Source organism: Coregonus clupeaformis, chromosome 33 (genome assembly GCF_020615455.1).
Source record: "Coregonus clupeaformis isolate EN_2021a chromosome 33, ASM2061545v1, whole genome shotgun sequence".
Classification (NCBI taxonomy): domain Eukaryota; kingdom Metazoa; phylum Chordata; class Actinopteri; order Salmoniformes; family Salmonidae; genus Coregonus; species Coregonus clupeaformis.
Genome location: NC_059224.1, coordinates 25,842,789 through 25,972,461, shown reverse-complemented (window position 1 = coordinate 25,972,461; position 129,673 = coordinate 25,842,789). Strand labels below are relative to the sequence as shown.

Here is a 129,673-nt window from a genome sequence, read left to right as displayed (position 1 = left end):
AGTTTGGAACTCGGTAGTGAGTGTTGCAACCGAGGACAGACGATTTTTACGCGCTACGCACTTCAGCACTCGCCGGTCCCGTTCTGTGAGCTTGTGTTGCCTACCACTTCGCGGCTGAGCCGTTGTTGCTCCTAGACGTTTCCATTTCACAATAACAGCACTTACAGTTGACCGGGGCAGCTCTAGCAGGGCAGAAATTTGACGAACTGACTTGTTGGAAAGCTGGCATCCTATATGACGGTGCCATGTTGAAAGTCACTGAGCTCTTCAGGAAAGCCATTCTACTGCCAATGTTTGTCTATGGAGATTGCATGGGTGTGTGCTCGATTTTATACACCTGTCAGCAACGGGTGTTGCTGAAATATCCGAATCCACGAATTTGAAGGGGTTTCCACATACTTTTGTATATATAGTGTATCTTAGCATGCATGGCTGTGTTTGTAATCATGTTTGTAACACAATCATATGCAGTTATTCACAAAAAGATCATGGTTGGCTACAGCACCCACTTACAGAAGCTATTTTCCTCTAGGCGTTTCCACTATCTCTGGAGAAACAAGAAAGAGAAACTGTGCTCTTGACCTCAAAGGGCATGTTAGAACAGCATCTCTCTTCTGGGTTATCTTGCATCATTGGCAGTGTTCCTAGATGGTGAGATCAGGGCTGCTGGTACGAGTACCTGCAAGAGTCTAACATTTTGACTCATTCATCCAAGGACACCTGAGTGTATTCCCACAGATCAAGGTTTTTGTACTCTGACTTAGTCACTGAAACAAAATGGCCCAAGAACCAAGCAGGTGATAATAGTTGTTTTCACACCGTAAATCAAACTATGCTGTTGTTTCGCAACAGGGTGACTGATCCTATTATGAATGTTTAAAACATGTTAAGTTGTAAACCCACGTTTCTAATCCATTACCACATCAAATGATGATACTATGTGACTTTTACCGTAACATACAGCAGGTGTTCTCAAAGTGGAGTCAGCGGAGTGGTATTTTTATTTATTTTTACATTTCATTTTTTTAAATGAATATTACTAACAGATTAAACAACTTTTGTCCAAGGGATCTCTGGAATAAGTTTAAAGTGTGTAATACAATGTCATATTATTAATCTACAGGCTCACAGGGATATTGGTATCCACAGTACTCCACCACCGATTATACATTTTTCAACACAATACTATTCCCCTATTTATTTTTTTACATTTTAGTCATTTAGTGACTTACAGGAGCAATTAGGGTTAAGTGCCTTGCTCAAGGGCACATCGACAGATTTTTCACCTAGTCGTCTCAAGGATTCGAACCAGCGACCTTTCGGTTATTGACCCAACGGTCTTAGTCATTTAGCAAATTACAGGAGCAATTAGGGTTACGTGCCTTGCTCAAGGGCACATCGGCATATTTTTTATCTAGCCGTGTCGGGGATTCGAACCAGCAACGTTTCAGTTACTGGCCCAACGCTCTTAACCGCTAGGCTAACTGCCACCCTTTTTCTTATTTTTATAAATGCAATGTAATTTTAGCTTTAAAACTGCTACGTTTTTCTCTCTGCCTCATGGCAAAATGTGTAGAAATGCAGGAAATTAGCTTGAAAACTGCAAAATGTTCTTTCAGATAGCGGGCCTTTTAACTGTTCTTTCCCCAGGCCCGAGACTCCAGCCATGTACTGCAGACGTCATAGTAAAACTTTGTAGGCTATTTTTATCGCACATGACTTGTGTTCTAATTATGTGGGGGTCCCTGATGAATTTGCTAAGACAAAAGGGGTCCCCGGCCCCAAAAGGTTTGAGAACCCCTGACATACAGTACTTTGAGCTCCTACTCATAATGCTCAGTGTCAACTGATCCTTTCTCAGATAGACCCTGAGACAAGCCTCTTGAAAGGCTTCTTCATTGTCTAATGGTTGAGATAGAACACAGGCAAGTCACAGCTTGAAGGCCTGTCCAAACACAGCATATTGCACACAGTCATCAGACAGGCCACTTCCTGAAGCACACAGAGTCTCTGGAGCCCATATCCTGCCTGTTGTCCTGCCCCATTATCATCGAAAGCATGATCGAGTTCCTGAGTAATACACACACACACAGACACACACACACACGCACACGTGCACGCACACACACACTCTCCCTTCCCCTCAGGCACGTCCCGTGGCTGTAACTGGGAGACAATGAGGCCTTGACAGCTGATGGATTGCCGGTGCTTACTCAGTTGGCATGGCTGCTCCCTTCTCAGGCTCCACACCTAGTTGTACCCAGCACTAATCTGCTGCTATTGTGTAGCCTTCAGCTCCTCTGATTAACCCTAACACTCAGTGCTGCTCCACGCACTCACTGGAAACCCAGCTTCACCGCCTCTCTCTCTCGCTGCCAGGAAATTACATAAGGCAATATATGTGCTTCACATATGACAAAGGTCTTTTTGTGTGAGTGATAAGGCGTGGCGCTAGCGCAGCATGACAGGCATCCACCGGTGAATCCTCAATGAAGAGCTGCTTTCATCTCCTGCTCCAAGGCTGTAAATCAGCCAGTAAAAACTGCACCATACGGACGGGTGACTATGATCCAACAATCCAGGTTTCATCAGATATACCTGAGAGAGGTACTTAGACACATACAGATATGAGAAATAATTCATTCCCATCATACTTAGTTTCATTACCACAGTTGTTGTTATCAAATGGGGTAATACCTATGTTACCAAGAGTCTGACGTGTTTGTTTATTCAGCCCTATTGTTTGTATGGCAGTTGCCTCATTGTGTTGAGTCATGAAATAACAAACCCAAATTGATTTTTTTTTCTTCAAAAATGACACTTAAGAGAGCGCTCTACATTTGTATGTAGTTTGATAGAAGGCCTGTTGAAAGCTTCTCAGCTGAGGAGCATTCTCTTCCCTATGGTACCAGACAGAGCTAAACAAAGACCCCTGGTGGTCAAACTAGAATACTGACTCTGACCTTAGAGTTCCAGTAGATTTCAGTTCAAAAGAGGTACAGAGGATCCCAAACAGTGTAAGTATGCCTGATCTGATTTCTACTGACGTGACTTAAAACGTCAGAAATAAAACAATAATCGCCTCATAATTTGCTGGAGGTTAATAGCTGTTCACTTCTGGTACTAAAGTTCTAGCGCTCCAAGAATCAAACGACCCATTAATCAAACTCTATGCTCTTGGCCATACTTGTTGTTTGTTTGAGTGGGGGAAGTTTTGATGTACCCATCAAGGTTGTGAGGTCAGAGGCACCTGCTTCTGTTCTGGGAGCCAGTGTACCCCCTATTCCTCGGAAACGAGGCACAGCTCGCTTTTCACGACCTCATCACACTGGGGCTCTTGTGCCGACGCAAAGTTTTCCACAGTGGAACATTTGCGGGAGAAACCCAGGGGTTTAAGAGAAAGCTGGGCTATTGCCAGCACCTCTTAAACCCCTGGGACTGTACTGTGTTTGAAGTAGGAAACTGACAGAAAGTGGTAAAAAATTGCAGCCTGGCAGAGGGATGCTTTCCACCCAGGACTTGGCACACATTTAGCAGCTTGTTCTGCTTTGCTGGGCTCAGCACGGTCAAAATATTATCCCAATTACAGGCCTCTGTACACAGCCACTGATCCTGTTATTATTTCTCTTTCCTGTCAAATAGTTCCTGGTCGGAGTTTCCCCCCTTCTATTTAGGATTGTTTAACCTTCATCTACAAAACATTGAGTTTATTATAATATATAGTCTGCCACTTCACGGTGTTAAACACCCTTCAGCTTTAGAGGAACAGTATGAATATTAGATATTCTCGTATCTGGTTTTAACAAGCTGTTTTCTTCACATATGATATACGAGCTTCAGTCAATCAGAGTGTGGCTGCTATGAAACCAGAACAGTCTAGGCAATATGACCCTCTTAGGTCATTTGTGTGATTTAGTCTAAACAAAATTTTGGAACATGGCACCCGTCGTTGCAATCCTCTCAGTGAGCATGTAAAGCATGATACTACAAGGTTTTGATCTATGCGTAGTAAAGTTGTGTGCACTGCAGTCGACCCTACCTGATGGCAGCGATGGCTGCTCATAACCGACAACAGTGGCCAGTGTACTTTTAGCTAATGAGATCTCTTCGTTTATTATCAAGGTGGGATTTGTAAATGTGCTATAATGTCATATTGTGGTTGTAGAGTGATAGCCCTGACAGACAAAATACATATTCTATTCACCCTGTCGCTATGAATAATATTTTCCACAAAATTATATCTCTTTCCATTTGAGCAATTCCCCGGTTTTATTAGGAACTTTGCTGTGCTAAAATTAGGAGGGGGCGGCTATTAGGCCATACAACCCAGCCTAGTAATAAGCCTAGAACAGATAGAGAGCCAGCCCAGTCCAGCGGCGCTAGATAATAGATAAGGTTCTGTCGTCATACAGACAAACACCCTAGAAGGTTTGATGTAACAGGCAGGTTATGAGAATGCTATTTCCACTCAACCCTCACCTGTCAGTGTGTCTTTGTGGCCCATTACATGTCACCTTTCTTTGCTTGTCGCTGAAGCTTTCACAGCCTGGTATTTGTACAAGCTACACTTTCTTTTTGTGGTGCTCTTGTGTTATCAGCCATTGTTGTGCGCAAACACACGCGTTTACCTTCCTAACGGCAGCCTACGGCCTCTTCACACCTCACCATCAAAAGCCTGGGCTATAGACAAGGTCCTCTGTTGTTGCTTCTCTCCTCTCTCCACGACAGGTACATGACTGAGCCCCCTCTCCTCTTGGGTCACTGACGGTCTTCTATAAAGAAACAAATAAACATGGAAACTGTGGCATGACTATGGGTCCAGGAATACGATACCGTGAGCTTTATTTAGAAACCACATCCTTTAAACACAGTCATCAGAACAATGCTGAAAGCAGACAGAAATATGTGCAACATGCAACACTCCCATCCAGGCCAGTCAGAGGCTTTGGGACAATTAGCGGCTCTGCTCTGCCGCTCCTCTCATGTAATCTTTATCTAATCAAATGAGCCATTCTAATCAGAACACGAGGCAGGCAGGGAGACCCTTGGCAGTGCTCTTCATCACTAATCCTACCGCCACAAGGTTAGTGATACTAATAACACTAAAGGGTGCAAAATACAGACAGAGACAGACAGACATGAAAGCCATGATCAAAGTCAATAGATAAAACCATAAAAAACATAATCCCTCTCAAAATCAAAAAAAGCACTCACCAACCTACAGGACTGTAATGCAGTAATAAACCAACCAACAGTGCAGCACGTCCACATGGAAGATGCTTCCCGTTAGGCTGGACTATAGCCACTCCACTTAGATGACTAGCTTATCACCCATGTTTCCTCAGCTAACTGCCAGATGTGTTATTATGTAACCCACCCCTGTTTAAATCTGGAAGCATTTGCCCCCGACTAAATAGATAGATAAATAAATAAATATTTGTCATTCCTAATCTGGATTAAAGCAGCGGTTTTAGCATGGGGACATCTAATTGCAGAAATGAGGACAATGGTAAGAGAGAGGCGAGAGAGAACAGATGTGTGTTCTCATTCTCCTCATTAGATTGATTGGCCAGACTTTGATGTTTGCAAACAGACACAAACACCCGGGCCCATGGATGCCAGCGTTTGTGTATGGGCATTCTACCGAGGCAAACAAATGTAGGGCCTTAATGAGGCTTGGCGGCCTATTTCTAGGCCCTCGCTCACAGAGAGAGCTCAGTCACTCGCATATTAGAAGTATGTGTTGAAATCGGTGTGCAATAGTGGGAGAAGAGAGGAGGGTTTATGTGCTGTAGCACCAGTCAAGACGCAGCCTTACCCTGGCTGCCAGAGGATTCACCTGACCTTTCCTACACAGCTCAACTAGTGGGGGATAAGTGTCCATCTTCTGAAAGAGGACTCAGGTGAGAGGGACACCCTATCGTGTTGTATGAGAAGATTTATCTGAGGCAAGGGGGAGTCATTAAAGACGGATGCTTGGACGAGGACAGACGAGGATTAAGGACTAAAACTCCCCAGTTAACCAGACAGGAATTTGTGACAGCCACATTTAGGCTGCACAACACCTATGGTGTAATCCCAGTCTGTTTCATGTAGCATGTTGGGTTGGGTATCTACAGTCAACATAGAATGAAAAACATATTCAAGGAGCAATAACTGAGCGACAGGAAGGCCACAGTATGTGGATGTGATAGATAGTCTGGAGTCGACTGGTCTGTGCTAAACCCACTGGCCTTTATAGGCCCAACATAAAACACTCCTCAGAAGTGTTCCACTTCTTTAACATGTCAATGGTTACACTCCTAGCTCCTATCCAAACCTGAGAGGGAGGGAGCCCATGCTGTGTTCACCCAGCACAGGCCACAGAAGCCTCTCACTAGCCAATATGTGACAGTGAAAAGCAGGCTGATTTTCTGCTGTAGCCTCTGAGTGCACTGAGAGTGCACAGCAAGCTGGATGAGTGTGCAATAGCTTGCTGCGAATCACCTCTCCACTTTAGGCAGGCAGTGACACTGGAACCTCTCAAGAAAAAACCCAATAGCTAACCACAAACCGTCAAGAGCCAGCGCCTGCACTCCAGCAGACCCTTGCAACTCTGCAGCAGGCCAAGAACGCTTGCAGAGCAATTCAGAAAATTTTCTGCATTCTACATGAAGTGAATGTACCTGACAGAATGTGTGTGAGTAACTCAGTGTACTGGAACAAAACTGTAGAAATTGTGCATGTCACACCCTGGCTCTGGGACTCTATATGTTGAGCCAGGGTGTGTTCATTCTATGTGTTCTGTTTCTATGTTGGGTGTTTCTAGTTCGTCATTTTCTATGTTTGACTGAGTGACTCCCAATCAGAGGCAACGAGTGTCAGCTGTGTGCTGGTTGTCTCTGATTGGGAGCCATATTTAACTGTCTGTGTTTCACTTTGTGTTTGTGGGTTTTTGTTCCTTGTCGGTCTTTGTCACCGTGGACTTCACGAGTCGTTTATTGTTTTGTGTAGTGTGCTTATTATCACTGACGGTAATAAAGTCAATCATGTTCGCTCAACACGCTGCGTATTGGTCTACTTCTCGTCAAGACGATCGTGACAGTGCATTTATGGTAGTTGGAAGCTTTTGCGTTGCTGAATGAGGCAGGACTCAAATGCATACCCACAAAGCGTCTCACCAGGGTTATACCAGGACAGCCCATCCATACCATCTCTGCCTGCCCAAGTCCCTCCGTCAGCCTTCAAATCTTGTGCTGACTTTAGGGGGGACCGAGGCCAGAACCTGTAATCCCCAGCTTTCTATCCTCTTAATAGCTGGGATTGGAAACCATTTGTCTGCCTCTAGTGAGGGATTTTTACAGAATAAACCTCTTTGGCTGCCTTATCGCAACATAAAACTGATTTTAACAGGGGGGAGAGTTAGTCTGCCACAGCCTGACATCGCTCAAAAAGCTTAAGAGACTGGAGCTGGCAATTATAGATTACAGTAATACTGTATGACGCAATTAATGTGTCAGTGAGAAAAAACCTGGGTGTGTTTCTGTTCCAGAATGGTGTCTAATCTGATGCACTTGATGCACTCCTGATAGTTCCCAGGTCTATTCTCTTAGCTCTACAGATCCATGCAGCACTTTGATGTTCCTCCTCAGGTGATTCCATCACTCCCAAAATGGTGCTTTGCTTTGGTTAAAGTACTGTAGTTTTACAGCATCAATTAAAGATAAGAACCCAGTGATGGTATGAATAACACAAATATCTAACTTAGAAACAGCCTTGAGATCCTGAAGAGTGCCAGTAAAGTAGTAAACAGATATAATCTGAGCACCATCAGTGGCATTGTGTCCTAGAGACCATAGTAAAGTTGTAAAATGCTTCTAGTGATAGTAAACTATCTGCCGAAGACAGTTATAAAGTATTAGAATGTCTCCGCTGGAACTATAAACATAAACCTGTAACTGTCTCTATTCTGAAACAGAATTTATGTCAGAAGAAGTCTGGTGTCAGGTCACAAATGTTGATTTTGTGTTGCCACAATCTGGTAGGCCTTCTATTGCTTAAAACTAGCCCCCAACATAAAAAATACATTTCTGGTTATAATATTATTGTACACATCTTAGCTAGCCTACACAATTCACCAGACTATGAAGACATCATTGAAGGAGACTCTTTATGCATGCAGAGCATCACACCGAGGTCTGGCCTCTCCTCTGTTTCTATGGCAACACCCCTACTCCCCCTCCCTTCCCTTATGCTCTGCGCGCACAGCTCTTACGCACCCTCTCTTTTGCATCCCTTCTCCGAATCAACGACCCCCATGCTCTGTGCGAGACCCATAGCAGCGTCGCTCTGTCAGGAGGATATAGCAGGAGACGAGACAAGGAAACAGGGGGAAAAAACATGGCGCTCATCCCATCTCAGGTGCTAAGGGTAGCCATCCTCCTGTCCTATTTCTCCATCCTCTGCAATTATAAAGCCATTGACATGCCCGCGCATCAAACATACGGCGGTAGCTGGAAGTTTTTAACATTCATAGACCTGGTAAGTGTTATATTGCTCTCTAGAACGGCGCCTGGTCATTCAGAAATGGTAGCACGTCATAATATGGTATGCTACAGACGGTCAGTGACCTACCTCCAGTTGTTGATACCGCCCACCCTCGTTTGTGAAACGGGCCTGCTATGTCTAATTATGATGTCCGCTATAATATGTTTTGTTTTTTTCCACCGTTAATACGGATTCCTCACATTTTTGGGCACGTGTTAGTCATAAAAAGCTCACACCCACTAAAAAGTGACACATTCATCTCGGCTGCTGCTGATGCACGCAAGCAGGTTGCCTTCTGTTGCAACATTGTAATCACATCATGAATCACAATTAAGCAGCCAGCCGTGCCCCGTGGGTAACCGAGATTATGTTATTTAGATAACAAGGTCCCGAGCTCAAATTTTCCCCTTGGGACATTATCATACAGCCATCATTTTAACAGAATGTGGTTTGGATAGTAAAACACGTTGTATTGAAACACCCAGGATGTTTTCTTTATCTCTCTTTCTATCTTGCTTGTCTATTTTTTCTGGGAAATTAATTGTCACTTTCAGCTTACTACTGTAGACACAGACACACACAGCACACACTTTCATTGGTCCTGATGTTCTGTCAATTTTTTTAACCAATGACTCATGTTTTCCACATTAGAAGCCCACTGCTGAACTATTTTACTACTATTTTTATGGCAATAGTGTTAAATGCAGCAATAAACATGTTTTGTTATTGTGCATTACAACAGCTATTTTTTTTGCCTATCATATAAATGCTGACACAACAAAGTGTGTGCCTGCGTGTGAGAGAGAGTGTGTGTGTGTGTGTGAGAGAGAGAGAGAGTGTTGTGCATTTAATATTCCATATTTAATAATGATTCTGCAGTAATAAGAAAAATGACAATATGAAGTCAATATGCAAATTCCAGGAATAGTTTACTGTAATTACATTTTACAATGTCTCTTCCCATTATAATGGATCATCTCATTCTGGTGTCAATCTGTTTTTTTTCTTCTCAGGAATACTTAGACAACGCTACATACTCTGTTTTAGCTCATACAAATAGGGCCACAAAGAAACTAAGCTAACATGAAGTGACTCAGAGGTTGATATATATTCAGTTTGACATGAAACAGCTACAGTATGTACAGGCCTTTTGAAGAACTGGTTTGGTTATTGATAAGGATTACAATTGCTTTAAGCATTCTTGTTCTAAATGTTCATCATGATTGAGTCATCTTACAAGTTAGAGTGGTTGCTATATGGAGCGGTTATTATTAGAACAGACAACAAAAACATGTTATCACAGCACAATCTCTATCCACAATAAGACATGCCACTCGCTCGCAGGCTTTTGTGCAACAAACCAGAGCTTTCCAAGGGGAAATGGGACACTACGTTTAGCAGAATACTCTAGAAACAAAGCTGTAGGCCTGTCATCCATGGATCTGTCAACACTAATTCTGTAACACTTCACTTGGTTTAGGACCTTGGCTGCCTTGCTGTGATTTTAACCTGTAGATAGGTTTTCATTGGGACTCAGTCATCCATTATTGAGTGTGGGGTTCAGATTTGGGTTTCCATCAGGGGGATACATTAGGAGCAGAACACAGGGCTGTCCAGTGGGTTGATACCACCAGCGACAGCTGGCCTTTGTCCACATCAATCAATAGACAGAACAAAACCTCTAACTCCTGTGTATGGAGGAATCATATGATCGGAAAAGTCTCGCTGTGGTTTAACATAGTGCCTCTTCGGATAAAAAGTGAGGCACCTACCAGACAGATTGTGAAACTGAACTGTTTGGGTCATACCTTTGGTTTAAATTGTTCTCTCACTTCCAAGTTGTTAGTTAAAGTCATCAGTTTTAAGCCAAGTAAGTAACCATATAGAGCAATTATAATCTACTCTATGCTATGTGTCACACGCACGCACATAAGTAGCATCGGATAACTGTGGTGCCAGAGTGCAGAACCCCCCGGCCTTGCCCCACCGAGTCAGATTGTCAGGTGACGCTTAGAGTGGGGCAGGTGTGGACAGAGAGATATTCTGTCTGACTCATTAGTACATATGACGTGTGTCCCCGTCCCTGGAGCATCCAGTCCAGTTCCCCCTCTCTGCCCCTGGCCAGCACGCTACACAGCACATGTAAAGAGGGGTAGGGGGAGTGTAGGACAGTGGCTAATGTCTACGTTAACTAAGGAATGATGCACTCTCCTCTCAGCCTCTGCTAACTGTGGAGGTAGTTAGGTTCCTATATACATTACATTACTTCCCATTATTCTATATATGGCTAACTGATGTGTCTTTAATGCATTTTACATTTTAGTTATCTTATCCAGAGCGACTTACAGTTAGTGAATACATATTTTATTTTTTTATACTGGCCCCCCGTGGGAAACGAACCCACAACCCTGGCATTGCAAACGCCATGCTCTATCAACTGAGCTACATCCCTGCCGGCCATTCCCTCCCCTACCCTGGACGACGCTGGGCCAATTGTGCACCGCCCATGAGTCTCCCGGTCGCGGCCGGCTGCGACAGAGCCTGGATTCGAACCAGGATCTCTAGTGGCACGGTTAGCACTGCGATGCAGTGCCTTAGACCACTGCGCCACTCAGGAGTACAATGCTCTTCTCTAATGTAATATAGTTAATACACATTGGATATGTTCAGGCTTGTAATTACATTATACTGTAGTATGTACGTCATAACTCCTATAGCTGTTGTAAAGCTAAACTGGTTCTCTCTTGTTCATGCAGCTTCCGTTTTCTCCTTCCCAGACTCCCTCTGGCCTCCACTCTCCCAGCTGCAGACATTTGAGTTGTGTGGAGCAACACTTTATGACTTGAGCTCCAGTCCAGGAATTACTGTGGTTGCTCCTAAGTGCCTGCAATACAGGGCAGGGAAAAGAGCCTGTAGAGATGGTAAAGGGTTTTATGCTTAGCTTTTGGCATTCATTCCCTGTGAGAGCTCTGTTTTTCAAACCCGTTGCATTTGATCTTAGTGAAAGAGACCTGGAAGGCATTCGTTTTTAGCATAGCCTCAGGCTAACATGCTGTTACGGAGGCAAAAAACTAAGTAGAAGATATAAAGACAACTGAGAGCTCCTGCGAAATTAAATACCTGTCTTGCGTGTTAGCTAGGTGTCATACTAATGCCGTTTCTGGGTACTACCCTGTCCTCAAACCAAGTTTTGCAAGGCAATGTTCTGACCAAAAAGATAATGTGGGTTCCTGGAATCCTAAATTAAACAGTGAATTAATGAGAATAAAAGTCACACTTTCCAGTCTGTTGGATTTTTGCTGTGGAGATAAAGACACCCTGTTATGTTCTCTTGCTCTTAATTTAATTGTCACGCCCTGACTTATGGGACTCTAGTATGTTGAGTCAGGGTGTGGAGTTCTATGTTGTATTTTCTATGTTCTCTTTCTAGGTGTTGTATTTCTATGTTTGGCCGGGTGTGATTCCCAATCAGAGACAGCTGTCGCTCGTTGTCTCTGATTGGGGATCATACTTAGGCAGCCTGTTTGCTATCATTAGTTGTGGGATCTTGTTCCGTGTAGAGGCTTGTTTTGTGTTCAGCCTGAGTACTTCACGTTACGTTGTTTTGTTGATTTGTTCGTGTGTTTATCTTGTTAATAAACATGTATGCATTTCACGCTGCGCCTTGGTCTGACCCATTCTTCAACGACCGTGACAGAAGATCCCACCAAACACGGACCAAGCAGCGTGCCCAGGAGCAAACACCCTGGACACAGGTGGGGAAGATTTGGTCTTGGGAGCAGATATTTGCGGGGAAAGGACCCTGGGTGAAGAAGGAAGCCCAGGCAGGAGAGGAGCAACGGCAACACAGAAGGCGCCGGCCGAGGAGGAAGCCCGAGAGGCAGCCCCAAGAAAAACATTTTTGGGGGCTAAAGGAGTGGTCGGGGAGCGAGAGAGAAGAGCCCCGACCACTGCACCCGGTGGGTTTCCAGGTTGAGTCCCTACGACCATGGGAAGAAGAGTGGGAACAGTTTTATACTGAGGAGTCGGAGGATGACGACGACAATGAGTTTCTGTTCCCTAACTCGTGGGGGCTCCCGGAGGAGTCCTCACTGGAGGAGGAGTGCCGAGAGAGAGAGAAGGATCGGATCTGCAGGGTAAGAGAGGAGGCCACCACATTACAGGGGCTGATAGCAAGAATAGAGCGGGAGAGCTCCATTCAAGAGGAGGCACTGCAGGAGGCTCGTAGGGAGAAGGAGGAGGTTGATGCACAGAGAGAGGAGCTGGTTAGGCAACATAAGGAGCGTGGGTTAATAGAGGAATCCAGGGATGCGGAGATACGCACTGTATCGCCAGTGCGCATGCACAGCCCAGTGCGTTCTGTGCCAGCGCCCCGCACGTGTTGTGCGAGAGTGGGCAGCCAGCCAGGATGGGTTGTGCCAGCTCTCCGCTCCAGACCTCCAGTCCGCCTCCACAGTCCGGTCCGGCACGTTCCTGTTCATCGCACCAGGCCAGTGGTGCGTGTTCCCAGTCCGGCCCGGCCCGTGCCTGCTCCCCGCACCAAGCCAGTGGTGCGTGTTCCCAGTCCGGCCCGGCCCGTTCCTGCTCCTCGCACCAGACCAGTGGTGCGTGTTCCCAGTCCGGCCCGTTCCTGTTCCTCACACCAAGCCAGTGGTGCATGTTCCCAGTCCGGTACGGCCCGTGCCTGCTCCCCGCACCAAGCCAGTGGTGCGTGTCGCCAGCCCGGTACACCCCGTACCTGCTCCCCGCACCAAGCCAGTGGTGTGTGTCCCCAGTCCGGCCCGGCCCGTTCCTGTTCCTCGCACCAAGCCAGTGGTGCATGTTCCCAGTCCGGCCCTGCCCGTTCCTGCTCCTCGCACCAGACCAGTGGTGCGTGTTCCCAGTCCGGCCCGGCCCGTCCCTGCTCCTCGCACCAGGCCAGTGGTGCGTGTTCCCAGTCCGGCCCGGCCCGGCCCGTGCCTGCTCCTCGCACCAGACCAGTGGTGCATGTTCCCAGTCCGGCCCGGCCCGTTCCTGTTCCTCGCACCAAGCCAGTGGTGCATGTTCCCAGTCCGGTACGGCCCGTGCCTGCTCCCCGCTCCAAGCCAGTGGTGCGTGTCGCCAGCCCGGTACGCCCCGTACCTGCTCCCCGCACCAAGCCAGTGGTGTGTGTCCCCAGTCCGGCCCGGCCCGTTCCTGTTCCTCACACCAAGCCAGTGGTGCATGTTCCCAGTCCGGTACGGCCCGTTCCTGCTCCCCGCACCAAGCCAGTGGTGCGTGTCGCCAGCCCGGTACACCCCGTACCTGCTCCCCGCACCAAGCCAGTGGTGTGTGTCCCCAGTCCGGCCCGGCCCGTTCCTGTTCCTCGCACCAAGCCAGTGGTGCATGTTCCCAGTCCGGCCCTGCCCGTTCCTGCTCCTCGCACCAGACCAGTGGTGCGTGTTCCCAGTCCGGCCCGGCCCGTCCCTGCTCCTCGCACCAGGCCAGTGGTGCGTGTTCCCAGTCCGGCCCGGCCCGTGCCTGCTCCTCGCACCAGACCAGTGGTGCATGTTCCCAGTCCGGCCCGGCCCGTTCCTGTTCCTCGCACCAAACCAGTGGTGCGTGTTCCCAGTCCGGTCCGGCCCGTGCCTGCTCCTCGCACCAGACCAGTGGTGCGTGTGTCCAGTCCGGCACGGCCCGTGCCCGTTCCACCGCTGCCTGGTCCGGCACCGGTCAGCTGCTCCACTCCGGAGCCAGAGCAGTCCGCTCCACCGGTGCCAAGTCCAGCTCCGGTCAGCGGCTCCACTCCGGAGCCAGAGCGGTCCGCTCCACCGGTGCCAAGTCCAGCTCCGGTCAGCGGCTCCACTCCGGAGCCAGAGCAGTCCGCTCCACCGGTGCCTAGTCCAGCTCCGGTCAGCAGCTCTACTCCGGAGCCAGAGCAGTCCGCTCCACCGGTGCCAAGTCCAGCTCCGGTCAGCGGCTCCACTCCGGAGCCAGAGCGGTCCGCTCCACCGGTGCCAAGTCCAGCTCCGGTCAGCGGCTCCACTCCGGAGCCAGAGCAGTCCGCTCCACCGGTGCCTAGTCCAGCTCCGGTCAGCAGCTCTACTCCGGAGCCAGAGCAGTCCGCTCCACCGGTGCCAAGTCCAGCTCCGGTCAGCGGCTCCAGTCCGGAGCCAGAGCAGTCCGCTCCACCGGTGCCTAGTCCAGCTCCGGTCAGCGGCTCCAGTCCAGACCCAGACGTCAGCCCCTCTCCAAGTTCTGGGTCTCCCACACCACGGTCAAGACAGGGCTCGGTACATCATGGGAGGAAGGAGAGGGGAAGCAGTGCGCCGAGGTCCAGACCAGACCAGGGGCATAACGGGGAGGCTGAGAGAATGTGGTCGTCCCACCCGGACCCTTCCCTGTTATGTCAGGTTGGTGCGGTCGGAGTCCGCACCTTTTGGGGGGGGGGAGTACTGTCACGCCCTCTCTTATGGGACTCTAGTATGTTGAGTCAGGGTGTGGAGTTCTATGTTGTATTTTCTATGTTCTCGTTCTAGGTGTTGTATTTCTATGTTTGGCCGGGTTTACTTCATACTTAGGCAGCCTGTTTGCTATCATTAGTTGTGGGATCTTGTTCCGTGTAGAGGCTTGTTTTGTGTTCAGCCTGAGGACACGTTACGTTGTATTGTTGTTTTGTTCGTGTGTTTATCTTGTTAATAAACATGTATGCATTTCACGCTGCGCCTTGGTCTGACCCGTCCTTCAACAAACGTGACATTAATGCAAAAATAATCTCCACCACTGCCACAGCTCTTAGACTCACACAAAATGGCATATGCTAGCTTAAGGGGATAGACATTGACAGGATGAGGTTTATGTAATTGTTCAGTTGTTATATAATGCTTATTTAAATACAAAATACCCTGTATGAATGTATGTATCTCAATTTTTGTATTTTTTATCTCTATACTTCACATGAATATTAATTGTATTTTAGAGGACACCTCAATTTAACTCCTTTGTGATATGCATACTGTACATTGAGCTCCAAAAGTATTGGGACAGTGACACATTTGTTGTTGTTTTGGCTCTGTACTCCAGCACTTTGGATATTAAATGATACAATGACTATGAGGTTAAATTGCAGACTGTCAGCTTTCATTTGAGGCTATTTTCATCCATATCGGGTGAACCTTTTGTATATATTCCCCCCATTTTAGGGGACCAAAAGAATTGGGACAAATGCACTTATATGTGTATTAAAGTAGTAAAAAGTTAAGTATTTGGTCCCATATTCATAGCACGCAATGACGACAGATGCACAAATATCATACCCCCTCCCAAAAATGCTAACCTGCCCTGTTATTGTAATGGTGAGAGGTTAGCATGTCTTGGGGGTATAATATTTGTGCGTCTGTAACTTTCTCACTCATCATTATTCACGATTTATTCAGGATTATCCGTAATCATGGTAACATCTACATTAATGTAGAAGTGTTTAGAAACATATTATATTCTTATTTACAATAAAAGTGACTCGAAAATGACACAATACATTATTTAACATACATTTCTATCAGGTACAAAATAATTTGAAACACAACCAAAACAAACAGCAAATGCATCCAACAAATGTGTAGAGTCACAACCTTGATGTAGTCATTGTATGTTATGAATATGCGACCAAATACTTAACTTTTTACTACTTTAATACACATATAAGTTAATTTGTCCTAATACTTTTGTTCCTCTAAAATGTGGGGACTATGTACAAAAAGTGCTGTAATTTCTTAACGGTTCACCTGATATGGATGAAAATACCCTCAAATTAAAGCTGACAGTCTGCACTTTAACCCCATAGTCATTGTATCATTTCAAATCCGAAGTGCTGGAGTACAGAGCCAAAACAAATTGTCACTGTCCCAATAACTTTGGAGCTCACTGTATTAATGTAATGTAGATATCTTTTTTAGGATTACTATGTTTTTCATTAATATAATGTGACATAAATATTTGAAGCTACTGTCCTCTTGAGAGAGGAGGAACTACTGATTTTGTGACCCAAAATGATCACCTGTTCACCTCCTCTGATTTAAAGATGCACTATGCAGAAATCACTCCTGGTTGCTAAAATTCGAATAGTTCGCCTAATTTCAGTTTATGTGACAAAACAAGCAATGGATAGTGTAGAGAATCATTGTACCATCTAAACCGCTATGAAATATATTTTCATTAGACCAAAAATATAGTATTTTCTTTCAGCTGTTTGAAGCTGGTGTACAAAACCGAAAGTAAAAGACTCAAAAATAAAACTTAAGAACGGGAAGCATAGAAATACAGCACATTGAACAGATCTACTGCTTCTTAGACTTGCTTTCAATGAGAATGGCAGATCTATAACTCACATTTCTATGTGAATTTGGTCAGGTCGCCCAAAAAGTTACATATTGCAGCTTTAAAGACATGCTTTGGTACTTTGGCGACTAGTAAGTATTTTTTTAAACCTCCCGCTTTGGGCGGGATGTGTCAATGTGTAGTTCATCCATGCATAATCTATGAGCAGAATTACTGTCTTACCTCAATTAGCCACAAAATCCCTAGTTTGAAAGCGACTGTTTTCTGGAAGCTGTACAGCGCCAATTTCCCCCCACGTGGGCCAGCCCCTAGCAATTATTTCTAGCCAATGAGCTTCAGCCCCTTGCCATTTGAGTGACAGCTAGCAAGATGCACACACAGTAGAATGAGAGAGAGAGCAATGGCGTGGTGCTCATATCTGAACATACTGTATGTGATGTAGTATGCAATTTTCGGGGCCACTTTTGGCTCGTGGGCGCTACTTTCAGAATTCCTGGCTAAAAAGTATACAAAAGTGCTGGTGAATCCTTTTAAAGTGTGCAGAAAATGCTTTTTCCTGTGACACAACTCACTCCTGGAGCAGCTAAACTTTTGTTTTAAAAGAGGAGTGTGACAGCACTGTGTCTAACTATTATGTACTCTGTGTTGTGGTTGCTCTGTCTTGAAGTACACATGATGTGATCTACATGTCTTCTCCGCCCCTGCTCTAGGTGATCCAGGCAGTGTTCTTTGGCATGTGTGTGCTGACAGACCTGTCCAGCCTGCTGACCAAGGGCAGTGAGAGCCAGGAGCAGGAGAGGCAGCTTAGGAAGCTCATTGGCCTGAGGGACTGGATGATGGCCGTGCTGGCCTTCCCAGTTGGAGTGGTAAGTAGTAGTCACAACACAATGCGAGGCCTAAGGCATTGTGGTATATCGCTAACTCAATGACCATTGGAGTTGGCTATACTGTATAGCATAAACATATCTGGGACTAGGATATTTCCCCTTTACAGTAAGCACAGCATCTGAAAGTTAATTCAGGGAGAAAGGAGCAAAAGACACTGTGAATGCACTGCATTGTTAAGAACTGCCTTTCTTACTCTGACTGTCTAGATGCTTGAAACCACAGATCCACAACAAAACAGATGCTTCCATTCTCATTGCCTTTTCAAGCATTATTCATGGATAAAATGAAGATATTTGAAGAAACAGCTGATGCACCCGATTTAGGGATGTAACGACTCACCCGATTCAAATGTTTAAGATGCGTGTCACCAATTCAAACCTTACTAATCGCCGGTTTCCAAAATTGTTTTGCTTCATATTACATTCTTTCTACCTTCCATAAATACCTCTCTGTGATGGGTGATTTGAAGGAGTCAGGCACAGGAGGGTAAATCACAGAATACAGAGTTTATTCCGGAATACAGAGTTACGCAGGATAGCGTCAAACAGTCCAGTGCGCAAAACAGGCGCACTGGAACAAAACAGGCACACGGGGAAAATATACCCCGGCAATACAAAATACACGGAGCTCAACCGAGCTACTCTCTCCTCACATTAAACAATCACCCACAAGGACAAGGGGGCAGAGGGAACACTTATACACAGACTAATGAGGGGATATGAAGCAGGTGTGTGCAATAGACAAGACAAAACAAATGGAATGATGAGATGTGATGCGGCAGTGGCTAGAAGGCTGGTGACGACAAACGCCGAAGCCTGCCCGAACAAGGAGAGGAGGCAGCCTCGGAGGAAGTCGTGGCAGTCTAGGCATATTCGGCCCATGGCAAGAACACCGACCACTCCCCCGGCTGGTTCTGGCAGTAGGACCGCAGGAACCTACCCACATCCTGATTTACCCGTTCCACCTGCCCACCCCCAGACGTTCCATGAATGCCTTCCAGACCTTGGATGTGAACTGGGGACCTCGGTCAGACACTATGTCCTCTGGTACCCTGTGGTGCCGGAAGACGTGTGTAAACAGGGCCTCCACAGTCTGCAGGGCCGTGGGGAGACCGGGCAGAGGAAGGTGGCGGCAGGCCTTGGAAAAGCGGTCCACAACGACCAGGATGGTGGTGTTACCTTGAGAGAGGGGAAAATCAGTCAGGAAATCAATACTTAGGTGAGACCATGGCCGTTGTGGAACTGTTAAAGGCTTTAACTTACCTGCTGGGAGGTGCCTAGGTGCCTTACTCTGGGCGCACACCGAGCAGGAGGAGACATACACCCTCACGTCCTTAGCCAAGGTAGGCCACCAGTACTTTCCAGTCAGGCAGCACACTGTACAACCAATACCTGGGTGACCAGAGGAGGGGGACGTGTGTGCCCAGTAGATCAGATGGTCACGGACAAGAGCAGGCACGTACTGCAGCCCAGCTGGACACTGAGGTGGAGATGGCTCTGTGCGTAATGCCTGCTCTATATCTGCGTCCATCGCCCATACTACTGGCGCCACAATGCAGGAGGCCGGGAGTATGGGGGTGTTGTCTCTGGGCCTCTCCTCTGTGTCATACAGCCGTGACAGTGCGTCTGCCTTCACGTTCTTCGTACCCGGGATGTATGATAGAGTGAAATCAAACCGGGTGAAGAATAAGGCCCACCCCTCGGATGTACTCCAGGTTACGGTGGTCCATCCAGACAAGGAAAGGGTGTTTCGCCCCTTCGAGCCAGTGCCTCCACACGGTCAGGGCTAGGACAACAGCCAACAGCTCCCGATCACCAACGTCGTAGTTCTGCTCTGCCAGGCTGAGCTTCTTGGAGAAGAAGGCACAGGGGCGGAGCTTGGGTGGCGTGCCCGAGCGTTGAGATAGGACAGCGCCTATCCCTACCTCGGACGCATCCACCTCCACTACGAACGGTAGTGATGGATCGGGGTGGGCCAGTACTGGGGCTGAGGTGAACAGACCTCTCAGGTTACTGAAGGCCCTGTCAGCCTCAGCAGACCAGCGGAGCCAGGACGGCCCACCCTTCAACAGAGATGTGATGGGAGCTGTGACCATGCCAAAGCCCTGGATAAACATCCAATAATAGTTGACAAAGCCAATAAAGCACTGCACCTCCTTTACCGTGGTTGGAGTCGGCCAATTACGCATGGCTAAAATGCGATCTCCCTCCATCTCCACACCTGAGGTGGTAATGCGGTATCCGAGGAAGGAGACGGACTGTTGGAAAAACTCACACTTTTCTGCCTTGGCATAAAGGTCATTTTCCAACAGTCGGGCCAGCACTTTGCGAACCAGGGACACATGCTCGGCGCGCGTAGCGGAATACACCAGAATGTCATTGATGTAGACCACTACACCACGACCAAGCATGTCCCGAAACACCTCTTTCACAAAGGACTGGAAGATGGATGGAGCATTCATCAAACCGTAAGGCATCACCAGGTATTCATAATGCCCTGTGGTTGTGCTGAATGCTGTCTTCCACTCATCCCCCTCTCGGACACGCACCAGGTTGTACGCACTCCCGAGATCTAATTTGGTAATGAAGCGCATTGACTCGATCACCGAAGGAATGAGGGGGAGAGGATAACTAAATTGTATCGTCTCCTTGTTCAGTGATCGATAATCAATGCACGGGCACAGACCGCCGTCTTTCTTCTTCACAAAAAAGAAACTAGAGGAGGCGGGCAAAGTGGAGGGACGTATAAACCCCTGGCGCAGGGACTCGGTGACGTATGTCTCCATAGCCTCCGTTTCAGCCTGTGACAGGGGATACACATGACTCCTGGGAGGCACAGCGTCTACCCGGAGGTTTATCGCGCAATCCCCCGCCCGATGAGTTGGTAACTTGGTCGCCTGTGTTTTGGAAAACGTGTGCGCCAAATCGAGGTATTCGGGGGGAATGCGCACGGTGGAGGTACTGTCCGGACTTTCCACTGTGGTTGCACCAATGGAAACCCAGAGACACCTACCCTGACACTCTAGCGACCACCCCGTGAGAACACTCTGCGGCCATGAGAAGGTGGGGTTGTGGAGTTCTAACCAAGGAATACCTAATACAACAGGGAAAGCAGGAGACTCAATAATAAAAAAAAGTGACTTGCTCGCGATGAGTCTTGTGGGTAACCATAATGACTGGTGCTGTAACTTCCCTAACAAACCCGGACCCTAATGGTCAACTGTCAAGTGCTCTGATGGGGAGTGGAATGGAAAAGGGAACCAATGAAATGCCTAGACTGTGTGAGAATGACCTGTCCATAATGTTCCCAGCTGCGCCTGAATCGACTAGAGCCTTACACTGGGGAACTACAATGTAATCAGGAAAGTGGATGGGTAGGGTACAGTGCACAGCAGAGGGCTCTGAACGAGTGTGGGTGTTCGATACCTGGGGTGACGCGAGAGTGCCCTGCCTGCCGCCTCCAGACCCAAAAGAACGCTGACGACATCGTGCAGTGAAATGTCCTCTCGTGCCACCAGAGTGACACTGGCACTGTTGTCCTCCGCTCTCTCGGATCGCCGCTCCACCCAGCTCCATCAGCTCGTGATCCGAGTCGGGCCGGGTTGGAACGGGCAGACCCCTTCCAGGACATCCTCTGGCCACCAGCAGGTTGTCCAAGCGGATGGCCATGTCCACCAGTTGAGTGAAGGACAACATGGTGTCCCCGCAGGCTAGCTCCCTTTCGAACGTCCTCCCGCAGATTGCACCGGAAGTGGTCGATGAGGGCCCGCTCGTTCCTCCCGGACCCAGCTACTAGAGTCCGGAACTCCAGGGCGAAGTCCTGCACGGTCCTCATCCCCTGCCTCAGGTGGACCAGCCGCTCGCCCGCCTCTTGACCCTCGGGCAGGTGATCGAAGACAGCCCGAAAGAGGCGAGCAAACTCCCCGTAGTTGTGCAACGCGGCTCCTCCTTCATTCCAGACCACGTTGGCCCACTCCAGGGCTTTCCCCGAGAGGCAGGAGACGAGGGTGGACACCTTTTCCCGCTCCGATGGGGCCGGGCTGATGCTGGAATAATAGAGCTCCAGTAGGAGGAGGAATCCCTGGCAGAGAGCAGCTGTATCGTCGAAATCCCTTGGTCGGGATATATGGATCCCTCTGGGTGCTGGGGTGTGGGTGGCTGGATCCGGTCGCCCAGCTGGTCTCGACAGATCGGGTCCTCTCCTCTCCAGGCGTTGGACGACCTGGAGAACCCGATCCATCGCTTCTCCCAAGCTGGCTAGCATCTTCGAATGCTCCTGGACCCGTGCCACGACTCCAGGCATGCGCTCCTCTCCTGCTGACTCCATAGTTGGTGGTTGATTCTGTGATGGGTGATTTGAAGGAGTCAGGCGCAGGAAGGTAAATCATAGAATACAGAGTTTATTCCAGAATACAGAGTTATGCAGGATAGCATCAAACAATCCAGTGCGCATTGGAACAAAACAGGCACACAGGGAAAATATACCCCGGCAATACAAAATACACGGAGCTCAACCGAGCTACTCTCTCCTCACATTAAACAATCACCCACAAGAACAAGGGGGCAGAGGGAACACTTATACACGTGCTAATGAGGGGATATGAACCAGGTTGTTTGTAATAGACAAGACAAAACAAATGGAATTATGAGATGTGATGCGGCAGTGGCTAGAAGGCCGGTGACGACGAACGCCGAAGCCTGCCCGAACAAGGAGAGGAGGCAGCCTCGGAGGAAGTTGTGACACTCTCATCTTTTGTGACAGCTGATGCGTCCTCTCTTTCAGTGTCGAAATGCATGATCTACGAGTCATTTTGCATGCGTGCCAAACAACACCAGGCAATATCAGTAGCCTAGTCAAACTGTGCACTGTGCCCAGTTTCACGCACTGACCAACCCAAAGTAGGCGGCCTAGAGCAATCAAATGCTAAAATGGCTTGTGTGATATTAGGCTTTATTAGTTGAGTGACAACCTATGTAATTTGCTATGTTATTGTTATCTATGTGCTGTTGAAAATTGTGTTTTACCGGAATGAAAGTAAGCTACCGGAGACACAACTCTCATCTGGCTATAGCCTACCTGCTGAATAGGGCTTACAATAGATTTGATTTTGATGGTTCAGGTTCACCATCAGCAATAGTTTTGTTAGTTTTGCTTTAAACAATCAGTGTATATGTAAATTTTTGGATATACACAGTAAAGTTAATCATTTCATAACGAGCAATCACTTTTGCGAGGTGCACTGCATGGCCGAAGCGAGAGAAGAGAAAATCTCTCTGTAAATACTTCCAAACGGTCAAAACCATTGAGATGGGGGTGAAATCCAAAGTTATGCTTGGCTATGTCATAGCTAATTTGTAAACAATAAATATTGCTACATTACCAGTGGTGTAGTGCGATTTTTTTAGGTTAGGTAGGGCACTTATTTTTTTGATGACATCATAATTTCCTCAATCAAAATTTGTACCGACAGATGTAGCCAATTTAATAGCCTATCATTATAGAATATGCATCAAATGCATCCTTCGATTGCAACGTCTGCATGTGCCCACACATATTGTCTAAAGAAAATGTTATATTTCTAATACCCTGAAACACCAAATTAGGCATAGGCTACCTAATTTCAAAATAGGCCATCATCACTGTCAATCGTGAATTATAATTCTTCACGTTTTACAAGAGAAACGTCCAAATTGCATCTCCATGTCAATCATTTGATTGATCTCAATCAGTTTCATGGGAATATGCATTTAGATCTTCTTGAATTACTGTTTCATGAGCAAATTAGAGCAGATGGTGTTAACAAACTATTAGCATTTCTTGTATTTTGTTTCAATCAAAGCATATATCCTGTCTAGTGGCGCAGTTTTGGCGCATTACATTTTTTTGTCTGACTATTTATCTTCAGCTAACCATCCTAAAATCTCATTAGAAATTAGGAGGTGTTTTTGGTGTAACAGTAAACATTATAGGCCTATGCTATGCTATTATATTCCGTTCTGTTATATAAAAGGCTAATTCATCATTATGTGATCTGTCGAGACATTAATTCACCTTTGATCTAGCTTTACTAAACTAGCACCATTGTGAGAAGTGATAATCTTCTATATGTAATAATAATAATAAGTGATGAGGAGGACTATTAGGTGTAGGCAACAGATCTTGATTGAGTGTTATTTTAAGCGATTGGAGCTCCCTTTGTGGTGCTGAAAGGACAGCGCCAGGATTGCGTAATGATGTTAAAGAAGTTGAACCAACTTGTGGTGCTGAAGGATAGCTGAAGGATAGCGCTGCCATTCAGCCAGTTCAGGAACAACAATAATTTGCAGTAGGCCTATAGCCTGGTAGGCCTGCGACTATGTGGTATAGCAATTTGTAGGCTATAGCCTAATGTAAATACAAATACATATAGCTTAATATCATTACACTGTTTGCGAGGAGAGCTTTATTGCTGTATCATAAATAATCTGATTTGACTAGATTAAACCTATGGTTACAATATACCCTATTACAGAATAAAACAGAGAGGTGAACTATCACTTCATAGAATGTATAAGTAGTGAGCATAAATCATTACTACGTAGAATTGCAGGAAATTCGTTTTAAAACAGACATAAAATCGAACTTTTGGTTTGGTGTATTCATGCATCTCAATAAACTAGAACCTAAATGCATTATTACCTCCAACTTGGCACAATTCACAATTCGCATTCCCACTCTGACATACCAAGCTAGAACGGGCCCTGCGTCTCAACCAATAGCCAATGTAGGGTAAATATCCCAAGCAGGGCTACAGCAGCTTCCAGAGAGGGTCATGCTCCTTGGGCTTTGCAGTAGCCACTCTGGTTTAGGTGTCGCCGTAACCAAGTGGTCACATATCGTTCTCGGTTCCACTGTGCAAGAGGGGTCTGTGGAGTTTTGTGAATATCAAGGCAGACACAGTGAATTTAGATATTTTTGGGGGATTGGCCAAAGTGGTCAAGCCTCCGACGGACCTCAGCACACACGTAGTCTATAGTTCTTCATCATTCTCGCCACCGCCAGAGAGAAGACAGGGAAGAAACCACCATTTACCTCTAGGCTGCTATACATATTTATTTGGTTTGTCATTCTATCGTTTTTCATGGAGTTTTAGTGGTAATTAAATAAAATGTATAATTCATTTTCCAGAAATATTCTTACCAGCTCTGTGTATTCTCAAATTGAAAACAGTGAGGGAGAGCAGCTCCTCCACACTCCGGCAGCACTACACCCATGTACATTACTAGCTCAAACACTTAAACTGTAAAAATGACTAGTTAATTAGTGGATGATGGTTATTTCAAAACCAAAGTTGGGAGACAAAAAACAGGCTACATATATGCCTAGTCTCCCTTATGGCTCAGCTCAGGTGCCTACAATACATAGATCATAGACAACTGGTCAAACTGATGTCATTTGGACATTTTGCACAGAAAATCTTTCCAGTGTTTCTAGAGTTATTGCGTTTTCTCCCTGATCCCTAAACATATTTTTTTTTGCGAAAGAAGCAGAGTTGACAGAGAACTTTACCGACGTCAACTAGATTGAAGCATTAATTCTATCGATTTATGACATTCTGGTGAGCAAGGGTTTGTTTAGGTTCTAGGGCAACATATGACAGAAGAGAAGCTGCATGTATCTAATTACAGTATAGACAAGTGACTAACAAATAATCTACCAAAATGTTGGAAATTATAAGCAGAAACATAGGCTTCTAAATCAGGCAAAAGAATCCTGCATCACCTGTCAAAAAAATAATTCTGCCGTCTCTGACTGTAGCCTTTTTCTATATTTGCGGATTAGGGTCGGGTGCGGGCCTCAGATTTTTTAAATCACATATAGTCGGGTGGTTGCGGATGGGTTATTAGAAATTGCAGGTGGATGCGGCTGAACAAACAGCTGACCCACACACCACTAATGCCCGATGTCCACCAGATGCATATGCATTTTATTTTTCCATGTAAAAAGTGCTTCGCTTTTCAACTAGCTAAAAGTTAGCTAGTTTGAGTCTGTGACTGTACTTCCGTTTGTACCACTGCACAGTAAAATAAAGCACAAATTGAAAATATTGAACGCATGCGGTACACAGAATGCACCGCAGCCTAGTGCGGCATCCCCAGCGCAGCGTTGCGGACTGCTCCATTGACAATAAATTACTTCCGCCGGAACGCAAAGAGTTTGATGCGTCTGGTGGACATGAGGCGTAACTACAGCTTCTTTGATCTACAGGTAACTACTAAAATTAAGGAAACTCCAACATCAAGTGTCTTAATAGGGTGTTGGGCCACCACTACCAGAACAGCTTCAATGCACCTTCTTGGCATAGAAGTGTCTGGAACTCTATTGGAGGGATGCGACACCATTCTTCCACGAGAAATTCCATCATTTGGAGCGTCGCTCCAAAATCTCACATAACTGTTCAAATGGGTTGAGATCTGGTGACTGAGACGGCCATGGCATATGGTTTACATCGTTTTCATGCTCATCAAATTCATTGACCACTCGTGCCCTGTGGATGGGGGAATTGTCATCCTATAGCCAAAATAATCATTTTTATACATGATCCTAAGCATGATGGGATGTTTATTGCTTAAATAACTCAGGAACCACACCTGTGTGGAAGCACCTGCTTTCAATATACTTTGTATCCCTCATTTACTCAAAAGTTTCCATTATTTTGGCAGTTACCTGTTTCCATTATTTTGGCAGTTACCTGTATATGAGAAATAGAACAGAAACTCAACAACTCCACACCTAATAAACAAGTGTCTGTTTTTCTCCTACCTCACCAGACACATGCTAGTCTTTAGTCTATATGTAGGTCAGCCAAATCTAGGGTTGTCTCACACATCGCAGGTGAAACAGCAAGGCTAACGGAAAGGAAAAGTCCCCTAGCTAGCCTTCCGTGTGAGTTAATGGACACTGTCGGCATTCTTTCCCTGCTGCATATTGCTGCCTGTGGCCTATCCTGGACTGCACTGGCCTTTGCATAAGCCAAGTAGGGACACCAACACACATTATCTTGGATGCAGCACGGACCATTTGCTTTGCAAATGCCAAGTCATCTATCTGGCTGGGTGTCATGCCGCGGGCAGCGAGCAGCAGGACCAGAGGGCTGAGACCTGGGAGAAAAAGGAAATACTGTGTGTTTGTCATACTTTTATATGCCCTTGTGTCTGTGATCGCCATCTGATAATTACTTGGAAAATATTTAAATTGGGTCTTTGCTGCTGCCTCTTTTCCTGTTATCAGGGAGAGGTGATGTTTTAGTTTTATATAGTGAGGTGGTGGCGAGGGGCCAGGATGCCCAGGCAGCAGGCGATGAACGGTTCATACAGGGATGTGAATTTATAAGGTACTGGGCAAATATTTGAATTATAGTGGAAAGGTACTGGTTGCTAGTATACCGTTTTTTCCAGGCCTCGAGCCAAAAGAGAGGGAAATAATTTCATGACTGTGTAATAAGGAAGAAAAACATTGCATGTCCTGTCATCATCATGATGTCTATTTTTGACCTATACTGAAGTAGGGACATGCGTGTTATGTACATCACAGGCCCTGCTTACCAGAGATCATGTGATGTGTGCTGTGACCTGAGTTTGATCCTGTGTTCTTCTACTTAGGTAGGCTGTAAGACATGAGTCATCAGAGTAGCAGAGTGGAGAGAGCGAGATGACGCGCTGCTCCTTAGATGTCCTCCTAGAAACCAGGGACCAGTTGCTACACTCTTAGAAAAAAAGGTTCCAAAAGGGTTCTTCGGCTGTCCCCATAGGAGAACCCTTTTTGGTTTCAGGTAGAGCCCTGTTGGGTTCTACCTGGAACCAAAAATAGTTATTCAAAGGGTTCTCTTATGGGGACAGCTGAAGAACCCTTTTAGCGTCACCGTCACAGAGCAGTGCAGGCTGCTATATGAGGAGCCACTTGGCACCAGCCGCTGTCTGAGAGCTGGCCACACAGTTCAGTTTACACACCACACAATGGATGTCATTTGCACCACAGCTAATGCCGGGAAATGAGCCCCCATTAGCGTTGATGCTGGGTAATGGTAATATGTGTGTATCTGTACTCTGCGTGCTGCTCTGGTTTGAGTGTGTATGTGTGTGTGTGTAGTCTCCCTTCATTGGTCAGGTGTGAATGCATCCCTGGCAGGGTTGAGCGCACCCCTCCATTCTTCCCACCTCTCCACGTGATGAAAGAGGAGAGTGTGCCATCAGGGCACAATAGCGGGGGCATTTCATATGCATCCGTCTGAGGCGCAGATGGCAGACCAGGTAATTCCATCCCCCTCGGCTGGGCTGTAGATGGTTTGGCTCCTGGACAGGCCTGGAGGCCCCTGATGGGGCCAGGTGTGGTTTCCCTACGGGCCCAACGACATGGAGCCCATGCAGCTAAAAGGGCTGAGGGTGTGGAAATGTGAAATGTCTAAATAAACTACCTGTCTCAGACTGAGTCCATTTACTCACACTCTGCACCTTGGAGAGGAAATAAGAAATGCTGTTTCTCGCTTTCGAGGGGCTGTAATAAGCTGCTCCCTCAGAGTCAATGCTCTCCATTCAGCAGGCCTGCCTGCTTGCTGTGGCCTTGTAGTGCAGCCTGTTTATTTGGCCACAGTGGCAAGAGACTTACTGGAAACCGTAGATCCAGCTAAATAATGTGAGAGTACGAAGCAAAACAGGATTCTGTCAAATCCCTAATCGAGGTCGGTTAATGCAAATAGGTTGGGTAGTTGGGTAGGGTCGGGAGCAGTTACAACTGTCTGGATCAAAAGGATTACGGGCAGAACTGGAATTATTTCATCGAGGAAGCTGCTCCACTCCACGGAGCTGGAACTTCAAATACCCCCTTTCAAAGCCTGTACACTCGACAGTAACATGCTTGTTTTTGCTGTGCGTTTGATCTCCTCACAAGCTTACTGCTGTCCTTCTTACAAGAGGCATACAGGGCTGGTGGAGAAGCATCAGGATAAGAGACAAGGAGCGGAGAAGAAGTCACCTCTTAGGGATTAATTATGGTATGCTGATATGAAACATTAGCCTCCAGAACTGTCGCTTCGCTTCATCTCACGCGGCATGGTGGGCTTTAGCGCTAGCTTGCCTCTGTGTTAGTCGGAGAGTGCCAGGCAGCCTGGATGAAGGAGGTAGCTAGTGCTCAGGTCAGAGGCTAACATCTTTGTGCTCCAGGACTGGTCCTCAGAGGGGCAGACTGTGGGGGCAGCAGGGTCAAGCTCAACCCAAGCCAGGCCAAGCAGGAAACCTCAGGGAGAGACAAGGAAGAGAAGAGCCAGGCCACAAAACCAGGGGATTTCCTGGGTATATGATGACCTGAGGGGCATGGTGTGTCCAGAGGGCATAAAACGAGGGCAGAAATGGTCTGGAAAACCCCAATAGACCATTACATTGCCTGTCAAATTATGAACATACTGTATTTGACTGAAAATATAATGTATTTTTATTTGTATTATACCTATAGATATTACGCATATATCTTTTGTGGATAGCTTGACCTATATTGTCTTGGGATAACATGGGCAGCATGTAAACATTCATGGTTATTTGACCCCCTGGGCCCATAGCTTCTCCGGTTCGCTCTGTGACATACATCCCAGTGGGCATACGACCTGATAAAGAATCTGGTCTGGACGTCTTATAACCAGATCACAACCAGATTACAACGTCTTTTTCATGATGTCTTTTCTTATTTTGCTTGATATCTGGTTTTTGGTTGAAATCTGATTGAACTACTGACCAGTTATCTAAATGCTACTCAATTAATAGACACCAATCTATATAAACATGTACATAGTGTTTGGGGTCATTCACCCATTGGATATAAGACACTAGAACCATTAAAATTATTTAAATTGGAGTAATGTTCTTTTTCAGCAGGATTTGCATGATTCAGCTTAAAACAGTTGGCAAACAACAGCTGGCAGAGCGCACCAAAGTGGGTTAAGGTCTCACAGCATACTGTACCCAGTCAACACGCTGGGCACGTGCCTATTCCGTTTGAGACTCGGAGGACTCGGCATGGACTTGGGGGGCTTCACGCGGGCTGAGCTCTTCCCGAGTCCGGCAGAATCATATTACTCTGGATTCCGGCTAATGGTACTCGGGCCGAGTCCATTTCAGCTTATCCGGCCCGATTACCTTTTTCAGGAGTAGGGCCATTTAAGGGTTTTATTCGGCAAGGTATGAAATGCCAATATTAAAAAACAAAGAAATGTGATATATTTCACCTCCAAGTCATCGAATTTGCTAGGTCATTGAAAGTAAAAATAGTTGACAGTCTCTGCGGTCCTATAGCTATCAGAGATGGTCCCGAATTTAGAGAATCTCCGATGCTATAAATGCTTTTGCTTTTACTAAAGGATATGGCAGCTTTTTCGTAGTTGCAGTCCATCAAATTAAAAAGTGCACATTCATTTCCATAACATAAGATATACAAGAACAATAATACCTTTACAAAAATTAAATGCTGTTAAAATGCAGTAAAACTGCAGTACAATTAAATAATGGATGTTTAATTAATGATATCTTTTAGCTTGCTGTGTGTGTTGGCTTCTAATGGTAATATTCTGTCTGTGTTAGCTAATTGTACTGTTTATTGGGCTGCACATTTTCTTCTGTTCCACTGAATGCAATTTTTATGTTGTATAACTAACAAAAAAAATATCTGAATTTAACAAATAACACATAGGCCTATTATTTCAATATCCTACTACAATTCACCAGGATTTACAAAATCCTATTTTTATCGCATTAATTTAAATCACTAATTAGTCCAAAATTATTGCACCTCAATTTGATCCTGAAAATATGACTATTATATTTACCTTAAAGCTTTTAAGCAATTAACATAATGCGTGCAGTAATTGTATTTTAATTTCAGTGGCTAAATAAGGAGGTAGGCATATCAGTTCCAGTTGAAACTTGGATTGGAATCTGTGCTTCACGCGCAGCAATAGATCTCTGCGTGCAGCAGGCAGCCTGCTTGCTTCAGCATCAACATTCCATAAGGCCGTTGGGACAGAGCACCCGGTAGGCTACACAATAACACAGTTGGAAAACAATGACAGTTTCTGAAAATGTACACAAAAAAATATATATATATATTTGACTGCTAAGTTCCCTGTTCTCCTGCATTCTTGTTTTACTTTTGTAAGTAAAGCGGTGGTTTGTTGGGGAGAAGAACGTCAAGGAAAGATTTGCTAGCTAGCTAACGTTAGCTAACTTAGCGGGCTAACTTTAGCTAACTAACGTTAGCTCTCTGGCTAATCCTCCATTGACATGGTAAGTTTTCATTTTGATGTCTGTTTAGTGAATGACAGTAAACGTGTGTGTGTTTTTTGTGAGTGTGTGTGTTTGAGTGAGAGAGAGAGAGCGGAAGACAGAGAGAGAGATGATGATCACAATAACTTATAAAAAATATTGTTATCATGTCAACATTGTGACATGCTAGCTGTGTGAGTGTGTGTGTGTGTGAGAGAGAGAGAGAGAGAGTGAGAGAGAGATGGTGGATGAATAAACATATAGGAAACATTGGGCACACACTGGTTGAATCAACGTTGTTTCCACATCATTGAAATGAAATTACGTTGAACCAGCGTGTAATAGACGTTGAATTGACGTCTGTGCCCAGTGGGTTCTAGCTTGGATGGAAGGATGGAGGCGGTAAAAAAGGAAAGGAATACAGAAGTTCTCCAGCTGACTAAGACAATTAAATAGCAGATGTTTTGCTGTCTATCTCTCGCTCTATCTCTCTCAATCTGTCTGCCTGACTGCCAGATTGCTGAGGGGCAACATAGTCAATGTACTTGCTAGACTAAGTCTAACTTAGTGAAGACCTTAGGTAATGGTTAATCATGATTTGTCTTGGTCTTTAAAGTTCTTGAAACATGTCAATGACCTGATGCACGGCTTCTACAGCAGTGCTTGGCCACCCACTCAGTTACCAGTGACCTATTCTGCTACATCCCAGGGAAAGGAGAGAGCAGACCAACCCCTCCTTAAATCCATAGTCATTGACAGTTTTGTGTGGAAAATGTTTTTTCTCTCTCTTTGATACTCTGAACTTCAATGTGTATTGATTCCTACTAATAAGCTTTGTAAGAGCTAGGTTTGTACTAGCTATGCTGATGATCATTAACTTTTTTTCATTGCATCAGGCCTCACTGAGATTGGATTCCCCAAGAGACATGCTATTCAGCTGCCCATGATTGCCTGAGTAAGTAGATCCAATTGGTGTAAGTAGATCCAATTGGAATAGCATCGCTTCTAATAATACACGTTTGTAAAGCAAATAAAATCCTATTTTAACTCAGGTTTCAGGTGCAAGAAGGTTGTCCTGATTCAAGAGATACCTCCCTTGGTGAGTCATGTAAAGTTTTTCCCATTTCTCTCTTGCTCATTCTCGCTGTCGCTCACTCAAACTCACACATGTGTGCAGTTGCAGAGAATAGGAAAAGATTTGCCAATTACACCCAGTTCTAATATTTGTTGCAGGAATTATATGACAGACACATAACTTTTGAAAAATATAATATTTTATTGTCTCTTTACACATACATTAATTTTTACATTTACCTTTCTTTTTTTAAGACTGAAAAGCTGTCCTCATTTGGGGGAACCCCTGTCCGGGTCAATGTCCTGAGGATTATGGAGCGTTGTGTTTATAAAAGGTTGTTTGAATATTACATGTATTTGGATTAAGCATTTAGAGATGAGTTAAAAATGGTTATTATCCAACTACTGTTTCATTTTTATTAATTTAAATTGGACCTTTATTTAACTAGGCAAGTCAATTAAGAACAAATTCTTATTTACAATGACGGCCTACACCGGCCAAACCCAGACGACGCTGGGCCAATTGTGCGCCGCCCTATGGGACTCCCAATCACGGCCGGTTGTGATACAGCCTGGAATCAAACCAGGGGGTCTGTAGTGACGCCTCAAGCACTGAGATGCAGTGCCTTAGACCGCTGCGCCACTCTTTCTTAAAATGTTTCATATTGATGACCAATGAATTAATGTTCCACTTCAATATAAGGGACAGAGGAGGAAACAAGCCTTTGCTACCACTAGTGTGTGCTCTCCATTGTAATTGGTAAGTAAATGTGAGCAGTTGAGACATTTGACATAAACAACAGCTAGGTTTCCATCCAATTGGTGACAGATTTTCATGTGAATATTCCCAAATACGCATAAAAACGCACATTTTCCCAACAGAGATGAGTTTCCATCAAATTGACTTGTTGGTGATAAAAGGCTGGGCGTGATGACGTAGTGCACATAAAAATAACTTTTGCAGTTAAATTCCCATGTACCGAATAAGAAATACAAGTTAAATGGGTTTCCATGCATTTTCAACTCTACTGATGGTTTTGTTACAATACATTTTGTATTAAATAGCGAATGTGCCCACTTTGGTCTTGGCACGTGCACTCTAGCCAACAGCTCGCAGATACAGTAGGGTAGGCTACCTACAGTGCCTTCAGAAAGTATTCACACCCCTTGAATTTTTCCACATTTTGTTGTGTTACAGTCTGAATTTAAAATTGATTAAATTGAGATGTTTTGTCACTGGCCTACACACAATACCCCATAATGTCAAAGCGGAATTTTGTTTTTCAAAATGTTTACAAATTAATTACAAATGAAAAGCTGTTGTTATGGCAAGCCTTTGTTATGGCAAGCCTAAATAAGTTCAGGAGTGAAAATGTGCTTAACAAGTCACATAATAAGTTGCATGGACTCACTGTGTGCAATAATACTGTTGACCATGATTTTTAAATTACTACATAATCTCTATACCCCACATATACAATTATCTGTAAGGTCCCTCAGTCGAGCAGTGAATTTCAAATACAGATTTAACCACAAAGACCAGGGAGGTTTTCCGATGCCTGGCAAAGAAGGGCACCTATTGGTAGATGGGTAAAAAAAAGGAATATCCCTTGGAGCATGGTGAAGTTATTAATTACACTTTGGATGGTGTATCAATACACCCAGTCACTACAAAGATACAGGCGTCCTTCCTAACTCAGTTGCCGGAGAGGAAGGAAACCTCTAAGGGATTTCACCATGAGGCCAATGGTGACTTTAAAACAGTTACAGAGTTTAATGGCTGTGATAGGAGAAAACTGAGTATGGATCAACAACGTTGTAGTTACTTCACAATACTAACCTAAATGACAGAGTGAAAAGGAAGCCTGTACAGAATAAAAATATTCCAGAACATGCATCCTGTTTGCAATAAGGCTCTAAAGTAATACTGCAAAAAATATGGCAAAGCAATTCACTTTTTGTCCTGAATACTAAGTGTTATGTTTGGGGCAAATACAATATAACACATTACTGATTACCACTCTCCATATTTTCAAGCATAGTGGTGGCTGCATCATGTTATGGGTATGCTTGTAATCGTTAAGGACTGGGGAGTTTTTCAGGATAAAAAATTAACGTAATGGAGCAAAGCACAGGAAAAAATCCTAAAGGAAAACCTGGTTCAGTCTGCTTTCCACCAGACACTGGGAGATGAATGAATTCACATTTTAGCAGGAAAATAACCTAAAACACAAGGCCTACACTGGAGTTGCTTACCAAGAAGACAGTGAATGTTATTGAGTGGCCAAGTTACAGTTTTGACTTAAATCAACTTGAAAATCTATGGCAAGACCTGAAAATGGTTGTCTAGCAATGATCAACAACCAATTTGACAGAGCTTGAAGAATTTTGAAAAGAATAATGGGCAAATGTTGCACAATCCAGGTGTGGAAATCTCTTACAGACTTACCTAGAAAGACTCACAGCTGTAATCGCTGCCAAAGGTGTTTCTACAAAGTATTGACTCAGGGGTGTGAATACTTACAGTATGTAAATTAGATACAGTATTTTTTTCCAACATGTACTTTACTTGCATAAAAAGGTTGGATGGAAACCTGGTTAATGAAACATTTTTGTAGATTCTGACTGTTAAATATATATTTTACTGTGTATTACTGTTCTGTCATGTCCTGCATGCCCACATTATGCCAATCGTTAATTTATTTTATTCTCTTTTTATGCTTACAGTAAGTGTCATGAAAAGTCAGAAAACTCAGGAGGTTGATGTGTTGTGGGCCCTCTGGAATGTCCTAAAATATGCCCCTGACCATCGTGGTGGAGGAGGACACAAAGTATGTACAATGAGTGTACAAAACATTAGGAACACCTTCCTAATATTGAGTTGCACCCCATTTTGCCCTCCGAACAGCCTCAATTCATGGTCTCTACAAGGTGCCTCTGAATGGCACACATACACAATCCATGTCTCAATTGTCTCAAGGCTTAAAAATCTTTCTTTAACCTGTCTCCTCCCCTTCATCTACACTGATTGAAGTGGATTTAACAGGTGATATTAATAAGGGATCATTGCTTTCACCTGGATTCACTGGTCAGTCTATGTCATGGAAAGATCAGACACCTCTAAACTATAACTGCCACAAACCTCTTCAACTAGTACCATGGAAATATATTTAGTCAGCTGAGTCCACAAAGTTTCTTCAGGAGTGTCCTTTTCTAGTTAAAAATAAATAAATCTCAAATTGATATATTTGTAATGCGCTGATTCTCTTCCCTGCAGATCTGACCCGTCACATGACTCTGCAAGAGGGCCACTACGCTCCAGATCGCCTTCTGTGCTCAGAGGTCCTTGGTGAGGATCTACCTCATCACACCACTCTTATTAATCATTAATCAAATAAAACAATGAGCCTTTATATATTCTGTGTCCCAGTCTTTCTATGCATGTAATGTCTGTGGGTGAATTATGAAACGATTACTGTATGCAGTTGTGCAAAATGTTTTGATGTACACTACCGGTCAAAAGTTTTAGAACACTCCCATTTTTCCTGTTTTTATTGAAATTTAAGCAATTCAAGTCCAGTGAATAATCTGAAATGTTACAAAGATAAGCGGTAAACTGCCAGAGGTAAAAAAAAAAAAAAAAAAGTTTAGTTTACCAAAAACTGAAAAATTATGTACATTTCAGAATAATACAAAAATATTTTTCAGAGAACAAGTAATGGGTTAACAACTTACAGCTATTCTGCAGCAATGGAGGTAAATTAAACCTTGAAAGTTGATGCTAACAATTCCAACAGGTGTCCCAACTTTTGTTGATTACTTCCAAACCCTCTGTCTGTATAAAAGTGGTGTTGGAACAGACTGTGTTACTACACCCTCTTAAGCATTATTTGGACAGTATTGTACTGCAGGAAGTAGTACAGTGGGGGAAAAAAGTATTTAGTCAGCCACCAATTGTGCAAGTTCTCCCACTTAAAAAGATGAGAGAGGCCTGTAATTTTCATCATAGGTACACGTCAACTATGACAGACACATTGAGAAAAAAAATCCAGAAAATCACATTGTGGGATTTTTTATGAATTTATTTGCAAATGATGGTGGAAAATAAGTATTTGGTCACCTACAAACAAGCAAGATTTCTGTCTCTCACAGACCTGTAACTTCTTCTTTAAGAGGCTCCTCTGTCCTCCACTCGTTACCTGTATTAATGGCACCTGTTTGAACTTGTTATCAGTATAAAAGACACCTGTCCACAACCTCAAACAGTCACACTCCAAACTCCACTATGGCCAAGACCAAAGAGCTGTCAAAGGACACCAGAAACAAAATTGTAGACCTGCACCAGGCTGGGAAGACTGAATCTGCAATAGGTAAGCAGCTTGGTTTGAAGAAATCAACTGTGGGAGCAATTATTAGGAAATGGAAGACATACAAGACCACTGATAATCTCCCTCGATCTGGGGCTCCACGCAAGATCTCACCCCGTGGGGTCAAAATGATCACAAGAACGGTGAGCAAAAATCCCAGAACCACACGGGGGGACCTAGTGAATGACCTGCAGAGAGCTGGGACCAAAGTAACAAAGCCTACCATCAGTAACACACTACGCCGCCAGGGACTCAAATCCTGCAGTGCAAGACGTGTCCCCCTGCTTAAGCCATTACATGTCCAGGCCCATCTGAAGTTTGCTAGAGTGCATTTGGATGATCCAGAAGAGGATTGGGAGAATGTCATATGGTCAGATGAAACCAAAATATAACTTTTTGGTAAAAACTCAACTTGTCGTGTTTGGAGGACAAAGAATGCTGAGTTGCATCCAAAGAACACCATATCTACTGTGAAGCATGGGGGTGGAAATATCATGCTTTGGGGCTGTTTTTCTGCAAAGGGACCAGGACGACTGATCCGTGTAAAGGAAAGAATGAATGGGGCCATGTATCGTGAGATTTTGAGTGAAAACCTCCTTCCATCAGCAAGGGCATTGAAGATGAAACGTGGCTGGGTCTTTCAGCATGACAATGATCCCAAACACACCGCCCGGGCAACGAAGGAGTGGCTTCGTAAGAAGCACTTCAAGGTCCTGGAGTGGCCTAGCCAGTCTCCAGATCTCAACCCCATAGAAAATCTTTGGAGGGAGTTGAAAGTCCGTGTTGCCCAGCGACAGCCCCAAAACATCACTGCTCTAGAGGAGATATGCATGGAGGAATGGGCCAAAATACCAGCAAAAGTGTGTGAAAACCTTGTGAAGACTTACAGAAAACGTTTGACCTGTGTCATTACCAACAAAGGGTATATAACAAAGTATTGAGAAACTTTTGTTATTGACCAAATACTTATTTTCCACCATAATTTGCAAATACATTCATTAAAAATCCTACAATGTGATTTTCTGGAATTTTTTTCCTCATTTTGTCTGTCATAGTTGACGTGTACCTATGATGAAAATTACAGGCCTCTCTCATCTTTTTAAGTGGGAGAACTTGCACAACTGGTGGCTGACTAAATACTTTTTTTCCCCACTGTATATAGCTATCATAATGGTGAGAAAAAGGCAATTAACAAAGGAAAACAGATAGACCATTATAACCCTTAAAAGTGTAGGTCTTTCCTGCAAAGAAAGCCAAGGTGTCAGTGAGTACAGTTTCCTACACCACCAAAAGGCACTTGGAAACTGGAGGAAACTCTGACAGGAAGAGGTCTGGTAGACCCAAAGCCACAACAGAATCAGAAAACAAGTTTCTGAGAGTCAACAGCTTGCGTGATAGGCGGCTCACAGGACAACAGCTTCAAGCACAGCTTAACACTGGTCGAAGTAAGCAAGTCTCAGTTTCAACTTTGAGCTGCAGGTTTGACAGTTTGAGTGGCAGTAAGAAAGACATTGCTAAGATGGCAAAATAAGAAAAAGAGGCTTGCCTGGACCATGATGCACCGCCAGTGGACTACTGAAGACTGGAAGAAGGTCTTATGGACCGTTGAATCAAAATGTGAAATCTTCGGTTCATCACGCAGGGTTTTTGTACGCCGTCGAGTAGGCGAAAGGATGGTTCCTCCGTGTGTGACACCAACTGTCAAACATGGAGGATGAAGTGTGATGGTCGGGGCTCTTTTGCTTGATCCAGAGTCGGCGACTTGCACAGAGTGAGTGGCACCCTGAACCAAAACGGCTACCACAGCATTTTGCAGTGCCATGCAACATCATCTGGTGTACACCTAGTTGGTCAGGGGTTCATCCTACAGCAAGATAATGACCCAAAACACACCTCCAGGCTATGTCAGAACTACCTTAGAAGAAAATAAGAAGATGGTAGGCTTCAAATCATGGAATGGCCAGCACAGTCTCCAGACTTAAACCCCATCGAGCTGGTTTGGGATGAACTGGGCAGAAGGGTGAAAGCAAAGCAACCTACAAGTGCAACACATTTGTGGGAACTTCTGCATCAGTGTTGGGAAGAACTTTCCGAACAACATTTGATTTCCATTGAAGAAAGAATGACACGAGTGTGTTCGGCTGTTATGTCTGCAAAAGGTGGCTACTTTAATGAGTCAGAAATGTTGATTACATTTTCTTAAACAAAACGATTCCATTATTTCTTTTTTTGTCTCCAATTGTTTATTTGTTCTATGCTTTAATTCCAGAGTACATTAAGACATTAACCTGTGTGAATTTCAATCAAAACTGGAAAAATTGAGGTGTTCTAAAACTTTTGACCTGTAGTGTATAATTGTTTTTGTAAGAATATGTTGCAGATTGAAACTTTAATTGGTGTCTATGGAAACAAATATAAATGTAATGAACAGTGTTTTCAATATCAAACTTTATCCTCTGAAATACTTTTTACAGTAGGTAATAATCTGTAATCAGGTGGTCATTAGCAGGTTATGATGAGGTCTTAACTATGACCAGTATATACAGTGCCTTCAGAAAGTATTCATACCTCTTGACTTATTCCACATTTTGTTGTGTTACAGCTTCAATCTAAAATTGATTAAATATATTTTCTTTCCTCAACTATCTTCACACAATACCCATAATGACAAAGTGAAAACATGTTTATACAAATGTTTGCAAATTGATGGAAAATGTAATACAGAAATACCTAATTTACATAAGTATTCACACCCCTGGGTAAGTCTCTAAGAGCTTTGCTGTCACGACTTCCCCGAAGGCTGCCTCCCCTCCTTGTTCAGGCAGGTTTTGGCGTTCGTCGTCACCGGCTTACTAGCTGCTGCCGATCCATTTATCATCACTCCACTTGTCTTGTCTAATTAATCACACACACCTGGTCCTTATCCCCAATTTGTCATTGTATAAGTGTTCCCTCTGCTTCCTTGTCTGTGTGGGTGATTGTTTGTTGTGAGCTGTGTGTAGCTCGGTTGAGCTACCCTTACCTTGTTGTTTGCCAGGGAGTTGTTGTTGCATGCTTGCGCAACTGTTTATCGACGGAATAAACTTTTTGGATGCGTATTACTCTCCTGCGCCTGACTCCTTCTATCACACGCATCACATTTGCACACCTGGATTGTACAATATTTGCACATTTTGCACAAGCATACCCATAACATGATGCAGCCTCCACCATGCTTGAAAATATGAAGAGTGGTACCCAGTGTTGTGATTTGCCCCAAACATAACGCTTTGTATTCAGGACATAAAGTTCATTTCTTTGCCACATTTTTTGCAGTTTTACTTTAGTGCCTTATTACAAACATATTGAATATTACAAACATAATTCATATTTTCATTCTGTACAGGCTTCCTTCTTTTCACTTTTTTTTTTTTTTTACCCATCTACCAATAGGTGCCCTTCTTTGCGAAGCATTGGAAAACCTCCCTGGTCTTTGTGGTTGAATCTGTGTTTGAAATTCACTGCTCGGCTGTGGGACCTTACAGATAATTGTATGTGTGGGGTACAGAGATTAGGTATTATGTGACTTGTTAAGCAAATTTGTAGTCCTGAACATACTTAGGCTTGCCATAACAAAGGGGTTGAATACTTATTGACTAAAGACATTTCAGCTTTTCCTTTATTATATATTTTTTAACATAATTCCACTTTGACATTATGGGGTATTGTGTGTAGGCCAGTGGCACAACATAAAAATTCAGGCTGTAACACAACAAAATGTGGAAAAAATCAAGGGGTGTGAATACTTTCTGAAGGCATTGTAATATAGCACATAATATAGTGGTCAGAATTATGACCAGCTGGTCAGATAGAGGTCACAATTATGACCAACTGGTCGTATGGTGGTCAGAAGAAGATGACATATTCTGGTCAGTAAAAATACATTAAAAAATAAAAAATCATTTTTCAACAAGTTTGCGACCAGAATAAGTTTTCATAAAAGAACATACAGTGGTGTAAAGTACTTAAGTAAAAATAATTTAAAGTACTACTTAAGTAGTTTTTTTTGGTATCTGTACTTTACTTTACTATTTATATTTTTGACAACTTTTACTTTTACTTCACTACATTCCTAAAGAAAATATTGTACTTTTTACTCCATACATTTTCCCTGACAACCCAAAGTACTCATTACATTTTGAATTTTGTGAAATTCACGCACTTATCAAGAGAACACGTGGTCATCCCTACTGCCTATGTTCTGGCGGACTCACTAAACACAAATGCATATTTTGTAAATAATGTCTGAGTGTTGCAGTGTGCCCCTGGCTATCCGTAAATTTTTTAAACAAGAAAATGGTGCCATCTGCTTTGCTTAATATAAGGAATTTGAAATGATTTATACTTTTACTTTTACTTTTGATACTTAAGTATATTTAAAAGCAAATACTTTTAGACTTTTACTCAAGTAGTGTTTTACTGGGTGACTTTCACTTTTACTTGAGTAACTTTCTATGAAGGTATCTATACTTTTACTCAAGTATGACAATTGGGTACTTTTTCCACCACTGAGAACATAATACTGACGTCTTTTCAACCAGGTTTTGCCCACTGGGATATAGGGTGATATACTGTATGACAGTGCCTAGCTGGATGGTGTGTGCCATGACATGGCTCAAGGTGATGTTCATTTGTGTGTGTAATGGTATGTGTGTCACATGTAGCTCAGCTGGTAGAGCACGGCGCTTGTAACGCTAAGGTAGTGGGCTCGATCCCCGGGACCACCCATACACAAAAATAAATGTATGCACGCATGACTGTAAGTCGCTTTGGATAAAAGCGTCTGCTAAATGGCATATTATTATATTTATAGACCCACCACACATAGTTTCAATATTCAATCATAGCATTTCCACTTCTCAACCAATATGTCTATGTGAAGTGCAGCGAAGTTTAACTTTGAATTAATCCTAAACATTACTTTTTGATGAATGGGTTATCTGAGAAATGTAAGCTGTATTGCTGTGTCTTACATAAACATTTGATCTTCTCTATTAGGATTATCTGTATGATTGTTTATCTTTATGATTCATGATTGTTTGATAGTTAATCTTCTTTTCATGTAACTGATGTCATCACTGTCTCTACTCTCTTTGTCTTCACTATGTCTCTCTATGTCCTTACTATGTCTCTCTATGTCCTCACTGTCTCCTAAGTCCTCACTATGTCTCCTATGTCCTCACAATGTCTCCTATGTCCTCACTATGTATCCTATATCCTCACTATGTATCCTATATCCTCACTATGTATCCTATGTCCTCACAATGTATCCTATATCCTCACTATGTCTCCTATATTTTCACTATGTCTCCAATGTCCTCACTATGTCTCCTATGTCCTCACTATGTCTCCTATGTCCTCACTATGTATCCTATATCCTCACTATGTATCCTATATCCTCACTATGTATCCTATGTCCTCACAATGTATCCTATATCCTCACTATGTCTCCAATGTCCTCACTATGTCTCCTATGTCCTCACTATGTCTCCTATGTCTCTGTGTCCCTGTCTCTCTGCAGTTTGTGGTGACCATGTTCTGGGCCCTGTACTTGTATGACAGAGACCTGGTTTACCCCAGACTTCTGGACAACTTCATACCCCAGTGGCTCAACCATGGCATGGTGAGTACTGTCTGTATACTATACTGTTCCCAGACCTGTCATAGCGTTACACTGTTGATTATTTAGCATGGTTAGTACAGGGTGTTTAGGTAGCTAGAATAAGATGTTATTTAGTCCCAAAGATACATGTTATTTCACCCACCACACTTCTTTGTGGTCATATTTGTTATTTAACGTTATAACTTATTTAACAAACATGTTATCCAGTTGAGATATTTATTATAGACCATAGAGCATTTTCCCACATTCCCCACTCTATTTAAGAACCCACTCAGTAAATAAATAGACATTTGAAAGCATATCTGGAGCCCCAAACACATCAGTCACATTGGACAATGGGCAGCTAATGGTGCCTAAACGCTTCCCATAATAGCAGACACAGTAGCGAGGCACATCTTGTTCCCCCCAATAATCTTCTCTATGGTCATGTTGACGTCAGCAGTCAAAACAATGGGAAGAGGTTGTGCAACTACTGATATCTATCTGGTGGAACCGAAGCCCTCCGGCTGCCACAATTAGATGAAAGGCTTGTTATTCTAGCAGGTGATACTGGTGATTGATGGATGTGTTCGTTCGGTGTGTGTGTGTGTGTGTTTGTGTGTGTGTGCGTGCTGCATGTCTTTTGGCTCCACAATCACATCCCAATCCTGCATCAAGAGTCAAGCCTCCAGCTGTGTCCATAGACATTGTATAAAGAAGTCTCAATGGATGTCTTGACGGATGCGACATACTGTAGTAGTCTGTGCCACTGCTAGCAACCAATAATACTACACAGACTGGTTGCTACATAACAATACATTTTCACAAAGACTCTGTGGGAAATTCTGTGTAAGCAATTTGGGTTGAAGTGTATGTAAATGTCCAAGGCATTATGTATGATGATATTAATTGGTGTTTAATGGGCCGTACTACAGAATATCAGCATAGATTTGGCAGTCAAACCTTGGAATAAAGCCTTGTTTTGATTGTAACTATGGATATGCGATCTTTCCATTCACGTGAGAGATAAATCTGATCGTTTTCCAGCACCGCTTTGCAAAAATGCCGGTCTCATTTCCTCAAGCGTATTACCCCGACCCAGATCCACTTCAACGCGTGCCGGGAGTGTTGTTTGTTGTGTGTGTTGAAGTCTGCGTTGCTATGGTCAATTGAAGTCCCAACTGTTCAGATCAAACACAGATCAAGAGTCTGTAAGTCAGGCCGAGATGTTACCCAGCGCCTCAACAATCATGTGGACAAACATGACCCAGTTCAACCCAGAACAGACACTCACAGAGAGTGGCCTGGTCTCCAGTCCTGCTAACTATGTTACTAAGGTCCGACCCCAGGAAAAACCCACAACGGGTCCAACAGCTGAAAACAATTAATGATATGCAAAGCCTCCAGATACAGTATGTGAGTGTTGAGCACTGGACAGGGGACGACTGCAGCAGCAGAGTTACTCTATAGTAACTATTTTCCTGCATTCCATGGTACAGCATTTGTTTGTTTACCCCCGCTGCCACGGCAACTGTTTGGCAGCCTGGCCTGGCCTGTGAATGCTATTACAGTTCACTACAGAGCAAGAGAGTGTGGCCTGGTTCAGCCCTATATATATATATATATATATATATATATATATATATATATATATATATATATATATCAGTATATACACTACCGTTCAAAAGTTTGGGGTCACTTAGAAATGTCCTTGTTTTCGAAAGAAAAGCAATTTTTTGTCTATTAAAATAACATCAAATTGATCAGAAATACAGTATAGACATTGTTAATGTTGAAAATTGCTATTGTAGCTGGAAACTGATGATTTTTTATGGAATATCTACATAGGCTTACAGAGGCCAATGGCACGTTGTGTTTTGCTAATCCAAGTTTATCATTTTAAAAGGCTAATTGATCATTAGAAAACCATTTTGCAATTATGTTAGCACAGCTGAAAACTGTTGTGCTGATTAAAGAAGCAATAAAACTGGCCTTCTTGAGACTAGTTGAGTATCTGGAGCATCAGTAATTGTGGGTTTGATTACAGGCTCAAAATGTCCAGAAACAAATAACTTTCTTCTGAAACTCGTCAGTCTATTGTTGTTCTGAGAAATGAAGGCTTTTCCATGCGAGAAATTGCCAAGAAACTGAAGATCTCGTACAACGCTGTGTACTACTCCCTTCACAGAACAGCGCAAACTGGCTCTAACCAGAATAGAAAGAGGAGTGGGAGGCCCCGGTGCACAACTGAGCAAGAGGACAAATACATTTGAGTGCCTAGTTTGAGAAACAGACGCCTCACAGGTCCTCAACTGGCAGCTTCATTAAATAGTACCCGCAAAACACCAGTCTCAACATCAACAGTGAAGAGGCGACTCCGGGATGCTGACCTTCTAGGCAGAGTTGCAAAGAAAAAGCAATAAAAATAAAAGATTAAGATGGGCAGTCTGAGATGTGGCTTTTTCGGTGGGATCTAACATAGCAAAGGAAGGCAGTCGGGAGGTATTTTGCACCCTGTCTGCCACACAATGAAGCCTTGGTGCACACAGGGAGTGAGGTGTTGATAGAAACCTGGTCTCACCTTTCCCTCTGGGTGGGAGATACGACAGACCATCCTGACACAGTCCCTGACACAGTACACTGATGCACACAGCCCTAGAGATAACGTTATTCAGGGAATGCACAAAGAGAAGACAGACATTTTTTATAGACTCTGTAAGGCGTGGTCTGATTACTATGCTGTTGGTACAGCATGTAGTATTGTCAAAATTATATCCCACTGAATAATAACCTAGTAACATTCTGTTCATTTATGCAGAATATCCCTCCCTGAATATTAATTTCAAGTTCACAAAGTAAAGCGAGACGTGACTTGAAAAGTGTGCCACGGAAAGTGCAGATCTGCCATCAAGAGATTTGCCTTCAAGAATATACACAAAGGCAGAGAAAATAAACCAGTGTGAATTCCGGAGCATTTGCAACCAAAGCGGGAATAGATGGGACAGTTTTCCTCAGCACACGTTTTGATGTTGTCAAACCCAGTGCTGCATGTTTGACAAGCTTAACAGGCCTCCCTTAATGTGGCTGTGACAATTAGGGCAGAGTCACTTCATCGACACTTAAAGACTTAGGTGTCGCACGTTCACGGTGAGAGTTCCACCGAACCATCAGGAGGCAGTTTACCTGCGTCAAACTCACTTTGACAATAATCCACATCTCCACTATGTAATTAGTGGGCTGCCAAGAGAGGGCTGTCAGAGAGGCCTCTCTCTGTCTCTCTACTGTAATGTTAATGCCAGCCATCTCCCACAGCCCAGGTTCAAAGCAGCTCAACACGCGTCAACGCTGCGAGTAAACATCTTACATTTCCCCCGAGTGATACGTATGTAGGGATGGAACTCGCTACCAATGTCCTGGTTCTCAAAAACAACAATGAGAGACAGAAACCGACTAAACAAGAGAAAATATTGAGAGAGAAACCGACAAGTTGCAAGCTTGAAAGTATTCTTGTTCGGCCCCTGTGGAGTTAGAAGGAAGCCTTTATCCATCTCTCTCTCTCTCTCTCTCTCTCTCTCTCTCTCTGTCTGGGCCACCTTATATTTAATTCAGCAGGTCGGTTCAGGGGACATTTAAATGACACTGTGCCTTGAGATGGACCTCATTGTGCGCTGGGGCCTTTATGACTGATTATCCCTGGTAAACACCCCCTATGTCAGCCAGGCCTTTAGTTGCTCTGCCAAGTGTAAAGCCGGGGGGACAATGTGATACACCACAGCACCGTTTCCACAAGAGCAGCTCTCTGATTCCCCAACATCAACTATTGATGTCCCTCCTCTTTAACTCTGTGTGTTCCCTCTCTATGTTCCTTTGTCATGTGCAAGTGGAAATATATTTGGATTATTTGAAAGTGTTCGTCAGATATGGTTGTACCAACAATGTAGTTATACGTGCATTTACAATATCACCTCCTCATTCCCAACTGTTTATCTCTCTAATGTGATTTTCTCCCTGACTCTGTCTCTCATTAGTTTTGAAGTTAGTATAGTGATTGGACTGAAGAGGCTGTAAACTCTGTAGACTGCCTCTTAAACTGTCTCTGAACTATTTGTGGCGTTTCAGTCCCAATTCCTTGTGCTGGATTTGCAGGCAGTCGTTAAGAGTGGAAAATAGCAGTGCCCACAGACAAATGTGGAATAGGCCTTTCGCAGAGGAGAAGATTGTCTCTAACTGTAAGCTCCTGCTGTGACTTTGGGGTTTGTTTAGACTGGGACAGAGGAGATATCCATTTAAAGTAAGACTTTACAGTCCCTACTGGAACTCTTGTGAAAGTAGAGGTCTCTCATAGTATGGCCATGATCGATCAACATCCCTTCCAATATACTGCTGGGATGATTCAGGCTTCCAAAGCACTCTAATGGTGTCCACATTCTTGATAATGACATGTTTGGTTTACCAACATCTAAGGAGCTACATACAGCCCCAGACAGCTTTGAAGTTCATTTTAGTTCTTTTTTTCTTTTTAGTTGTAGTTGTCTTTTTTTGGGGTTCTTTTTAGTGTTTTGTTTTTTGACAATTTGTTTTTTAGTGTTTTTCCACAGCACCCCACAAACAACACAACACAAAAACAAAATGCCCACTATACAACACATTCTCCAAGGTGATCAACATATGGTTTCCACATTTTGTCAAACACTTCTGGTTTTTGTTTAACTTTATAATTGACAAAATCCAGCAGTATCACTAGATAGTTCAGTCCTCCACTTTGTTATTTTTGCAGCAAGACTTAGATTACAAAACTTACTCTGATATTAATCACCAATATTTACATTTCCCAACAGACATAATTGTGGAGATGGATGGATATAAATTCCTAGACACAATGAAATGATGGCACATACAGTACATTATCCCAAAATGGTGTCAGGTTATCACAGGACCACAGCATATGTAATAGGGTTCCTTTGTGATTTTTGCATCTTTAACAGAGATGTGACATTTCTGGGTGCGTTACATGCATTCGGGCAGGAGTGTAGTAAGTCCTATGAATTATCTTAAACTGCAGTAGTTTATGTAGTGTAAGTTCAACCAATGGTATTACCCAGACCAAAGAGAAGACACTTTTACTATAAGAAACAGATGTGTTTGTGTAGGTCGACTGTTTTTCAGGACTCTTGTAGACTTCACATTACGTACTGTATGTACACTTGGATCCCAAGCCGTTTTAGGCGCAACCTCAAGAACGCAAACACAGATGAGATGAACACCCCATCCATAATGAGAAAGACGTAGCTAGACTTAGCCCACTGTTAACCAGATTTAGCTCCCACCTAAATCATTCAGTCATGTTCTAAACTCTGTGGTGGTTCCTCTGTCTTGGACTGATAAAACACCTCACTGGTACAGTCCAGGTAAGAGAGGCGGCTGAAATAAGATTGCCCCCTGGTGGGCATTGCCCATAGCTACCTGGCACATGGGCACATTAATTAATGTTTATTGGCTGACATGACACCTTTTTATTACAGGTATAAAGGCAATTGTGGGTCCTCCTACATTTGTACCATGACATATAATTTCGACCTGTTATAGGGCCTAGTGTTCCCTGCATTATCTGATGGCTAGACCTATCACTCAGGGCAGTCCCACAGAATTCTCCATGTAGTGTCATAATGTAGATAACTCTTCTGTGGGGCGTTCTTATATAAGATGTTAGGTGTGACCGAGATAGCAGCAAAGCCATGTATGTCTTTGGATAGCAGGTCAAGTAGTAGGCCCCGTGGAGGTATTAAAGGTAGCTGGGTATAATCATTGTACTTCATTAGACACACCAGGGTACTTGAGAGTGCATAACAACCAACCCCAAAACCACACTCACTATACCTTGCTTCATTTTCCACTGCTTGTTCATGTTTTCTCTGCCTGCCATTATACAGTCATGTAAGTGTTAGCTTTTACACGCTATCTACCTGCAGCCTTTTAAACAAGCTGGAAAGTGACAGATGTGATGTGTCTGTTATTACTGGCAGGTGTCCAATATCTCACTAAGGACATACTGTACCTTAGTCTTATGTAAGACCTGCTCAGTTGGGGCTGGGATGGCAGAGGGAGGAGAAGACCAGTGAAGAATAAGAGAAAGGCAGGCATACGTTATTTTATGACTCAGCTCCCCTGTGTTCTTACAGAGAACAGAATGGGCCAGTTTCATTTTGATCAACGCCCAGTAAAGACAGTTGGTCACAACAAATCATTGAGAATGGTAAGAGGCATTGTTGACAACCCAAGAGGTGCTATCTAGCCTGTGGTCTATAACCCTACTATTCTAGAGGGTGGCCGTCCTTCACCCCCTTGCCCTTTCTATTTCATCCCTCCATCCCAGTGCAGGCCTCTCCCAACTGGCCTGTCCTGTCCTCAGGGCTAGGTCAAAGGTCATGGCCCCAGCTGGCATCAAGAGTTAGGCACATCATCATTACACAGCATGCCCACTGTAGCCCTGAGAAGCCCTAACAGTGGTGCCAGGCATTTTCATAACATGAGATAATCACATCAAGACTGCCAGCAGAACCCAGTGTTCTGCTCCTGTACAATCAAAGATACTGATAACTAATCCAAGATACGTATATCATTGGCATTGTTTCCAATGGGAACAAATGAAGCATAGCGGGCAGAACAAGCAAGGAGGTGGGCAGAGCCAAGCACGAGCTAGCAAGATTCTATTGGCGCGTTCTAGCATGTACTGTATTTGCATATTTCCGTTAGTGAACGCCTACTCTGAAGGGCACATGTGCTATAACTAAAAACGCCCTTGCACTCCTTCTAAACAATGCAATTTTTTGAACCTTTTAGAAAGGGTCAAGTGAAGTCTACAAAACTTAGTGCACTCTGTTCGTAACATATTTTAGTTTTGGGAACAGAAAACTGTATTGAGATTGAATGTTTAATCGATGAGAGAATTAGCAGAGTGTCGGCCAAGTTTCATTTAGCTCCATCTACTCCCACTTCCCACCACTGGACTTCCTCTCATCACCATATTTGGTGGTGAGAAGATGTTCTAAACGGATGCTTCAGATTTATACATCCTGTGAGACATCTGGCTCATTCTTCTATCTGTGGTACAATGCAATCATCCTCCTCTCTCCTTCCTAATGGGAGACATTACACAGCAACCCAATCCCCAGTGGGAGAATCAAATGGCCCTGTTGCGGCTCTAGCTTTAATTCTGATTATGCTTCAATGTAATTAGATGTTGAGGGGAAGTCAAATGCCATAATTTTCAGTGGATAAGGAGGGAGAGATTGTTGCTTGTTTCATTTGTATGACACAGGACATCTTAACATCTGCTCTGTGGTAAGTCATCATAACAAAAGTCTCTGCATACTGTTTCTCATGCCTCAAACAATATCCGTCAAGATCCTGCCAAAAGGTGCATTTTTGTCCCTCTGTGTCATAAAAACCCACGTTAATGCTTCCCGCCTATCTCCTCCCTCCACCTCTAAACTCCCACACTTTCACACAGACACACAACCCACCTGAAATGTACATTAGGATAAGCCCGACTTTTCAAGCTGGAGGAAAACAATGCCTCTTGAGAAAATCTCCCTGTTTAGATCCTCGTCCTGGGAAGACCCATAAAACCAAGAGGAGCATATTAAAACATGGTGTAAAATTTTTCACGGAAACCTTGTGGGCCTGCCATGAACTGTTCTTTATATCACACACAGATTTTGGAGGGAAAACAGAGGGAGGGGATGGGGGGAGTGTAGCGGAGGAGTGCAGAAGAAAAAAATAACCTTGCATCATTAGCTACTCAGCAGTGAGCCTCTCCCCAAAAACTTGGACTTGCTTATTTGGTTTAGGAGATGTTGGCCGTCGCTCAAAGGTTTTCACATCTGCTGAAATTTGTTCAGTTCAGGATTCCAGAAACGGGTTTCGGAGTACAGATGAGCGAACCAGGGAGCAGCCAAATACACCGGGCGTCAGGCAGTTTTCAGAGCGTTCTCTGTCTGTTATAGTTACGCTAAAAGAGTTGCACATCACAACAGGCAGCAGCTACTCTTCCTGGGGTCCAGCAAAATTAAGGCAGTTATAAATTTTTAACAACATTACAATACATTCACAACAGATTTCACAACATATTAAGTGTGTGCCCTCAAGCCCCTACTCTACTACCACATATCCACAACACAAAATCCATGTGTACGTGTGTGTGTAGTGCGTATGCTATCGTGTGTTTGTATGCATGTGTCTGTGCCTATGTTTGTGTTGCTTCACAGTCCCCACTGGTCCATAAGCTGTATTTGTATCTGTTTTTTAAATCTAATTTTACTGCTTGCATGAGTTACTTGATTTGGAATCTGGTTCCATGTAGTCATGGCTCTATGTAGTACTGTGCGCCTCCCATAGTCTGTTCTGGTCTTGGGGACTGTGAAGAGACCTCTGGTGGCATGTCTTGTGGGGTATGCATGGGTGTCCGAGCATTGTGCCAGTAGTTCAATCAGACAGCTCGGTGCATTCAACATGTCAATACCTCTCACAAATGTAGTGTTGAAGTCAATCTCTCCTCCACTTTGAGCCAGGAGAGATTGACATGCATATTATTAATGTTAGCGCTCTGTGTACATCCAAGGGCCAGCCGTGCTGCCCCGTTCTGAGCCAATTGCAAGTCCGTTAAGAATGCAGCACAGCGCTTTATTATGGACAGACTTCTCCCTATCCTAGCTACTGTTGTATCAATATGCTTTGACCACGACAGTTTACAATCCAGGGTTACTCCAAGCAGTTTAGTCTCCTCAACTTGCTCAATACCACATTATTAATTTCAAGATTTAGTTGAGGTTTTGGGTTTAGTGAATGATTTGTCCCAAATACAATACTTGTAGTTAAAAAATATATATATTTAGGCCCCCCATTCTGAAACTAACTGCAGCTCTTTGTTAAGTGTTGCAGTCATTTCAGTCGCTGTGGTAGCTGACGTGTATAGTGTTGAGTTATCCGCATACATAGACACACTGGCTTTACTCAAAGCCAGTGGCATGTCGTTAGTAAAGATTGAAAAAAGTAAGGGACCTAGACCTAGACAGCTGCCCTGGGGAATTCCTGATTCTACCTGTATTTTGTTGGAGAGGCTTCCATTAAAGAACACCCTCTGTTTTCTGTTAGACAGGTAACTCTTTATCTACAATATAGCAGGGGGTGTAACATTTTTCCAGCAACAGACTATGATCGATAATGTCAAAAGCCGCACTGAAGTCTAACAAAACAGCCCCAGAGTTTTGCCTTTTTGCCCAAAATATATAATTTAGCTTTGTTTCATAGTGTAGTTTCTACTTATTTTTATTCAGTTTAGTCACATGATTTCTCAATTTGCAGTACGTTTGCCAATCGATTGTACAGCCAGACCTATTTGCCATTTATTTTGCCTCATCCCTCTCAACCATACAGTTTTTCAATTCCTCATCAATCCACAGGGATTTAACCATTTTTACAGTCATTTTCTTAATGGGTGCATGCTTATTAGTAACTGGGATAAGCAATTTCATAAATGTGTCAAGTGCAGAGTCTGGTTGCTCCTCATTACACACCACGGACCAACAAATATTCTTTACATCAACAACATAGGAATCGCTTCAAAACTTATTGTATGACCTCTTATACACTATATTAGGCCCAGCCTTTGGAACTTTGGTTTTCCTAGTGATCACTACATCCGATAGATTTGGAAACTGCTTTCAAACTAATTTATGCGGGATTAGTAAAGATGTGATCAATACATGTTGATGATTTCATTTCTGTGCTGTTTTAACTTCCCTGGTAGGTTGATTGATAACCTGAACCAGGTTGCAGGCACTAGTTACAGTTTTAAGCTTTCTCTTGAGTAGGCAGCCTGATGAAAGCCAGTCAATATTTAAATCACCCAGAAAATATACATAAATATACCTCTCTATTGATATCACATACATTATCAAGCATTTCACACAAGTTATCCAGATACTGACTGTCAGCACTTGGTGGTCTATTGCAGCTTCCCACCAGAATGGGCTTTAGGTGAGGCAGATGAACCTATAGCCATTTTACTTCAACAGTATTTAACATGAGATCCTCTCTAAGCTTTAAAGAAATGTGGTTCTGAATATAAACAGCCACACCTCCACCTTTGGCATTTCTGTATTTTCTGTAGATCTTATAACCATGTATTGCTACCACTGTATCATCAAAGGTATTATCTAAGTGAGTTTCAGAGATTGTCAGTATATGAATCTCATCTGTTACTAGCAAATTATTGATTTCATGAACCTTAGGCTTAAGCTTAAGCTACATATGTTAACGTGGGCTATTTCTAACACTTTTCTGGGATTCTTGATTGTTTTTCTTGCTTTACTGGGAAGCTTAGCAGAGGTAGACATGCTTGGGTTATTTATGTTAGTGCAGGTTGTATGATTACTACATACAATAGCTGTAGGATCAGCAGAGGCATTCAGGGCAGTAAGAGGGACATAAATTAGGTTATTTACAATGGTAGGGATTAAATGAGCTGGGCTTGGGTCATTGATAAGTAATTCTCTCAACGCAGGCTTATAATGTTGTTCGATGCATGGAGCAGATTTTTAATATAGCCCATCAGACAACAGTGTGATGCCACTATTAGAGGTCCATCTGATACTCCAATCATTCAAATGTAGCTAATTAGCTGATATGAAAGTATGACAGTCATTCCATATGTAATGTGATAGGACAACAACCTCTCCCTCACATGCACACTCACACACACACACACTTTTACACTCATCATATGCTGCTGCTGCTCTGTTCTTTATTTTACTCTTATTATTATCTATCCTGATGCCTAGTCACTTTACCCTACCTTCATATACATATCTACCTCAAATACCTTGTACCTCTGCACATTGATCTGGTACTGGTACTCCCTGTATATAGCTCCATTCTTGTGTATGTTATTCCTTGTGTTACTATTTTATTTTTTATCTTAAAACTCTGCATTGTTGGGAAGGGCTCGTAAGCAGTGGTGGAAAAAGTACCCAATTGTCATACTTGAGTAAAAGTAAAGATACCTTAATAGAAAATGACTCAAGTAAAAGTGAGTCACCCAGTAAAATGCTACTTGAGTAAAAGTCTAAAAGTATTTGGTTTTAAATAAACGTAAGTATCAAAAGTAAATGTAATTGCTAAAATATACTTAAGTAGCAAAAGTAAAAGTAAAAGTACGAATAATAAAAAATTCCTTATATTAAGCAAACCAGACGGCACTATTTTCATGTTTTTTTTAATTTACGGATAGCCAGGGGCACACTCCAACACTCAGACATAATTTACAAACAAAGCATTTGTCCGCCAGATCAGAGGCAGTAGGGATGACCAGAGATGTTGATAAGTGTGTGAATTTAACCATTTTCTGTCCTGCTAAGCATTCAAAATTTAAGGAGTACATTATTTTCTTTAGGAATGCAGTGAAGTAAAAGTAAAAGTTGTCAAAAATATAAATAGTAAAGTAAAGTAAAGATACCCAAAAACACTACTTAAGTAGTACTTTAAAGTATTTTTACTTAAGTACTTTACACCACTGCTCGTAAGCAAGCATTTCACGGTAAAGTTGTATTTCACACCAGTTGTATTCTGCGCTTGTTACAAATAAAATTTGATTTGAGATCACAGAGGGGCCATTCTAACGAGTGAGGTCCACTTTTAGCCTTCTCATACACAAGATAACATAACATGGGGTCTGTGTTTGGCTCTGCTTGGTATTTTTGGAAGAGGCCCTGTTTTTTTTTTTCACCTTTATTTAACTAGGTAAGCCAGTTGAGAACAAGTTCTCATTTACAATTGCGACCTGGCCAAGATAAAGCAAAGCAGTGCGATAAAAACAACAACACAGAGTTACATATGGGGTAAAACAAAACATAAAGTCAAAAAATACAACAGAAATATATATACAGTGTGTGCAAATGTAGCATGTTATGGAGGTAAGGCAATAAATAGGCCATAGTGCAAAAATAATTACAATTAGTATTAACACTGGAATGATAGATGTGCAAGAGATGATGTGCAAATAGAGATACTGGGGTGCAAATGAGCAAAATAAATAACAATATGGGGATGAGGTAGTTGGGTGGGCTAATTTCAGATGGGCTGTGTACAGGTGCAGTGATCGGTAAGGTGCTCTTTTTTTGCAGTTCGTTCCAGTCATTGGCAGCAGAGAACTGGAAGGAATGGCGGCCAAAGGAGGTGTTGGCTTTTGGGATGACCAGTGAGATATACCTGCTGGAGCGCATACTGCGGGTGGGTGTTGCTATGGTGACCAATGAGCTAAGATAAGGCAGGGATTTGCCTAGCAGTGATTTATAGATGGCCTGGAGCCAGTGGGTTTGGCGACAAATATGTAGTGAGGACCAGCCAACAACAGCGTACAGGTCACAGTGGTGGGTAGTATATGGGGCTTTGGTGACAAAACGGATGGCACTGTGATAGACTACATCCAATTTGCTGAGTAGAGTGTTAGAGGCTATTTTGTAAATGACATCGCCAAAGTCAAGGATCGGTAGGATAGTCAGTTTTACGAGGGCATGTTTGGCAGCATGAGTGAAGGAGGCTTTGTTGCGAAATAGGAAGCCGATTCTAGATTTAACTTTGGATTGGAGATGCTTAATGTGAGTCTGGAAGGAGAGTTTACAGTCTAACCAGACACCTAGGTATTTGTAGTTGTCCACATACTCTAGGTCAGACCCGTCGAGAGTAGTGATTCTAGTCGGGTGGGCGTGTGCCAGCAGTGTTCGATTGAAGAGCATGCATTTAGTTTTACTTGTGTTTAAGAGCAGTTGGAGGTTATGGAAGGAGTGTTGTATGGCATTGAAGCTCGTTTGGAGGTTTGTTAACACAGTGTCCAATGAAGGGCCAGATGTATACAAAATGGTGTCGTCTGCGTAGATGTGGATCTGAGAATCACCAGCAGCAAGAGCGACATCATTGATATACACAGAGAAAAGATGTCGGCCCAAGAATTGAACCCTGTGGCACCCCCATAGAGACTGCCATAGGTCCAGACAACAGGCCCTCCGATTTGACACATTGAGCTCTATCTGAGAGGTAGTTGGTGATCCAGGCGAGGCAGTCATTTGAGAAACCAAGGCTATTTAGTCTGCCAATAAGAATGCGGTGGTTGACAGAGTCAAAAGCCTTGGCCAGGTCGATGAAGACAGCTGCACAGTACTGTCTATTATCGATCGCGGTTATAATATCATTTAGGACCTTGAGCATGGCTGAGGTGCACCCATGACCAGCTCGGAAACCGGATTGCATAGCAGAGAAGGTACAGTGTGATTCGAAATGGTCGGTGATCTGTTTGTTAACTTGGCTTTCAATTTTTTTTTCGAAAGGCAGGGCAGGATGGATATAGGTCTGTAACAGTTTGGATCTAGAGTGTCACCCCCTTTGAAGAGGGGGATGACCGTGGCAGCTTTCCAATCTCTGGGGATCTCAGACGTTAAGAAAGAGAGGTTGAACAGGCTAGTAATAGGGGTTGCGACAATTTCGGCGGCTAATTTTAGAAAGAAAGGGTCCAGATTGTCTAGCCCAGATGATTTGTAGGGGTCCAGATTTTGCAGCTCTTTCAGAACATAGGCTGTCTGAATTTGTGTAAAGGAGAAGCGGGGGGGGGGGCATGGGCAAGTTGCAGCGGAGGGTACAGAGCTGGTGGCCGGGGTAGTGGTAGCCAGGTGGAAAGCATGGCCAGCCGTAGCAAAATGCTTGTTGAAATTCTCAATTAATGTAGATTTATCGGTGGTGATAGTGTTTCCTAGCCTCAGTGCAGTGGGCAGCTGGGAGGAGGTGCTCTTATTCTCCATGAACTTTACAGTGTCCCAAAACTTTTTGGAGTTAGTGCTACAGGATGCAAATTTCTGTTTGAAAAAGCTAGCCTTTGCTTTCCTAACTGCTTGTATATTGGTTCCTAACTTCCCTGAAAAGTTGCATATCGCAGGGGCTATTCGATGCTAATGCAGTACGCCACAGGATGTGTTTGTGCTGGTCAAGGGCAGTCAAGTCTGAGGAGAACCAGGGGCTGTTCTGTTCTTAGTTCTGAATTTTTTGAATGGGGCATACTTATTTAAGATTGAGAGGAAAGCACTTTTAAAAAACAACCAGGCATCCTCTACTGACGGAATGAGATCGATATCCATCCAGGATACCTGGGCCAGGTCAATTAGGAAGGCCTGCTCGCTAAAGTGTTTTAGGGAGCGTTTGACAGTGATGAGGGGTAGTCGTTTGACCGCGGACCCATTACGGACGCAGGCAATAAGGCAGTGATCGCTGAGATGCTGGTTGAAGACAGCGGAGGTGTATTTAGAGGGTGAGTGTCAGCACTGTCCCAGGCTGCACGTTAGAGGGCTGAGGCAGGGAGGTGGCAGGTATCCATGGTTGACAGGTGTCCAGTTGACAGCTCCTCCACGGGAGGGCCGTGGGCCCTCTCTACCCCAGCTCTCATCACCCACTGGCCTGGCCATTGCCTCTGGAGCCGCAGCCTGTTCTGTCACAGATACACACACACAGTGGTGATGAGCTGAAGGGGCCTGTAGGGGCATGAAGCTGCTCCCCATCATCCCGACTGCGGGGCCCTCATCAGTAACACTTCTTCCAGTGTCAGAGGGTTAAAGAACAGTGCTGCAGAAAATAGAATTGATATTTGAGTGTGTGTTTCATTATTTTTTTGTTGCCAAGAAAGTCAGTGATTACAAGATGATGAGGGCTATGGACATCTGCAGACTCAGCAGATATTGAGGCCTTTCTTACAGTCGCGGCTCTGACTAGCTCCTGACTGAACTTATTTAAGTGAAAACAGAGAGGCAACTTATTGTTAAACACTTTAATGCAGTGCTCTCAGAGCCCTGCCTGCCGTACAAATTCTTACCGTGGGGGGACATTTTGACGGGAGATTTAGCTGAAAATAATCTGATTCTACCTTTCTGCCTGGGCCAGTTGTGTGTGAAGTGGGAGAACAGATGTGCACGGTGTCTGAGAGACACAGATTCAGTTAGCCGGAGAGAACAAACCCAGCTTCTCCAACAACCCAGTGAGTGAGTGAGTGAGTGAGTGAGTGGGTGAGTGAGTGAGTGAGAGAGAGTGAGAGAGAGAGAGAGAGAGAGAGAGAGAGAGAGAGAGAGAGAGAAAACAGAGCGAGAGAGAGAGAGAGAGAGAGAGAGAGAGAGAGAGAGAGAGAGAGAGAAGAAAAAAACAGAGGGAGAGAGAAAAAAATAACAAGTGTTCAATGGTATTGATTCTCTGCCAGGAAAACAATCCTTTCCCGTTTGAAGTGTTCTCTGCTCTGCTATTTCCTTCTGGTTTGCAGACTGCTGGGGGATTACTTAAAAAATATCAATAATTGCAGGTCAATTTTTCTGGACGCTAATATTTCAGGGCAGTTTGAGGCGCAGTGGTGTACAATATCATGATTGAGTCGCCGGCCACGTTGAGCCTGGAAAAGTTACTAGGTTAAGTTACCCCATCCAAACCCTGTCATTAAAATGGATGCATAGCTGGCTCACTAGCTCATCCTTGACAACTGGGAAATATTTACTCATCTCGACCCAGTGAACGATGGCCGTTTCACAGCTTGCTTTTTTTGCCCATTGTTCCCAAAGCCGGTGTAAAGCTTACTGCATGAGTAAGTTGGGTAGAAAAACACTATTTGTTATTTTGTTAAAATTACAAACTCCTTGAGTGTGTCTCTGTTTTGCAGTTAATTTCCAAACATCTGTGAGCGTGTGGCAGCAGGTGACGTGTGATACTGAACGTTGGCTCCTCAACGTATAATGAGATGGTGAAGTCTTGACACTTCTCACTTAAACAGTAGTTTCTCATCTAATACTTGCCATTTTCAGAGCAAAGTGAACCCGCTCCTCTCTACTCTCTTTCTATTTGTTTGTGTTTGACATGGCCTATCCTGTTTTAGCCCGGACCGCTTGAGTGAATTGCGCTTGTTTTGTAAGAGGGGATTTTCCACAGACAGTGCTGGCATCCAGTCTTAACCACAAGCCTTTGAGAGCTCCTCAATCTGGTGGTCAGAGAGAGAGAGACTGCCACGTTAGATTCATGTGGGGGGCGAAAAAACAAGGCTAAAATAAAACATGACTGGGGGAGAGATTGCTTGCTGACAGGGTGAGAGGGGCTATGGGGTCATGTGAGCCCTCTGTTGACTGGGAGCTGCTGAGATTGTGGCGTGTAGCTGGAGGCAGGGAGGGAAGTGGAGGGAAGGGGGTGTAGAGCAGGAGGGAGGGAGCAGTGTGGGGGGTGATGGGAGGAAAACTCTACACTCGACCATGGGAGGGAGTGCTCTTTCTGTCACCCTATACCCTCTGGGAGCCCTCCACCAGTCCAGCCGGCATCCCATCCTGCCGCAGCAAAATAACTCTGCTGTCGACAATCCCACAATGCCCTGATTGCAGCACACACACAAACACACATGCAGCCTGGCCTGGGAGGGAGGGGACGAGGGGGAGAGCTCATGACTCTACGTGCACAGGGTGAAATGACTTAAGCATGTAAGGCTTCTTTATTGTCCCTGATTATAAAGGGAACTGAGAGCCCAGTCAATAATTAATGCTCCATCTACAGTATATGTGACAGAGGAGGTGGAGGAGAGGGTCGCTCTCAAATCAAATCAAATGTTATTTGTCACATGCGCTGAATACAACAGGTGTAGACCTTACAGTGAAATGCTTACTTACAAGTCGTTAACCAACAATGCAGTTTTAAGAAAGAATACCCCCAAAAAATTACTCAAAGAAATACAATATAAAATAATACGAAATAAAAGTAACAAATAATTAAAGAGCAGCAGTAAAAATAACAATAGCGAGGCTATATACAGGGGGTACCGGTACCGAGTCAATGTGCGGGGGCACCGGTTAGTCGAGGTAATTGAGGTAATATGTACATGTAGGTAGAGTTATTAAAAAGTGACTATGCATAGATAATAAACCTCCCAGTGTTAGTAACCTACTGAAGGGTAACTCAACATAGGGGGGGGGGGTTAAGAAAAGCCACCATGTCCCCTGTGTTTGTGCATACATATGTACACCTACGTATGTCCCCTTTGTCACTCAAAGTCATTCCCACAAAGACCACTGGAACCAGTTCATTTGTGTATGGGCAGTCTGTTATGTTGTGACACAAATGGAAAGGCCAGAGACGTTGTGGGTTTAGAAATGCTCTCTCTTATTGTCTATTTATTTGTTCTCTGGCTGTCCATTGTGTGTGGTTATGGTAATTACGATGCTTTGTATAACATACACTTGGAGGTCCTCAGAATATTCTCCCAGCGCTTGGATAGCAGTAGCAGACAACAATGAAAATAGAAGCACCAGTAGCTGAGGCCTCGCAATCCTGACCGCAGGGTGTCGGGTTCAAATCCCAACCAGGCTACAGCTGTGAATTTTACCCTAATTGCTCTGTGGGGAAATGGAGAGCCTGAGTAGCTTCCAGGGTATCCTAACTGTGGACCAGGGCATCTGCCAAGCAACATGTTCAATGGAAATCATAGACCTCTCCATTTCATGAATTAATGAGCATTGTCAGGGAGCATGAGAGCAAAGCTCATCATGGACAAGGTTTTCATATGGCAAGTCAAAAGAGATTACCTGTGAGCATTGGTGGGGAGGGTTGTTCTTGGAGCCTGTGTTAAAACCCGGTTCCTTCACTGGCCTGGGTCTGTTGTGGGAGAACTCTTCTCAGCAGTGCTAACCAAACTCTTTCTCCCTCCCTGGACCACTCCACCTAATCCTGATTGGCCCGTAGGTGATAGCCATTAGTTCTCAAGTAAACCCATACTGTAAATCTAGAGGTTATACTTGCCTCAGCTTTTTTTTGTCTGAAAAAGATTGTCCGTGTCTCCGGGTCTGCGTGTTTGTATTAGAGAAAGAGGAGATTGAGATTGATCGAAAACAAGTGAGAGGGAAAGACAGATAGATAAAACAGCGGGCAAGACTTTGACTCTGACACAAACCATGCACTTTCAGATCCAGGAGAGCAGAGCGGTGGAAGAGCTCTTCTCTGTCTCCTGACGGGGAGGACGTAATGTCTCTGAGGAGATGAGGGACTTCTTACCATCATTATTTGCACTTGCAGCAGCTGCATAGATCTGCTGTGTGTCACGGTTCACTCCAAGACTTTAACAATAACATGTTATCTTTAGGTGTACTAACAAGGTGCCTTCAGCGATCCTAACAGTTAATGGTTGGAGGTTTAGGTCACTGAAACGTTGCTTGCCTCACACTCTTCCCAGAAACGTGGCTGGTTGAAAGATTTAAGGCGTGTCGCTAGCTTGATTATTATTACAACAATATGAAATTATATTGTTCATCTCCAAGATCAACAGTCAGTTTGTCTTAATCTTGTTATCGTACCAACAACAAATTACAAACAGAGTGAAGTTTATGTAAATGAATACAGATGTCCCCAGTTGTCTCACTAAGAAAATGGAGGTAATCTGGAAAGGTAGTGTAACATAGATTAACTTTGAAATGTGGCAAATACAGCATGTGTCTGATGGTGATGGTCTGATACAGGTATATAGTTAGATAGATTATGCCATTATGGTCAAAGAGTGAAAGGGAGCGTGAGAGAGCGAGAGAGAGAGAGAGAGAGAGAGAGAGAGAGAGAGAGAGAGAGAGAGAGAGAGAGAGAGAGAGAGAGAGAGGCCAGCTGTGAGGAAATACTTGTCATTGTGAATGAGGTCGTAAGGAACACACTGTACAGCATTACAGCCATTATGGCATGAGGATACTCACTGTGACTGGGTGTGTGAGTGTGTGTGTGTGTGTCGTGAGTGCAATTCAATAGAGTGGTTAGGGAGCTTAATTTGTGTGACCATGACATGGTACAATATGTTATGTTCTGCTGTAGTGTGGTGAGAGGGCAGTAAGGGGTGTAAAAAAAAGTTACTGGCACATTAATGAGGAGTTGCGGGTAAACCGCTGTTTCTGGGCAGAGCTGTGTCATGCCAACATGTCAGGTATATAATAACAGGTTAGATTGGAACATGCCTCATTTATAGTCATTGATATGATGTAGTGTACATTGGGTCAACTGAGGCTAGACTGGTATGGGAGGAGACTTCTGTTGGTCTGAATGTAAGAAGGCTGCCATCTGGTGACTGGTGTAAGAAATGCATACATGGAGAGGCCAGACAGGGTCCTCCAATTAGCTTTTTATGGGATAAGTACCATTGGCGCACTGTAAGCTTTGTTTTAACGTCCTAGCATATAGGCGGCCTACATGCCACTGACCAAAGCACAGTGAATGACATTCTCACCACATGGTTACATGGGCCTAGCTGCTACCATTCACATTAACATTAACATAAAACGATCAAAAACTATTTCATTTTTGGATGAACCACACATTAATACTGTATTATGAACCCAGGCCACTCCTAGCCTACTCAGTTGAAGCGTATGTTCAGGGAGCTGATTCAGATTTCAATTAGCACAGGAGGGAGGTCTCTGCACTGTGACCCTCCACATCTCCACCAGATGGTTAGGACAGCTTTAGAGACACTGTCATTAGCTGCCATTTGCAATTAGTCACATAGAACATTTCCTTCACGGCCACCCAACCTGTGTCTTTGTCAATGCCAGTGTGGTTTTCAGTCGGTTTCTGCTTGAACTTATTTGGTACGACAATGCTAGAATAATTGGCTGAAGCAGAAACAGACTAGAAGCAAGGTTAACTTTAGTATACAGCACTGTAGAAAATAGCCTGTTACCAAGCCTGATCCTGTTACTATGTACTTTCAAACTCCGCACTCCCTCTATTTCTAATCAGCTGTGCGCAGACACCTAGACACAGACACACACGTGGACACACACAGCGGTGTTACGTAATGGTTCTATTCCTGACAGAGCGCAGGTGGTCTATAAGAACAGCAGTTGAGTCATGAGCACATTGATTAATTAGAGCTGATTGTCAGGGAGCTGTCGCGTTCCGCTGCTGGCATCACTCTGTGTGTGTGGTAGGGGGGACAGGGTGGGCTCTACCGGACCCCAGTGGTCTGCTGGTTCAGCTAGGTGAAATAACATGGTGAGAAATAGCAGCACACACGCACCACGACCTTCCTAGTAAATATTAAAGGTTGTTAATAGTTAATGTTGTCTGCTGTAGGCCCTAGGCCCCCACTCCTCTGCAAACATCTGTACCACGCTGGAGTGTCCTCAGCATCAGAGACGCAGGCAGACTCTAAAAAATATCTTATCCTTTGAGGAAATCGGAAAACAGGTGCCACATCGCGAGCCAAAGCAAGCAGCTTACTGAATTATTGAAAAAGTGAGGTGTGTCAGAGAGAGAACATAAGAGGAGAGCAGTGGGGGTTTTAATCAAAAGACAATCACTCTGGAGAGCAGAGCATACATTCGTCTCGTACGCAGCAGCATCACACGTCATCTGTTTAATGTCTCCCACACACGGCTCTATAAAAAAACGTCATTAACCTCTTATGACCCTGCACTCAGTGTCCCAGACTGACAGAGCTTCTAGACTCCCACTGTTTACATGAGCCTATGTACAGTATGTCTGCCTGAGTACCTCATCATAACAACCTCTCTCTCTCTCGTAAAGCCATTCTGTGTGTTACTAATGTGTCATCTCTATCGTTGTCACTGAGACTGAGGTGAGACAGGCAGCGTGCCGCTAAAAGTAGCTAGCTGTCTGTACGTGGCTAACAAGTGTTCTGTGTTCTCTGCTCCAGCACACCACCGTCCTCCCCTTCATCATCATTGAGATGAGGACCACGCACCACCAATATCCCAGCAGGCCTTGTGGACTGATAGCTGTGTTCAGCTTTGCTGTGGGATATGTTCTATGGTAAGAGATCCCTTTTCTTCCCACAATGGCAAATTGATAAGAGACCATAAAATGTTATTGTCCGTTTCCACTTACATTTGGTTTGGGCCATTTAATACAATAACATACTGTACAGAACAGAGAAACATCACAGCAACATCACTTTATAAATACTGCATACTGTGTTGCTGATGAGAAGACCAGCCGGCCCGCCCCTCTCCGCCCCTCCCTAGTGAGCATGTTATCAGGCTAGCTGGCTGCCTCTCCTCTCCAGGCCCATGGCTCTGGCAGCTAGCTCCACTCCAACACCTGTTTCTCATGGCTCTGTCCCTCCACACCCTCATGATGGATGGCCCTCTCACAGCATGATGACACACAGTCTCTCCAAATCTCCCGCAGATAAAACAGCCTCTAACCTTCCTCTATCAGTCAGGAAAGAGCGAGAGAGAGAGAGAAAGAGAGAGAGAGAGAGAGAGAGAGAGAGAGAGAGAGAGAGAGAGAGAGAGAGAGAGAGAGAGAGAGAGAGAGAGAGAGAGAGAGAGAGAGAGAGAGAGAGAGAGAGAGAGAGAGAAAGAGCGAGAGAGAGAGAGATCTGTCTCTGGTCTGGGAGAGAGCCTGCCTTGTGACAAAACATGCTACTGAACCAGAGAACCAGACCCTAATCCTGACACGGCACGGCAGATTTAATGCTGACGGAAGAGGGAAGGAGAGGATAGCCTGGGAGACGGAGGAGCCCTCTACTGCAGCTAACCAGGGCCGACAGCATGGAGAAAGGGTTTCCAGAATCACCTGAAATGTAGGAGCCTCACTAGAAGTGTCAAGGCACACACCTCTCTCCATCTTAATCCCTGGCTAAAATGAAGAGGATTATATCCCCACACGTCTCACAGGGTCAGGGAATCTGTCTCGCTTCCCTCAGCAGGCGAGGAAAAGTGCTGGAGTTGGGTAAATCCATAGGCTGCCTTACATGGGGATTACCCAGCCATGGAGTTACAGAGAGAGAGGGGGAGGGAGAGAGAGCGAGGGATAGAGAAAGATGTCAAGCCTAAAGTAGAACGAGTTAAGCTTCAGTGGCAGACAAGTCTGATCTGTTTACAGTTTTTTTAGTCTGTCAGACACCATCACTAATACAGACACACGTAGGCTCAATAATTAGGATTTTCTAAAATCATGAAACTGAGGAAATGCTCTGTTACTAAAATGAACATTGAATGTAGGGATTTTCCCCTGAATCCATGGAGTCAGTCTAAAAATCTCTATTGGTTTACGACAGAAGCATACAGTATATCATAAATTCATGGGAGAGGTCAACGAATGTAACAACTGATGTAACTGTTAGATGAACAACCTTGTTTGCCCCAACATGTGCAAACCGAAGACCTAATATTCCCATTCAACTAATTGCCCAATTGTTGAATTCAGCTAATTGAAACATTTACATAACTTACTGTATTAATCACGCCCAACAGCTTCTCTGTGTGAACTCAAGTAGTCTAATCACTTTATATTAGTGAGATCACCTGTATTGTGGAGCAGCCTAGGGCCAGGGTAAGGGCCAGTCCAGTCTCACCCTGAGTGATTGCTTTGGAATCAGTGAGCTAAGGAGAGGCTGTGAGTGGACCAGCTGACACACTGTACTCTGTCACCTCTCACTAATGTGCCCTTGTCCAGTACTATATTCTCCTCTCTCTCTCTCTCTCTCTCTCTCTCTCTCTCTCTCTCTCTCTCTCTCTCTCTCTCTCTCTCTCTCTCTCTCTCTCTCTCTCTCTCTCTCTCTCTCTCTCTCTCTCTCTCTCTCTCTCTCTCTCTCTCTCTCTCTCTCTCTCTCTCTCTCTCTCTCTCTCTCTCTCTCTCTCTCTCTCTCTCTCTCTCAGACCTCCCCTGCAGTGTCTCTCCACCACTACCACTGATGGTCCTTCCAATGTCCTCTGCTACTGTTATGTATCATTAGTACGTTATGTTCAAATGTGTACACAGAGTATACCAAACATTAGGAACACCTTCCTAATATTGAGTTACCATACCCCGTTCAAAGGCACTTCAATCTTTTGTCTTGCCCATTCACCCTCTGAATGGCATACATATACAATGTCTCAATTATCTCAAGGCTTAAAAATCATTATTTAACCTGTCTCCTCCCCTTTATCTAAACTGATTGAAGTGGATTTAACAAGTGACATCAATAAGGGATCATAGCTTTCACCTGGATTCACTATAAAAAGGATTGAGACTCTGGATTCCTACAGTAAGGCAGCTATGGGGGTGTGCTGTCTGTCTGACACTCAAATGACCAGACTCCCAACTTTATGAAAGGGAAGTGGCTGGATACTATAGTAGGCAGACAGACAAAGTGACACAGACAGTGAGTGTGCGGAAGCAACAAAGGATCTCCACTTTGGCCATCTTTGAGCCTCTATTGACACAGACAAGTGGGTATAATTAAGCAATAAGGCACGAGGGGCTGTGGTATATGGCCAATATACCACGGCTAAGGGCTGTTCTTATGCACAACGCAACGCGGACTGCCTGGATACAGCCGTTAGCCGTGGTATATTGGCCATATACCACAAACCCCCGAGGTGCCTTATTGCTATTATAAACTGGTTACCAACGTAATTAGAACAGTAAAAAGTCATTTTTGGTCATACCCGTGGTATACTGTCTGATATACCACAGCTTTCAACCAACCAGCATTCAAGGCTCAAACCACCCGGTTTATAATATAAACATAAACTCTCTACACTCTCTTTCAGGATGTGCTGGGTGCACCATGTGACCGGTGTGTGGGTCTACCCCCTGTTGGAGCAGATCAGTCCCCTGGCGAAGGTGGCCTTCTTCTCCTGTCTCACTGTCCTGATTAACATCTACTACGTCCTGGGAGAGATCCTCAACAGCTACATCTGGGACTGCTCCAAATGTAAGCCCTCAGCACGTCTGGCAGCTGCTCGCTGTGTGTGTGTGTGTGCCACGGTGTGGAGCGGGATAGCACGCTAAGGGCCTCTACTGGCATGAATCCCTATGGTTTCAGAGCCTCTAGTGGTGCTCTCACTCACACACCAGCACTCACCCACAAGTGTAAACGAGTTCAAAATGTCTACACACACTAACACATTCACTTACACACACACAGGAGTACACTGTTGAGCTTGCACAAACACACACACACATTACTGTACCTATTTGCATTTAAAGTGCGGGCTGGGAGGTCCGTGGGAGGAGAGCTATCTGCAGTGCTACAGATGGGAGAAGAGAGAAGAGTAGAAGAGCAGACTGACTGCAGCTAGCAGACACCAAATCCCTCCATCCCTCCTCCTCCCACCTGTTTGACACTGACTCACAAATCAACACTACCATTCTATTTCCTTCGCTTACACTTCCACATCCTACGATCTGCTCACTATTCCCTCAACTCTCTCTATCCTTTCTAATTTATCTTCACCCCTCCTGTTTCCTCTTCTCCTTTCTTTCCCTCTCCTTTCTCCTATCTCCTTCACCCCTGTTCTCTCCTCTCTCCCTCCTCCTTCCTCTCCTTTCTTTCCAATCCCCTCCCTCCTCTCCCTGGTCTAGTCCTGCTGTGATTTAATTCATTTCTCTCTCACACAGCTCCTTCCCTCAGAGCTCATATTCCCATCTCACCGCTCCAACATAACCTCAATATGCCCAAATCTGACATTTTATGATAGCTACAGTATATGAGGCCAATTGGTCAGCTATGAATGTTCAATTGGCTTTTCATTTTGGATGGAGTGAATATAGAGTGGTATTTGAAACTATGGTCTCTGAAAACGTACAAACTCTTAATATTCCTGTTCTTTGTCTCATACAACTTCATATTCCCCTCCCAACACCACTGATTCGAGTTATGCATGATTAAGCAAGAGAAAACATTGCATTGATATTCATCTCTGTCTTCCAGGTGTTCTAGACACAGGCAAGGCTAAAGCTGACTGAAGGCCATCGCGGAGTAGGAACACTGCCATTTGGGTCGCCGCAAAGACAGGCCCAATCCCAACCCGGACAGCAGAATAACAACCCTATGTAAATAAGTTGTGAAAAAATACTTGGGAATATGATCAGATTTTTTTCTCTTTTGAAAATAACCTTTTTGGCTTTTAAATCCGTACCGAGTCCTCCTCTTGAAACTGTTGGACTGTAGCTAAGACCTGAGACGCCTGTTTTCCGTCAATGACAAGGTGGGATATGAATTCACCACCTTACTATGGACTGGAGGTATTACTATGACATTACATTTAGTCACGTATTAGTATTTACTATTTAATCATCCTGTTCATCCATCTCAACGACTCAAGTATTATCTGAACACCGAGCATACTGCATTAATGGAATGAACTTACTGCTATGGGTATGATATGAATCTTAAAATTCTTAGGCACTCCGGCAGAGTTAGCAAAAGCCATGTATCAGGATTAGCATTCTCTTCTCTTTTTTTATTTTCACTGGAGAGCTTTCCAGCGAGGGCATCTCTCCTACAGAGTGGCATGGCAGTCTTTTCCTGGTTGTGTAGTGTCTAAGAGCTGTACCATATAATGTTATTTTCTAGGACAGCCAGACTTGTGAGCTCCACTGTTCAAAAATACCCTTTCTTGTTTTTATGGGATGACAGCATTTGACTCTTGAAGTCTGAGTGTATGGTCTTTCAATAAAAAGGTGTTAAGTTATTTAGAGCGAGTCGGATGTGTTGTGAGGGTGTGTGTGTGTCAGTGTCTTACTACAACTCTTCTCTTCACACACTCACATAACACTAAGTTCCATGGGAATGACAGCCCAGCCATTCAATTAAAAAGAAAAATCACCACACTTATCATTTAATGTTTGGCCTATATTTTCTCTGGCATTTCTGTCTGCCTTTTTTAGACGCAGACTCTGCCCAAACATAACAATTCCTTTGTGCAGTGCTGGACAAGCTCTTAACGAGAAACACACACATTCCAGTCCATAAGAAAATGGGTTAGCTCGACAGACTAAATAACCAGAAGCTCAATACAGAAGAAATGTACCCATAATATGCCATTTTATTCACATCACAGCTATTCCAAGGCGCTACTAACTCCGGGAGACAGACCTCAGAAGCTCTCATGAAATAAAATGTTAGCCTATAAATGAAAGTATACCGCAGTACAGTGTAACAGATAAATTGGATAAATTCTTTATGAGTGGCTGTAAGTTTGTTTTGACAGTGATATGATCTCAGCTGCTGTTTATCATTTTTAAACAGACTGTCATTGTATTACAACCCTATAAATGTTTTAAACGTAGAGCCAAAACTGCAAAACACAACCGTGCACTATATTGCATCTCCTCTCTAACTATCCCCACATTTTATAAAATGCCAGCTCCTGTAATAATAGCTGTCAGCTCAAACTGTTGCAATCTACTGTAGAGATAGCTTGCAGAGCTCTATCATACTATCCAGGTCTGTGCCCAAACAGTTTGAGATTCTACTTCTAAAAATCCACCTTTCCAGAAATAAGTCTCTCACTGTTGCCGCTTGCTACAGACCCCCCTCAGCCCCCAGCTGTGCCCTGGACACCATATGTGAATTGATTGCCCCCCATTTATCCTCAGAGTTCGTACTGCTTGGTGACCTAAATTGGGATATGCTTAACACCCCAGCCATCCTACAATCCAAACTAGATGCCCTCAATCTCACACAAATTATCAACGAACCTACCAGGCACAACCCTAAATCCGTAAACATAGGTACCCTCATAGATATCATCCTGACTAACTTACCCTCTAAATACACCTGTCACGATCGTTTATGTACGAGACGGACCAAGGCGCAGCATGATAAGCGTACATTTTATTAAGTACTTAACTCACGACAAAACAACAAACAAACGAAACGTGAAGTCCTAGGTTACACAAAATAAACCTTAACGGAGCAAGATCCCACACCGACTAGTGCCAAACAGGCTGCCTAAGTATGGTCCCCAATCAGAGACAACGAGCTACAGCTGCCTCTGATTGGGAACCACCCTGGCCAACATAGATCTACACGATCTAGAAAACACAACATAGAAAATATGATCTAGAAACTCCACACCCTGGCTCAACATTTAAGAGTCCCCAGAGCCAGGGCGTGACAACACCTCCGCTGTCTTCAACCAGGATCTCAGCGATCACTGCCTTATTGCCTGCATCCGTAACGGGTCACTGTCAAACGCTCCCTAAAACACTTTAGCGAGCAGGCCTTCCTAATTGACCTGGCCCAGGTATCCTGGATGGATATACAGTTGGGAAAAAAAGTATTTAGTCAGCCACCAATTGTGCAAGTTCTCCCACTTAAAAAGATGAGAGAGGCCTGTAATTGTCAACTATGACAGACAAAATGAGAAAAAAAAATCCAGAAAATCACATTGTAGGATTTTTAATAAATTTATTTGCAAATTATGGTGGAAAATAAGTATTTGGACACCTACAAACAAGCAAGATTTCTGGCTCTCACAGACCTGTAACTTCTTCTTTAAGAGGCTCCTCTGTCCTCCACTCGTTACCTGTATTAATGGCACCTGTTTGAACTTGTTATCAGTATAAAAGACACCTGTCCACAACCTCAAACAGTCACACTCCAAACTCCACTATGGCCAAGACCAAAGAGCTGTCAAAGGACACCTGAAACAAAATTGTAGACCTGCACCAGGCTGGGAAGACTGAATCTCCAATAGGTAAGCAGCTTGGTTTGAAGAAATCAACTGTGGGAGCAATTATTAGGAAATGGAAGACATACAAGACCACTGATAATCTCCCTCGATCTGGGGCTCCACGCAAGATCTCACCCCGTGGGGTCAAAATGATCACAAGAACGGTGAGCAAAAATCCCAGAACCACACGGGGGGACCTAGTGAATGACCTGCAGAGAGCTGGGACCAAAGTAACAAAGCCTACCATCAGTAACACACTACGCCGCCAGGGACTCAAACTGTTGCCAAAATACCAGCAACAGTGTGTGAAAACCTTGTGAAGACTTACAGAAAACGTTTGACCTGTGTCATTGCCAACAAAGGGTATATAACAAAGTATTGAGAAACTTTTGTTATTGACCAAATACTTATTTTCCACCATAATTTGCAAATAAATTCATTAAAAATCCTACAATGTGATTTTCTGGAATTATTTTACTCATTTTGTCTGTCATAGTTGATGTGTACCTATGATGAAAATTACAGGCCTCTCTCATCTTTTTAAGTGGGAGAACTTGCACAATTGGTGGCTGACTAAATACTTTTTTTCCCCACTGTAGATCTCATTCCGTCAGTAGAGGATGCCTGGTTGTTCTTTAAAAGTAATTTCCTCTCAATCTTAAATAAACATGCCCCATCCAAAAAATACAGAACTAAGAACAGATATAGCCCCTGGTTCTCCTCAGACTTGACTGCCCTTGACCAGCACAAAAACATCCTGTGGCGTACTGCATTAGCATCAAATAGCCCCCGCGATATGCAACTTTTCAGGGAAGTTAGGAACCAATATACACAACTAACTTTTTCAAACAGAAATGTGCATTCTGTAGCACTAACTCCAAAAAGTTTTGGGACACTGTAAAGTCCATGGAGAATAAGAGCACTTCCTCCCAGCTGCCCACTGCACTGAGGCTAGGAAACACTATCACCACCGATAAATCTACAATAATCGAGAATTTCAACAAGCATTTTGCTACGGCTGGCCATGCTTTCCACCTGGCTACCACTACCCTGGCCACCAACTCTGCACCCTCCGCTGCAACTTGACCATGCCCCCCCCGCTTCTCCTTCACACAAATTCAGACAGCTGATGTTCTGAAAGAGCTGCAAAATCTGGACCCCTACAAATCAGCTGGGCTAGACAATCTGGACCCTTTCTTTCTAAAACTAGCCGCCGAAATTGTCGCAACCCCTATTACTAGCCTGTTCAACCTCTCTTTTGTAACGTCTGAGATCCCCAGAGATTGGAAAGCTGCCGCGATCATCCCCCTCTTCAAAGGGGTTGACAATCTAGATCCAAACTGTTACAGACCTATATCCATCCTGCCCTGCCTTTCGAAAGAATTTGAAAGCCAAGTTAACAAACAGATCACCGACCATTTCGAATCCCACCGTACCTTCTCCGCTATGCAATCCGGTTTCCGAGCTGGTCATGGGTGCACTTCAGCCACGCTCAAGGTCCTAAACGATATTATAACCGCGATCGATATAGACAGTACTGTGCAGCCGTCTTCATCGACCTGGCCAAGGCTTTCGACTCTGTCAACCACCGCATTCTTATTGGCAGACTAAATAGCCTTGGTTTCTCAAATGACTGCCTCGCCTGGTTCACCAACTACTTCTCAGATAGAGTTCAATGTGTCAAATCGGAGGGCCTGTTGTCTGGACCTATGGCAGTCTCTATGGGGGTGCCACAGGGTTCAATTCTTGGGCCGACTCTTTTCTCCGTGTATATCAATGATGTCGCTCTTGCTGCTGGTGACTCTCAGATCCACCTCTACACAGACGACACTATTTTGTATACATCTGGCCCTTCATTGGACACTGTGTTAACAAACCTCCAAACGAGCTTCAATGCCATACAACACTCCTTCAGTAGCCTCCAACTGCTCTTAAACACTAGTAAAACTAAATGCATGCTCTTCAATCAAACGCTGCTGGCACCCGCCCACCCGACTAGAATCACTACTCTCGACGGGTCTGACCTAGGTGTCTGGTTAGACTGTAAACTCTCCTTCCAGACTCACATTAAGAATCTCCAATCCAAAGTTAAATCTAGAATCGGCTTCCTATTTCGCAACAAAGCCTCCTTCACTCATGCTGCCAAACATGCCCTCGTAAAACTGACTATCCTACCGATCCTTGACTTCGGCTATGTAATTTACAAAATAGCCTCCAACACTCTACTCAGCAAATTGGATGTAGTCTATCACAGTGCCATCCGTTTTGTCTCCAAAGCCCCATACACTACCCACCACTGTGACCTGTACGCTCTTGTTGGCTGGTCCTCCTCACTACATGTTCGTCGTCAAACCCACTGGCTCCAGGCCATCTATAAATCACTGCTAGGCAAACCCCTGCCTTATCTTAGCTCATTGGTCACCATAGCAACACCCACCCGTAGTATGCGCTCCAGCAGGTATATCTCACTGGTCATCCCCAAAGCCAACACCTCCTTTGGCCGCCATTCCTTCCAGTTCTATGCTGCCAATGACTGGAACGAATTGCAAAAATCTCTGAAGCTGGAGACTCTTATCTCCCTCACTAACTTTAAGCATCAGTTGTCAGAGCACCTTACCGATCACTGCACCTGTACACAGCCCATCTGAAATTAGCCCACCCAACTACCTCATCCCTATATTGTTATTTATTTTGCTCTTTTGCACCCCAGTATCTCTATTTGCACATAATCTCTTGCACATCTAGCATTCCAGTGTTAATACTAATTGTAATTATTTTGCACTATAGCCTATTTATTGCCTTACCTCCATAACTTGCTACATTTGCACACACTGTATATATATTTTCGTTGTATTTTTTTACTTTATGTTTTTTTACCCCATATGTAACTCTGTGTTGTTGTTTTTATCGCACTGCTTTGCTTTATCTTGGCCAGGTCGCAGTTGTAAATGAGAACTTGTTCTCAACTGGCTTACCTGGTTAAATAAAGGTGAAATAAAAATTATAAAAAAATTAGATGGAAAAATTGTACGCTTCTCATCCATTCCTCTGCAAACACACTCATTTGTAGTAAAACAGAAATAGGTGCTCTTGACAACTGTGGTTTTTCATCCTGATAGATAATGACATCTTTGCCGGGTAAGTTGTTTGTATACATTTTTGTCATGGTGGAGTGTGTGCACCGTCGCAGGCTCTCTGTCAGCTTGATAACGAGAGAACGACACTTCATAGTCTTCTCATTAACACTGCCGGTCCCCCATGTGGAGGTGACAAATTGAATGTATTTTAAAGGATTTTTGCTGGCATACATTAGCATAGTAATTGGGAAGTAAATGGTGTTTGGTAAGCAGGAGAAGCTTGAGCAACATGCAAGGCTTCGTCACAGCCAATCAAAAGTATGATAACTACAAACTTGCAGGCGGAAATGCCAGAGACTGAGCACAAATAACATTACCGCTCAATGCGTACTGACATTAGTGGAAGTAAAAGCAGTTTAAATGCAGCCTTTCTGTTCTCCAGGCCCCAGTGGGTGGAAAATCATAGTGTGACACCAAGCTGCTCATTCAGCGGGCACAAGATGGAGGCCCAAATATAGCCCTGCATTGTGACTCCAAGTGCTCACTGTGGTGGCTCTCAACCCCTGCACCCTCCAAGCACAGAAAATACGGAGTACAGATCCTTTGGCAAGGTGTGTGTGTGTGTTTCTCTGCCGGATGTGTGGGGGCGGGCGGCTGAGCATGTGTACTGTGCCAGTCTTAGGCAGGGATCCTGAGTGGTTCTTTGGCCGTAGCAGCAGAGCTCTACTTGAGTGACCTTCAGGGGGGGTTGGATGGTCAGAATGTAGCCAAGGGCATGACATCGCTCATCAAACTCGCCACTGCTGCAAGCATTAAACATTTAAAACCTTTATGAAGGAATGAATCATAACACACAAAGCCAGAGGGAACTGGAGAGAGATTATTGTAAATCAATCAAATGTATTTATAAAGCCCTTTTTACATCAGCAGATGTCACAAAGTGCTATACAGAAACCCAGCCTAAAACCCCAAACAGCAAGCAATGCAGATGTAGAAGCACGGAGGCTAGGAAAAACTCCCTAGAAAGGCAGGAACCTAGGAAGAAACCTAGAGAGGAACCAGGCTCTGAGGGGTGGCCAGTCCTCTTCTGGCTGTGCCGGGTGGAGATTATAAGAGTACATGGCCATTTAAGGCCAGATTGTTCTTCAAGATGATCAAATGTTCATAGATTATTACGTGGTTAAGATCAATAACATGACAGCCTGTAGGTGATAATCACTGTTCTCTTATTCTAGAATAAACTCTCAAACACCAGTCAGTTACTAACAATCACAAATTAAAATTGTCCAATTGGACAAATTATCTCTATACAGTGGGGAAAAAAAGTATTTAGTCAGCCACCAATTGTGCAAGTTCTCCCACTTAAAAAGATGAGAGAGGCCTGTAATTTTCATCATAGGTACACGTCAACTATGACAGACAAAATGAGAAAAAAAATCCAGAAAATCACATTGTAGGATTTTTAATGAATTTGTTTGCAAATTATGGTGGAAAATAAGTATTTGGTCAATAACAAAAGTTTCTCAATACTTTGTTATATACCCTTTGTTGGCAATGACACAGGTCAAACGTTTTCTGTAAGTCTTCACAAGGTTTTCACACACTGTTGCTGGTATTTTGGCCCATTCCTCCATGCAGATCTCCTCTAGAGCAGTGATGTTTTGGGGCTGTCGCTGGGCAACACGGACTTTCAACTCCCTCCAAAGATTTTCTATGGGGTTGAGATCTGGAGACTGGCTAGGCCACTCCAGGACCTTGAAATGCTTCTTACGAAGCCACTCCTTCGTTGCCCGGGCGGTGTGTTTGGGATCATTGTCATGCTGAAAGACCCAGCCACGTTTCATCTTCAATGCCCTTGCTGATGGAAGGAGGTTTTCCCTCAAAATCTCACGATACATGGCCCCATTCATTCTTTCCTTTACACGGATCAGTCGTCCTGGTCCCTTTGCAGAAAAACAGCCCCAAAGCATGATGTTTCCACCCCCATGCTTCACAGTAGGTATGGTGTTCTTTGGATGCAACTCAGCATTCTTTGTCCTCCAAACACGACGAGTTGAGTATTTACCAAAAAGTTCTATTTTGGTTTCATCTGACCATATGACATTCTCCCAATCCTCTTCTGGATCATCCAAATGCACTCTAGCAAACTTCAGACGGGCCTGGACATGTACTGGCTTAAGCAGGGGGACACGTCTTGCACTGCATGATTTGAGTCCCTGGCGGCGTAGTGTTTTACTGATGGTAGGCTTTGTTACTTTGGTCCCAGCTCTCTGTAGGTCATTCACTAGGTCCCCCCGTGTGGTTCTGGGATTTTTGCTCACCGTTCTTGTGATCACTTTGACCCCACGGGGTGAGATCTTGCGTGGAGCCCCAGATCGAGGGAGATTATCAGTGGTCTTGTATGTCTTCCATTTCCTAATAATTGCTCCCACAGTTGATTTCTTCAAACCAAGCTGCTTACCTATTGCAGATTCAGTCTTCCCAGCCTGGTGCAGGTCTACAATTTTGTTTCTGGTGTCCTTTGACAGCTCTTTGGTCTTGGCCATAGTGGAGTTTGGAGTGTGACTGTTTGAGGTTGTGGACAGGTGTCTTTTATACTGATAACAAGTTCAAACAGGTGCCATTAATACAGGTAACGAGTGGAGGACAGAGGAGCCTCTTAAAGAAGAAGTTACAGGTCTGTGAGAGCCAGAAATCTTGCTTGTTTGTAGGTGACCAAATACTTATTTTCCACCATAATATGCAAATAAATGCATTAAAAATCCCACAATGTGATTTTCTGGATTTTTTTTCTCAATTTGTCTGTCATAGTTGACGTGTACCTATGATGAAAATTACAGGCCTCTCTCATCTTTTTAAGTGGGAGAACTTGCACAATTGGTGGCTGACTAAATACTTTTTTTCCCCACTGTATATAGCTATAATGATAGCTAGGAGTTCACAATTCTTCAAACTTACATTGTCACCTTCATTTTGGATTTCATCCACAACATTTTAAATGGATAATCAACAGTTCAAATAATAGCAAAGCACACACCCCGCCACAGTTTTGGTTAAAAGAAACTGAGGGATGGGGCTGGCAAAATGAAAGCACTCTCAAATTCATACACAGAACTATGGACTGACCTTCCATGATATCCAAATTATAGTTTTAACCATGTTTTGAGGCTATACAGTGTTTGTTTACAATTGCATTGTTTACAGAGTAAAAAAGCTTTTATTTTGGGGTATTTATAAGTTATATTTTTCAAGAATCAATGAGTATATTTCATTCATTTAAAAGTTTTAAAAAATGGATGTAAAAATTACAGATTGCCCATTTAACATATACTGTAAATTGGGGAATAAACTACATATAGCAGTTGAACTAAATAGCAAAATAAAGATTAAATATTGCTGATTTAAAACAGACACTAAAGAACAATAGTTCAACCTAAGTAGGTCAGAGTGTGGAACAGCCATTTGGAGCTGGTTTCATGCTCATGTACCATCTGATGCTGCCTGGCCTATTAGTTTCTCTGTTCCTGATCCTGTCCAGGGAAGGAACCACTTAGGGTTTAAGGCTGGGTGATGCTGCCTGCCTGCCCGCTGTAAGTGATGGGATGGGGAGGAGTGTCAGACTGACTCTCCCACACAGCTATGCTCTGTGCTACAAAAACATGCTGGTTGTCACACACCAAACTGCAGTCCTCATGTGAGAGTGTTGGTGGTTACAGTGACTAAGATTTAAAGAAAACAGAGGGAGTGGATGGAATGGACGTTGGTCTTCTATCTGATCTGAAATATGTGTGTCCCTCTCATTGAAATATGGTCCCTCTGCAGTGGTATCTGGTCTAGTCGCTCAGTAGGTGAGACAGGACTGTCTGTGTGGGCACTTCCACTCTTTACTATTCAGTGTTCCTTCTCCCGCTGCGACTCCCACTGTATGAACACGTGTTTGTTCTTCAGCAGAAGAAATCACAAAACTTAATGGCACTTAATACATCACATTTTCAAAGAAGAAGAGAACCCCACCAACATATTGTACATGACGCCACTACTTAACAATCCAAGACATGCATACCAAACCCAGAAACTATCACAGACATGATAGACTAAAGTATGTGGACACCCCTTCAAATTAGTGGATTTGACTATTTCAGCCACACCCATGGCTGACAGGTGTATAAAATCGAGCACACCGCCATGCAATCTCCATAGACAAACATTGGCAGTAGAATGGACCGTGCTGAAGAGCTCAGTGACTTTCAACGTGGCACCGTCATAGGCAACAACGGCTCAGCCGCGAAGTGGTAAGCCACACAAGCTCACAGAATGGGACCGCCAAGTGCTGAAGCGCATAAAAATCGTCTGTCCTCGGTTGCAACATTCACTACCGAGTTCCAAACTGCATTTGGAAGCAACGTCAGCACAATAACTTTTCATCGGGAACTTCCTGAAATGGGTTTCCATGGCCGAGCAGCCACACACAAGCCTAAGATCACCATGCGCAATGCCAAGCATCAGCTGGAGTGGTGTAAAGCTCACCGCCATTGGACTCCGGAGCAGTGGAAACGCGTTCTCTGGAGTGATGAATCACGCTTCACCATCTGGCAGTCCGATGGATGAATCTGGGTTTGGCGGATGCCAGGAGAACGCTACCTACCCCAATGCAAAGTGCCAACTGTAAAATTTGTTGGAGGAGGAATAATGGTCTGGGGCTGTTTTTCATGGTTCGGGCTAGGCCCTTTAGTTCCAGTGAAGGGAAATCTTAATGCTACAACATACAATTACATTCTAGACGATTCTGTGCTTCTAACTTTGTGGCAAACGTTTGGGGAAGGCCCTTTCCTGTTTCAGCATGACAATGCCCCCGTGCACAAAGCGAGGTCCATACAGAACTGGTTTGTCGAGATCGGTGTGGAAGAACTTGACTGGCCTGCACAGAGCCCTGACCTCAACCCCATCTAAACACCTTTGGGATGAATTGGAACGGCTACTGCGAGCCAGACCTAATCGCCCAACATCAGTGCCCGACCTCACTAATGCTCTTATGGCTGAATGGAAGCAAGTCCCCGCAGCAATGTTCCAACATCTAGTTGAAAGCCTTCCCAGAAGAGTGGAGGCTGTTATAGCAGTAAAGGGGGTACCAACTCCATATTAACGCCCATGATTTTGGAATGAGATGTTCGACAAGCATACTTTTGGCCATGTAGTATTGCAGTGGGAAATGGCCTCAAGGGGCAACACTGATTTGAAATAAAGCGGTCAGATCCATGACGGCAGAGAGAGAGCTCCTTTAGAGTTTTCTGATTTAGAGGGGGCCCCGGCACCTGCCTTATGCTCAGCTCATCCCAGACCCAGGGTGCTCGGAGTGAGATCACATCTGGGTTAGATGACGACATGGGGAGGAGGAGGAGGAGAACCCAGACAATAGTGCTGACCAGCCCAGTCGAGCCAGTTGTTTACTTGGAACTGTACACTAATAACCATAATGAGGTCAGCAGCAGCTCCCCACACAGGAAAGCCAGAGAGAAATGCAATCAAGCCACTTTACAGGCCCTGGATAGTATCCACTGTCCATCCAAACTATGCTGTAAGGGTATAAAACACTGTCAATAATATGAAAATAACCATGAGTGCTGATGCAAAAGGCTGAATGAATAAGTGAGAAGATGAAAAAGTCAATTTGAATCCTTTGTCAGACAGACAAATCCATAGGACACATTGGTTGTGTTCCAAGTCTGTTTCAGGAGAAAGCTTTGTTAGCTACTCCCTTTGCCTCATGATCGTCCTCTGCTCCTCACCTCATTCCTTAACGACTAGAGCCCCCTGCTGGACATCAACAGTATCTCACTCCTTCTTTAAATAATATAATAATAGGCCATTTAGCAGACGCTTTCATCCAAAGCGATTTACAGTCATGCGTGCATACATTTTTGCGTATGGGTGGTCCCGGGGATCGAACCCACTACCTTAGCGTTACAAGCGCCGTGCTCTACCAGCTGTGCTACAGAGGACCTTCCTTGTCTTGGGCTTGGGGGCTGAAAGAGAAGGGAAAAAATCCAACTTGCAGGCATACTGTAGGTGAAAATACTTAAGATACGTATGTTACTGAAGGTTGCAAGATAACAGTAGCAGATCTTACCATTTTGGTTCTCCTGTTTATAAAAAGGTCTTCAGCATTTCCATTGCTTCTTCTGCTCTTAAACATGAGATACACTGAAAATGAAGGAGTATGTATTTGAATAAAGTATATGAATGATCCTATTCAACTATTCAAATCAAGGCTTCTGCATTGATGAGGATGCATTTGAACACGGATGCATTTCTACAAGATGCTGTAAACACTAGACTGTAGCTTAAATGATGACCCAGTGTGGGGTAGATCACCAGAGTTATGTCTAGAACAGATCCACAGTCACCAAACCTGTCATTATTACACCCATACACCACCAGAGGAATGTCTGTCTCACTGTTAAGGCAAAACAGATAATGACATATACTCTGACAAGTACTATAGAGGAATTCTCAAGGTAATAACCCTCACAATGAACATACACAAATGCTACAGTAAACCCCAATGGGTAAACTCAAGTTTACTGGTTGATGAGGTCAAGGATCCTGATCAGGCGAAGAGCTCCTTCACACATGGCTTCTGATGCATGGCTCCACAGTCACATAGAGCAGCGTTTCCCAAACTCGGTCCTGCCCCCCCCCCCTCCCTCCCTCTACAAAAACACTTTTACTTTAAGAACAGTGCAGATGCAAAGTTTGGTAACAGAATGATGGTTTGTGCATTTTGTGCCCTCATTCGGTTACCAAATCTGCACTGTTCTTCAAGTAAATGTGTTTTTGTAAAATGTTCTGTGGAAATTGTTAAAAGTTGTCTTTGTGCATAGAGTTGTATGGTTTGTTTAACTTAGCAATTATTGTTTTTTGTTTGGCATACATTTTAAAGTGAAACATCTGAGTCTCAGCATCATTCTGTTACCATGGAATTTCCCTACTCATATTTTGTTTCATTCACTTCATTTCTCCCCTTACATTTACATTTTAGTCATTTAGCAGACGCTATTATCCAGAGCGACTTACAGTTAGTGAGTGCATACATTTTCATACTGGCCCCCCGTGGGAAACGAACCCACAACCCTGGCGTTGCAAGTACCATGCTCTACCAACTGAGGTACACGGGGCCCATGCCAAGGATTACATTGTTGTAGACCATGAGACATCCAACAGGTACCTCTCCATTCTCCAACGTTTATTTTACATGTAAAGAGGTGGAGATTATTATTAGCAGACCATTACAAATAGTTTGGTGTTGTAATAATTTACTGGTGGGACTGTCCTGTCTAGCCACAATGCGCCTTTAGTCGTCGCTGTTTCGTTCCTTTCGTTTTACTTAATATGAAAACGCAAAGAAAATGTTCTCTACAAGTTAGTTAAAACGCTAAATATGAGGAACGAAACTGCTACCACCAACGGCACAAATTATGTCCTGTCCATATGCCTATGTCAAATGTACCATGTCAAAGGCACTGGCCATCCATCTCTGTAAGTCAAAGGCACATTGCTGAAAGTATGTTTTTCCCACATTCTCTGTCCCCATGTTGGATGTACAAATGAGAAACTACATAAATTAGATGATGCCACAAACACACATCAACTATCAGAATGCTCAAGCGACAGCGTTATAAAATCATCGCTTCCTGGAACCCATTTATGGCGCTTGGGTGCATTGAGGGGGAAGATAATATTGGACGGACCACTCAGTAATTTACAGATGATCGCAGAAACACCGATTAATCGATGTCGCTTTGGTCAGTGTTCTGCTTCGCACCTACGTGTTTGACAGCTAGCAGCTAGCCACCTAGCCAGGGAGAGGCTATACCAAAGACAATACAGTATGAAGAGGGGCTAAAACTGCTTCTCCAATAGAAATATAAATATTGGTTCTACAGACAGATTAGTGTTCAATTTTCAGCAGTAGGTATTTGCTTTCCAAACTGTGCATTCTTCCCGCGATTGTATTTTGAAATCTGCAAAAGGCAAACTGACAGCGCAACCAACCATAGATATATCATCCATAGTCGGCAGTTCCCATTAAAATCAGGACTGGCATCCAATGGCAATGTACCCAGGAGTATAACAGTCAAATTGCCAGTCCAATGGCAATGTACCCAGGAGTATAACAGTCAAATTGCCAGGGTAAGAGGTTACAAACCCTTCTATGGATTATATGTCTATGGCCACAAAGCAACAAGCTGTACTGCGGCCTTCCCGACTGTAGGCATACCGGTAACTGCCAAAATAAAGAAAACACTTGAGTAAACAACAGATTCAAAGTACATGTTATGGTGTGGGGTGCATTTTGCTGGCATGGTTTAGGTCCACCTGTAGAATATATGCCAAGGCGCATCGAATCTGTTCTGGCAGCTCGTGGTGGTGCAACACCCTAAAACACTTTATATTGGTGTTTCCTTAATTTTGGCAGATAGCCTACCTGTATGTGCTTGTGATAAAAACTTAATCCACTGTTATTTTTTATAAACTGTTGATCCTCTGTAGCTAAATGATGCTCTCTGGTGTATTTTGAACATTGAGAGCAGGCTCCTGTGGTTGGATAACAACAACAAAAAACGTTTTTTAATCTTATTTTTTGCCTCTTGGGCGCAGCCCTCACTCACACAATTGACCAGTCACATTTATTAATTTATTATGCAGTAAAAAAAAAAAGAAGGTGATTTTCACCTAAAATGTAGGTCTATAACTGCGGCATTCACGTCTACATTTTTTTGTACAAAATTAAACGTACAATTGAATGACTGAATGATTCTGAACAATCTCCCAAATCCCAATTTTGGCAGACAAGTTTCAAATTCTCGTTGACGTTTCTAGCCACAAGAACAAACTACAGTCGTGGTCAAAAGTTGAGAATGACACAAGTATTGGTCTTCACAAAGTTCGCTGCTTCAGTGTTATGAGATATTTTTGTCTGATGTTACTATGGTATACTGAAGTATAATTACAAGCATTCCATAAGTGTCAAAGGCTTTTATTCACAATTACATTAAATTTATGCAAAGCGTCAATATGTGCAGTGTTGACCCTTCTTTTTCAAGACCTCTGCAATCTGCCCTGGCATGCTGTCAATTAACTTCTGGACCACATCCTGACTGATGGCAGCCCATTCTTGTATAATCAATGCTTGGGGTTTGTCAGAATTTGTGGGTTTTTGTTTGTCCACCCGCCTCTTGAGGATCGACCACAGATTCTCAATGGGATTAAGGTCTGGGGAGTTTAAGGTCTGGGATTAAATTCATTTTCATGGCAAAGAGGGACTTTGCAATTAATTGCAATTCATCTGATCACTCTTCATGACATTCTGGAGTATATGCAAATTGCCATCATCAAAACTGAGGCAGCAGACTTTGTCAAAATTTATATTTGTGTCATTCTCAAAAAATTTCTCCACTCGACTCTCGCTGAGCGATGTACGTCACTAATTTGGGCACAGGCGTGTCCTCATAGCCCTTTGAGCTATACAGTAAAGCCTCTCCCAGTCCCACCTAGGAATCAAGTTCGTGTCATGTGCGACTGTGGAAAATAACACACTTGGGTGCTTTATTTATTGTATTTTATAAATCTGCAATCGTCTCAAGAATGTTTTCGTCTACGTGGAATTTCCTGAAACGCCACAAAAGGAAATTTATTTTCGCTGGTGCTTTTGTCGGAGGTAAGCTATCAAGCTAACGTTAACGTAACCTAGTTAGCCATCTGCTAGCCAGGAATGTTTACCTGTGTGGGTCTAGATTTGAGCAGAGGTATTTTATGTCAACTATGACGATGATGCATTTATGAAGTTACGTTATATCTAAATGGCTAGAAAATGTAATTACATGAAAGATAATCATAATAAATCGAACTAGCTGATGACCGTAACGTTAGCTAATGTTGCTGCATTCATTCTAGCTAGCTACATTCTGCCTGCCTGTTCCAGGTGTGTACTTTCTTGGTAAATATGCCCAAAAGAAAATGCAAGATATACAGGAGCGTGAGGCATCAGAGTATATCGCTCAAGCCCGACATCAGTTACACTTCGAGAGTAACCAGAGAACGTGCAACATGACAGGTAGGCTACAGTACTGTCATGCTGTCTTGACTGATACGGACCTCACCTTTAGCCTATTAACAGTAACAGTCTCTGAAATCTCCTGCCACGCTCATTATGTCAAATGATTGAGATACTGCTGTGTTGATGATTCATATTCATATTTGTGCAGTTTGAAACGCTGTTGATGCTTGTTTTTTGTTTTTATTTACAGTGTTGTCAATGCTCCCTACATTAAGAGAAGCCATTTTACATCATCTAAACTCAGAGAGCCTCACTACACTGCTGAAGAGCAAGTAAGTGATCATGACCACTTGCATCATAGCTCAGCAAAATTATTAGTTTGAAGTATTATTGACATCTCCTGTTTCTCTTCTAGACCAGTAAATAAACTTGAAATATGGGAGGACCTGAAGATTATCAGTAAGTTATTATTCCTAAACAGCAATTACTTTGTGAATCAATAACTACAGTGATTTAATTTCTTGATGTACTGCTAGCTGTCATATGGCAATCACTCCTCTTTTTCCCATACCCCCAGGTTTCACCCGAAGTGTCGTGGCTGTGTACAGTACCTGTATGTTGGTTGTTTTTCTCCGTGTTCAGCTCAATATCATTGGTGGCTACTTATACATGGACAATTCTGTCAGCAAGAATGGAATGGTAATGCTTTAATCTCTTGTACCCTATGGGGCAGTTTCAATTCCTAGACACATATTAAGCCTAGTCCTGGACTAGAAAGCAAACTCAATGGAGAGGCTCTATATTTTATTTATTTACCTTTATTTAACCAGGTAAGCCAGTTGAGAACGAGTTCTCATTTACAACTGCGACCTGGCCAAGATAAAGCAAAGCAAATGCTTTTTCTTTCATGAATTAGCTTAATCTGTGTCCAGAAAACCGCCCATAAATGTTGAATGTGAGGTGGTCTATGCATGCCATTTCTGTGTTTTGTGCTCCACCAGATGCCATTGGCCCCTCCAGACGTTCAACAACAGTACCTCTCCAGCATCCATCACCTCCTTGGGGATGGTAAGAGACATTCATGTATTTCTGAAATAGCTAGGCCTGTAGTATAACAAGTCTTCTCAGATATGCTATGTTGACTAGCCTACATTAGTTCCATATGATGTAAAACGTCCTTACATTTGATGCATTCTCTCTCACTCCCAAGGGTTGAGTGAGATGATAACAGCGGTGAAGAAAGCTGTGCAGAACACATTAGGCGGGTGAGTCAGACAGTGCCAACCACATGCACACAATGCACCTCAAACCACATTAGGAGGAGGATTGTTAAGTCATATATGATGCTTTTGCCTGACTGCCAGTGACCGTGTCTCTGTGTCGGTCAAATCAAATTGTATGTATTTTTATTATCTCCCCCCCCCCCCCCCAAGGGTGTCCCTGAAGCAGAGTCTGTCCCTGCAGGAGCTGGAGCAGCACCTGAATCAGATCAGAGCCCAGGTGGAGGAGGGGGAAGGGGGCTCCACACACAGATGTCTCTCCTGGTACATGATGCCTGATGAGGAGAATACTCTGGCTACACAGGTATCAGCCCTCACCTGCCACTGCCCCTGGGACTACTCACAGCTCCACTATGGGGATCTGTTAATCTGATCATTACTGGATTGTCAACCATGGTCAGAGTAATGGTCATGAACTGATGCACATTATACGACTTGATGTATTTTCTTCTTGTTTATTTGGGCTTACACTGGGGTCTACAACAGGCCTGTCGTCTGACGGAGAATGATATCACTACGATAAAGCTGCTCAATGAGACAAGAGACATGCTTGAAAGGTAAGACGGGCCTAAAACGTATTGAGCCTTATTTTGAGAGGCTTATTTTGTGTGTGTGTGTTGAACTGTGTCCTCTCTGTCCTCTAGCCCGGACTTCGGCACTGTACTCAACACTTGCCTGAACAGGGGCTTCAACCGTGTCCTTGACAACATGGCAGAGTTCTTCCGGCCCCCACCGGGACCACAGGAAGACTCCACCCCCAGCACTACACCTGATGGGTCAGTTTTTTTGTGGATGAATTTAATTGCCAGCAATTGATAAAAGGTCATCTTATCGTAGTAAATCACTTTCTGAATGCCAGATTTTATTTTATTTATTTATTTAACCAGGTAAGCCAGTTGAGAACAAGTTCTCATTTACAACTGCAACCTGGCCAAGATAAAGCAAAGCAGTGCAATAAAAACAACAACAACACAGAGTTACATATGGAATAAACAAAACGTACAGTCAATAACACAATAGAAAATCTATATACAGTGTGTGCAAATGTAGTAAGTTATGGAGGTAAGGCAATAAATAGGCCATAGTGCAAAATAATAGATGTGCAGAAGATGATTTGCAAATAGAGATACTGGGGTGCAAATGAGCAAAATAAATAACAATGTAAATAACAATACGGGGATGAGGTAGTTGGGTGGGCTAATTACAGATGGGCTGTGTACAGGTGCAGTGATCGGTAAGCTGCTCTGACAACTGAAACACAACCTTTTTGTAGGAAATAAATCTGCCTATCAATTCATGTCCTCCAAAATCTCTTCCAGACTCTTGCATGTAACTCTACCAGTTGCCAAAATCATACCCATTGTGAATGGACAGATCCACTCAATCTGCAGTGAAATACCAAGTCAATTTGTACAGGTAAAAGCTAATTTGACTTGTGGAAGCATTTCCTTCATTTTTCAATCCCAGCAAGTTTCAAGAGGTCTTGACTCTAAGACTTTGACACCTTCCCTCTTTCCAGGATCTCCTGATGATAGACCAAGTGAAGGAGTTTTCTGCCAATGTGTATGAGACATTCAGCACCTCCCATGAACTGCAGAAATAAGGGAGTGGACATATTACTTGTAGACCTGGACCTCTCGGCCTTCTCTGTATCTCTGCATGACGCTGTGGACATCACGGATGGAGGAAGAAATGCACTCATTCTCTGTACCAAGTCAGAAAACTCAAGAGGATTGGGTACTTGTAAAGTTACTGTTCCCTGTCCTTGGTGAGAGAACTGTGTTCCATTGTGGAATGAAGGGTTGTGAACGGCTGCCTACTCTTATCTGGAGACTTCAAGGTAAAAAACCCACTGCATCTTAGGAACCTGAGTTTTTGTCCTACCTTTACTGATCTGTTCCCCCAAGGCATAAAAAGTCTTAGAAATTCAGCCAGACAGCCCTCCCTGAATCAAGTCACTTTCCTGTGTCATTATGAAAAATGAAGACAAGCCTTATCCCACTTTATATAGCTGTTGTTTTGATACATTAAAGCTGAAGTCCGCCAAAGGAGCCACTGACCGCCCCAGGAGCATTTGTTGTTTTTATTTTGAGGAAATTAGCATCCAGCATTGTGGTATAAAAAAAAAATCGTAGTACATACTCTGCTGTTCTATCGTGCGTGCAATGATGTCTGAGGGATATTTTTATTTTGTTGTTTGAAGTAATGTCTTTGTTGTAATATGTGTTGTTCCACCAATTAGGTGCCTTTTTGAGTAGTGTAACGTTGTGAGAAAAACCTTTGAGGAAAACCCCCCCAGTTTTACAGTATTTCACCTAATTTTAACAATCTGTCATAAAGAGCACACATTCAACTTAAACAATTTTACCATCTCAACAGGTAAAGATAAAAACCATAGTAAGTGCCTAATTAAGTGGCAAATAAAGTAACATGGTTGACTATAACAGGATTGAAGACTTCATCTTAAATCAGCCATAAATCCCCTTGTGATTGGGGAATGGAAGCTTATGTGCAGCAGGAAAGGGCAATTGAATTCAAGCTTAAAACATTTTTAGCCTGTCTATCTATGGGTAACAGGGTTGACGTGTTATGCTCAACTCTCTGTTTTCCACTACAAAACACTAGAAAATTGCCAAAAAGAGTATAACCAGTTCACCTGCTTTCACACTATGATTTGACCTTAAAATTAGGGACAGGCTTATTTATATTTTTTTTAACCTTGAATCACAAATAACATGAAATTCAATATATCAGCATTTTGACATGACCATCATTGTCTCACGTCAGATCAGTACAGATTGCTGTCGCACTGTCCTGAGACAGAGGGACATGTCAAAATGCTGAATTTTGGCACGCCTATTTAGATACATCTGATTTATGGAATTCTCTATGTGGTCTATATTTAAGGGCACTTATTTTAATATAACAGGCTTTTAAAATGCAGTATTTGTGCACAATTTCTACTTAAAATATAAATCGGCACTCATCCTTTGACCAATATCGCAAATGGACTCGGCACTTTCACTGCTATGGATTGCAGCTTTAAGCATAACAAAGTGAACCCACTGTCAGTTTGAGTTTAAACGGTTGTCTTATAGTTTTTCCTTTCTATTACTGTTGTTGAGGACTCAATCTACACTGAGTGTACAAAACATTAGGAACGCCTGCTCTTTCCATAAGACTGACCAGGTGAATCCAGGTGAAAGCTATGATCCCATATTGATGTCACTTGTTAAATCCACTTCAATCAGTGGAGATGAATGGCAGGAGGAGACAGGTTAAAGAAGGATTTTTAAGATATCCAGTGCTGTGCCATCTAGGCTGCAAGTCCTCATTCAACCTCTAGGTCTACTTTCTGTTCAACAATGTTCAGTACTTCACTGCACTATTGACTTTATCTTCTACTTTGTCTCTTTCTTTGCAATGTCATCAAGGTTTTTTCTTAAATCATGGAAATTGGAAATGTTCTCATACTGTATTTCTGGTAGGGAGTGGGTCTTAAAGTTAACCTTGAGGTATCATTGACCTTGTTTGTTTGTGTACTGGAAGTGAGAATGTAGGCCTGTCTATTACGTCTTTTGTAACATGACATTCTGAATGACAACAGAAAATGTAAGTACTGTAGCATTGACATTGAAAATTATAATAAAATAACATGATTTAATATATTCAGTATTATTTTGGTTTGTGTTTCCTAATATAAATGTAGGTAATTATTTTATGTGACAACTTTGCTTCAGGATCATACTGTAGTGTCTCTTTAGAAGTTCCTTTGCTCAGCAGCAGAGGGCAGCACAGAACTGTAAGGACCAACACTATTATGGACTCTCCCATGATGTCAATACTGCCCCTGCCAATAAACATGTAGAATTGTTCAAGTAGGCTCCATCTCTATCAAATGCTTTTAAGGACAAACACATTTGATTAACTTCCTTGGTCTTGTTTATTTTACAAATGTATCTCCCACTATAGTTAAAGCTCCAAAGTGACCTATAACATACAATATTTTGTGTAGTTTGCATGTTTTTGCAACATATCACCATTTATTACGAGTTCTAGAAAATACTGATGCTAAACAAAACCTTAACCTTTGTTTCCAAAAAATATAAAGTGTGATTAGATGTAAAGTATTTGTTGTATTTAGAAGATGTTATCTTGCCGCTATATACTAAAAACGATTGAAAGGGATCATAAAAGTAGTAAGTAAAGAAATAAAGTATATGTTCATATCAAGTGAAACATGTACTGCACTGACACAAATGACTGATGATTGGCTGAAAGATATTGATAACAATAAGATTGTGGCAGCTGTATGGTTAGATTTCAGTGCAGCCTTTGATATTATTGACTGTCATTTGTTATTGGAAAAACTCATTGTTATGGCTTTACATCATCTGCCATATTATGGATAGAGAGCCATCTATCTAATAGACCACAGAGGGGCTTCTTTAATCGGAGCTTCTCTGACGTAAAACATGTAAAGTGTAGTATTCCAAAAGGGAGCTATCTTGGCCCTTTACTGTTTTCTATTTTTCTAATGATCTACCACTAGCCTTAAACAAAGCCAGTGTGTCTATGGATGCAGATGTTTCAACACTATACAGTACCTTCAGAAAGTATTCACATCCCTTGACTTTTTCCACATTGTGTTACAAAGTGGGATTAAAATGGATTTAATTGTCATTTTTGGTCAACGATCTACACAAAATACTCTGTCAACGTGGAAGAAAAATTCAAACATTAAACATTTATGAAAAATAAAACACTAATATATCTTAATTAGATAAGTATTCACCCCCTTGAGACAATACATGTTAGAAACACCTTTGGCAGTGATTACAGATGTGAGTCTTTTTGGGTAAGTCTAAGAGCTTTGCACACCTGGATTGTACAATATTGGCCCATTATTCTTCGAAAAAAATTCTTAAAGCTCTGTCAAGTTGGTTGTTGATCATTGCTAGAATGCCATTTTCAAGTCTTGCCATAGATTTCCAAACCGATTTAAGTCAAAACTTGAACTAGGCCACTCAGGAACATTCAATGTCGTCTTGGTAAACAACTCCAGTATATATTTGGCCTTATGGTTTAGGTTATTGTCCTGCTGAAAGGTGAATTCATCTCCCAGTGTCTGTTGGAAAGAAGGCTGAACTAGGTTTTCCTGTGCATAGCTCTATTCCGTTTCTTTCTACCCCCCCAAAAAAAAACTCCCTAGTCCTTGCCAATGACAAGCATACCCATAACATGATGCAACCACGACCATGCTTGAAAATACACTGCTCAAAAAAATTAAGGGAACACTAAAATAACACATCCTAGATCTGAATGAATGAAATAATCTTATTAAATACTTTTTTCTTTACATAGTTGAATGTGCTGACAACAAAATCACACAAAAATTATCAATGGAAATCAAATGTATCAACCCATGGAGGTCTGGATTTGGAGTCACCCTCAAAATTAAAGTGGAAAACAACACTACAGGCTGATCCAACTTTGATGTAATGTCCTTAAAACAAGTCAAATTGAGGCTCAGTAGTGTGTGTGGCCTCCACGTGCCTGTATGACCTCCCTACAATGCCTGGGCATGCTCCTGATGAGGTGGCGGATGGTCTCCTGAGGGATCTCCTCCCAGACCTGGACTAAAGCATCCGCCAACTCCTGGACAGTCTGTGGTGCAACGTGGCGTTGGTGGATGGAGCGAGACATGATGTCCCAGATGTGCTCAATTGGATTCAGGTCTGGGGAACGGGCGGGCCAGTCCATAGCATCAATGCCTTCCTCTTGCAGGAACTGCTGACACACTCCAGCCACATGAGGTCTAGCATTGTCTTGCATTAGGAGGAACCCAGGGCCAACCGCACCAGCATATGGTCTCACAAGAGGTCTGAGGATCTCATCTCGGTACCTAATGGCAGTCAGGCTACCTCTGGCGAGCACATGGAGGGCTGTGCGGCCCCCCAAAGAAATGCCACCCCACACCATGACTGACCCACCGCCAAACCGGTCATGCTGGAGGATGTTGCAGGCAGCAGAACATTCTCCACGGCGTCTCCAGACTCTGTCACGTCTGTCACATGTGCTCAGTGTGAACCTGCTTTCATCTGTGAAGAGCACAGGGCGCCAGTGGCGAATTTCCCAATCTTGGTGTTCTCTGGCAAATGCCAAACGTCCTGCACGGTGTTGGGCTGTAAGCACAACCCCCACCTGTGGACGTCGGGCCCTCATACCACCCTCATGGAGTCTGTTTCTGACCGTTTGAGCAGACACATGCACATTTGTGGCTGCTGGAGGTCATTTTGCAGGGCTCTGGCAGTGCTCCTCCTGCTCCTCCTTGCACAAAGGCGGAGGTAGCGGTCCTGCTACTGGGTTGTTGCCCTCCTACGGCCTCCTCCACGTCTCCTGATGTACTGGCCTGTCTCCTGGTAGCGCCTCCATGCTCTGGACACTACGCTGACAGACACAGCAAACCTTCTTGCCACAGCTCGCATTGATGTGCCATCCTGGATGAGCTGCACTACCTGAACCACTTGTGTGGGTTGTAGACTCCGTCTCATGCTACCACTAGAGTGAAAGCACCGCCAGCATTCAAAAAGTGACCAAAACATCAGCCAGGAAGCATAGGAACTGAGAAGTGGTCTGTGGTCACCACATGCAGAACCAGTCCTTTATTGTGGGTGTCTTGCTAATTGCCTATAATTTCCACCTGTTGTCTATTCCATTTGCACAACAGCATGTGAAATGTATTGTCAATCAGTGTTGCTTCCTAAGTGGACAGTTTGATTTCACAGAAGTGTGATTGACTTGGAGTTACATTGTGTTGTTTAAGTGTTCCCTTTATTTTTTTGAGCAGTGTATGAACAGTGGTATTCAGTGATGTGTTGTGTTGGATTTTCCCAAACATAACGCTTTGTATTCAGGACAAAAAGTTCATTTCTTTGCCACATTTCTTGCAGTATTACTTAAGTGCCTTGTTGCAAACATTAGGCTTCCTTCTTTTCACTCTGTCATTTAGGTTAGTACTGTGGAGTAACTACAATGTTGTTGATCCATCCTCAGTTTTCTCATATCACAACCATTAAACTCTGTTTTAAAATCACCATTGGCCTCATGGTGAAATCCCTGAGCAGTTTCCTTCCTCTCCGGCAACTGAGTTAGGAAGGACGCCTGTATATTTGTAGTGACTGGGTTTATTGATACACCATCGAAAGCCTAATTAATAACTTCATCATGCTCAAAGGGATATTCATCTACCAATCGGTGCCCTTCTTTGCGAGGCATTGAAAAACCTTCCTGGTCTTTGTGGTTGAATCTGATCTGTGCTTGAAATTCACTACTTGATTGAAGGACCTTAGAGATAATTGTATGTGTGGGGTACAGAGATGGGGTAGTCATTCAAAAATCATGTTAACCACTATTATTGAACACAGAATGAGTCCATGCAACTTATTATGTGATTTGTTAAGCACATTGTTACTCCTGACTTTCTGAAGGCACTGTACATGTCAGCACCCCCAGCTAGTGAAATCTCTGCAGCCCTAAACAAAGAGTTGCAGTCATTTGTAGAATGGGTTGCTAGGAATAAACTAGTTCTGATCATAACTAAAACCAAAAGCATTGTATTTGGTACTAATCATTCCCTAAGTACTTGACCTCAGCTGAATCTGGTAATGAATAATGTGGCTGTTGAGCAAGTAGAGGAGACTAAACTTATTGGTGATACCTTAGATTGTAAACTGTGATAGTCAAGGCATATTGATTATATTGTTGTAAAGATGGGGATAAGTATGTCTGTGATAAAGAGCTGCTCTGCATTTTTAACATCACATTCGACCAAACAAGTCCTGCAGACTCTGGTTGTGTCACATCTTGACTATTGCCTGGTTATATGGCCAGGAGCTGCAAAAAAGGACCTAAGAAAGCCCAGAACAGCATGTCAGTCTCTCCTGACTCAAAGTAGAGGAGAGATTGACTGCATTATTTCTTGTAAGAAACATCAATGTGTTGAAAATTCCAAACTGTTTGTATAATCAACTTACATACAGCTCTAAAACCAACACTTACCCCACCAGACTTGCCACCAGGGGTCTATTCACAGTCCTCAAATCCAGAACATACTCATGTCAACGCACAGTATTGTATCAAGCGATGGTTGCATGAAACTCACTTCCAACTCGGATCACTCAGGCAAGTAGCACATGTATCTTAAAAAAACAAGTGAGGCAAAACCTCACAGCACAATGCCACTGACCTTGTATGACCTAAAAACCTGTATGTACAGATAACTGCCAAAATAATGTAAACACTTGAGTGAATGAGGGATACAAAGTATATTGAAAGCAGGTGCTTCCACACAGGTGTGGTTCCTGAGTTGATTAAGCAATTAACATCCCATCAGGCTTAGGGTCATGTATAAAAATGCTGGACAGGCCATTCTTTTGGCTACCATGGCTATGCCCCCATAGGATGACAATGCCCCCATCCACAGGGCACGAGTGGTCACTGAATGGTTTGATGAGCATGAAAACCATATACCATGGCCATCTCAGTCACCAGATCTCAACCCAATTGAACACTTATGGGAGATTCTGGAGCGGTGACGAGACAGCGTTTTCCACCACCATCAACAAAACATCAAATGATGGCATTTCTCTTGGAAGAATGGTGTCGCCTCCCTGCGACAGAGATCCAGACACTTGTAGAATCTATGCCATGGTGCATTGAATCTGTTCTTGCTCGTGGTGGCCCAATGCCCTATTAAGACACTTTATGTTGGTGTTTACTTTATTTTGTCAGTTACCTGTATATGCTGTATATCAGTCATACTCAAATGGCGGACTGCGGTCCGTGTTCGGACCCAGCAAAGGGACAAAAAAGGGGATAGATCTGAAGTCGGTGGTCTCCATCCCCACAGATGGAGCTCCAGCCATGATAGGGCGGCAGGTAGCTTAGTGGTGAAGAGCGTTGTGCCAGTAACCGAGATGACGCTGGTTCTAATCCCCGAGCCGACTAGGTGAAAAATCTGTCGATGTGCCCTTGAGCAAGGCACTTAACCCTAATTGGTCCTGTAAGTCGCTCTGGATAAGAGCGTCTGCTAAATGACTAAAATGTAAATAGGAAGAGGGAGGGGACTGGTTGCACGTTTGAAAGAGGACCACCCTGACCTGACATCTTACCACTGCATCATCCATCAATCTGTCCTGTGTGCCAGTCTGGGAGTGTATGCAGAGGTCATGACAACAGTGATGAAACTGATCAACTTTTTGAGAGCATCATCATCCCTACAGCATCGTCTGCTAAGAGGCTTTAAGACAGAGGTTAATGCCAGCAATGATGACTTACTACTGCACAACAATGTCAGATGGCTCAGCAAAGGCAGGGTTTTGGAGCGCTTTTGGGACATTCGGGAGGAGATCATATCGTTCCTATCAGAGCAAAAGAGTGAAAAGGCAACTCGGTTTACAGAGTTCTTGGAAGATGTGGAGAAAATGCAAACAGCTGCATTTTTGGCAGACATTACATCACATCTTACTGAGCTCAATGTTAAGCTGCAGGGACAGAACAACACAGTGTGTGATTTGATAACAGCAGTCCGGGCTTTCCAGAGGAAATTGGAGATTTCCTGATCACCAGGGAGAACTTGCCACTTCCTAAACGTTTGGAGCAAACCCAGGGAGAGAAAGATGTGCCCCGCCATGGCTCGCTTTGATGACTTTGCTCTTGGAAGACAACTGCTGCTGTTCATACAGAACCCCTTCTTGGTCACAAATGTCACAGAGTTTTCAGAGCAAGCAAAACATATCTTTAGATGGGTAAATGTTGCATCACTACAAATGGAGTTGATTGAACAGCAAGAAAATGTGGCTTTGAAAGAGCAGGTTGGTGATTGTGACCCTGTCAATTTCTGGGGAAAGATGGTGCCTGCAGCTGGTTTCCCTGTTCTAAACAAAATGGCACTACACATCCTGGCCATGTTTGGTTCCACATACTGCTGAGTCAGCCTTCTCCACAATAAACATTATTCAAACAAAGTACCGCACCAGGCTCACCAATGAACACCTGCACCAGTGTCTTAGAATTGCACTCACACCATATTGGCAGGAGAAAAAACGGTCATTTGTCATTGATGCAAGGCCCAGAGTGACTTGTGCATGCATGGAACACAGTCTGTGCACTCAGGTGTTCTTTTCTATTGGACTCTCCTTTGTTCTCCATAAAATGTGTACTTTAGTTTATTATTATTATTTATTCAATTAAGAGAAATGCAAGGCCCATGTACATTGGCTCAGTGACTTTTTTTGCATACAGATTACTATGCAACCACTTTTGTTCTTCAGCAATGTTGTCACAAATGTGCACTTTATTATATTTTTGTAAAAAGAGAAACCATAAATTTTTTTAATACATTTTGTTGTACTCATTTCTTAAATTTCTTTGAAGCAGCATGACAAATAGCAATAGCCTACTTACTACTACAATACAGCCTGTACAGTGCACATTTTCACAGTCAAAATAAAGAAGTTGTTTGTAATTCATTCAAATGTATCTGATTGGTCTCATTTAATGTATTTAATAGTAGTCCTGAAAACATTTTATATAAAATCTTGTATCCCAAATCATAATATGGAAAATGGTAAATGTCTTACTATGCTGTACTAGAACACCGATAAATGACAATATCTATTCTATCACGACCTTTCCCACTTAGGACATTTGTGTGACTGGACCTTCTCAAATGTTATTTGAATACCCCTGTTGTATATGAATATGTTGTATGCAGTACTTGACCTTTTGTAGTTGTATTGTTCTTATTTTACATTTTGTGGCTGTTCTTGTCTATTAGTGTTATGCATTTTGTCATGTTTCATGTTTTGTGTGGACCCCAGGAAGAGTAGCTGCTACTTCAAAACAAACTTCTGCAACAGCTAATGGGGATACAAAGAAAATATCAAATATGAACAAAGACTTTTATTTCTGTTGCAATGAAAGAAGGCATGTTCATCACACCCCCACTCATCAGTGTGTCTAGTGATTTGGAAGAGTAGACTGCTACTAGACTGTAGTTTTACATTGTGCAATTTATGTCCTCAACACAGTCAGTGGTTTATGAAACATAGACATGAAAGAAAAGGAAATCCTAAAGAACAAAAGAGTCTAAGATTGTGACTGATCTGTTGGTGCCATAATGGCACTTCTCTAATGGCCCTTGTCAAGGTTCCCAGAGTTTCATAACAAAGCTCTCCAGTCAGAGACCTGGTGCAAGGCTAAATAAAGGACAGTGTGTACTCAAGTCCATGGTTAATATGGGTTAAGTGACGCTAAAAGTGATAGCAATCCTTTGCCAACTGTGTGGCATGGGGTGAAACTGGTCTAGTCATACTGACGAAAGCAGTTTTGATGCCCAAATAAAGGGGTAGTGTAAACATCCATAATGGATGCTTTGTTACATAAAGCAATTACATGTGCTGAGTAATTGTGAGGGTGTTTTCCACAGAGCACGTTCACAAACAGCTCACCTCCAATCACATGACTTGTTGTGCATGTGCCCTTTGTTGTGTGCTTGCCAGCCAACAGGAAATTCCCCTATCACATGACTGTGGTCTGAGAAGCTGAAGGCATGAAGGCAGACAAAACCTTGTTATTTCAAATCCTGGAACATTATGGCAGAGACTTTTGGTAAACATTTCAGAGATGTTACATCAGACATTTTCCCTGCTCTTTCCTACTCTGAGAATGACTAAGCAGGTTTGTATATTAGAATGTAACAGTACTAGTTTGAATAACTTATTGCAATAGCATGTTGTTACAGAGCATATTGTAGGAAGAGTGAGGTCATTATGTTTATGTCCTCAGACTACTTTCAAACCTCTTTGGTTCTCCAAACTGTATTTTTATTTTTACATTTTATTAACAGATGGTTATTTAATCATAGAAGTGTCTATAATTAAATGGCTATGGTTGCAGAAAATAAAAAAGGGACATTGTGACTGGCATGATATAACAACTCTAACTTTAACCCTAACCTTAACCCCTAACCTTAACCTAACCATAACCAATTAAGTTTAACATGGGTTTCCTGTTCAGTCATGTCCCTTTAGTTTTTCCCAGATAACAATTAATGGCTTTGTTGAGAACTCAATCCTTTGATTTTTTCTCGATTAAACTGACAGTGACACACAGTAAGGCTGGACAACAGTAGCTACTAACAGATAACACAGACTAATACATTCTGGTATTGTTTGTAGATATCAGTGGCGGTCTGTTCCGTTTAAGATTAGGGTGTAACGATCCCGGCAGTCTGAGTCGGGTCCTGTCTGTGGACTAGTTTTTCTGCTCGGGATCTCCAGTTTCCCGAGGGTTCTGGAACGCTCCGGGGAGCTCTCTTGATTTCCGCACCTGCATCCCATCAGCAATCTGCACACCTGGTCCTGATCATCACCCTTCTTAGGCTCTGGCCTAACATCCATTCCCTGCCGGATCGTTAGCCATGAACAGTAGGTTTATCAGAGTATCAGTCCTAGAGCTTCTAGCGTTAGTTTTGTTGTTTTGCACCTTGTTGGTTTGTTGTTTACTTACCTCCGTTTTGTTCCATCTGCAGTCACTCGTCCGGAACCTTCACCCTACCTCTGCCTGATGGTCGGCGGCTGCCGAGCCATCATTGGACCCACAACTGCACCCTCAACAACTCATCCACGCCGCCCGCTCTGTTCCCGGGATTATTCAGCATCACTCGTGAATTTGTAAATAAACACTCACCTTCGTTTCAACTTACCTTGTCCTGGTCTGCTTCTGGGTTCTGGCTTTGTAACTCGTGACAGAACGATCCGGCCAGTAATGAACCCAGCGGACCTGGACTCTGTTCGCCATGCCATTACCCATCAGGAGAAGATGTTGGGCCATCATAGCACGGTACTACAGGAGATCGCGTTGTCAGTTCGGAACCTTTCTACCGGTCTGACGGAGGTCCAGAACCAGCGCAAGTTTCCGGTGGAGGATCCACTACCGGTTTCACCCATCTCGCCTGCCGCTTCTGGAGCTGTGTCCTTCCGTGAGCCCAAGGTTCCGGCGCCGGATAAATATGAGGGGAGCTGGGAAGATGCCGTTCCTTCCTTATGCAGTGTGGGTTAGTGTTCGATCTACAGCCCTACTCTTATGCCACAGACAAGGCTAGGATAGCCTTTGTGATTGAGTTGCTGCGTGGTCGAGCGCTGGAGTGGGCTTCAGCCGTTTGGGAACGACAGGATCCCTGCATGGCTTCATACCAGGGGTTCACGGCCGAGATGAAGAAGCTCTTCGACCATTCCGTCCGAGGGAGGGACGCAGCTAGGCGCCTGTTTTCGCTTCGCCAAGGAACTCGCAGCGTGGCCGACTTCGTGATCGAGTTCAAGACGTTGGCTGTGGAGAGTGGGTGGAATGAGGAGTCTCTGCAAGCGGCCTTTACCAGGGTCTGTCGGAGCAGCTCAAGGATGAGTTGATCTCCTATCCGAGCCTAGTGACCTGGACAGCTTGGTAGCCTTGTCTATTCGGGTGGATAATCGAGTCCGAGAGCGAAGGAGGGAGAAGCAATGGGGTCCGTCCAATCGATCAGCTTCTCAGTTCCCAGTCGGGTCGGGTGGTGGACCAGAACACGTCGATCATTCTCCACCACAAAGGATTAGTGGAGAGGTCCTCTCTCCCGATTCTGAACCCATGCAAGTGGGGCGGCACGGGTTAACCAAGGAGGAGCGTCAACATAGACGTAAGACCAACTGCTGCCTCTACTGTGGTAGCTCGGGACATTACATCTCCACTTGTTCCCGGCGGTCGTCAAACTGCCCGGCTCGCTAAAGTTGGGAGGACTTTTAGCGAGCCAGTTTCAACCTCTCAGTACCTCTGTCAGACCCCGTTTCCCGGCTACCCTTGTGAACAGGAATCAGAGCTTAGCGATTAACGCTTTTATCGATTCAGGTGCCGATGGAAGCTTTCTTGATGCCGAGTTGGTGGAACAGCTGGGGCTTTCCAAGGAGCAATTGCCGGAAGCCATTGAAGCGACCACTCTGAACGGCAGTAGTCTGGCACGTATCACGATGAGGACTGAACCGGTTAAGATGCTGTTGTCGGGGAATCATTCGGAGATGATTTCATTCTTCATTCTGCCGTCTTCCCATGTTCCTCTGGTCCTTGGATACCCCTGGCTGAAGGAACACAATCCCACGTTCGATTGGGTGACGGGCAAGGTAACGAGTTGGAGCCTTGATTGTCATGCTAACTGTCTCAAGACTGCCTGTCCCCATTCGGTTCCCAGTCAGGTGATTGAGGCTAAACCCCCAGATTTGTCCCTGGTTCCCGAGACATATCACGATTTGGGGAAGTGTTCAGTAAGCAGAAGGCTCTGTCACTCCCTCCCCACCGACCATATGATTGTGCCATCAACCTGTTCCCTGGAGCTGTCTACCCCAAGGGAAGGTTATACAGTATCTCCCGCCCTGAACGTGAGGCTTTGGAGACCTACATCAAGGAGTCCCTAGCTGCTGGTCTCGTTCGTCCTCGTCATCACCCCCTGGGGGCAGGATTCTTCTTTGTGGGTAAGAAGGATGGCTCTCTTCGACCGTGTATTGATTATCGGGGGTTGAATGACATCACGGTCAAGAACAAGTATCCCCTGCCCTTGATGAGTTCTGCCTTCGACTCCTTACAGGGTGCTACGGTGTTCACCAAGCTAGACCTACGCAATGCGTATCACATGGTCCGGATCAGAGAGGGAGACGAGTGGTTGACGGGTTTCAATACACCGATGGGTCACTTGAGTATCAGGTGATGCCGTTTGGACTGACCAATGCTCCAGCGGTATTCCAGAGTATGGTGAACGACGTCCTGAGAGATATGATCGGTCTCTTTGTGTTTGTTTACCTGGATGACATTCTGATCTTCTCGAAGGAACCTTCCGACCACGTCCAGCATGTCCGGCAGGTTCTGCAGCGATTGTTGGAGAATCGCCTGTTCGTGAAGGCCGAGAAGTGCGAGTTTCACGCCCACACGACATCCTTTCTCGGGTACATCATCTCCAGGGGAGAGATTAGGATGGACCAGGAGAAGGTTAGAGCGGTTCTGGAATGGGCCCAGCCCGGTACGAGATTGCAGCTCCAGAGATTTTTGGGGTTTGCGAATTTCTACCGCAGATTCATCCGGGATTACAGCCGTGTGGCCGCTCCGTTAACTGCCTTGACTTCCAGTATCAGGAGCTTCAAGTGGAATCCGGAGGCGGATCGAGCGTTTCTGGATTTGAAGAGGCGATTCACCAACGCACCGATTCTCTCTCAACCGGACACGGCCCGTCAGTTCGTCGTTGAAGTGGACGCGTCTGATGTGGGAGTTGGCGCCATCCTGTCGCAGCGATGCTCCACGGACAGTAAACTCCATCCCTGCGCCTACTACTCTCGTCGCCTTTCGCCTGCGGAGAGGAATTACGATGTGGGTAACCGGGAGCTTCTCGCGGTGAAACTTGCCTTGGAGGAGTGGCGCCACTGGTTGGAGGGGCGGAGCAACCGTTTATTGTCTGGACTGACCACAAGAATCTTGCTTACGTGCAATCGGCTAGACGTCTCAACTCCCGTCAGGCCAGGTGGTCGTTGTTTTTCGGACGATTCAATTTTTCCCTGATGTTCCGACCTGGATCTAAGAACGGCAAGGCGGACGCCTTGTCTCGGATGTTCTCCAAGACGGAGGAGAGTGGGTCCAAGACCGAGACAATTCTCCCCCGGAACTGCGTCGTGGGAGCTGTTAGGTGGAAGATTGAGGAGGAGGTGATGGCGGCCCTTCGGACGCAGCCCGGTCCCGGTAACGGTCCACCCGGTCGGTTGTTTGTGCCTGAGTCGGTTCGTCCCTGCGGTCCTCAAATGGTCCCACGCCAGCAAGATGGCTTGTCACCCTGGCGTGGCTCGGACGATGGCGTTTCTTCGCAGACGTTTTTGGTGGCCTGCCATGGCCGAGGATACTCGGGGTTATGTTGCTGCCTGTCCAGTGTGTGCGCAGAATAAGAGTACCAATCGGCCCAGCTCTGGACTACTTCACCCCCTTCCTATTCCCCGGCGACCATGGTCGCATCTGGCCCCTGGACTTTGTCACTGGGTTGCCCGCTTCTGAGGGGAACACGGTCGTTCTGACTATCGTGGACAGATTCAGCAAGTTCGCCCACTTTGTGCCAATTGCCAAGCTTCCCTCTGCCTCGGAGACGTCCGAGATCCTGGTTAGGGAGGTTTTCAGGGTCCACGGTTTGCCCAGTGATATCGTTTCCGACCGTGGCCCTCAGTTTACCTCTGCTGTCTGGAAGTCCTTCTGTTTGGCCATTGGAGCTACAGTCAGTCTCACATCTGGTTTTCACCCCCAATCTAATGGTCAGGCGGAGAGAGCCAACCAGAAGATGGAATCCACGCTACGCTGCCTGGCCTCTTCCAACCCCACCTCCTGGGTCTCTCAGTTGCCTTGGGTTGAGTATGCCCACAATACTCTCCCCTACATCTGCCACTGGGATGTCTCCCTTCCAGTGCCTGTATGGCTACCAACCTCCCTTGTTCCCTTCTCAGGAGAAGGAGCTCTCAGTGCCTTCTGTTCAGGCCCATATTCGTCGTTGCCACCGGACCTGGCATCGGGCCAGAAAGGCACTCCTTAGAGTTTCGGACCGGTATCAGCTCCAGGCGAATCGTCGCGGATCCCCGCTCCCACCTATACCATCGGAGATAGGGTCTGGTTGGCCACACGGGATCTTCCTTCTACGGACTGAGTCTAGGAAGTTGTTACCGAGTTCATTGGTCCGTTTGTGGTGGAGAAGGTGATCAATCCGGTGGCAGTTCGACTCAAACTCCCGAGGACGCTCAGAGTCCATCCCACCTTTCATGTCTCCTGCCTCAAGCCTGTTTTCCTCAGTCCTCTGTTGCCTCCTCCGCCTCCTCCTCCTCCTCCTCGGATGATCGGAGGTGGTCCTGCCTACACGGTGCGACGCATCATGGATTCCAGACGGCGGGGCCGGGGTTTCCAGTATCTCGTGGACTGGGAGGGGTATGGTCCTGAAGAGAGGAGTTGGATTCCGCGGCGACAGATCCTAGATGCTGACCTCATCCGTGACTTCTACCGCCTCCATCCTGGCGCTCCGGGAGTCCGCCCGGTGGCGTTCGGTCGGAGGGGGGGTACTGTAACGATCCCGGCAGTCTGAGTCGGGTCCTGTCTGTGGACTAGTTTTTCTGCTCGGGATCTCCAGTTTCCCGAGGGTTCTGGAACGCTCCGGGAGCTCTCTTGATTTCCGCACCTGCATCCCATCAGCAATCTGCACACCTGGTCCTGATCATCACCCTTCTTAGGCTCTGGCCTAACATCCATTCCCTGCCGGATCGTTAGCCATGAACAGTAGGTTTATCAGAGTATCAGTCCTAGAGCTTCTAGCGTTAGTTTTGTTGTTTTGCACCTTGTTGGTTTGTTGTTTACTTACCTCCGTTTTGTTCCATCTGCAGTCACTCGTCCGGAACCTTCACCCTACCTCTGCCTGATGGTCGGCGGCTGCCGAGCCATCATTGGACCCACAACTGCACCCTCAACAACTCATCCACGCCGCCCGCTCTGTTCCCGGGATTATTCAGCATCACTCGTGAATTTGTAAATAAACACTCACCTTCGTTTCAACTTACCTTGTCCTGGTCTGCTTCTGGGTTCTGGCTTTGTAACTCGTGACATAGGGAGGACAATTTTTTTTAATGAGCATGGCCTTATTTCTATTACAGCATATTGGATGACTCTTATTCATTTTCCATTCATCCAGCTCAATGTAACATCAATAGGTTTAGGCTAGCTACTACATGATACTCGAATTTGCCCTATACCCATCATGAGGTTGCTACAACTTAGCCAACAAATGAAAGTTTATAACATAGGATAACAGATCAATAGCCAAATTGGAGTAATCAAGGTGACAGACAGTGATTCATTCAATATCGCCTTGCACTTTCTTGCCTGCATCTAGCTGATCTTGGGTGTAATCATTAGTCCAAACACAAGAGTTTCTATTGGACAAATTCAGGTAGGTCGCTTTCATTCTGTTTGCTGCAGTTTAAGAAACGTTTTGCAACAGAATCGGCGGAATGAATACAACCCTGATCACCCGCACAGTTAACTTTCATAGCAGCCACATACAGCATCATCACTTTGCTAGTTGTATAATGACTTCTCGCATCTACACGCTCTCCTCCTCTCACCTTTTCCCTTCGCTTGTGAACTTCAGTGCACAACACAACAGCTGTCTGTGTCCAGGCACAAAAACCTATTCAAGCCAAACCTTCATATCATAAACGCTAACCGCTACACACCCTACACCATTGTCACCATATTAATGATACAGTCAACAAACTAGAACTAACGTGTTAGTAAACCCACAATCCAATCCATTTGTACAGTGTACAGAAAGCAGTTTAGCAGTTACACCGGCGGGCCCCGGTGACAATACATTAATTAAATGGAAAGCTTACCTTGACTTGGAAGAGTTGCAGTGTTGGATAGCCTTAGCCAGTTAGCTAACATAAATAGCATTCCTCTCTGTTTGAGTCAGGTTGTTGAGTAGGAAAAATTTGCTGCATTAGCTAAGTAAGTGAAAGGTAAACTAAGAAGAAGAAGAAACACAACAATATCTTTGATGCTTCTCCTTAATTTTTTCAGAATGTAATTTGTTCAAAACTGTTCAACTATTGTCTTTCTGAGCCAACTACTGGCCACACTTTATGCACTGCAGTGGACCTTCATTGCAAAACATTGTGTTGTAATCAGTTATTTGGTGACGTGAAAATATTTAGTATAGTTTTATATATAAAAAGGATAACTTTTTTAATGTTTCACAATTTTTATTTTTATGAAATTCACTGAGTAGGATGGTCCTACCCTTCCTCCTCTGAGGTGCCTCCACTGGTAGATATTGATGTGTATGCTGCAATTAAATTATTGTAGTACATTAGTGAAAATGTGAATGTTTTGTGACCCAATTCAGACCAATAATAAAATATTATGTTTATAACACTATCTGTAGCGTTTTATCACTAGTGGGTTCCTATTGAATATCTGTTCTACTTAACTTAATCCCTCAAGCTTAAATGTCTGCTTCTTCAGCAATTAAGGGCGAGTCATCACAACTGGCAATGAATCACCAGAACCTTCCCTGGCAAAAGACGTAGTTCACCTTTCTTCCACCTCACGGAGTATCAAACCCATAACAATAACAACCCTTATCACAGTATCACAAGCCTCTCCTGAGGCTGTGGTTTCAAGTGAAATATGCTATTTATTATATCTTTATCACATAGGCATATAGCATGTTAGAGAGAAAGGGTTCCCAACTTCAACTGTAGGCTACCGTAGCTTTATAAATAATAATGAGAAGTATTTCAAACTAATCTAAAAGCAATGTAATCTAAGCCATGTGCTAGACTTGTTTACCAGCCGTGTGTCTTTGGTGTGCTACTCTGTGTTAACAGAGCAGCCTGTTCAGAGCAGAGAGTCCATTTGCTCAGGCCCTGTGTGTGTGTGTGTGTGTGTGTGTGTGTGTGTGTGTGTGTGTGTGTGTGTGTGTGTGTGTGTGTGTGTATTATTGATTTCTTAAACCAGTCCCTGGAGTAATCTCTGCCCTGAGTCCTGATTGGTCCCTGGCCAGTGTTCTCATTAACTATTCACAGAGTGCTGTGATGATGCACGCTGCAGTCACACCACAGATTGGAGAGATGATGTCACCTCACCTGAGGAATCCCATTGGCTAAAGACCCCCTAATGGCAGGCTTGAGCAGTGAGCATTAATTTGATCCCTACTTCAAAACAGTGAAGTTACGAAAACATCACATGGCTATCCTGGTATGACGTCGCTTCTGCAAGTTGTAAAGAGTATGAGTTACTGTAACAATTAATTAGAAATGAATGCTTTCCAGTAAATCAGTCGTACACTCTAGATATATATCTCTCTGGATATACTGTCCCCATCCATACAGCCAGCGGGGTTCTCCGTGCATCGTGCGGAAAAGGATGAAAGAACTCTCTGGAAAATAGAAAGGCAGAGGTGTATGTTTCTTGATTAACTATTCATGATGTGATTGTGGTAAAGTACAGGAACTCAAGTCCTTTTGTTTCCCGATCTGGAATACCTCACTATCAAATGCAGACTCTTTGGTTATCGTCACGGCTGTGTTTTCTACATTGTAGAGTAATAGTGAAGACATCAAAACTATGAAATAACACATATGGAATCATGTAGTAACCAAAAAAGTGTTAAACAAATCAAAATATATTTTATATTTGAGATTCTTCAAATAGCCACCCTTTGCCCTGATGACAGCTTTGCACACTCTTGGCAAAGTAAGACGTTTAAGCGTGTTAACCCTCGCAAGGCTGCCGGCCCAGATGGCATCTCAAACCGCGTCCTCAGAGCACGAGCAGACCAGCTGGCTGGAGTGTTTACGGACATATTCAATCTCCCTATCCCAGTCTGTTGTCCCCACTTGCTTCAAGATGTCCACCATTGTTCCTGTACCCAATAAAGTGAAGGTAACTGAACTAAATGACTATCTCCCCGTAGCACTCACTTCTTTCATCATGAAGTGCTTTGAGAGGCTAGTTAAGGATCATATCACCTACACCTTATCCGACACCCTAGACCCAGTACAATTTGCATACCGCCCCAACAGATCCACGAATGATGCAATCGCCATCGCACTGCACACTGCCCTATCCCATCTGGACAAGAGGAATACCTATATTAGAATGCTGTTCATCAATTTCAGCTCAGCCCTCAACACCATAGTGCCCTCCAAGCTCATCACTCAGCTCAGGGCCCTGGGACTGAACCCCTCCCTATGCAACTGGGTCCTGGACTTCCTAACGGGACGACCCCAGGTGGTGAAGATAGGCAACAACACCTCAGCTACGCTGATCCTCAACACGAGGCCCCACAGAGTGCGTGCTCAGCCCCCTCCTGTACTCCCCGTTCACCCATAACTGCGTGACCACACACGTCTCCAACTCAATCATGAAGTTTGCAGAGAACACAACAGTGGTAGGCCTGATTACCAACAACGACGAGACAGCCTACAGGGAGGAGGTGAGTGCCCTGGCGGAGTGGTGCCAAGAAAATAACTTCTCCCTCAATGTCAACAAAACGAAGGAGCTGATCGGAACTTCAGGAGACAGCAGAGGGCGCACGCTCCCATCCACATCGACGGGGACGCAGTGGAGAGGGTGAAAAGCTTCAAGTTCCTCGGCAAACATACAGTGGGGAAAAAAAAGTATTTAGTCAGCCACCAATTGTGCAAGTTCTCCCACTTAAAAAGATGAGAGAGGCCTGTAATTTTCATCATAGGTACACGTCAACTATGACAGACAAAATGAGGAAAAAAATTCCAGAAAATCACATTGTAGGATTTTTTATGAATTTATTTGCAAATTATGGTGGAAAATAAGTATTTGGTCAATAACAAAAGTTTTTCAATACTTTGTTATATACCCTTTGTTGGCAATGACACGGGTCAAATGTTTCCTGTAAGTCTTCACAAGGTTTTCACACACTGTTGCTGGTATTTTGGCCCCATTCCTCCATGCAGATCTCCTCTAGAGCAGTGATGTTTTGGGGCTGTCGCTGGGCAACACAGACTTTCAACTCCCTCCAAAGATTTTCTATGAGGTTGAGATCTGGAGACTGGCTAGGCCACTCCAGGACCTTGAAATGCTTCTTACGAAGCCACTCCTTCGTTGCCCGGGCGGTGTGTTTGGGATCATTGTCATGCTGAAAGACCCAGCCACGTTTAATCTTCAATGCCCTTGCTGATGGAAGGAGGTTTTCACTCAAAATCTCACGATACATGGCCCCATTCATTCTTTCCTTTCCACGGATCAGTCGTCCTGGTCCCTTTGCAGAAAAACAGCCCCAAAGCATGATGTTTCCCACCCCCATGCTTCACAGTAGGTATGGTGTTCTTTGGATGCAACTCAGCATTCTTTGTCCTCCAAACACGACGAGTTGAGTTTTTACCAAAAAGTTATATTTTGGTTTCATCTGACCATATGACATTCTCCCAATCCTCTTCTGGATCATCCAAATGCACTCTAGCAAACTTCAGACGGGCCTGGACATGTACTGGCTTAAGCAGGGGGACACGTCTCGCACTGCAGGATTTGAGTCCCTGGCGGCGGAGTGTTACTGATGGTAGGCTTTGTTACTTTGGTCCCAGCTCTCTGCAGGTCATTCACTAGGTCCCCCCGTGTGGTTCTGGGATTTTTGCTCACCGTTCTTGTGATCATTTTGACCCCACGGGGTGAGATCTTGCATGGAGCCCCAGATCGAGGGAGATTATCAGTGGTCTTGTATGTCTTCCATTTCCTAATAATTGCTCCCACAGTTGATTTCTTCAAACCAAGCTGCTTACCTATTGCAGATTCAGTCTTCCCAGCCTGGTGCAGGTCTACAATTTTGTTTCTGGTGTCCTTTGACAGCTCTTTGGTCTTGGCCATAGTGGAGTTTGGAGTGTGACTGTTTGAGGTTGTGGACAGGTGTCTTTTATACTGATAACAAGTTCAAACAGGTGCCATTAATACAGGTAATGAGTGGAGGACAGAGGAGCCTCTTAAAGAATAAGTTACAGGTCTGTGAGAGCCAGAAATCTTGTTTGTTTGTAGGTGACCAAGTACATATTTTCCACCATAATTTGCAAATAAATTCATTAAAAATCCTACAATGTCTCAATTTGTCTGTCATAGTTGACGTGTACCTATGATGAAAATTACAGGCCTCTCTCATCTTTTTAAGTGGGAGAACTTGCACAATTGGTGGCTGACTAAATACTTTTTTCCCCCACTGTATCACTGACAACCTGAAATGGTCCATCCACACAGACAGTGTGGTGAAGAAGGCGCAACAGCGCCTCATCAATCTCAGGAGGCTGTAGAAATTCAGCTTGGCCCCTAAGACCCTCACAAACCTCTACAGATGCATCCTGTTAGGCTGTATCGCTGCACCGTCCACCACTGCATGGCTCTCTGGTGCGGTCAGCCCAACGCATCACCGGGGGCACACTGCTTGCCCTCCAGGATATCTACAGCACCCGGTGTCACAGGAAGATCAAGATGATCATCAAGGACCTCAGCCACCTGAGCCACGGCCTGTTCAACCCCTACCATCTAGAAGGCGGAGACAGTACAGGTGCATCAAAGCTGGGACCGAGACTGAAAAACAGCTTCTATCTCCAGGCCATCAGACTGTTAAATAGTCACCACTAGCCGGCCTCCACCCAGTACCCTGCCCTGAACTTTAGTCACTGTTACTAGCCTACCACCCAGTACTCAACCCTGCACCTTAGAGACTGCTGCCCTATGTACATAGTCATTGAACACTGGTCACTTTATTAATGTTTATGTCATATGTATATACTGTATTCTAGTCAAGGCTCATCCGATATAACTACTGCTGTACACACCTTTTCTATTCATATACTATGCATAAACCATCATATATATATATAAGTATATGTATATATTTATAATCTGGACTCTGACAATGCTCATTCTAATATTTCTATATTTCTTAATTCCTTTCTTGAAATGTTTTGGATTTGCGTGTATTTCTTTGTATTGTTAGGTATCACTGCACTGTTGGAGCTAGGAACATAAGTATTTCACTACACCCCGCGATAAAATCTGCAAAATATGTGTACGTGTCCAATAAAATTGATTTGACGTGTTCCCTAGTTTCTAGTTCTGATAAGCACAAATAACATTAATATATTCAGGTTACTTGTACTGACATTTTAGTGGTTTCAGAAAGGATTTACCTGTAGGATAGTAAGGGCCACATATGAAGTGCACTAGCTGAGAACCTGACTCCACCACGTTATGTGAGAGCCTATGAACAGATTGTATACATTTCTTTATGGGAATGAGACAAACTTGGCCATCACAGTTGCAGTTTCATGTAGATCTTTGATCTTGGATAGTTAGTGAAGGGAATAATACATGTAGAAACTGCTAAGGGGAATATTGTTGAGTCACTCACGTTTTGCTTCTGGCATGACACCAGTTATGTATGGTGGTGCTGTATCAGTAGGAACAGTTTCACTTCCTCAAAAACAGAGGAAGTATTTACTTGCCTTAGGTCAAGTCTTGACAACCTGGAAAGGGATCAGTGCAAATACTGAAACATGGCTTGTTCCTGGTACTACACAGTTTGATTACAAGTACTATGTCATACTTTCCTTAAGGAAGTGAGATGTCATATCATACTCTAATTCAGGAAATCTAAGGGAAACATGATTTGTGATGTTATACACATACAGTGTACAATACAATACACACACAAATTGACATGTGTATGTCCAATATAGCCTACCCTACATTCGGGTCATGTCATCAGGATATTCGCTATATCTTTGAAAGTTTCTTCAAATGCCGTCGCAAAAACCATCAAGCGCTATGATGAAACTGGCTCTCATGAGGACCGCCACAGGAATGGAAGACCCAGAGATACCTCTGCTGCAGAGGATAAGTTCATTAGAGTTACGAGCCTCAGAAATGTCAGCCCAAATAAATGCTTCACAGAGTTCAAGTCACAGACACATCTCAACATCAACTGTTCAGAGGGGACTGTGTGAAACAGGCCTTCATGGTCGATTTGCTGCGAAGAAACCACTACTAAAGGACACCAATAAGAAGACCTGCTTGGGCCAAGAAACACAAGCAATGGACATTAGACCAGTGGAAATGTGTCCTTTGGTCTGAAGTCCAAATTGTGAGATGCAGTGTGGGTGAACGGATGATCTCTGCATGTGTGGTTCCCACCGTAAAGCATGGAGGAGGAGGTGTTATGGTGTGGGGGTGCTTTGCTGGTGACACTGTCTGTGATTTATTTAAAATTCACGGCACACTTTTTTGTTTACTACATGATTCCATATGTGTTATTTCATAGTTTTGATGTCTTCACTATTATTCTACAATGTAGAAAATAGTAAAAATAAAGAAATACCCTTGAATGAGTAGGTGTGTCCAAACTTTTGACTGGTACTGTATGTCAACAACTTCTTTAGCTGCCATGTTCTCACCCCTGATTCTGCAACTTATCCACTGCTTCCAGGTAAACAACCTACAGTACTGGTTCATGTAACCAGTTTACAAATGACACTGAAATAATACAATGCAGAGAGCCTAGCTGCAAAAGGAAATGAAGTCAGAGCCTGTGACGGGCTTGGGAATCCTAGCCGTGGCTTGCCCTCTGCTGCCTGCCCTGCCTGTCTGCATGCCTAGGATGAAAGTCCATTGGGTGCGAGGGCGTTGGTATGGCTGCAGCCGGGTAAACACAAACACAGGGCTGGGATCTGGGCTGCGTTCAAGGGTGAGCACACTGGAGGAGGTAGTACTGATTTAACTGGGGCTTGCTTTATAAATAACTATGACTTCTGCTGTCCATGCACGATGCCAATGTACAGTGTTGAGGAAGCTACAAACAATTATTTAAAGACTACCGTGTCAGTCGATGTCCCGACATAGTGAGCTCATCTCGCCAACTTTGGCTTTTGAAAGCGCAACGTCACAGAGTGTCACTGAGCCTATTTACATCTAGACTAATTTTTGCCATCACCTTTGCCTACCATTGCTCACAGGATCCTTATAGCTGCAATAGTGGTTGAGATAAAGGGCAGTACATGTTAGTTCCTGATTTCAGTGACCTTTGTAACATACAGAGGGAAGTTACTGCTAACCATCGGTTAATATTTTTATTAAAGACAATCCTAATTTAGGGCCTCATAATACTGAGACCTTGAACAATGTGTCTGAATATCACTAGTGTTTCCCTAGATCTCATATTAACTAATGTGGGGAAGTCTCTGACACTCACTGTTCAATATACTCAATAAGACACCTCATGGGTTATGGCCTCAGCAACACTAGATAACTATCAACTAACCAGCTATGATGGACCAAGAGGTCTGTCAACACATTCTATAAAGGAGAAAAACTAAGTAAAGACACTTCTGAAGCCCCTCTTGATAAATACTGTGGCATAAGTCCTACAACAATGGTATGGTATAATATTGTTGATTAATACCATTAATAATAATTAATGTCATATTCAAAGGTTGTTTTAATATTATTATGTAATACATGTATTATTGTTATTTATATTATTATTACTACTATTAATCCTAATTCATTAATTGATCTTATATTGTTGATTATGTTTGCCTATTTCTTCAGCAAATGTTCACAAAACAGGTTCCAAATAATCATGGCTGAATGAATCAGCGAATTCTGGCTACTGTTGATGGTGGGAGATATCTATAAACTACACATCCCGGCAAAACGAGACCCAACGATTTGGGTTAAATGTTTCTATTTCGACGTTAATGCTGAATACCCGAACCGTAATATTACTTTTTTAGATTGGAGCGTTTCTCGGTGCAGGTGAATTGCACAACATTAGCAGGTAATGACTAATGTTCTGCGCCTTACTGGAATGGGGTGGTGATTCACTCAGATCGAAAGTGCATTTTCTATAGCCTGACTGCCTACCCCTCGAACCCGGTTCAAATAATTTCTACCTTTTCTCTGTCGCGTGACATATTTTTGGGGGGATTCGTTTTCCCACGTTACAGCTGGTTGCCTATTACGCTAAAGGCAGGTTCACTTCCAGGAAACGATTTCGTATTCTGCTCCTTGTCAGAATCAACAAGGAAGAACCATGTTTTGTTATGTAGGACATATCACTATGGTGAATCAACATTGGTATGTCTATTGTAGCTGTCACATGATGAAATACAAGTTAAAGTGATGCCACATCAAAATAGTGATTTGCTCCTATAATTAAACAAAATTAAGGGCAGAAAATGTAAATGTATAGCCTACATATTACCCCTATTGAATAAACAAACAGAATAGAATATATAATAAAATATCATGACAGGCTGTATGGAATGGATATTTTATCTTGCAAAACAACTTTTATCAACTTACTTATGTGATAAAAAATGAGCTAAACTTTCTAAACTGTGTAAAATGTGGCGGGACACAACAGCATAATGATTGGTAGCCCAATGTATCTGCCTGGATAACAAACATCAACATTTTGTTGAAGTAAACCAGCAAGCCATACACTTGCATTTGCTTGGTCATGATGGATGGACATTTATAGTTGCACAACATGAGTTAATGTTCACCCTCTGTCCATCATTTGCTAAAGAGATTTAGGGAATCAGAAACAGCCCGGAGAGATGCCTGTGTGTTTCACGTGTAATGAAACTTTGTGACCGACCAGTCCTGCTTGCTTTTCACATGGTCCACAAACTGTGAGGGTCACAGTTCATGACAAGAAGAAGCTAAAGTGAAAGTGTGACAAAATGACAAAACATCCTGCCTCTTCCAGAAACTTCTAAATTGATGAATAAGAGGACATAATTTAAGGAAGTAAATGTCTTCATATACCATGAGGAACAAAACATTAATTCAAAATGTTCTATTGTCATACTAAATTGAGAGCCATTAAATGATATTGCAAGCCAGATTTGATCATACAGTATAAATAGCAAGTGGGGTTAGTATGTGATGGTATCACAGCCCCAACATCTTTTTGAGGGTCGGCATGACCCTAGACCTTTGAAACACCTGTCTGCCTACGTATGGTGAGACGTAAAATACTATGACATGATTATATCTTGGGAGGCCAGGCTGTTTAGATGCATTGGGTGATGTTGTATGTTTGGAAAACTGCTCAGGGTCTTTGGCTCAGCGTAACTGTTTATATGCCTTGAACTTTCCGAGAGGGTATAAAACATATATCAACAACACACAAATAACCATGACACATAAAGGTCCCAATGATCTCATCACCAGATAAAGTAAATCAAATCAATACATTTTGTTATGAAGAATCACTCTTCAAATGTACTTTGAGGTGTTGGTTAAACCTAAACATGCTGCCTTTCCTGTTCTCTTTTTTTATCTCCCTCTTTATGGCTTTTTTAGGACACTTGAAGTGCTTAGAAAACTTTGACTATTTTTGTATACACCCTTACATTTATTGTTTAAGTAGCCTACAATTCACATTCAAAACATGTTAAGCCTAAAGTAAATATCCATGTTTGGGGAAGCCGTCTAGTTAACATTACATTTCACATGTCAGGTATGCACCTTGGAGTTCACTGTTATACGACAGTATGATGTCTACAAAGCTTCCAATATGGAAAATCAACATAGTGATGTTTCCAATAGTATGATCAGTGGTGTAAAGTACTTAAGTAAAAATACTTTAAAGTACTACTTAAGTTGTTTTTTTGGGTATCTGTACTTTACTTTACTATTTATATTTGTGACAACTTTTACTTTTACTTCACTACATTCCTAAAGAAAATAATGTACTTTTTACTCCATACATTTTCCCTGACACTCAAAAGTACTCGTTACATTTTGAATGCTTAGCAGGACAGGAAAATGGTCCAATTCACACACTTATCAAGAGAACATCCCTGGTCATCCCTATTGCCTCCGGTCTGGCGTGTTGGAGGGTGCCCCTGGCTATCCTTAAATAAAAAACAAGAAAATTGTGCCGTCTGGTTTGCTTAATATAGGGAATTTGAAATTATTTATACTTTTACTTTGAATACTTAAGTATTTTTTAGCAATTACATTTACTTTTGATACTTAATTATATTTAAAGCCAAATACTTTTAGACTTTTACTCAAGTAGTATTTTACTGGGTGACTTTTACTTTTACTTGAGTCATTTTCTGTTAAGGTATCTTTACTTTTACTAAAGTATGACAATTGGGTACTTTTTCCACCACTGACTATGATATGGCTCCCTGGTAACAATGTGTCTGTACAGAAACAAATGAAACCAACAGCCAGCAGAAGGGGTAGCAATGACGAATGGTGGAAGGATTGGAGATAGGATCGGAAGTTTCCAGAACACAAAGGTAATAGCTGGGATCAGGCAAGGGAGGGGACGGGAGGGGAGACTGGCTGACCTGACTATCACCAGAAAGCCGCACTTCACATCAACTAGAGGAATGCAGTCCTCGCTTACTGCTCACTCCCAACCACCATTCTCCAAGAGGCCAGCACAGCTTGAACAGAGACAAAACTATAGCCACTACTACCTATGAATAATTACCAAGATTTCAAAAGCTATTTCATATATTAAAACATAATTTTGAAAATGTCTTCATCCATCCTCACTTTATGTTTATGACATACAAAACACAATAAAACTAAAACTTACCTTGCCCCCTCGCAAAAGTATCGAACTCTTGAAATGCAAGTAAGACTTAGAAGTTTATATCTCATATATACTGTCAGTAAAACTTTTAACTAGCCTGAGAAACTAAAACTGATCTATCTGTACCCACATTTGAAAGATTTTCCAACTAAGAAATGAAAGCAGTGAACCCTATGTAACTTCACAGTCTCACTAGCATGATTTGCCACAGTTTCCTATCAGTTTAACCTTATTTTGGAATCAAACAAAGATACCATGGGATAGTGGGGGTTTTATGTCTGTTATCATGTCCTCCAAATATCTGTTTTTCCATGAGACCATAATTCACTTTCCTCTGTAAGATTGAGACCATAGCTCATGCATAATATATATAAACTGCTGACCTGTCCACCTGGCCACTCATAGGATTCAAGATGTGTAATTAACTGAAATTAATAACTATGTAATAAACATGTAATTAACATCAAATATGACATCTACAATTATAATATTTCAATAATATAAGTAATTTGGGTTTAAGTAATACATAGCATCCAAAAGCAACACAAAGCACACAAAGATTAAATGATTTACAGTACCTTGAATTGCAAATCCTTATTTTGAAAATATTACTGTAGTTCAATGTACATTTACTTTATTCAGAAGCTAAATTTAGAAGCAATATGCTACTTCATGGAAGCTCCCTGATAAACTAGGTTTTATTATTATTATTACTGTTATTATTCTTTTTGCTAGTATCCTAGACATACCCATGCACTGAATGCTAGATATGATATGACTGATATGATAAGAGGGAGCTGGGCAAGCCCCTCACTGAAGGTATACCTTTAACGTCCATTTGCTTTTTTTTACTCTAGCCAATAAGATCTATAGACTTTACAAAAACACCTCGGATCATTCAACTATTATGTCTGTATTTGCTCATTAGTATGAAATGTTACGAATTAAATTCCTTGTGAGTAAAGGGGGTTGAGCCTGACCTTTTATGGTGTGCTACAAAGGGTTGCTGGATTGCATCATCGCAACTAAGCTTCCACAGTGCTATAAATAGGATGACGTCACCACGACCAGCCCACCAACTAGTAAATGCCGAGGAGTCCACTATAAAAAGGGGTGATGCAACGCTCAGTCGACAACTGTAACTTTCTTAACAGAACAGATGAGTCTCACAACCAGGAGCCGAATAAATGCTTTTCAACGTCTAACACAATTTCTTCACTGAAAACATAATCAGGTAGGTCTATTTTCTTATTAAGAAGTTTATTCCGGTGTGGGATAGAAGTGCTGTCAGAAGATCCGCGTAGGGTGCCCACAACAGTCGAAATGTTGCATAGTGTAAAAGATCCGCGTAGGGTGCCCACAACAGTCGAAATGTTGCATAGTGTAAAAGATCCGCGTAGGGTGCCCACAACAGTCGAAATGTTGCATAGTGTAAAACGGACCGACGTCCATTCATAAAGAAAACGGACTTAAATGTACAATTCTTAGGCTACTCGTAACTGGGTTGATGTTACATTTACTGTCCCTAAAAGTGACACGCATTGTTACATTGTTTAACAGGGTGATGTATTTGCTGGTATTTTTACATTGTTGTAATTTTGGCATGTTGGGGGCTACAATGTAGAAAACTTTAACTGCTGTGTCTGGTGGAATTGTAGCGACGTAGCCTCTAGGTATCACACCCATAACAGAGAACACGCTATCCGTCTTTTGTAGGCCTATATTTGAAAAATAGTCCAATAGTATACATTTGCAAGAAACAACATTTTGAGCCAAATGGACGTGAACAAACTTTTTCTAGAAGCTTTTATTAAAAGTATTGCCCACTTGCCAGATGTTGCTGCTCATCTTACGTTATATTCAGTCCAACGTCCAAGGGTTATGTTCTTGCTTTTGTTTAGATTTGAGTAAGCTTCATGTGACCGAGCACCACTTTTTGTTTCAGTTTTTCATAATGATGCTTCAGCATCAGGGATTCAGCCTGTCTGAGATCAGTGCGTCAGCCTTTGTAACCTGCCTGTCCCCGCCTGGAACACTCACGCTCGAGGACTTCACCAACTTCACTCCCCTGGTAAAGGAAGAGTTGCGCTACGCTATCCAGAACAGGCGGCTGTCCAACGGACTGAGCACCGATATCATGAGCGACTGTGCAAGCTCAAGTTCAGACAGACCGTCAGAAGCCACAAGTGTCAAGAGACAGGTAAGGATGTCGACATTAGTCGCGTACTGTAATATCTACCTACTCCTTTTCAGTACTTTTTTGGCCCCCATAAAGCCAATAGTAATTATTACATTGTAAATGGCATTAGGGGCCTTTTTTTTTGTAATTGCCTAAGTTTTCACTGAATCGTGTGAGATGGTGGAAAATTAATTCGTAGCTATACAGAACACTGTAATTACAGGTTTACCAACACATTGCAGCACACACTAGTTTGGTGCTGTTATTCGAGGTTGTTCATTTTCCCGATGTGTGTATCAGGCGACCCCAGAAGAAAGTGAGAGGAGGAAAAGAAGACGAGAAAGAAACAAAGTAGCTGCTGCCAAATGTAGGAATAAGAAGAAGGAGAAAACTGATGGTCTGCAAAAGGTAGGTTCAATATGTATTTTAAAGGGCAGTACAGCCTTATTAGGATGGAGAGAGATTATACATTTTACCCAGAGGCTGCCAGACAGACTGTGGGTCTTTTGTGATTTGTTAAGTAGACATACAGTGTTATATTATGCCATATCTTTATTTATTCAAAACGTTTTTCCAAAAAAAGTTAGAGCCTCATTAATGTGCCTCAATGATCATTTCTATTTAGTCTCCCATTCTTTTTATGACTAAAGTGAAGGGTAGAGGCTCCCGTTTTTTATGTAAGGGCTCAACGTAATTATTTGCATACAAACTCAAATACACTAAACATAATTGAGTATTCAAAACATTTACCAACATGGTTAACAGGATCTAACCAAACTACTATTCCAGGAGTCTGAGAAACTAGAGGTGGTGAACGCTGAGTTGAAGGCCCAAATTGAGGAGCTGAAGAACCAGAAGCAGCAGTTAGTCTACATGTTGAACCGCCACCGGCCCACCTGCATCGTACGGGCCCAGAACGGCCAGACCCCTGAGGACGAGAGAAACTTGTTCATCCAGCAGATCAAGGAGGGAACCCTGCAGATGGGTCAGCTGGACCACCGCCACATCTCAGTGCCAACCGCCTGTGGCCATCTCTGATCCACACACTCTGGGGTAGTAGGGTACTACTTATTCACTCAAACACTCTCCGTCCCCTGGCTACTGCACTCTGTACCTGCATCAAGTGAAGGCTCTGTCAGGCCGTCAAAGCAAAGGAGCTTTGCACGTTCCACTCCTCAACATAGTGACTGCTGCTGGGTTGATGATAAGAGGAAGGACTGGACAGCACAAGGACAGACACCCCGTGTTCCACCTAGGGTGGGCTTGGGCTTTTCCGGCACATAGGGTGAATGTCAAAGCACTAAAACATAGAAATACATAGAATGTATTTATTGTTTCCTTAAATCTTTTACACTTTTATTTGAGGTAAATGGCTTGTTCTCGGTTTTTGTACCAAAGCATGACGTCAATGTGGTAAAGGCACATGATTTCACTGGTCAGTTGAGATATATGCTTGTTGAGGAAAAATGCTACTTGTATAAGCTATCTTTATGGCACACAATAAATGTGGAGAGATAGTAATGGCTATGTACTGTGTGCAACATTGATAGCTGTGTTATTACATTTATATCGAAAGGCTTTCGCATACATTGTATGAAGTGTTTGCTGTTATTGAATATATTCTGTATTAGCTGTGGCTATAGCTCACTTTCTTCCCCCTTGACTTGCCTAACAAAAACCTCTGAAGCTGCTACTACTACTAACTCAGATTATACAGGAACAGTTCATATCACAGGAACCCTCAAGTAAGAGGACAATAAAAGGAGTGCATGGAATGTGGATTCACTTAGATAGCATTTCATTTAACTTACTGACAGACAATGGCACTGTTAGCCCTGGAACTACTTTCTTGAAAATCAGTCATTACATTGCTGTAAGCTGGTGTATTCTGAATAGGCCCTGATTTCGTAGTGATCTGTAGTATTTTCTCGGAAATGTTGAAGCTATGCTTGTGTGTTTCCTATTACATTTAGTTCACATGTATAAAGTAATGTTGTTACTGTATAACATATATGTAAACCAACTTACACCTGCCTATTGTCTTCAAAAAGGTGTTTGTATGTATTATTGAAGCTGGACTTATAAAATAGAACCACTAGGTATAAGTAGTTAGATATCTAAGTGGAATTATTTAGCACTCTGCTTGTCTTAGGTTTTCACTTTGAAGTCTTGGAAGATTACATTAATTGCCTCAGTGTTTGGCTGCAATTACCAAGTCACTGCCAAACAACCCTCCTCCCTCTCCCATCAGTCCGTTGGTTGTGCTGCGACGTCGTCACAGGACAGTTGCGCAACGAGAAACTCTGGTTGGGCTCACTGCTCAAACAACAAATTTTTATGATCAATAGTAGTTTTTATTTCTATATTCTGTAATGTCTCAAAATAACATGTGTGGTTTATGGTAAGGGAATGTTTATTTGTGTGTGTTTGTGAGTAAACGGTTGAGAGGAAGACTGTGAGAGACGCAGGCGTCCATGTGTTTTATTTGTTTTTGTGTAGTTCAGTGTTTCGTGTTCAAACATGCAAGCTAGTCATGGCTGGTGGCTTACTACTGAAGGGTGACACGCCTGTTTTATGTTCTTCAATACCTGTCTTGTTTTTCTGTTTCACCATCCATTCTTTCTATCACTTAAACATTGTTCACTAAAAGTATTTGAGTGGAATGCGAAAGATCAAATTGTATCAAGTCAGATAAAACCACACGCTGAAACCAATTAAGTACTCAATTCTATTCTGTCTGTTGATTTTTCAGTTTTTGATACTTTGTTAATAAATATATATATACTTCAAATGTTTTTGTTTCCTATTGTTTCTGGGGAAGGATTCACAACATTTTAAAACAATATTTTTTGCAAGGGATTCAATGGCATTGGTATATTGACACTACATAGTTGTACAAATATTAATAAACATGTTTAGCATCTCAGCACATTAGTTGTGTTGGTGTTCATCTGAGGACAAGTCAGGACATGTCTGCCTCTAGAAGACTCATAATATCGAGGGCAGGCCAGGCAGGGGAGAGACTGGAAGAGTGTGCCAGGCCTGCTCACTAGAGTTCAGTGGGTGTTATCTGATGAGATAGGCTGTGAAATAATGTTTCACTCAGAACACAAGTATCCCCTACTCCACTCCACCCCACTGTTGTGGTCCATATTCCATAAAAAGTAATATCACATTTTTCTGATGGTGGTTTTTGATAACTACACAACTGAGTTACTCAAGACTCATAACAGCCAAAATGCAGCCGGAATGGGGACTTCTTTATTCTTGGCACAGACTGCTATGGTAGATCACATTACTGACCGTCCAGCGGTTTTCCTGTAATGTTTCTACAGAATTTTCTTCAGTGTTCCTCTAGAACAGGGTTCTTCAATTCCGGTCCTGGAGGGCCGAAACACCTCTGTTTTTCATCCTCTCCTTCTAATCAGGGGCTAATTCAGACCTGGGACACCAGGTGAGTGCAATTAACTACCAGGTAGAAATAAAAAACAGAAGTGTTTCGGCCCTCCAGGACCGGAATTGAAGAACCCTGCTCTAGAACATGTTTGGAAAATATGTTTGTATGTAGATAATTGGTTACTCTGACACATTACCCTGAACAGAGGAAGTATGCAACACACACATTTCCATAATCTGAACATTGGATCACATTTTACATTTACATTTTAGTCATTTAGCAGACGCTCTTATCCAGAGCGACTTACAGTTAGAGTGCATACATTTTTCATACTGGCCCCCCGTGGGAAACAAACCCACAACCCTGGCGTTGCAAGCGCCATGCTCTACCAACTGAGCTACACGGGGCCCGAGAAACTGCTAGGCAACAATCCAGCTTTGCCTGATCTTCAATATTTATATTACAAGTTACATACATGAAGTCACAACACCTAAAAACTCAGTTCTCATTGTTCATCCTCCTGTTCATTAATTTGCTCTAAAGACCCATGCTTTCTGCCTATGTGATCATCCAGGTACTTGCGACGGGTGAAGCAGCTGCTCACGATTGAAACATTGAAAATTGCAAATTATGAACCACACTAAAGGCACCAGAGGTCGAATTTGGGAAAGGTTGTGAGGTGAAAAGGTCTGTGTGCTGTAATGTTCTCATATGTGTAGCACCGCACGGGATGTTTTCATTCTCTCTCTCAGAGGCTGAGGTATGTTATTATCCTGTACAGTGCCTTCAGAAAGTATTCACATCCCTTGACTTTTTCCACATTTTCTTTTGTTATAAATTGGGATTTAATTGTAATTTTTTGTCAACGATCTACACAAAATGCTCTGTAATGTCAAAGTGGACAAAAACATCTAAAAGTTCAGGCTGTAATACAAGAAAATGTGGGGAAAGTCAAGGGGTGTGAATACTTTCTGAAGGCACTGTATCTCATCATGATAACTGTTCCTTCAGCCTTGCAGCACTCAACTCATTCTCATGCCACAGATAATAAAACATGATAAAACATTTAAATCAAGTACAATTTGCAATGCTCTACAAAATATAGAACAAGAATGATTCAACCCTCACAGAAATTTCAATTACTGCAACATATTAAATCATGCAATGATCCTGACCTGCTTCCAAGATTATGAAATGGGAATGGCATTTGAAATAATCTCCAAAGGCATTTGGGATTTCTTATGTAGTACAGGATGAGAGTCATCGTAACGGGGTTCACACTGTGTCCTAAAGCTCTGGGTGATGCAAGATAAGAAACCATGCTTTCAAACAGGAAATGTACTAAGAGGCAAGCTTCTCCGACCGACATACAGTATCATGATGTTCAGTTCATGTAGAAAAATGATGCAATAAAGTCAAATGAGAACAGCATGCACTCAACAGGAATTGTAGGTCCCTTAGTTCCACTGCTGCAGAGTTGTGTCATTGTGTTTTAATTACAGCTTAATGCCAACCACCAGGGCCAGCCCCAGGCATAAGCGGTTGCTTAGGGCCCCCGGCCGCTAGGGGGCCCCCAAACCATTTAGTTTTAGGAACTCAGTCAGGGTCTCAATTTACTGTTGAGCGTTAGAATAGTAGAATGCACAAGGCGCAATTAAAAAATGTGGTTGTGCATCAGCAGTTTTCTCTTGTTATGTCAGTAACTAACTAAGGTTTCCATTCAACCTTTTTATGCCAGTAAAGTGCATGTCGGATAAAACATGTATTGACCAGCCTGATAGAAACAGCTAATTTTTCAGTAAACTTTCCAAATGTAGACAAAACAAAATACGCTAGACAAGGTGGGATCTTTTTGTGTCGGTAAAAGGAATTATGCGAGACATTTCTGTGGAAATGCTTTTATGCGCAAATATTTACATAATAACCATCATATCGAACTAAACTTGGAGTCACGAGATGGCATGTTGTGTGGTCCCCCCGCTATGACTTGTCGGGAAAATATACAGTTTATTAGGCTGCAGATTAAATAAATGGTGAACTTCACAGGATGGTGAAAGTTCAAGGTGATGAGCTTGATGCTCCTTATTGAGGGTCTTATTCTGGTGACATGATCATCGATGCTTGTCTGCCTTTTGACAACTAAAAATAATCGCGCTCTTTTGTCCATAATAATCTCATCATGTAGGCTACATCATACGTGCGCTACAGTACTGTATCTGCGCCCCACGCGCTGTTGGCTAGAGCATGTGTCAATACCAAAGTGGGCAAACTCACTATATAACGCAAAATGTTTTGTGAGAAAACCTTCAGTAGAATTTAAAATGCAATGGAAACCCATTTATTCGGTACATGGGAATTTGAAAGCAAAAGGTATTTTTATGTGCACTACATCATCACGCACAGCCTTTTATCTGCAACAAGTCAATTTGATAGAAACACATCTCTGGTGGGAAAATGCAGATGTTTGAATATTCCCATGAAAATCTGTCGCCAATTGGATGGAAACCTAGCAACTGACAGTCACTCAATTAGCCCATGTCAGCTTTAGATTGGTAAATTAGTCTAGCCAGCTATCTTAACTTGTAGTAATCATGGTCGAATTATCGACCAGGCACAAAGGGCATGTGTCCAGGGGCCCTGACTTCTAAGGGGCCCCATTTATTTTGTTAGTCACTCTCACTCAGATATCATATTAACATGGCATATGTAATGGCAAAATGTGTAGAATTGCACGAAATTAGCTGTATAACTGCTAATATACATTATACATTTGAAATTCATTAGAACTTTGTCACAAAGACTGACGATATGTCACACTGGGCACTCCGTATGCCAGAGCTACGCATCTAGACAATATTCATTGGCAAACAAAATTCCTTCCTCCACCACAACTTCTCAAGTTGAGTTGGAAGGTACAGGAAATTGTACACAGTATATTCCACAAAAACATGTTTAAGTTCCTCTGAAAGTTCATGTCCCATACATGTACACAGGAACAACAATGGACAGGAAATTCATCATACTGTAAAAGTACAATATTTGTCTCTTATGGTTCAGCCACTAGAGAGCAGTAAAATGTCGAGTTTATGCTTCTTGGCTACCAGATCTGACAGCGATGGGGCACACACAGACAATAACGATCATTTTAAAATAAGTATGCTCTGTTTTTATGCCGTTAACATAAATATTTTTTCATATGAATGTAGGGTATCTACTGTATACCTGCCAATGAAGGAGAAGGAAGTGGAGGATGTGATATGCCAGTTAGGCTATACACTGAGTTATACTGAAAGTGAAGTCATGTTAACCTGAATGTGTAAACTAATATTCTTACTGAAGAGCATAAAAAATGGCATGTGAAATACCATATTATGCCCCAAAATCTCCTGGACTGAACTGAAAGTAGTAACCTGTGTTGTGTATGGTTTATGTCCGAGTAATCTGTGCTAATTTGAAAGTTAGAATAGAAAATAACTAAGAAGTGCATGTTACTTAAATGTGGGAAATAAACCATTTTTTAAGGAAGTGATCCACACAAAAGGCTTTATGATAATCACCACAATCACCCTCAAATACACTATACTGAAGTCTATAGATTCATCTGGTATGAAATGCTCTGCCTGTGTGGCTGAAGAGTCTTTGACTTCTCTCATTGGTCAGCCTGCATTTCTTAGAATAAGCCTTGCCAAATACTAGGCTACTGGGAATGTATACATCAATCCATAATAACGTCTGAGAGAAGCCTGCAGTCATGTCATCAAGATAGACCATAACGTACTGTAGATCATTGATGTTGACAAGAATTCCCAAAAGCGAGTTAGCTATAAGTGAATGATAATGACATTTTTCAAACGGTTTCACACATTATTTGTAATGAATACTCAGGGAGAAAAAGGTGTAGATTCACGCACAGAGCGTGGCAGGTGTTTATTTCGCATTCGCAGAAGGCAGGAATCATGGTCACAAGCAGGCAATGGTCATACACCGGTAGGCAAACAAGCAGGTGAATCAAAACTAGGACTGAAGGCTATAACTGGTTCTTACAAACGAGCTAGGAAAAGGCTTAGTAGAGTCAAAACGAACAATACCTCACAAGGCACAAACAGAAAGAACTGAACTAAATAAGGAGCTGATGAGACCAGGTGAGTAACTAACACAGGTGAAATCAATGAACAAAAATGAAAGACAGGGCTACGTTCAAAAACACAAGGTTGACTAAGAAAATAAATACAGAACCTTACATTATTAAAATGTATGAGAAGACATAATGAGGTTTGTGAGTGTTTACCCACATTATAGGGAAGATACAGTGGGTAACCTCAACAATGTAATAACATGAGTTAACAAAAAAATGTAATATTACTACTGTACATATGATATTTGGATTAAGTGATTTGATTATCTAATTTATCAATTAAGTGTTGAAATTCATAAATGCATTGGTAATAGCCAGTGTATTACATGTTTTAGAATAGGGAATAAGGAAACCCAAAAAATATTTTAATGGTTTATTGTTTCTGGTAAAGGAGAAGTTCCCACATGGCCAAACCCAGATACTGGTAAACCAGTTCAAGAACACAAGTGATTAAAGGTGTGGTAACCACATTTATCAGACTCAAAGGGAGATTGTCTAATGGGAGAGGGATATGCAATGTATTTGCAATTTATTATACAAAACATTTAAAACAGGACAAGCAATTTGAACATCTGAAACAAAGTTAATTACTTCAGCCTATAATCATTTGATTACAACTTGATTCAAGCTATACAAAATAATTGACACAGGGAGTACAAAGGACAGAGGAGGACATAAATAATCTGACCTGTTAACTCTGTTTACATGTCTCCCATGTTGGTTTGTCTCTGTGGTCCTGGCGTGGTATGGTGGCTATCTGGGAAGGCTGGAGAGGACCCCTACATCCCTGGGCCCTGACCCCAGGTTGGGAACACAGTGCATGATGGGACAGAGATGCTCGTGGGCCTTGAGGGCCTCAGTCAGACGCCTTTGCTCCTCATACAGAAACTGCACCTCCTTCTTCAGCCGCCTGTTCTTCTGCTCCAGACACTCATATGCCTGTATGGGACAAACTGGGCTGTTACTTTATAATCTTACTTTCCGAGTAGAATAAAATATGAATCTACTTGACTCAGAGAATAAGTGTGACATTGATAGCTGCGTTATTTCTGTCATATAAGAGAAAAGGTTAGACTATGCCAAGATAGTTGTGAGACCATAAGGAGTCTGTTTTGCACGTACAGACCCACCTTATGCAGCTCATCTGCTCTCTGTGTCTGTCTTTTTCGGCTCTTCTGCGCTGCCACCCTGTTATTTACCCTTCTTTTTAGTCTCTCGTCATCATCTTCATCACCACAGCTCTGCAGCAAAGGTACAGAATGCTACACTGTTAGTCAGAATATCACACACCGCTGCTACTCCCTCCCTGATTAAGCTTAGTGTGGTCACTCAACACAATGATGCTGATTACTATTGCATTTGTCAATCGTTTCTACAAATGTCCGGTTAATCCGCATGACATGATAAATAGGCTAGTTTCTTATTTGTATATATTTAACAAAGATTCCATTGTGATAAATTGTATAGACTGACAAAAAATATAAAAAGGAATATTTGTATAAACCATTAAACGTTAGCCTACAATTTTTGTGTATTTGACACTTACCTCGCATCTTTGAAGCATAAAACTGCTTTGATCATTGATGTGCAGAAAGCCGCTAGAAATATCGCAGTCAGACATCACAGACGCAATAATACGTTTAGCCTACATAGATTATTTAAAATATGAAATGTATAAAAAAACAAGTCGCTTTTGAAAGTTTTATTTCAGGTAGCAAGTTCCAATATATAGCCTACAAAAGTGAGACGGCGTGTACGCGAGACAAACAGTTTCACTTGTTCAAAGTGCACTTGCCGCTTCATTGAAACCGTCTATATTTATTTTAAATCACGTGCTAAATAGCGTCTGACGCCCTTTTAGGGTTGAGACGAGAGCAAAGCGGCAAAAACATTTACTTGCGTTTAAAAGTGCTTGTTAAATTGTTTCAAATAGATGTAGGTTTGTTATTCAAAACAAAATATGTTTTATACATTTCCTTTACATTTTAGGCCCAGATGCTCGTTCCCACAATGTTTCAGAAAGTTTAAGAACATTTTTTAAAAATGTTCAATCTGGCTGTTACAGCATGTATTCTTATATTCTCATAAACCTACAACTGAGGATGACCTCAACACTGTGACAAATGTTGTACAAAAAATAATACCCAAGCAAAAAAGTGGACTGTTTTAAAAAGTTATTCTATAGACAAATATACACTATACATACAGTATGCAGTTCCCATTATCCACCATGTGAGGACGATATTGTATCACAGACTTCTGCGAACATAAACGCCATCACTTGTTGGTAATACTACAGTATTGCATCCTTCCAATCACAAATAGGAGCATAGTTGTTCCTGAGCTCTGCCTGCACTATTTTATTTTTATTTTTATTTCACCTTTATTTAACCAGGTAAGCCAGTTGAGAACAAGTTCTCATTTACAATTGCGACCTGGCCAAGATAAAGCAAAGCAGTGCGATAAAAACAACAACACAGAGTTACATATGGGGTAAAAAAAAAAAACATAAAGTCAAAAAAATACAACAGAAAATATATATACAGTGTGTGCAAATGTAGCAAGTTATGGAGGTAAGGCAATAAATAGGCTATAGTGCAAAATAATTACAATTAGTATTAACACTGGAATGCTAGATGTGCAAGAGATTATGTGCAAATAGAGATACTGGGGTGCAAAAGAGCAAAATAAATAACAATATAGGGATGAGGTAGTTGGGTGGGCTAATTTCAGATGGGCTGTGTACAGGTGCAGTGATCGGTACTATGGCTCTCTTGATGGGTGGTCTGGTCCTGCTAGCTGTCTTGTCCTCTCTGTTGGGCCTGCTGCTGAACACCTCACCAAACACCTCCAGGGACTCGGCTGTGGGACGCATGTTCAGCACCTGTCTCAGGCCCCTGGCCCTCTGCTGCACCACCTGGAGAGACTTTACAGCAGACAGACTTCTGTCACCAGTCACTCACAACCGTGGTCATATTTGGAACATACACTTATGTTGGATAGAAGAGGGTGTAATGAGTGTGAAATAATAGGAGACAGCTATATAGACTGTCCTGTTACCTTCATTACTGCGCTGGCTGGCTTAAACATACAAGGTACAGCGTCCAATAAGTTCATCATGACTTCTGAAAAGAGAAAGTTCACTGACTATCAAACAATTGCAATATCATGAGAACTTGGGAAGGGCATATGGGAGGATCTCTTTAGGACATTTACGTCGTTTCCGAGCCGTTTCCACAATATTCTTATCCAGCAGGTTGTAAAATGCACTGCATTCATCGTCTAAGAAGTGATATTATACTGTTGTAAAATAATTTGAAAGTCTTTCTGAATTAACTTATTTGTTTAGTGGGAATGTGGGAACTAAACATCTACATACCGTACCAACAATTGTCAATAGATTGAGCAACAAACTCTTCCATGTGCCTTGAGCTGCTTAGCTAGAATCAAAACGATCTGTGCTCACAATTACAGTAGGCTACATTTTAAATGCTTTGATATCATATGCAGCCAGCATGAATGGTTTCCCAGAAACAGCCAAGTTATGGGGTACACAGGTGCATTGAACAGATATTCTAGTTTTAGTGTAAAACATGTTTACTATCTTCAAAACAACTGATCAAAAGGGGAGAATAACGAACTCATTTCATTGTGGTTGATAGTACACAGAGATTTCATCTGTTCAATTGAAAGGCAATAGCTATCTTTGTTTATAGGCGACACATTTAGGAAATATGCCACAGAGATATGCTCACCCTTTTCCTCAGGAGCCTACTCACATGTCTGATCATCAACACGTTTTCTTGAACAGCGGTCTCGAAGTTCTAGAAATCAAGAGACCAAGTTAAACTGAGACTTAGCCATATGATGTTGCCACAAGCAGCAGGATGAACGATTAGTTACCGGAGTGTAACTCCAGTTCTATGAGTGGAGCGGAGCCCCATAGGGGAGCTCTGCTCCTAGTGGTTTACCCTCTGCCCTAAGGCAGCAACAGCCTGAAGCAAAATTATGCACACACCTGCAGCCAATGGGAGCACAGGTGTCCCTATAAGAGGGGACGCTTCCCCTCAATCAGCCTCCCGAGATATTATCTTCAGCGAGACTAGAGAGGGTCGGCAGGGCCTTAGTCCTATGGGGCTCCGCTCCACTCATAGAACTGGAGTTACACTCCGGTAACTAATCGTTCTATATCGTGGAGCTCCGCCCCATAGGGGAGCTCTGCTCCTAGTGGTTTAAGGCGGAGCGTAGCGCTCCAAAATGTACTCCCTGCCGAGCCTAACACTTCCCATTAAAAAATGAAAAGGTCAAGCCTAGCAATGGCCGCAACCAATTCCCGCAGTACTGCAACTAAAAACCCCTCCGGGCGTCACAATATACCGCGTCATCGGTTAAAGACCCGCCCCACCTAGTTCAATGGCAATGCCAATGACTAGTGGGCAGATCACCAGAATAGAAGCTACACTAATCTGTACTAGCAGATAGATGTGCCTCAATATCCTGTGAAAACACTACCGACCACTAATGGAATGACACCAAGTGTCACTCTACATTATGTACACAGTAGACCACCTCACTCACTCAATGGAATCCCAGAGATTAGTAGGCAGGAACAAAATATAAGTCATGCTAAACTGAACACTCAGATAGATGACCTCACATTCTGTCAATTCAATACATGTCTCTACTATACTGACCCTGTCAGTCAAGAGACATGCCACAAGATATGCTTTCCATCCAAAGCGGACCTGATAGAAACCTGTGTCCATCGTCCTGCTCTTTTCTCTTCTAGCTCAAGATTCCCCTTCAGCTATGCTGAGTACAATCGAGCCATAGAGATAGAAAGCCTATCTATCAGAAAACATGTTTTCCTAACCAAAGCGGACCTGATGGGAACCTTCCCATAGTCCTGCTTTATTCTCTCTTCCTGGCTCAAAATCCCCTTTCAGCTTTGCTGAGTACAGACCGAGCCAAAGAGTTAGAAAACATATCTGTCCAGAATATGTCTTCCTAACCAAAGCGGGCCTGATGAACACCCATGTCCACAGTCCTGCTTCTTTCCTCTCTTTCTTGCTCAAGATCTCCTTTCAGCCACGCTGAGTACAGATCGAGCCAAAGAGTTAGAAGACATATCTAATAGATAGAAACTGATAAAAGGAGACGGTGTCGACCATGACGCTGCTCTACAAATATCCTCTACCCCTGTTCCTCTGAAGAGGGCAGTAGAAGCTGCTACTCCACGAGTGGAGTGAGCTCTGATACCCTGAGGCAGTTGTCGCCCCGCTGCCTCGTAAGCTGTCTCAATACCTTCACAAAGCCAATGAGACAATCGCTGTTTTGAAAGTGGTCTACCTAATGCAGCCGCACCGTGACACACAAACAGCTGAGGCGATGACCTAATCGCTGCTGTGCGCTCAACGTAACACGCCAAAGCGCGCACTGGGCACAGACAATGAAGCTTTTCCTCACTCCTCTCCCCATGAGGAGGGGGAGAAAAAGCCCACAACTCCACGGTCTGTGATCTATATGCACTGTTAATAACCTTCGGCACAAACGCCGGATTAGGACGTAACACCGCTCTGCTCAGATCGCCATTAATGGCAAGGCAGTCGGGTCTCGTCGACAGGGCACACAAATCACTGACACTCTTAGCGGTAGTCAAGGCGAGCAACAGCGCCGTCTTGATAGACAGCATCTTGAGGGGTATTTGATTCAATGGCTCGAACGGCGACTTACATAGCGCTTCGAGTACCAAGGCCAAATCCCACTGGGGCAGCGTGGCTCTAGGCATTGGCCTAAGCCGCCGCGTTCCCAATAAGAAACGTTTCACTAAAGGATGGCTGAACAAGTTCGTTCCGCCATACCCCTCATGACCAGCTGAAATTGCCGCTGCAAACACTTTAATGGTGGAGGGCGATTTCTGCTTATCAAACATAAACTGCAGAAAAGAGAGCACACTCTCAACCTGACAGTTCATGGGGTCCACACCTTGTGTGTCACACCATCGTGAAAAACGTTCCATCTGCTGGTATACATCCTAGAAGTGGAACCGGCTCGTGCACCTTGTATGGTTCTGATCACTGCATCAGATAACCCACAGCGCCTCAACCTGTCCCATTCAGGAACCAAGCCTTCAGTGGTTGGCCGATTATGGGCCACTGCCCTATCGAGCCTCCCGCCTGGGTCAACGCGTCCCGTCGATGTGGAATTGGCCAAGGTGGCGCAATCAACATCTGACTCATCTCCGCAAACCACGGAGCCCCGGGCGATCGGGGGCGCTATCAGTATCACTGACAGCCCCTCTGACCTCACCCTGGCTAGCAGTGGGAGAATGCAAGACAGCGGAGGGAATGCATACAGGAGAACTTTCGGCCATGGGTAGTGCGCGAATGCGTCTCTTCCCAGTGGTGGCTCGTCCTGTTCCCTCAGAGAAAACCATAGGGGACATTGCGCGTTCACGTGTGACGCGAACAGATCCACCTCGGCTCTCCCGAACTGTTCCCAAATTTGGAGAACAATGTCCGGATGCAGACACCACTCGTCGTCTCGAGGACCCCCTCTTGACATGAGGTCTGCTCCTACGTTCAAGTAGCCCGGAATGTGTGCTGCTCTCAACGAGCGAAGGTGCTTGTGAGCCCACAGCCACAATTCCTCTGCCGCCCTGTGGAGGGCAGGTGACCTGACCCCCCCCTGGCGATTTATGTGAGCTACTGTGGTCCG

The 129,673-nt window shown here is 43.4% G+C and overlaps 4 protein-coding genes across 8 annotated transcripts; 3 read left to right on the top strand and 1 right to left on the bottom strand.

Annotated features, from left to right (window-relative positions):
* The first annotated feature begins 8,246 nt into the window (after positions 1 to 8,246).
* Positions 8,247 to 67,603, top strand: LOC121548912 (androgen-induced gene 1 protein). Of its 5 annotated transcripts, none has more exons than XR_005996717.1 (9): positions 8,247 to 8,520; positions 17,532 to 17,687; positions 31,892 to 31,950; positions 32,048 to 32,094; positions 32,325 to 32,404; positions 32,773 to 32,829; positions 34,797 to 34,900; positions 35,347 to 35,418; positions 41,997 to 42,014. XR_005996717.1 is itself a non-coding variant. In XM_045210244.1 (9 exons), the coding sequence occupies exons 6-9, from the start codon at positions 42,009 to 42,011 to the stop codon at positions 66,867 to 66,869; spliced, it is 405 nt and encodes a 134-aa protein (XP_045066179.1). In that variant the 5' UTR covers positions 32,048 to 32,094; positions 32,325 to 32,404; positions 32,773 to 32,829; positions 34,797 to 34,900; positions 35,347 to 35,418; positions 41,997 to 42,008; the 3' UTR covers positions 66,870 to 67,603. The 5 variants fall into 5 exon arrangements, 4 of the variants coding, with proteins under 4 accessions (XP_041716505.1, XP_041716504.1, XP_045066179.1 ...); XM_045210244.1 differs by lacking the exons at positions 8,247 to 8,520; positions 17,532 to 17,687; positions 31,892 to 31,950 and adding exons at positions 62,824 to 62,939; positions 65,672 to 65,835; positions 66,835 to 67,603 and having other exon boundaries at positions 41,997 to 42,098; XM_041860570.2 differs by lacking the exons at positions 31,892 to 31,950; positions 32,048 to 32,094; positions 32,325 to 32,404; ... (1 more) ...; positions 34,797 to 34,900; positions 35,347 to 35,418 and adding exons at positions 62,824 to 62,939; positions 65,672 to 65,835; positions 66,835 to 67,603 and having other exon boundaries at positions 8,248 to 8,520; positions 41,997 to 42,098.
* A 14,559-nt stretch (positions 67,604 to 82,162) lies between these two features.
* On the top strand, positions 82,163 to 86,057 carry LOC121548911 (peroxisomal biogenesis factor 3). The gene is made up of 12 exons (XM_041860569.2): positions 82,163 to 82,378; positions 82,643 to 82,774; positions 82,968 to 83,049; positions 83,133 to 83,176; positions 83,295 to 83,416; positions 83,719 to 83,785; positions 83,928 to 83,982; positions 84,151 to 84,301; positions 84,484 to 84,554; positions 84,642 to 84,773; positions 85,317 to 85,413; positions 85,517 to 86,057. The coding sequence occupies exons 1-12, from the start codon at positions 82,306 to 82,308 to the stop codon at positions 85,598 to 85,600; spliced, it is 1,110 nt and encodes a 369-aa protein (XP_041716503.1). The 5' UTR covers positions 82,163 to 82,305; the 3' UTR covers positions 85,601 to 86,057.
* A 28,314-nt stretch (positions 86,058 to 114,371) lies between these two features.
* On the top strand, positions 114,372 to 117,887 carry LOC121548910 (cyclic AMP-dependent transcription factor ATF-3). The gene is made up of 4 exons (XM_041860568.1): positions 114,372 to 114,479; positions 115,191 to 115,445; positions 115,725 to 115,832; positions 116,214 to 117,887. Exons 2-4 carry the CDS (start codon positions 115,200 to 115,202, stop codon positions 116,460 to 116,462), a joined length of 603 nt encoding a protein of 200 aa, XP_041716502.1. The 5' UTR covers positions 114,372 to 114,479; positions 115,191 to 115,199; the 3' UTR covers positions 116,463 to 117,887.
* Positions 117,888 to 123,315: 5,428 nt separating this feature from the next.
* On the bottom strand, positions 123,316 to 124,736 carry LOC121549281 (basic leucine zipper transcriptional factor ATF-like 3). Its single transcript, XM_041861139.1, has 3 exons — positions 124,503 to 124,736; positions 124,087 to 124,197; positions 123,316 to 123,895 (listed from the first exon to the last, which is right to left on the bottom strand). The coding sequence occupies exons 1-3, from the start codon at positions 124,575 to 124,577 to the stop codon at positions 123,710 to 123,712; spliced, it is 372 nt and encodes a 123-aa protein (XP_041717073.1). The 5' UTR covers positions 124,578 to 124,736; the 3' UTR covers positions 123,316 to 123,709.
* Between the last annotated feature and the right edge of the window lie 4,937 nt (positions 124,737 to 129,673).

Excerpts from the sequence above, each read along its gene's own strand:
- LOC121548912 (XM_041860570.2), top strand. The coding sequence starts at position 8,380 with ATGGCGCTCATCCCATCTCAGGTGCTAAGGGTAGCCATCCTCCTGTCC. Across the intron at positions 17,688-41,996 it reads TGGCCTTCCCAGTTGGAGTG|TTTGTGGTGACCATGTTCTG; the intron begins GTAAGTAGTAGT and ends GTCTCTCTGCAG. Across the intron at positions 62,940-65,671 it reads GCTGTGGGATATGTTCTATG|GATGTGCTGGGTGCACCATG; the intron begins GTAAGAGATCCC and ends ACTCTCTTTCAG.
- LOC121548911 (XM_041860569.2), top strand. The coding sequence starts at position 82,306 with ATGTTTTCGTCTACGTGGAATTTCCTGAAACGCCACAAAAGGAAATTT. Across the intron at positions 84,302-84,483 it reads AGAATACTCTGGCTACACAG|GCCTGTCGTCTGACGGAGAA; the intron begins GTATCAGCCCTC and ends GGTCTACAACAG. Across the intron at positions 84,774-85,316 it reads CCCAGCACTACACCTGATGG|ACTCTTGCATGTAACTCTAC; the intron begins GTCAGTTTTTTT and ends AATCTCTTCCAG.
- LOC121548910 (XM_041860568.1), top strand. The coding sequence starts at position 115,200 with ATGATGCTTCAGCATCAGGGATTCAGCCTGTCTGAGATCAGTGCGTCA. Across the intron at positions 115,446-115,724 it reads CCACAAGTGTCAAGAGACAG|GCGACCCCAGAAGAAAGTGA; the intron begins GTAAGGATGTCG and ends TGTGTGTATCAG. Across the intron at positions 115,833-116,213 it reads AAACTGATGGTCTGCAAAAG|GAGTCTGAGAAACTAGAGGT; the intron begins GTAGGTTCAATA and ends CTACTATTCCAG.
- LOC121549281 (XM_041861139.1), bottom strand. The coding sequence starts at position 124,577 with ATGTCTGACTGCGATATTTCTAGCGGCTTTCTGCACATCAATGATCAA. Across the intron at positions 124,198-124,502 it reads TTATGCTTCAAAGATGCGAG|AGCTGTGGTGATGAAGATGA; the intron begins GTAAGTGTCAAA and ends CCTTTGCTGCAG. Across the intron at positions 123,896-124,086 it reads GAGCAGATGAGCTGCATAAG|GCATATGAGTGTCTGGAGCA; the intron begins GTGGGTCTGTAC and ends TGTCCCATACAG.